The sequence below is a fragment of the Salmo salar genome, chromosome 06 (genome assembly GCF_965601325.2).
Source record: "Salmo salar chromosome 06, fSalSal1, whole genome shotgun sequence".
NCBI lineage: Eukaryota > Metazoa > Chordata > Actinopteri > Salmoniformes > Salmonidae > Salmo > Salmo salar.
The window spans coordinates 42,114,575-42,258,753 of NC_138296.1; the positions used below are offsets into that span (position 1 = coordinate 42,114,575).

Here is a 144,179-nt window from a genome sequence, read left to right on the forward strand (position 1 = left end):
GACAGCTCAGCCCTCTATGGATCAGGGAATTTCATTAATAACACAAAGGAGTCAATCTGCCGACTCCACTTCTCCACTGTTGTCTCCAGATATCTCTGCCAATAGTCATGGCTTAAGACTACAATGGTCTGCTCCCACTCTCCTCCCCTTCTACAACTAAGATTCAAATCTGTCTATGTGTCCTTTCTTTTTACAGCCATTGTCATTCATGATACATGTGAGGGATGAATATTTCAGCACATTACATTAATGTGATTGCTCTTTGACTGATCTGAGGATATATTATAATATTGAACCACACAAAATAAGGAATCGTCGACTCCTGTAACCTGACAAGGAAGACTGTAACTTCCAATTCCTACATTACTTTGAATAGCTTTGTAAAAAGTAGACAACAAAGAATTAGAGGCCATCTCAGACATCTCACATCCTTACAATGTACTGCTCTAATAAAAATGTTATATTTCCTCTATTACTCTCCCGAATTGGTCTAAGAAACAGGCATTGCTGCATAATGAATTTAAACAAGAATACAACAATGTAGCACTCATAACAATCTAACCAATAGCTTGGCATAAAACCCAAACTCTCACAGCCCTCTAAGGAGACTAAGGTGTTTATCCTAGTCTCAGGCTCGGTAATTCTCCAGGACATTAGGGGAGGGTTTTTCTCTACGGGGCGCACTAGATAAGTAGCCTTGCCATAGGTTCTTGTCATGGGGGTAAGTGTGAGTGATGACCAGTGAAGCACACTTCTTTGGTACATCTCCTTCACCCCTGCCACTGCCCTTAATGCTGCTTAGCGCTGCCTGGCACAGAGAGCTGGTGCCCTACTTGTTTTTTTTTTTGCACACAGTGACACATTGTCTTGGTGGCACACAGACATTCATAGCAGTCTCTACATTTGCTCAGTAGTTGCATATCTGTAATCTATATTGTCGCACTGTACCACTGCATCACAGCTCCTCAGTAGCTCTGGAGGTCCTATTACGAGATATGGGAAATATCAAAATAATTACTGGCTATGTCATTTGATCCAATTAAATGGATTTGATGAGGCGCTGTCCTCCCGCTGTCATTGATGGTGGGATATAGGGCATAGATTTCTGTTCATTCATTGCTCATGGTAATTCTGGGTGAATATTATGATGGCCTTGTCTTTGAGGTAGTAAAGTCTGGGTAAATAGCATTTACCACAAATTGCAGTGAAGTCCCTTCAGAGAGACAAATAACAATCAAAGACCTTAAATACAGATGGATTTTTTCACAACATGAGCACACCTCTTTTCAGCGGTGCATTTCAAACGAGACCCACAACACTAATCCCTCCCTCTGAGGACGTGACTCCTCCAACAAAGCATGTCTAATTTGGAGAAGAAAAAGGAAGAAAAGGGGTTTAAATGAGCCAGAAAATGTCATGCATCTGCCCTGCTTTGATGGGAGTCCATCCACTTTGATATTAATGTGAGGATTTATGTGGCTGTTTATGTATGCTGCTTTCCAGTTGAGAGAGCATGGCCCTGCTCTATTACATAGGTTAAGACTCCTGTAGAGATCACCTGAGACCTGTTTCAGACTTCCCCCCCCTCCTCTTTCTCTCTCACACGTTGTCACTCTACTGCTGGACTGAGTGCCTGTCAAACATGTGACAGTAAAAGCAAATATATAAGACTAAATCACCCAGGCTTAGAAATGGCTGATGTAGGTTATGACTCCTTATACTCTTTAGACATCTCCTGTTTTAAGACTTTACTCTAGACAATAAAGACCAGACCAACAGTTTGGACTATATTTCTCTTAGCTATTAGATTAAATGTGCAATAGAATTTGGGGGAAATCTTTCAACATAGCGTAATAATGTGACAGCTGTTCAAAAGTGAGTTCAGTGAGTTCTATGGTCAGTAAAACAAGGATATTAAATATTATAACATGTCAGCACAATATGGTCGTAATTTAACCTTACTGGGCTTTTCATAAAAAGACTGATGTAATTGTAGCAAAGCAAAAATGCAATTCTACAGTTTACTTGAAATCGTGTCAAGTTAGATGTTTCACACACACTGTCCTCCTGAGTCTAGATGATAGATGGTATTGCCATATACTGTAAATCTTATTTGCGGAATGATTAACAACTTCTCCCCTGCATTTGTTGTCTACGAGAAAAGGCTATCAACAACATCACAAACCATTGACCAATATCAAGTCCACATTACAAAAGCATATCTGAAAGTCATGTGAGGCAATCAGTACCACTAATACACAGGTACATTTAAATGCTAGGTGCTCACTGTAAATCACAGTAAAACTAGGAGGTGAGAGAGCACAGAGATGGTGTCAGCGCAAAGATCTCGCAATAAGAGAAGCAGACAATCTTCTGGAAGTGTTGGTAAGTGAAGATGTCAACGTGCGACCAACCAGGTACAGCAGGGATGTGGTGCCGGAGCAGAGGATGGAGCCTCCTCGGACAACAGGTCTGACACCACACTGTCTGCTAATGGATCTGGGGGAAACGGAGGACATCTTGCATGGGGTTAGGACTCCAAACACATAAACAGCCCTGGAAGCCCCAGCAGTTCCAGGTTGAGGGAACAGATTGCTCCAATTACAGTAAGCCTCACGCACTACAGTCCCACCTGACGCATTCATCGGTGTGCTTGGACTGGGCTCCGGGAAGCTGCACCCTGCTGCGGAGCACTGGGGCCAAACACGCATCCTTATACCAATCAGTATTCAGCTTGAACTCAGAGACATCTCCGTTTAGCCCCCTCCTCTTGCGTTTCAAATTCTGTTCAGAAACCTGGTATCTATAGTCGCCAGTTCAGGTGATTGGCACCCTCTCCCTGAATTTATAAAAAAATCAATTCTCCAACAGCATTCCTGAGCACATCAATCTGAGAGAGATGCTTTCCCAACCACCACCTTCACAGGCGCTGCATGGTTTCTGATGAATCCCTTGACAAAGCAACCCCATATCGGATCCGAGTCCTAGTGGCTGCCTGATCCTTTCATTGGCAGCATCAAGTAATGCACAACATGTTAGGAACTAGCAGCATTGGGAATCACATGCGTTAATTGTGGGCCGCAGTTGAACAATTGACTAATTGATCAAGGCCTTTACAAAGGTAGATAATTCATGGCGGCAACACCAGAAGGGAGGAGCCTTGTCATCGATGATTCATGTGTCTCTTGGAGGAGAGCTGGCCTCCATCGGCTCTTTTGTTCAGCTGGCCTGGTGTGAAAGGTTGTATCATCAGCACCTCCACACAACTCCTCACTTCTCCCTGTAAATCAGAATTAAAAAGGTGAACCCAGTGTTAACAGGTTGCCACAAATGATACAGTGTGTATGTCTGTATGCTCCCCTGGATGGAGGCTGGCTGCACTCCCTGTACTTCACCACGACACAGGGAAGATGTATGGCTATGCTTTAAGGAAGGGAACCTACACCACGGAGGAAATGTCTCTATCACACAGGTAGCGCAGTAATCATGCCCTCGTGTACGTGATAGCAAATGAAAAGTTTGATGACATTGGGAGGCCTGAGGAGGTTGTGGAGGATAGGGAGGAGAGGCTGAAGGAGACTGCTATTGATGCTGCCTGGTGCTGTGAGCTACAGCAACCAACTCCACTGGTAGCACTGTCGCAATGGGACTACTGAACGGGAACATTTGGCTCCAGGGATCTCTTTATTAGTCGTATTAGAATAAGGTGAAGAAGACTGTGAGTTATGGTTAAGACTGTTACGTATAGGTTGAGCAGTTGAACAGTCCTATTAAGTGTCATTAACTGTGTAAGTAAGAGTAGTAATGGTAATGATTAGTAGTAGTTTTTACTGGTAGCCTTGGCGATGGAGTCTTTTAGCTTTCAATTTTGTCCAACATGAATTATTTTAATCCTACTAGTCTCAATGCCTGCTCCGTCATTTTCCCAGCCTTTCAAAGAGTGACTTTGCCTTTGATAAGATGACTTGACATGTTGGAGACAGAATAGAGACTTGTTTCTTGTTGAGATGTGCTGTCAGAGTGGTTTAAAGACAGTGGTCTGTGGCACATACTGAAATGGGCACTGCAGATTCTTCAGATAGGGAAATGTTCAAGTCATGCACTGTAAATCAAAGTGTTGTTTTTTTCCCCCTCTTGCCTGTGTCTGGAAGAAAAGACATTGACTGCATTGAAAAATAGCTTGAGGGGTATGACTTGAATTATTTTTGTAATTTCACACAGGCTCCTTTCTGCCAGCGGCGACCCGCCCATTCGGGCATTAGGGGCGGTGCCTGACTTGTGATTGTTTAAAAAATCAAAATCAAAATATTATATAATTCATGGATTATGTTTTAAATGCTCATAAAAGTGCAGGAATTGTGAAAATGTTCTTGTTTCAAAAATATATTGTTCAAAACATGCTGATCAGTTACTTACTACTTTGCCCCCCAGTGACTGCCATGGAAGCATAGGCCATATGAACAATGCTTGGTTTGTTTTACCAGCTATTTTCTATGAGTGGGAAATGCAGCATAAATGATGACAGTACAAAGTAAATGGACAGTCCTGGGGCACTCAAATGTGCGTCTGGTCCAAATTGCTGGGTCTGTTTCAGTTTCCCTCCCCCAATGAGTCTCTCGATCACATCAGACGGCTAACTTCCACGTGAGACTAGATCTGCTCTATCAGGTGCAGATGGCACTAAAGCAAATAGCTAATTGTAATTAACTTGTAAATACACAATCATAACAGTCATGGAAGCCTGGCACCTGATAAACTGAACAGCTATATCCAACAACAGTCTAAGGACAGAGGGATAAAGTAGCTAGAACATTCTCATCATGGATCTGGTAGGACAAAAAGCATGGACATTTTGTTTACACCCATGTTGTTCATCAGGTTCTACTGGTGATAGGGTGACATAAAATCAAATAAAATGTTATTTGTCACATACACGTGTTTAGCAGATATTATTGCTGGTGCACCTAAATGCTTGTGTTTCTAGCTACAACAGTGCAGTATTATCTAACACGTAATGTCTAAAAATTCCACAACAATACACACAAATCTAAAGTAAAGGAATGGAATTAATAATATAGAAACATTTGGGTGAGCAGTGTCAGAGCAGCATAGACTAAGATACAGCAGAATAGGATAGAATACAGTATATACATATGAGATGAGTAATGCAAAATATGTAAACATTATTAAAGTGACAAGCGTTCCATTATTAAAGTGGCCAGTGATTTCAAGTCTATGTATATAGGGCAGTAGCCTCTAATGTGCTAGTGATGGCTATTTAACAATCTGATGGCCTTGAGATAGAAGCTGTTTTTCAGTCTCTAGGTCCCAGCTTTGATGCACCTGTACTGACCTCGCCTTCTGGATGATAGCGGGGTGAACAGGCAGTGGCTCGGTTGGTTGTTGTCCTTGATTATCTTTTTTGCCTTCCTGTGACATCAGATGCTGTAGGTGTCCTGGAGGGCAGGTTGTTTGCCCCGGTGATGCGTTGGGCAGACCGCACCACTCTCTGGAGAGCACTCCAGTTGCGGGTTTCTATTTGTCTGTGCTGGTGAAGTTGCCATACCAGGCGGTGATACAGCCCGACAGGATGCTCTCAATTGTGCATCTGTAAAAGTTTGTGAGGGTTTTAGGTGGCAAGACAAATTTATTCAGCCTCCTGAGGTTGAAGAGGCGCTGTAGCTCATTCTTCACCACACTTTCTGTGTGAGTGGACCATTTCAGTTTGTCAGTGATGTGTACACCGAGGAACTTGAAGCTTTCCACCTTCTCCACTGCTGTCCCTTCGATGTGGATAGGGGGTGTTTCCTTTGCTGTTTCCTGAAGTCCACGTTCAGCTCCTTTGTTTTGTTAGGTGAGAGGTTATTTTACTGGCACCACATTCCCAGGGCCCTCACCTCCTCCCTGTAGGCTGTCTCGTCATTGTTGGTAATCAGGCCTACTACTGTTGTATCGTCTGCTTAATGATGAGCTTGGAGGGTACTATGGTGTTGAATGCTGAGCTATAGTCAATGAACAACATTCTTACATAGGTATTCCTCTTGTCCAGATGGGATAGGGCAGTGTGCAGTGCGATGGCGATTGCATCGTCTGTGGATCTATTGGGGCGGTAAGCAAATTGAAGTGGGTGTAGGGTGTTGGGTTAGGTAGATATGGTCCCTCTCCTTGTTTTGGCGGTGTTCGGCGGTCGACATCACCGGCCTAATTGTTTGTCTTGTATACGGTCCGTTATTGCGGGCTCGGTATATTGTGTTGTATTTGTGAATACCTGAGTAAATACGTTGATTACTCATATCTGCTGTCCTTCGCCTGACTCTCTACACCAGCTACACACAGGCCGATTACACTCCTACTGCTTTATAGAACCCTTTGTCTGAGAATGAAGCTGTCTCCATTGGTGAACCAGTTACATCACCAATGTCAAAATACCATCTCAATTAAATGTTTCAATGGACAGACAGCCTTGCCGTGTGACTGCCCAAGGCGACATCGAGGGGGCCCCGGTGTATGCTGTTCGAGCCATCCTGGACTCGAGGCGTTGGGCGAGGGGCCTTCAGTACCTCATGGAGTGGGAGGGGTACAGTCCAGAGGAGATGCTGGGTGCCGGTGGAGGACGTCGTGGACCCTTCATTGCTGCGGGAGTTCCACCGTCTCCATCCGGATCGCCCTGCGCCTCGTCCTCCGGGTCGTCCCCGAGGTCGGTGTCGGCGCGCCAAGGGGGGGGGGGGTACTGTCACGACTTCCGCGGAAGTCGGTCCCTCTCCATGTTTGGGCGGCGTTCGGCGGTCGACGTCATCGGCCTTCTAGCCATCGCAGATCCACTTTTCATTTTCCATTTGCTTTGTCTTTGTCTTACACACCTGGTTTCAATCCCCCAATTACTTGTTAATTATTTAATCCTCTGTTCCCCCATGTTTGTTTGTGAGTAATTGTTTGTCTTGTATACGGTCCGTTATTGTGGGCTCGGTATATTGTGTTGTATTTGTGAATACCTGAGTAAATACGTTGATTACTCATATCTGCTGTCCTGCACCTGACTCTCTACACCAGCTACACGCAGGCCGATTACAGAATTACTCACCAGTCAAATGGAGTCAGCAGGAGCAGACGCCCTCCCTGTGGCGGTAGAGGAGCGCGTCCAGCAGCACGCGACTATGTTGCAACGTCTGGGCACTGCCATGGATCGCATGCTGCAGACGATGAATCGTTGGAAGAGAGGAGGAGGTCGTCCAGCGCCTCCACCAGGCCCACTACAGCAGGCCCCACTGTCCAGCTCTCCTTCACCCGGTCCCAGCGGGATTTGACTCGCGCTCCCAAGGGAGAATGATGGGACGGCTGCCGGATGCCAGGTGTTCCTACTCCAGCTGGAACTCTACCTGGCGACCGTCCACTCGGCTTCTTCGGGGCGTGAGAGCTTGTCCGCCTTCCTCTCCTGCCTCTCAGGCAAAGCCCTGGAGTGGGCCAACGCCGTATGGAGTGAAGGAGACGCGGCGTTGGACCATTACGCAGAGTTCACCCACTGCTTTCAGGCAGTTTTCGACCACCCGCCTGAGGGTCGAGTGGAGAGTGAACGTCTGTTCCACCTGAGGCAAGAGACGAGGAGCGCCCAGGATTTCCGGACCCTGGCCGCCAGCGCGGGATGGAACGACAGGGCCCTGATCGATCACTACCGGTGCAGTCTGCGCGAGGACGTCCGTCGGGAATTGGCCTGCCGAGACACCACCCTCACGTTGGATCAGCTGGTGGACCTGTCCATCCAGCTGGACAACCTGCTGGCTACCCGCGGACGTCCGGATCGGGGCCTGTCAGTTCCATCCCCCAGCACCTCCGCTCCAACGCCCATGGAGCTGGGAGGTGCTGCGCTTAGGGCGACCGGAGGAGGGGCCATTCCTTGCACCATCTGTGGCCGCAGAGGGCACACTGCTGGTCGGTGCTGGGGGGGTTCCTCAGGAAGTCAAGGCAGCAGGCAGGGCACTAGCGTGTGACCCCAGGTGAGTCGGCACCAGGCTCACCCATAGCCCCCTGTTGCTCACATGTATGTGTTGATTAAATTGAGTTTTCCCCGCATTCCCAGCATAAGTCACAAGAGTGAGGGGAGGTGTGTGGGAGATTCCATTGGTGCGACTACGGTGGAAAGTCCAGACCAGGTCTCCACCGTGCGCATCTATGTATGCCGATTTGGCTCTCGCCGACTCAATTACCACCCCATCGACGGGGGGATTGTGCGATAAATCTCCTGGTAGACGCAGAACTTCCCAGGAGTCACGTGTATCCTCTGTCACAGGAGGAGACGGCGGATATGGAAACATATGTCTCCGAATCCCTGGTGCAGGGATACATTCGGCCCTCCACTTCACCTGTCTCCTCGAGTTAATTTTTTGTGATGAAGAAGGATGGAGGTCTGCGCCCGTGTATTGACTATCGGGGTATCAATCAGATTACAGTGAGGTACAGCTACCCACTGCCTCTCATCGCTAGTGCGATCAAGTCAATGCACGGGGCGCGCTTCTTCACAAAATTGGATCTCAGGATCGCTTACAACCTGGTGCGTATCCGGGAGGGGGACGAGTGGAAGACGGAATTTAGTACCACCTCAGGGCACTATGAGTACCTCGTCATGCCGTACGGGTTGATGAATTCTCCATCAGTCTTCCAGGCCTTTGTTGATGAGATTTTCAGGGACCTGCACGGGCAGGGTGTAGTGGTGTATATCAACAACATTCTGATATACTCCGCTACACGCGCCGAGCATGTGTACCTGGTGCGCAGGGTGCTTGGTCGACTGCTGGAGCATGACTTGTACGTCAAGGCTGAGAAATGTCTGTTCTTCCAACAGTCCGTCTCCTTCCTAGAGTACCGCATTTCCACGTCAGGGGTGGAGATGGAGAGTGACTGCATTTCAGCCGTGCGTAATTGGCCGACTCCCACCACGGTAAAGGAAGTGCAGCGGTTTCTCGGGTTTGCCAACTACTACCAGAGGTTTATCCGGTCAGGTAGCGGCTCCCATTACCTCACTGCTGAAGGGGGGACTGGTGCGACTGCAGTGGTCAGCTGAGGCGGACAGGGCTTTTGGTCACCTGAAGGCTCTGTTTACCTCGGCTCCCGTGCTGGCTCATCCGGATCCGTCTTTGGCATTCATAGTGGAGGTGGACGCGTCCGAGGCTGGGATAGGAGCCATGCTCTCTCAGCGCTCGGGCACGCCACCAAAGCTCCGCCCCTGTGCTTTCGTTTTGAAGAAGTTCAGCCCGGCAGAGTGAAACTATGATGTGGGGGACCGGGAGCTGTAGGCTGTTGTCAAGGCTCTGAAGGCATGGAGACATTGGCTTGAGGGGGCTAAACACCCTTTCCTCATCTGGACTGATCACCGCAATCTGGAGTACATCTGGGCGGCGAGGAGACTGAACCCTCGCCAGGCAATGTGGGCCATGTTCTTTACCCATTTTGTTTTCACTCTGTCCTACAGACCAGGTTCCCAGAACGCTAAGGCAGACGCACTGTCCCAGATGTATGACACAGAGGAGCGGTCCATGGATCACACTCCCATACTTCCGGCCTCTTGCCTTGTGGCACCAGTGGTGTAGGAGCTGGACGTGGACATCGAGTGGGCATTACGCACAGAGCCAGTCCCCCCCAGTGTCCAGCTGGGCGCCTGTAAGTTCCGTCTGCTGTCCACGACCGTTTGATCTATTGGGCCCACTCGTCACCCTCTGGTCATCCTGGCATCGGTCGGACAGTGCGTTGCCTTAGTGGGAAGTACTGGTGGTCCACCTTGGCCAAGGACGTGAGGGTTTATGTTTCCTTCTGCTCGGTGTGCGCCCAGTGCAAGGCTCCCAGGCACCTGCCCAGAGGGATGTTACAACCCCTACCCGTTCCACAACGGCCGTGGTCGCACCTGTCGGTGGACTTCTTGACGGATCTTCCTCCCTCACAGGGCAACACCACGATCCTGGTCGTTGTGGATCGGTTTTCTAAGTCCTGCCATCTCCTCCCTTTGCCCGGTCTCCCTACGGCCCTACAGACTGTGGAGGCCCTATTCACTCATGTCGTCCGGCACTACGGGGTGCCTGAGGACATAGTCTCTGATCGGGGTCCCCAGTTCACGTCCAGGGTCTGGAGAGCGTTCATGGAACATCTGGGGGTCTCAGTCAGCCTCACCTCAGGTTTTCACCCCGAGAGTAATGGGCAGGTGGAGAGAGTAAACCAGGATGTGGGAAGGTTTCTGCGGTCATATTGCCTGGAATGACTGAGGGAGTGGGCGGCATTCATCCCCTGGGCAGAGATGGCCCAAAACTCACTCCGCCACTCCTCCCCTAACCTCTCTCCCTTCCAGTGCATACTGGGGTATCAGCCGGTTCTGGCACCTTGGCATCAGAGCCAGATCGAAGCTCCTGCGGTGGACGAATGGTTTAAACGCTCGGAGGAGACCTGGGACGCCACCCATGTGCACCTGCAACAGGCCGTGAGGCGGCAGAAGGCGAGCGCCGACCGCCACCGCAGTAAGGCCCCGGTGTTCGCACTGGGGGACCAGGTCTGGTTCTCGACCCGAAACCTGCCCCTTCGCCTGCCCTGCAGGAAGCTGGGTCCACGGTTTGTGGGGCCATTCAAAGTCCTGAGGAGACTGAAAGAGGTATGCTACAGGTTACAGCTTCCCCAAGATTACCGTATTAATCCCTCGTTCCATGTGTCTCTCCTCAGGCCGGTGGTGGTTGGTCCACTCCAGGAGTCTGAGGTGCGGGAGGTTCCTCCGCCCCCTCTGGACATCGAGGGGGCCCCGGTGTATGCTGTTCGAGCCATCCGGGACTCGAGGCGTTGGGCGAGGGGCCTTCAGTACCTCGTGGAGTGGGAGGGGTACAGTCCAGAGGAGATGCTGGGTGCCGGTGGAGGACGTCGTGGACCCTTCGTTGCTGCGGGAGTTCCACCGTCTCCATCCGGATCGCCCTGCACCTCGTCCTCCGGGTCGTCCCCGAGGTCGGTGTTTGCGCGCCAAGGGGGGGGTACTGTCACGACTTCCGCCGAAGTCGGTCCCTCTCCATGTTTGGGCGGCGTTCGGCGGTCGATGTCATCGGCCTTCTAGCCATCGCAGATCCACTTTTCATTTTCCATTTGCTTTGTCTTTGTCTTACACACCTGGTTTCAATCCCCCAATTACTTGTTCATTATTTAATCCTCTGTTCCCCCATGTTTGTTTGTGAGTAATTGTTTGTCTTGTATACGGTCCGTTATTGTGGGCTCGGTATATTGTGTTGTATTTGTGAATACCTGAGTAAATACGTTGATTACTCATATCTGCTGTCCTTCGCCTGACTCTCTACACCAGCTACACGCAGGCCGATTACACTCCTACTGCTTTATAGAACCCTTTGTCTGAGAATGAAGCTGTCTCCATTGGTGAACCAGTTACATCACCAATGTCAAAATACCATCTCAATTAAATGTTTCAATGGACAGACAGCCTTGCCGTGTGACTGCCCGAGGCTACTCTCCACTAAAGTAGACAGAAGAAAATAATTAAATGGTTTGGGCTTTGATTTCAGAGGAAGTGTAAGAAGCTTTTGGGCAACTGCAGTTCTTCAGCCAGTTCAATTATGACTCTGCCTCTTTTTCCAGAGACTGTCTAAGATTTGCACAATATTTGTTGCATAATTAGCCATGTAGGCTAATATGACAAAGCATGTTCTTTCATCTCCACTTTTTTATAAAGTTTTTTATAATGGACTGGTTGTTTATATGGATTGGTAAAACATATGGTCTTGCAGATAGATCTAGGAGGGAGAGGAACATCCAATGTTTTGTCATTTTTGGTAAAACGTAGGGGGAAGGAAAGCAAAAGCATGAAGTTCTTAGTCTGACTGATTCATTATTACTGTCCAAATGCCATTTTTCGTAACAGGAAAGTATCATAATTTACAATATGGAAGACTAGATTTAAAACAATTTTCATAACACCTTCAGTTTCCAAGGTTACCACAGAGGCAGCTCTATTATTTAGAGTCCTGTGGGGACACCATTTGTGTTACAGAGGAAAATCCACACATATGGTGTAAGAGAATATGTGCCTTTTACATTTTGGTCTTTACTTCAAAAACATTATTCGCTTTGTCATTTGTTTGTATCGTGTTAAGATGGAGTCGTCCAGAATGCAATATTCAGAGAACAAGTGAAAACAGAGGATAATCAAAGGATCCTTATGCAAACATCTGACTGTAATGTGAAGATCAAAGGTCTCATGAAGTCAGAGGGCCTGAGCAAAATCTTTTACGTTCAATGCCATCTCAGTCCCATATGAGCACTCACTGATCAAGGAAGTATGGGGGAGAGAGATTAAAGACATTTGAAATAAATTACTACTCTGTTTTGTCCAATGCACGTTAAAGCACCTCTCTCTGCCAAAGAAAAATAACAAAAGGGGCTTTTATGTAATGTATTTAAATAATGATCTAGTGGCATGACAGGTGTATGGAAATGATTTATTGTAATGGGAATAAAATGGATGCAAATTATGTTCTTAAAGTCAGGAAGCGTCACTGTCCAACAGGCTTAAGTGAGCAGAGTGGCAATGAGGGGGAGGCTCATTGCTAAGCGAGGATAGAGTAGAAATCATCAAGCTACTCCTTAGATCTCCTAAATCAATAGCAAGCGATGGCATACACTTGTCGGGGTTCTGCACAGCCTTGAACGATGGAAGTGCAGCACCTACAGTATCGCACACGGTTCCAACTGAAAGCTAGACTCTCTTCTGCCACTATGTATCCTCCTCTTTCCCCTCTGAAATGACCTGGCAGTTGGTGGTGGCAGAAACAGAGGCAGGTCACAGGTGCCAGAGAAATTATCAATCTCCTACTCCCATAGAAAACAAGTGTGAACGTTTACCCTCCCACGAGTGCAGAGAGGACTGTGCGTATGCACCCACCCAGGGCATTAGATTGTACTGGTACTGGAGCGAAGAATAGACTCTACACAAGCAAAGGTGACTGCTGACCTAGTTTGAGACTAGGCCCAAGTCTCAAGGTCACACTTCCTCCCACACATCCTGAAGGTTTTGTTTGTTCACAAGCTGCCCAAAGCCATTCTTATACTCAGGTGAACACAAGGAAGTGTGTTTTTCTATACACTTTAGGATCATTCTATATAGATAACAGCAACACCTACAGACTACTTTGGGTTTCTGTTGTGGTAGTCATCTTGAGAAGAATGTACTGCAGTCAAAAGAAGCTCTCAGAATTTAAAAGGGAGCTTCTATTTGTCTGTGCGGATATCTTATCACCTCAAATAATCAGTTAAATTCTGAATGGACCCCAGGACAATTATCTTTCTGACCTCGTATTCAAAATGGAATAAATCCTCTTATCAATGTGAACATTCACTTTGTGTTGCTTTCAAAATAGCTGTTTCCAGCTGCTCAGAGTCCTTCAAGGAACCAAGATCAGTATCCTTTTGATACCAAATATGGTCACAACAATGTGCTGGGAACTTATATAAAGAGCATGTTTTCTCCATGTAGCATGTGACATAGTCAATAAACACAAAAAGCGATCTAAACATGATTTTAAAAACTTTTTTTGGTTTTTGCTTACTAATGTGCTTAGCAGTAATAATACAGTAGACACTCATGGGATGACTAGCAGTTTGCTGCCACACTACTGCCCTCTACTGGAAAAGAAGCCTCTTACAGTGTGAAATACCATTTGGAAATGGTGGGAAAATACTTGAAAGAATTTGTTTTAAAAAATGCTGGTACTGAGAATTTGGAGATAAAACCTTGAGGTTCCTTTGAAACAAACTGACAGAATAACACTCAAGATTTAATGCACAGTGTGCCTTATTCCATCTTGTGTATGAGCTATTCTATATCCACACGATCAGCTATATAAATGCCTTATCATCCCAACACACCAACACAACGGTAGGGAGGGAATCTGAACACGTGTCAACATAATGAACACACAGGAGGTCTCTTCCATTCTGAGGTCTATAAAACAAGAGGCTACTCATTTTAATGAAAGCGTCTCCACGAACGGGAGTCAATTTGTATCCCTGGTTGAGTGCACGTTCCATAATCGAATCATTACTTCATTAATTAAGATATATTAAAGAATATCTAATTGTAACTGCTATCCACAGTCCATTATTCTGATATATGATGAGATATATGATGTCATCAACTTTATTAGAATTTTTACTGTCGGCTGGATCTAGGTCTCGATGTCATTGTCCTTTTGTTTCGGTTTTAGGGTTTTGGTTGTCTCTTTCCAGAGGAACGATGGCTTAAGAGTGCACCGGTGACCCACTTTGTATTTACAAAAACAGAACTAAATACATCTGTGGGTTCCACATTACAAAATGTTTTCGTTTGCACACTTATGTCACATTCTCTTTTTTCTCTCTGTCTAAAAACCAAAGAAAATCAGAATGCTAGATGGTGCCCACTCTTCATATATACTACACCTATTATATGAGTAGCATCAAAGCCAGCTTAAACTTTCCCTACCACTCACCACTAACTGTCCCTTGTGGATATGTCCTGCTGTTAGAATGAGTAGGTGAATCCTGCCACTACTTCCATTTCCCTCCCTTCAGGCCTCACTAGCCAATTGCCAGGAGGGCCATTCCCACTTTTCCCCCACACAGACAGCTGTCTAAAAACATTCATCATATCCAATAAGACAAGCAGCCACAAAAACATCATGTTCTATCTCTCTATACGTCCTTGTTAGAAAGAGAAATACATTTCTCTTTGGCAGAAATATTGAATACACTAAATAATCCTATTGACAAGGACTAACCTACAATACCGCCCCATTGGCTTTCGTGTCATTGGCTCATTGGCTTTTTGCATCTCTAACACCATCAGCGACATACAGATGCCACCTATACTTGATCATTCAAACCACTGATTCAGGCTGTAGAGAGACATGAGACGATTGCTCCCTCTGTCTACCCTGAAACAGCTGTTTTAGCTCTAATTAAAGGGAAGTAGCAGGTGTCACCTGAGCCCCTACTGTGGGGCCACACCTGGTTGCATTAATTTGATCCAAAGTGGTTTAGACGGACTGCCTGCACTGTGGCGTCTCACATTAGGCCACGGGAACTGAGCACCTGCCTGGATTGAGCTGAGCAACAGCACTACAGCTCTGCTCTACAGTGTGGAGGCATGCCAAACTGGCGGAAGTGTGTCTTCTCAATGACCCCAGGGACGGTTCAGTCATTTCTGCCACCACAGCTGAGAAGTGGCAACATCTGTAAATTAACAAGCTTTTGATGCGGACCTGTGGTCACTTTGAGATAAGGGCTGGCTGTACCCAAGATAATTGCCTTGTGTTCGGAAAGCGCCTGAGGTTGAACTACCTGCTTGTTTTAGGCCTTCTTATGATTTCACAGGACATTTAACTTTATACCTCTCATTTGTTACATCTTCAAGGCATTTACAAATGTCCATTAAGAGTATCCATGAAGCGTAGGAGGAACCCTAAACCTCAAACGGCTTGATGCATGCATAAATTGTCTTTGTGATGCTCAGAGATACTGCAGTGGTCAGTAGTTATATTGACGTGGCAGCTAGGGAGTAGAACACAGCCCCCTGGGGAGTTGCTTCACTGAGCCAATACATTTTTGTACTGCATGTGCATTACACGAGCCTTAAAGAAATATAAACTACAAACTAGCCCACAGTTTTCAATTTAGCCAGGAACAGACTTATCAATGCTATATTGTACTGTCTCTTTGACAACCCAATCTGCGACGTACAATTTGACATTTACATCATCCAGGTATGCTCCCATTTCAGTTTGATTGGCTGCTGCCTGAGGTAACACTGTGTTTTCTGTTGTACCCGTTTCTTTTTAGCAAAACAATACATTAATTTCATGAGCCAACAGGCTAAGACTGGCAGCTTGTTTAGAGCTAAACAGTGTTTAATTGGATTCTGATCCACGGCAACACCACCGCAGGGTTAATTCATTCCATAATTTTTTTCAGAGAACCAGGAGTGTAATGGGAGGTGATTTCATCCCTACGATGGGGCCTTCGTGGTTTAGTGTTGCAGGCCCCTGGGAATGTTCTGTTGACAGTCACGCTCCACGCTCCACGCTGCCCTGATGCCCTGACTGGCTGGGGTCCTGGCATCCCTCATAATGTCACCAGCATCGCTTATGCTGCTAATGCTGCTGCTGCTGCTGCAATGGAGAGACAAGCCTAGTGTTGCAGGGATTAACCCACAGTGAGTCCAGCAATTGTCCGTAATACTTTCCGGCTCTATGGTGGCAGCTAACATGCTAAAGGGACTGTTCATCACAAAGTCAATGTATGGGATTTGAAATGTGGTGCTATAGTGCTAGTAGCAAGGTCACTTGGTTGACTGTAATCTTGAGGATTATGATGATAATAATCTATGACAAGATTATGTAAATGTAATTACAGTTTAGCTTTTCTGGGGGGGTCTTTTTCTACCCCAAGTTGTTTTCCACAGCTGGTAGAGAGACACTAGAGGTAACTATAAACGATAGTTTTACACTACTACGGAGTGTCCTAACTGCCACTAACAGTTGGAGCAATATTGCATTAGAGATTGGAGGTTGTTTATCAAAATGTGTTGATCCAGAATAGATAAGCAGTGTATGTTGTTGAGTGACACCAGCTAGCGAGTCCCTGGGCATAACAGACACGTTGGGATCTCTCAGCCCTCTCTCTACTGCATGAACCAGGAAAAGGTCAGAGACCCCTGCCGAAAAGGACCTGGCAAAACGGCCAGCAGGTGATGTCAGCTTTGACAGCCCAGGGAGAAATAGTGTTGCTGGGCCTCTGGCATTCACTGCACCCCCCCCCCCCTCCTCCCCCCCACATACAGTACACACCCCTCACCCCCACAGAGTGATACACATCTGAATAATACATTGCTCTCTCCTGCAGCGACACCCCCACCTCGGACAGACCCAGAGATAAACAAACATGGCATCTACATCACAGTGTGAGCCATGTCTCTCCCACAGCACCTCATGCAAGAATACACACACACACACTCTCACTGCATGCCCAGCTGAGGCCAAGTGTATGTTTCCTCATCATGTTCCAATGATGCATGGACTCACACAGGGACTTTGACCGTGCTACCCCAGCCCATTATCAGCCTGAAAACGTCATGGCACATTTTTGCAAAAAAGTAAAATGTGACCGTAGCTGACGTTTTTCTCAAAGAATTGCAGTCAATTGGAAAACATGAGAGTCAGAGGGTTGACGTTTATCTCAATACATTGGGTTCAATGGGAAAAGATGAGTGTCACCAATTGAATCGTATGTCAATAAATTGCAGTCAATGGGAAAAGATGAGTGTCACAGTGTTGATGACTAATTGAATAAATTGCATTCAATGGGGCAAGATTAGTATCACAATATGGACGCATAGAGAAATGCATCACAGAGATGATACCCTCCTCTCTCTTTTTCTCCCTCCCAACCTCCCTCCCTCCTTCACCTCTATCCCTTCTTCACAGAAACTAAGAGCCTTGTTATGAATTCTTGAATGAATTCTGAAGAGGATATTGGTCCCCCAAAAATGTATTGACTTGAAACTTGAAACTGTCTGTCTGCCTGTATACCTGCCTAACTGCATGCCTGTCTGTGTCTGCCTGTATGTCTGTCTGTTTACAGGAAGTGACTTAATTGGGGGTCATAGGGGTGGTTTCAGAGAGTAAAAAAGATTTAATCTTCCAACATTTTACATATTTGTGACCGGGGGACTGTCATGATCCGGCATATAAAATTTTAAGTCAATCGATCCAAAAGCATAAAAAAAGCAGTTATAGAAACTAAGAGCCTGTCTGTCTGTGTCTGTTTGTCGGTCTGTGTCTGCCTGTCCGTCTGTCGCCCTGTCTGTGGGAGAGAGGAGGGAGAGGGAGAGAGAGAGATGAGAAGAGACAAGAAGAGAAGAGAAGGGGGAGGCAGGGAAAGAAGGCGGGACAGAAAATGGAGGGGGAGGAGAGAAAGAAAAGGGGGAGAGTGAGAGAAGGGAGGGAAGAGAGTCAAAAGACAGACAGAGGTGGGAGAGAGGAGGAGGATGAGAAGAGCGGGAGGGAGGGAAATAAGGAAGGAGAGAGAATGAAGGGGGAGAGGAGGAGAGAAAAGAGAGTGAGTGAGGGAGGGAGGGAGGGAGGGAGGGAGAGAGAGAGACATAGATAGAGAGGGTGAGAGAGGGTGTAGGGTGGATAAAGAGGCGGTAGAGAGAGAGAGAGAGACATGAGATAAACAAGAAAAGCGTCAACCTTGTGACACTCATCTTTTCCCATTGACTGCAATGTACTGAGAAAAACGTCTACCCTGTGACACTCATCTTTTCCCATTGACTGCAATGTACTGAGAAAAACGTCTACCCTGTGACACTCATCTTTTCCCATTGACTGCAATGTACTGAGAAAAACATCTACCCTATGACACTCATCTTTTCCATTGACTGCAATGTACTGAGAAAAACGTCACTTACTGTGACAAATTACCTTTTTGCAAAAACGTGCCAGTAGGACATTTTCCTATGATATCATGTTGGCTACCCAGCAGCAGATAGCAGCTGATATCTGAGATCAGACTTTCACATCTTTGGAAATAAAAGGTGGGAAATGTGGAATAGGGTATGGGAAATATGCTATCCTTGATTTGTTGAGAATAGAATGTGGTCTATAACTCAGAAGAAGTCATTATTTTATGGAATCCTTTCCAAACAAACCTGTGGTGCATTGGAATGCCCGCACAAAAACCAGGAGAGTGGGGAAACGCAGAGAGCAAAAAGCATTTATGGGGTACTAAAATCTTGCTTCCACTCCAGTAGGTGAATAATGGAGTGAGCTCCCAGAATTCAGGCTGTTTACATAGCGAGCTAGTGAATAGAAATGCGTGAAACATTTCACAGTCCCTTGTGATTCTTAGAAGAACTGGCTGCCTTGTTTTCCATCTGCTTTACATACGGGAACAGCTCCACGGTTTGCTCTGAGATTATTTGAATTTCATGGGGTGTCTGACAGGTAACAACAGTGCTGTGTCTATAGATTATTTTGAGGTCTGTGACAGGAGATTTCCTCTTGTGTTTGTTCAGGTTTCCCCAAAACCATATTATAATGGGATCTGAGAACTCAAATATCCTCGGATCAGATCAAAGAGACATGCCTATAATTATTTTGTAGCTTTTTTCATTAGCCGAACGAACACATACAAAGATACCAACCAAATATCAATCTGACTCTTCTACTGTACACTACATGACCAGATGTATGTGGACATCTGCTTGTCGAACATCTCATTCCAAAATCATGGGCATTAATAGGGAGTTGGTCACCCCTTTGCTGCTATAACAGCCTTCACTCTTCATGGAAGGCTATCCACTAGCATTAGATGGGTCGGACACTGATGTTGGGCGATTAGGCCTGGCTCGCAGTTGGCATTCCAATTCATCCCAAAGGTGTTTGATGGGGTTGAGGTCAGGGCGCTGTGCAGGCCAGTCAAGTTCTTCCACACCGATCTCTGTATGGATCTGATTTTGTGCACGGGGGCATTGTCATGCTGAAACATGAAAGAGCCTTCCCCAAACGGCACATAATTGCCTAGAATATCATTGTATGCTGTAGCATTAAGATTTACCTTCACTGGAACTAAGGGGCCTAGCCCGAACCATGAAAAACCGCCCCAGACCATTATTCCTCCTCCACCAAACTTTATAGTTGGCACTATGCATTCAAACAGGTAGTGTTCTCCTGGCATCAGCCAAACCCAGATTTGTCCGTCAGACTGCCAGATAGTGAGGTGTGATTCATCACTCCAGAGAACGAATTTCCACTGCTCCAGAGTCGAGCTGTACACCACTCCAGCCGACGCTTGGCATTGCGCATGGGGATCTTAGGCTTGTGTGCGGCTGCTCGTCCATGGAAACCCATTTCATGAAGGTCCTGACGAACAGTTCTTGTGACGACATTGCTTCCAGAGGCAGTTTGGAACTCGGTAGTGAGTGTTGCAACCGAGGACAGATGATTTCTACTCGCTACGCGCCTCAGCACTCGGTGGTCCTGTTCTGTGAACTTGTGTGGCCTACCACTTCGCGGCTGAGCCGTTGTTGCTCTTAGACGTTTCCATTTCACAATAACAGCCCTTACAGTTGACCGGGGCAGCTCTAGCAGAGCAGAAATTTGATGGACTGACTTGTTGGAAAGGTGGCATCCTATGACGGCGCCACATTGAAAGTCACTGAGCTCTTCAGTAAGGCCATTCTACTGCCAGTGTTTGTCTATGGAGATTTCATGGCTGTGTGCTCAATTTTATAAACCTGTCAGCAACGGGTGTGGCTGAAATAGCCAAATTCACTCATTTGAAGGAGTGTCCACATACTTTTGTATATATAGTCTATATTTACGTTTATGTTGGAGCACCTGCTGGGATGATCCCCCATTTGGTATAATACCTTGTGTTGTTCTCTACCATGAATTATTTTATACATATTATAATAATCAGAGCATGAAAGAAATCATGTCTGAAGAAAATTGATGCAAAAATATGCATTGCCATTGCATCCAAATAGGTATTGTTGTATTTATCTTCAGCCTATGTTTAGCAAGCAATTGTAATGAAAGAGTGATAGAGGGAAGCGAAAACAAATTGTTCAGCATTTCACGTACTAATGACTTCACCATCAATTCCCATGGGTGAGACTTTCATCCAGCATGTCAAACCAACGAGATGATTCTATGGATGAAATCACGCTGTGCAACACACACCCTGAAGCACAAGCTTTCCCTTTCAAAGACACACAGCGCCATGGAGAAGGAGTTTTAACACACAGGTTGAAGGTGTTCTGTATCTCTACAAGGATTCTGCCTACAGCTACAGGCCCCATAGAGTTGCCGGGATAGAGCTGCATGTTCTGTTTGTCAGTGTGTCCAAAATCCTTGATGGAGTGTCTTGTCCTTTCAATATTGTTAACATGTTTATCATTATGATTGACTCAATCGCTGTGCTTTCGAAACGACAGGACTTTGGCACATATATATTGACCAAGGTCGTCTCAGCAGGTGTGTTGAAGTTCAGCTTGAGGATACAGGGGGAGGGAGAGGCTCTCTGACACACTTCTTTTCTACAATGTGCGTCACTACATTAGAGCTTTTACTCTACTAATATTAGATTGTTTGATTTTCTTGTCATCTGGTGCCCTTTCCACCATAATGAGACCGAACTCTCATTTAGCATGTTTATTCAATAGAGCTACGAAACTATCCTCCTGGCCTCCTCACACACACACAATCCTTCACAGATCATCTAACTGCGTTCCCATCGCCAGTCTCAGGCAGCTGGCCCATTTCCATCTAATAGTCAGACTAATCGCCAAGGGAGGAATTACCACTAAATTAAGGACTAAACAAATGTTCTAATTTATGGAAGGCTGTAAATGGATGAGCCAAGCTGAGGCTATCCTCCCTATTGTGTTGTCAATATTTGTTGAATTTTGTGCTGCTCCATACCAGTTAAATGAGACTTTATGGGCATTGATCGAGGGAGTCTGATGAAATAGCATATTCTGAGGAAATACACTGTGCTTAAAGTCGTCCTCCATTCTAATTTTCACCTCATTTAAAATCTGATTTACTTAACAAAAGGTTGTCCAAGTATGACATAGCACAGCTGGAGGGTCCGGCCTTTCCTCTTTTGTTCTCTATTGCTCTTCTATTGTTCCTTAAGCAAAAGGGAGGCCGATGACATCACATCTGACCATTAAACCAACTCTTTGAATGCCCTACTCCCAGAAGTTTGCAGTTATGTCTAAAAAATATAGTTTATCTCATTGTTTTTACCCTTTAGTTTGTGTACTTTACTGTATACTTGGGATATCGCTTTTCAACAGAAAATCGCTGGAGGATATATTTAAGCATGGGTCTGTTGACTCAGTCTCTGATGTTAATTGGAATATAATAGCAGTGGGGTAGAGGGGAATTGATCTAATCTGCATCATATTTTTCTGTGTTGTCTTATCATGTACTTTGTACTTGAAGCATTTATGCACATCATTAGATTAAAACAATATTGTGTATTTGTCTCAAACTTCCCTTGTGAATAGAGAATGACATCAACATTTACCTAATCTGCAGATCATTAGCCATCACAAACAATGAAGACATGAACCACACAAAGTTCTATTCATTTCGCTTTTGGAAATTGTATAGTAATTTCAAGGTGTAGTAAAGAAAAGCATGTATTAAATAAACACTGATAATGGTTCTATTTTAGTAGCAGGTCATATAACCTGGGCACAGGAGGTTGGTGGCACCTTAATTGGGGAGGACAGGGTCGTGGTAATGGCTGGAGCAGAAGAGGTGGAATGGTATCAAATACATGGTTTCCATGTGTTTGATGCCATTTCATTCACTCCATTCCAGCCATTATTATAAGCCATCCTCCCTTCAGCAGCCTCCTGTGAATGCCATGACTGGCGTTTCTCCTAAACCAGTCACCCATGCAATGTCGGGCTCTTCGTTTCCTAAACAGTCTGGTAAAGCCAGACAATGAATAATCAATTAACTAACAAAAGTGTTTACGGTGTTAAACTATTTTCAATTTGCTTCAGTCCACTGAACATGCTACAGTTTGCGCAGGCTATCCAGCCAAATCAAGCCTGGCTGCAACAGTCCAAATAAAATCGATGCGACATTGATAGATTGATCTTGTGAGGCTAGAGCTCTGGGAGGTCGTGAGCAGATGTGACGGGGTAAGAGAGCCATGGGTTGGCTGGGTTTACACAGTGTGGGTGTACTGTGACAAGATGTCACCAACAGGACATTTCTTTCATGAAGTTCAGTTTTTGTAAAGGGAAAACCTTCCATTTTTCACTGTCATCCTCGCTTTTATTTGCAAACTATGACACTTGAAATTAAGGAATATTAATATACAATTATATTACTATTGCATGGAATTAAATGGCATTTAAAATAATGCAAAACTAATTCAATTTAAAATCCCAAATGAAATCCCATGCGCGGATGCTCCTCGTCTTCATGAATGACTTGGTCAAAAAAGCAACCAAATAACTAGGGATTTACAATGATGGCAAAATTTGGAGAAAGTTTGGGATTAAGTGTGTTAAAATCTTCCTAGAAGTAATGGGTTGAAGGAGGGATGTGTCAGAATGCTGCCTTTCGTCACTTTAGCAAACCTCTATTCATATTAAAAATGTAATTTAACATGCTTTTAAAATTATATATTGGTGCACAATTTCTACTTAAAATATCAAAGGGCCACAAAAGGCACTCTTTTTGTGGAACGACCCTACTTACTTTTTAAAAACATAATAATTTTCGTTCCTATGTAGAATATAAGGCTTCCACAAGAGCTGTCTTTTTTGGGGATGGTTTTCCATGACATGCCACAGTCCTTCATCTCCTTCTCCACAGTTCATTGTCAGGTATCCTTTGCTTCAGAATAAGAATATGATTTCAACCTATGTCATATAGTCATCAATGAAATTGCCTAAATATTCAGAGTTTTAATACTCATTAAATATTCAGAGATGCTGTTGGATGGGGTGACAAGATAAAGAACCAAGATGCCTTCTGACCTGTCACTTGTCCTGCTGCTGCCAGACGGCGCTATTATTCCTAACGTCTTTTGGCATTTGCCTATGGCCACTCTCCACTGGGCGTAAAAATCAAATGTTTCCGGGTTTAAGCGATTAGTCATGTACAAGTCAGCTGTTTGTTCACCCGCAATTGCTAATAACCCACCTGCAACTGCCTGACTATATGTGATAAAGTGAAAATCTGAAGCCCGCACCAGACCCAAACCCGCAAATATAAAAAATGCTCTGTAGCTTACAGCCAGAGATTTTAGAAAGATTTTTTGACAAGAGGGTGTGTGGGGTAAACAGTGGTGTAAAGTACTTTAAAGTACTACTTGTGTAATTTCATAGTTTTGATGTCTCCACTATTATTCTTCAATGTAGAAAATAGTACAAAATTAAGAAAAACCCTTGAATGAGAATCCCTTGAATGTGTTCAAACCTTTGACTGATACTGTATATTTATTAACTAATTTATACTGAACAAACATATAAATGTAACACGTAAAGTGTTGGTGGCATGTTTCATGAGCTGAAATAAAAGATCCCAGAAATTGTCCATATGTACAAAAAGCTTTTGTGCACAAATGTGTTTACATCCCTGTTAGTGAGCAATTCTCCTTTGCCAAGATAATCCATCCACCTGACAGGTGTGGCATATCAAGAAGCTGATTAAACATTACACAGGTGCACTTTGTGCTGGGGACAGTAAAATGCTACTCTAAAATGTGTAGTTTTGTCACAACACAATGCCACAGATGTCTCAAGTTTTGAGGGATTATGCAATTGGCATGCTGACTGTAGGAATGTCCACCAGAGCAGCTGTTGCCAGAGAATGTAATGTTAATTTCTCTACCATAAAACGCCTCCAATGTCGTATTAGATACGTTGTTTTAGAAAATTTGGCAGTACGTCCAATTGGCCTCACAACCGCAGACCACAACATTTTGGTAGGCTATTTGTTAATAATAAACTTGTCTATAATTAGATGTAGCTTCTCTTCTGTCATTACTTGTTGCCCGCCGTAGAAGACTAAATAAACCCTTGCTCATCAGATACTATGTTCAGATACTATGCCTAGTCCACATCGATAGAATGAATCAGTGGGCATATAATACGAATGTCTAGCAACCCAAAGGTTTCGAGTTCAAATCTCATCAATGCAAACGTCTAGCAACCCAATGGTTTGAAGTTCCAATCTCATCACAGACAACTTTAGCTAATTAGCAACTTTGCAACTACTTACTACTTTTTTGCAAATTTGCAAATTTGTAACATATAATACGATTTGTAATTCTTAAGAGGATAACATATCATACGAAATGGATGATGAACATCCACAAATGAATACATACAATACGAAACGTAACATGTCATACTAATTGGAGTGTGTCAGATTTACGTACAGAATGATACAAAATAATCTGAGACAAGGTTGCTTCTGACTGTTGAATTTGTATAGTGCCTCACAATCATCACACATAACATTGTTCTGGCACACCCGTCTCTTTATTTTAAATTCTCCATTTTGTAGCTTTTCTCTTATTGAATTAATCTCCGACATTGTCCTTTTTGCCTCATTGGATGGACATTAACTATTTGTGCCCAAGTTCCCAAAAGCATTTGGCAATTGATGTGTATTTGGCGATTGCCTACAGTTACGCCCTAAAGCTTGAGCTTAAGCACTAATGCCAGATAAAATTAAAGGAGAGAAAAAATGAAGGCCCTAGATATGAATTGCACAAGAATGATACATTTATGGATTTTTTTATGCATAGTTTTCTCTTTATTCAACCCGCACCTGCATCACCACCAGGGATACAGTCAAATATATTTAAGCAATAAGGCATGAGGTTGTATATGGCCAATATACCACGACTAAGGGCTGTTTTTAGGCACGTTCTTAGCCGTGGTATATTGGCCATATACCACAAAACTGTTAAAGTTGCGTCAATTCGTTTCTGGTATCAGAACAAAATAGTCAGCACATAGTAACTTCTGATTTAGCTGTACTTTAATTAATGCAAACACGTGTATGGTAAATATGTCGTTCGTATACGGTCTCTCTGTGACACCTCGCAGGGCAGACAGAAGAAGAGAGCGTCACATTCTATTGTTCTCTCTTTTATACTCTGACAGAGATAGTTCCCGCTCAATGCTGGCCTGTCAGAGGGAGGAGGAGCGTGGTTTAAACTTGCGCCTCCTATCGTCGGCGTGCAGGCTGGTCCCAGCCTAGTGACGCACTTCCTGTCGCCGGGTGTCGTTCTTCCTGTCTTCAACAGTTGATTTATCCGTATTTTATATACTTAATATTGTAGCATAGCTTCCCCGGTATATTATAAAGGTTATGCATACAAATAGCCAGTTCAACCCTAACAAAACCCAGGGGTGCCTTATTGCTATTATAAACTGGTTACCAACGTAATTAGAGCAGTAAAAATAAATGTTTTGTCATACCCATGGTATACTGTCTGATATACAACAGTTGTCAGCCAATCAGCATTCAGGGCTCGAACCACCGAGTTTATAATTATAACTAACCATTGTTCTATGGTGATGGGAGAATCTGGGGTAAGTTACAGTACAGCATTTTCAACCTAAATTTCGTTTCCCCGTAAAAACGAATGCGGGGACAGGCGTCTTTTTATGTATATTTTAAACCTGCTAAATTAGGTTAGCCAATGGCAAATTACAAATACATAAAGAATAATAGCGCCATTTGGCGGCTGCAGGGCTACTATGTCACTAGTCAGCACAGCTGAAGAATACAAATTGTCCACTCTTCAGACAGGAGCTGGCAGGATAGATGTATTTTGCTTAATAACGTTGTTTTTTACGAAAAATGTGCTTCATGTGCAAAATAATGTGATATTACTGTTTGCATGATCGAACCCTATCATTACGTCGACAAGGAACATAAATAATGTATTCGTTTTCTACACGGAGCTCTTTTATTGCAACACCAGCGTCTACACATGTCAACAACGGTAACTAAAAGTGTTTTGTGCAATATCCAAATTACTAGACCGTTTACTATTTATTTGTCCACATTTTATAATCTCATTCTCGGGGTATTAAAGAGAACATGTGCCCAGTGATGATACGTTTGCTTGGGGAAGAGCCAAACAGTATTTCATTAGATATCTGATCCATTGTAACAATATTTGGGGATAGGGGTCTTTTTTTTCTTGCTCTTACCAGACTCGAGGTGCAGGGGTCTCGCTCCCTGAAAATCTCTGTCTCTTCAAATTTAATTCAGTGACATCATGTCACACTTGAGGAAGGATATGGAAAATTGTGGTTTTAATAGAAGTCTTGTGTATTCATTATAGTTAACAGGTAGCAAAGGCTTTGCAGGTAGGCAGCCCCCAGCTAGCTAAGTGTATGGTTATAACATTAGTGGTTTTCAGACCAGATTGATTGTGCACTGTACCTTTTGATTGGGTCTAACAGTTCTCTCTATTCCACAGCACTAGTCTATGGCAGAACTGTGGTCAGCTATCTCTGCTGCTTTGCCCGTGACAGAGGCAGAATTTCCACTTGACTTCAGTGAAAAGGTTGAGCCCTGTGTGGTGGATGTGCTGAAACGTTGCAGGCAGCAGCTGTACACCGGGAGCGGTCGATGGAGGCAAAACGCTCAGATCATCTTGGACTTTTCCTGGGAGAAGCTCAACACAGGAACGTGGCGTGATGTGGACAAGGAGTGGTGTTTGTATTCATATGGCTGCTTGTTCAAAGTAGCTGCCTTATGCCGCGATGATGCCTCACCAGCTACAGTGCAGGAGGTCATACTGACGTGTGACTTGGGCCTGCTCATGGGGGCAGCCATCATGGACAATATTTTACAAACCATTGTAAGGATCCTGCAAAATGAAATTGGGAAGAGGCACTCCAATGAGAAGGATCCTAGTGAAGGAGTTAGTGCCAAGGTGGATTTCATATCTTATACTGTGTATGTTGTGGCCTCTTGCTTTATAACCAGTCTATGTGAGCCTGTGTCATATCCCTTTTGTTTTTTCTCATAATTTTCTTAAAGGCTAGTAGGCTATTTTATTTTGCATATTGCTTATTCTCCAAGTCAAACTGTGTGTTGTTAGTTTATGCTATGTTTAAATTATGCTATGTTTAAATTCTTCCCAACAGAAAATGAAGGTTGACTCTGTGTCAGTGCCTGTGGTCAAGCAGGCTCTGGCAGTACCAAGGATACTCTGTCCATCATTGGAGAGCTTCATGAAAGATTACTTGGATCCCCAAAAGCCAGTCATATTAGGGGGTATCATAGATCACTGGCCAGCCTTCAAAAACCACCCTTGGAGGTACCTTTTTCTTTATTTTGTGTCCTTCTCTAGTCCCTTGCCCTTACCTTCTCATAGTCCCCTAGACACCTCTGTTGATTTTGTTTTCTCCCTTTGCAAAGCATAGAATACCTGCAAACTGTTGCTGGTTGTCAGACTACCTGTTGAAGTGGGCTCAAGATATACCGATGAGGAATGGTCACAGACACTCCTTACGGTCAATGAATTCATCGATCGCTATATTGTGAAAGTAAGTACTTCCTCATGAAAAATATTGCCCCAAGGATAGACTCTTTTCACTCAATGCCTAATCCTGCTCTCTCTCACTCACATTAGGACACATCAAGTTTGGGATATCTTGCTCAGCACCAGCTATTTGATCAGGTTGGTCATTGCCCTGTCCTGTTTTGTACATAACAGATTTTGGTGAGGATGTCAGTGTTGATTATATACATAACAAAAATATAAACACAACATGTAAAGTGATGGTTTCATGAGCTGAAACAAAAGATCCCAGAAATGTTTCTCTCAAATGTTCTGCAGCAATTTGTTTACATCCCTCTTAGTGAGCATTTCTCCTTTGCCAAGATAATCCATCCACCTGATAGGTGTGGCATATCAAGAAACTGATTAAACAGCATGATCATTACAGGTGTACCTTGTGCTGGGGACAAAGGGTCACTCTAAAATGTGCAGTTTTGTCACAACACAATGCCACAGATGTCTCATGTTTTGAGGGAACGTGCAATTGGCAATGCTCCCCAGTGGGTGGGCCTATGGCATCCTAGGCCCACCCATGGCTGCACCCCTGCCATCCTAGGCCCACCCATGGCTGCACCCCTGCCCAGTCATGTGAAATCCATAGATTAGGGCCTAATGAATTTATTTCAATTGACTTATTTCCTATATGATCTGTAAATTAGTAAAATCGTTGAAATTGTTGCGGTTATATTTTTGTTCACTATAAGACTAAATTACAACGTATATTTTACTGGAAATGTAGGATACAGGCTTCTATAATCCTTGCCTCCATTGTTGTATTGTACAAAATACATTTAAAGCGTACAAGTTTTTCAGTTACAAAAACAGTATTTTGTTCAATGTACTCTTCTCCAAGGTCCCCGAGCTGAAAGACAACATCCGTATCCCTGACTACTGTTGTCTTGGTGAGGGAGATGACGATGACATCACGATCAATGCTTGGTTTGGGCCAGGAGGTACAGTGTCCCCCTCTTCATCAGGATCCTCAACAGAACTTCCTGGCTCAGGTGAGTCCAACACATCCAGCGAGTAGGATCAGACTCGCAGCAATTTGGACCCTGCATTTTTTCCAATCATAATTTGGTGACTGCATGGTTTCCCTATTGTGTAACAGGTGGTTGGGAGAAAGTACACTTGTCTGTATTCCCCTGAGGACACTGAGAAACTCTACCCTCACCAATTGCAGCTCCCACACAACACGTCAGGTTAAAATTCAATTTTAAATCTCTTCATGCACCAGGTCTATGATCTTAAAAACAATCTAGCATATAAGTGCTCTACCTAAGCTGTTAGTGCTGCATACTTTGAATGGGAGAAATTAGTAAAGTGTTTGCCATTTAAACACAAAGCTTTCTTTAATGCAGGTGGAGAGCCCAGACATGGTGCGATTCCCAGAGTTTGTGAAGGCTTCCTACCTAGAGTGTGTGTTGCAGCCTGGGGAGGTCTTGTTCATCCCAGTCAAGCACTGGCATTACGTGCGTTCTTTGGAGCTGAGCTTTCCTGTGAGCTTCTGGTGGTCATGACCCATGATGAGGGATCCAGATTCAGGTTGCTTTTAGTCAGAATTTTAGTTATTGCAGTGGTCTTGTAAAATGCTAGTCCTGTGCTCACGTATGTTGTGACTTAGGGCTGAATGTTATTTTCTTAAACAATCATTAACATGTCTGTCCTTTCATTGCTTCAGCACTCTGAGCCTCGCCCACCAAATGGCTTTAAAAACACCTGATTCTATGAACAAATTCATGGTTAAGTGTCAATGGTAATTCAAAAAGGAATAAGGTTGGAAACAAGTCTCAATTTACATAGTTCGCAACTTAAAGGCAATTCATATTGAAGAATTATGGGAAATCTGCTCAACTCAATTAACTTGAGTAGAGGAAAATAGCATATCACTATAGCTATTTTACATAATTAAAAGTATCCCACCTCATATCCATGACAAAGGAAAGCCAGTTGTGTTCAATCTGTCAACACTTGAATGTGATTATGGCACACATTGAATGCCAAGCTAGCTGCATGATTGGCGCTTGCTTCCACTCATTACTAAATTAAATGAAGGAGCAGTTAATGTATGCTCATTTCCTACTGCATATAAAATATGGAGTTGTTACCCATTTAATTTGATAGGGTATGCTTTTTCAAATTAGCATATTTAATTGTTCCCAAATTATTCCTGCAGATACTCAAAGATTAGGTAATTTCCATAATTTATTCAAATAAGGCAGTACTATTCTAATTTAACAACCTAATGAACCACAGGCACAAATTATGTAAACACAGCTTCCCATTTAAACTGCCTGAAAGAATGATTGAAGTAGTTGCCACACTTCCCAGAATTGCTCCCCTAGAAAGTAACTTAATAAAATTAAGATAATCAAGTTAGAGTGGAGCTCACGGGAGACCGTTGACGATTCAATGAAAGATGTTCTCCTGAAAGAATCTAACATCTGATATACAATTATAAAAACGTTTTTTCAACATTCAAACTTAACTCAATTTATCTGTACGATAAACTGTACATTTGAATGAAGGCAAAACATTGTACTGAAAGTTCTGACAGCTATACATGCATCCGTGAGGTTATGACCTCTTGGTCCTCCGGGTCTGAGCTGTAGACCGAGGAGTGGGGGTGGGGGCCGTGTTCTCTTTGGCTGCTGACTGAGTCTCGCTCTGAGAGGACGGAGGTCTATACACATCTATAGGGAAGAGGAAATCATATGAATGACTAGATAAGGTAGGTAAATATGTTTATTCTTCGTCTGAGTCGAAACAGATGAAAGTGATATGTATACACAGACCTTTATACAAACTATGATAGTCTATACAATCTATCATGGTACCACTTGTGTTGCAATTCTTTGATCAGTGTAACATTATTACCTGGGATCTCATGTGGCCAGAAGTCCTCACAGGCAGGGCATCGTGGATCAGTCCTTCCTTTGAAGTATCTGGCGACACAAGGGGTGTGGATTTTGATGCCACATGTAGGATTTTCACACATCTGGCACTGAGAGGTAAAAAAGACCAGATTATTACAAAAATGAAGCATGAAACCAAATGCTTTGCCTAGAAAGCCAGGCTATATCAGTGGTGTCAATCCCATTTAAAATTCAGTCAACATATTTTGAGTAGCAACTACACCATTCACGAGAAGCATATCCAACAAAACATTACACATGCAACATTAAAATCTTCCTTTGAGCAGAGGATTGAGAAAAGGGAGTTTGGGAATCTGACAAAAAGCAGATGTTCCACCAATTTGGATTTGACACGGGGTCCAATTTAGCTAGCAGGAGGAATACATTAGATGCAACTTATTTACTGTAATTTAAATTGAAGTTGTATCACTTTACCTGCAAGGCCACATTGTGACAGATGTGGCAGACCTTGACCTGGTCTTGATACAACAACCGAATATATTGCTCCATCTCCATTATACATCGAGTGGAGAGAGAGTAGTCACCATTTTTCTGAAGAAAAGACAAAACACAGATTGCAAGTCAATCAGTGGCACAAGAAAGTGAGAGCGCACAAGAAGCAATAACTGCATGCCTAGAATGGGTCTTCAGAGACAGCACCTCATTCAGCCACTTATCCTGAACAAGCCTGTTCAGTACATGTTCAGTTTCTCTTTTCTTTAGCTTCTTTGTCTGGAGGCTGTCGGCACAGTTAAGAATGTCTGTGGAAGAGGCGGTTCCATTGTCAGAGTCCACAATCAGGTCCATCTAAAAAAAATATATATATATATATATATATATATATATATATATATATATATATATATATATATTACAAAAATAAGAACATGCCAGTTATTACAGAGATATTCAAATGTTATTTAATTCTTAAGTCTTATTGTCAGTCATTTACCATTTACTAAAAACAGCATACTCACTGTTTTTCGGAATAATTCTAACTCGTTGTCTGCGTAATCAGTTGACATCCTGGTCACATCAGTTTCAGCCATGTTCACCTGGACAGGAGAAGATGTCAACAGGAAAAATAAGAGCAGTTCATGATGGTTGTAGTAGTAAAAGAGCTTTGTGAATGAATTTTATTAGTGTCACTGACCAAAGCATGGTACTGAAGACCATCCTCCTCAGACATCCCTTTTCTGATCTGCATGAACATAGGCTGCAGCTGGGCATTGATAACCTCGATGAATTCATCAAGTTTATCATGAGCATAGTGTGCTGTATAAAAAAGGGGTACATGCGAGTGGCCCTCAACAAAAACATTTTGGGCCAGTTTCTCAGACCTATTCCTGGACCTAAAGGCACTTTCAATAGAGAATCTCTATTGTGTCTAAACTGGATCTTTGAGTTTAAGGGTTTACCATACAGAAACTTTGCTGACACAAAATAAACAGTAGAGGACCGGAGGCAAAATAGTTTGAAGTATGCAGCTATGCTGTTCTTACCACCGTGTGTCTCACAGCAATGCCGGTGGAGAGCCCTTGCCTTGGCACCATCAATGATCCCATTGACCATCATGGTTTGCAGGAACCTTTTATGGCTTTCTCCCAGTGGTGGAGCCATAGTGCAAGGAAAGCCCTAGAAAACATTCAACAACTATTTTGAATAAGCAGCATTTGAGAGTGTGAGATTCCATTGGACCTCACACAATGTGGTTGACCAAGAATTGCTAGTGCCTGGGCACACACATCAACAAGCCAATTTGCCTCTGCATTATAGGCTGACATTACCTCACAGATAAGTGGTTAGCTACACTGAACAAAAATATAAAACGCAACATGTAAAGTGTTGGTCCCATGTTTCATGATGAGCTGAAATAAAAGATCCCAGAAATGTTCCATACGCACAAAGCATATTTCTTTCAAATGTTGTGCCAAAATTTGTTTACATCCCTGTTAGTGAGCATTTCTCCTTTGCCAAGACAATCCAACTGACAAGTGTCGCATATCAAAAAGCGGATTAAACAGCATGATCATTACACAGGTGCACCTTCTGCTGGGGACAATAAAAGACTACTCTAAAATATGCAGTTGTGTCACAACACAATGCCACAGATGTCTCAAGTTCTGAGGGAGCGTGCAATTGGCATGTCGCAATGTCCACCTGAGCTTTTGCCAGAGTATTTAATGTTAATTTCTGTACCATAAGCCGCTTACCATGTCGTTTTAGAGAATTTGGCAGTACGTCCAACCGGCCTGACAACTGCAGAGTGCAGACCGTGTGTATGGCATCGTGTGGGTGAGCGGTCAACGTTGTGAACAGAATGCTCCATGGTCGGTTATGGTATGCGCAGGCATAAGCTACTAACAACAAACCAAATTGCTATCAATAAAATGCAATCGTAATGCACAGAGAGATGAGAGCCTGAGGCCCATTGTCGTGCCATTCATCCATCGCCTCATGTTTCAGCATGATAATGCACGGCCCCATGTCGCAAGGATCTGTACACAATTCCTGGAAGCTGGAAATGTCCCAGTTCTTCCATGGCCTGCATACTCAGACATGTCACCCATTGAGCATGTTTGGGATGCTCTGGATCGACATCTACAACAGCTTGTTCCAGTTCCTGCCAATATCCAACAACTTTACACAGCCATTGAGAGTGGGACAACATTCCACAGGCCACAATCAACAGCCTGATCAACTCTATGTGAAGAAGACATGTCACACTACATGAGGCAAAATGGTGGTCCCACCAGATACTAACCGGTTTTCTGATCCACACGCCAACAGATGCACGTGTATTCCCAGTAGAGGTCGACCGATTAATCGGAATGGCCGATTTAATTAGGGCCGATTTCACGCTTTCATAACAATCAGTATTTTTGGCCACCGATTTGCCGATTTTTTTTTTACTCCTTTATTTAACTAGGCAAGTCAGATTAAGAACACATTCTTATTTTCAATGACGGCCTAGGAACGGGGGTTAACTGCCTTGTTCAGGGGGGATTCGGGGTAGTCCAACACTAACCACCTGCCTTACATTGCACTTCACGGGAAGCCTGCATGGCAGGCTGACTACCTGTTACGCGAGGGCAGCAAGAAGCCAAGGTAAGTTGCTAGCTAGCATTAAACTTATCTTATAAAAAAGTATCAATCTTAACATAATCACTAGTTAACTACACATGGTTGATATTACTAGTTTATCTAACGTGTCCTGCGTTGCATATAATCGATGCGGTGCCTATAATTTCTCATCGAATCACAGCCTACTTCGACAAACGGGTGATGATTTAACAAGCGCATTTGCAAAAAATGCACTGTCGTTGCACCAATGTACCTAACCATAAACATCAATGCCTTTCTTTAAAATCAATACACAAGTATATATTTTTAAACCTGCATATTTAGTTAATATTGCCTGCTAACATGAAATTGTGTCACTGCTCTTGCGTTCATTGCCTGGCTCGTTGCGAACTAATTTGCCAGAATTTACGTAATTATGACATACCATTGAAGGTTGTGCAATGTAACAGGAATATTTAGACTTAGGGATGCCACCCGTTAGATAAAATACGGACCGATTCCGTATTTCACTGAAAGAAAAAAAACGTTTTGTTTTTGAGATGATAGTTTCCAGATTCGACCATATTAATGATTTAAGGCTCATATGTGTGTTTATTATATTATAATTAAGTCTATGATTTGATATAGCAGTCTGACTGAGCGGTGGTAGGCAGCAGCAGGCTCGTAAGCCTTCATTCAAACAGCACTTTTGTGCGTTTTGCCAGCAGCTCTTCGCAATGCATTGCGCTGTTTATGACTTCAAGCCTGTCAACTCCCAAGATTAGGCTGGTGTAACCGATGTGAAATGGCTAGCTAGTTAGCGCGCTAATAGCGTTTCAAACGTCACTCGCTCTGAGACTTGGAGTAGTTGTTCCCCTTGCTCTACATGGGTAACGCTGCTTCGAGGGTGGCTGGTGACTTTCCACTTTGTTAGGTTACAGCCTTATTCTAAAATAGATTAAATCGTTTTCCCCCCCACTCAATCTACACACAATACCCCATAATGACAATGCAAAAACAGGTTTAGACATTTTTGCTAATTTATTTTTTAAAATTATAATAATAATAATAATAATAATATCACATTTGCATAAGTATTCAGATCCTTTACTCAGTACTTTGTTGAAGCACCTTTGGCAGTGATTACGGCCTCAAATCAAATTTTATTTGTCACATGCGCCGAATACAACAGGTGTAGACCTTACAGTTAAATGCTTACTTACAAGCCCTTAACCAACAATGCAGTTTTAAGAAAATAAGTGTCTTCTTGGGTATGACGCTACAAGCTTGGCACATCTGTATTTCTGGAGTTATTCCCATTCTTCTCTGCAGATCCTTTCAAGCTCCATCAGGCTATTTTCAGGTCTCTCCAGAGATGTTCGATCGGGTTCAAGTCCGGGCTCTGACTGGGCCACTTAAGGACATTCAGAAACTTGTCCCGAAGCCACTTCTGCATTGTCTTGGCTGTGTGCTTAGGGTTGTTGTCCTGTTGGAAGGTGAACCTTTGCTCCAGTCTGAGCGCTCTGGAGCCGGTTTTCATTGAGGATCTCTGTACTTTGCTCCATTCACCTTTTCCTCAATCCTGACTAGTCTCCCAGTCCCTGCCACTGAAAAACATCCCCACAGCATGATGCTGCCACCACGCTTCACTGCAGGGATGGTGCCAGGTTTCCTCCAGACTTGAAGCCTGGAATTCAGGCCAAAGAGTTCAATCTTGGTTTCATCAGCCCAGAGAATCTTGTTTCTCATGGTCTGAGTGTCTTTTGGTGCCTTTTTGCAAACTCCAAGCGGGCTGTCATGTGCCTTTTACTGAGGAGTGGCTTCTGTCTGGCCACTCTACCATAAAGGCCTGATCGGTGGAGTGCTGCAGAGATGGTTGTCCTTCTGGAAGGTTCTCCCATCAGAGTGACCATCGGGTTCTTGGTCACCTCCCTGACCAAGGCTCTTCTCCCCCCGATTGCTCAGTTTGGCCAGGCGGCCAGCTCTAGGAAGAGTCTCGGTGGTTCCAAACTTCTTCCATTTAAGAATGATGGAGGCCACTGTGTTCTTGGGGACCTTCAATGCTGCAGAAATCTGTTGGTACCCTTCCCCAGATCTGTGCCTCGACACAATCCTGTCTTGGAGCTCTACGGACAATTCCTTCGACCTCATGGCTTGTTTTTTACTCTGACATGCACTGTCAACTGTGGGACCTTATAGACAGGTGTGTGCCTTTCCAAATCATGTCCAATCAATTGAATTTACCACAGGTGGACTCCAAATTAAGTTGTAGAAACAGCTCAAGGATGTCTCAAGGATGTTTCACCCACCACCCACCAACCCCTCTTTTACGCTACTGCTACTCTCTGTTCATCATATATGCATAGTCAATTTAACCATATCTACATGTACATACTACCTCAAATCAGCACGACTAACCGGTGTCTGTTGGTAGCATCGCTACTTTTATAGCCTCGCTACTGTTGTTTTATTTCTTTACTTACCTGTTGTTCACCTAACACCTTTTTTGCACTATTGGTTAGAGCCTGTAAGTAAGCATTTCACTGTAAGGTCTACGACCTGTTGTATTCGGCGCACGTGACAAATAAACTTTGATTTGATGATCAATGGAAACAGGATGCACAAGCTCAATTTCAAGTCTCATAGCAAAGGGTCTGAATACATGTGTAAATAAGGTATCTGTTTAACTTTAATACATTTGCTAAAATTTCTAAAAACCTGTTTTTGCTGCGTCATTATGAAGTATTGTGTGTAGATTACTAAGGATTTGTATTTATTTAATCTATTGTATAACAAGCCTGTAACGTAACAAAATGTGGAAAAGGTCAAGGGGTCTGAATACTTTCCCATGGCACTTTATGCATAGATTGCATATTGATTACGATGACCATGTTACATGCACACCTATATCCCATTATTATACAGGATACTCAAGTATTCTGTTTTTGAGTTGACGCAGATAAACATCATATCCTGTTTACAATAAACCCCAAAAACCGTGTATTGCAGTTATGGCAAACCCCGATAAGCATATCACAGGCATGTTATGTTAGACGGGATACTGTGGCATGTAAACATCTTATCCCGTTTACTGTAGTTTTTTTGCGCAAGATAAGTTTTGCATATCATTGGTGTTGTGTGTTGCGATTTATCTGATTGTTAAATAAATCACTTCAAAAAGTACGCTACTTGTGCAGTTCGATCCGCCATAATAATTAATTTAGCTGATACATTGAAATACTGTCTACCTGCATAACAGTGTCGAAGATATCATATTACACATGCATTGCATTTTCTCAAGAGATGAAAGAAATCATTTCTCCACTCCTGTTCGAGACAAAATGAACATTTGTTGTACCATTAAGAAATGCATAATTCTGCCTGAGTTATAATATATTAAGCTATAGTACATGTGAGAGGTTATAGGCCTACAGTCAGTGTCCATATCAGTTACTATTCAATTTAATCCGTGTGAATTTAAAGGAGGAATATATTGAGCGGGATATCAAAGGTGTAACGTTATGTAAACAACTTATCCTGAATAATACTGGGATATGAGCTACTATCCTGAATACTGATAAACGTGCTTATATAGGGGTTGTTAGCAAACTGTCTGGAGACGTTCTGACAGTATTTCTTGTTTTTTTATTATTTGTGTAGTTGTTTGACATTTTTACTTCACTGTTAGGAACTAGTAACACAAGCATATCGCTGCATCCACGATAACATCTGCTACTGTGTACGGCAACGCGACCAATAAAATTTGATTTGGCTAGTCAGTCAACGTTAGCCAACTAGCCAACGATAGCTAACCAGCAGTAACAACAAGTCAGCAAATGTTCCGGCCAAAATAGACCAGCACCAGCGTATAGCAAAAACAAATAGTTAACAACTTTAAAACAACAGCATCCCCACTCACCAGGCAAGTCAGTCCTCGCTCTATGTTGTTATGCTGGTTCTTCTACTTCTGTCAAACGTTAGCTGGCTAGCTTTGTTTACGCGGGTTGTGAGTGAGACTTGCACGGGCATACCTCTTCCTCTGTAGTTACGTTAACGGTGTTTCTGGAAAACCACCTTGAAGCCAAGGTGCTACCGCCCCCAAGCGGACTGGGAGTGTAAACATAGTACAGTAGCTATGGTTTAGATTGGAAACTCAGTGGCTCAGGGTTCCATGTCTTTATCTGCAAACGGACTTCCCGGCAATAGATCAATTTGCAAAAATATTGCAATTTTATTAAGATGTCATTGTTGGAATTTGAAGTTGGTAATCAACCATAAAACAAAAACAAAGCGTGATATGGTCGTACAAGGGGGACGACTTTCCCATGAAAGGTGTGTCCTGTTGGAACTATAATTTCCAGTAAGCAATTCGTAGTCGTTAAAACCGCAGCTATTTCTATTCGTGTAAAGTGACAAATGATTGTTATCACTGTAGATCGTATGAAGATTATATACTGTATTATAGATTCCTTTTTTGTTTGTTTGTTCTTTTAAAGGAATGAGTACTTCCTCAAAATTATAATCTATCATTGTGAGGGTGAGTGACTTTCTATTTGCTATATCTGTATGTAATCAAGGGAATCTAGTGGGAAAGTTAGGTCTATTATCAAAAGCAACAATTGTAGACCCACAAAAGTAAAGTAAAGATACCTTATTAGAAAATGACTCAATTAAAAGTGAAAGTTACCCAGTTAAATACTTCTTGAGCAAAATTCTTAAAGTATTTGGTTTTAAATATACTTAAGTATCAAAATGAAATGTAATTGCTAAAATATACTTAAGTATCAAAAGTTAAAGTTAAAGTACAAATAATACAAAATTCCTTATATTAAACAAACCAGACAGCACAATTTAAATGTATGGATAGCCAGGGGCACACTACAACACTCAGACATAATTTACAAACAAAGCAATTGTGTTTAGTGAGTCCACCAGCTCAGATGCAGTAGGGATAACCAGGGATGTTCTCTTGATAAGTGTGTGAATTGGACCATTTTCTGTCCTGCTAAGCATTTAAAATGTAATGAGTACTTTTGGGTGTAAGGGAAAATGTATGGAGTAAAAAGTACATTATTTTCTTCAGGAATGTAGTGGAGTAAAAGTTTTAAAGAAATGTAAAGTAGAGTACAGACACCCCAAAAAACTACTTAAGTAGTACTTTAAAGTATTTTTACTTAAGTAATTTACACCACTGTTATAATCACTTACTGTTTCACATTTAGGCTAACATGTAGCCTATTGTAATGTGCAGGAATTTAAACACTAACCGTAAACAAGCATTTCGCTACACTCGCATTAACATCTGCTAACCATGTGTATGTGACCAATAAAATTTGATTTGAAACATTTTCTCTTTCTGATTTCAGATTGAACTATACTGTGTGGTTTACTCTCAAGTATTCAGCAACAATGTTTCTATTGCTTATTATAGTCACAAACCTTGGGACTTTGATAGCTGATGATGGTAAGCAGTCTTTTTTATTTAGCCTATAAACATGTAAGTATATTTAACCACAGTATTTTTACCTGATCATGATTAACATTTGACAAGCTTTTTGTTTGTTAATTACTTGTAGCAATGAGTGACGGAAATCTTCAATGCTTCAACGACTATGACAAAAGTATGGTTTGCCATTTTACAACTGACAAGTCTAAGTGTGCTGAATACAACATGACATTGAAATTATTGGGCGCACAAAATAGGTAAGTGTATGATTGTTAAAGTTTTTCTATTGTCGATGTTAATCTCACCAGGAAGTCATATTTTATTTCAAAACTGAATTATTTTTTTACTTATTTCCCAGAGGCAAGAATGATTGTACTTTCAAGGAAAAGGAGCGGTCCAATGATGTTTCCAAATGTGGATGCTCTATTGATCAAATGCACCTTATTATTGGGGAGGAGTTTAAAGCAACACTTTGGAAATCTGGGAAACGCCTAAATTCCAAAGTCCTCTGTATCAAATGCAGCAGTGAGTTGCATCTACATATGCAGATTGCTATTTGAAAATTACTGTTATAAAGAATATTGCATTAAATTAAACCATGCTTTAATTGATTGATATGTCAAACCATACCTATCGTTGCCCTGTACAGTAAAACCCAAAACCCCCACCATCCAAGATGTGAAACCAACAGAAAATGGGAATTTCCTGGTCAAATGGAGGACAAACTACCCTGATAATGCACTGTTTCCTAAGGTCTTGGTTGCCGAATTGAGCTACAGAAAGAAAGGAGAAACAGATGAGGTAAAGGAGGGTGATATGATAAATCCCTCATATTACATCATTCCCCTGTTTGCTATCACATCACAAAGACAACTTTCCCTCTAGCCCTTTCCTTTGTTCCTACAGGTGTCCAGAAATGAATCAACAACTTCCCATGAATTACTTGGCAGAGACTTGGAGCCAAACACCATTTATGCTCTGAAGGTCAGAACCTATACTGACTGGAGCGGCCATTTCAGTGACTGGAGTGAAGAGTTGGAATTCACTAACCGTAAGTGATTAAATGAGATTTATCATCCATGGGTTTTCAAACCTTAATTTCACTTTCACCTTGTAGCTCATTGTATATTCTTCTCTGCTCCACAGCTGCATCATCTCGGAAAGTGCTCCAGATTGTCATTGTTTTCAGCTGCATTGCTGTTATCATCATCACAAGTGCTTTGTTTTGGTGCAGTGTTAGGTAAGTTGTCCTGACATGTCTGTAGGTGACAGTATGTCTGTTTCCTTAAACATTTATCATACAGCTTCAAATTGGCCCTATAGGCTTTCAAATCCTCCTATTTCCCCCCTCTGCAGACTCAAAACCAAGTTGTGGGATAATATTCCTAAATGTTCAAACTCAGACCTTTTGTATATGGTTCCAGGAGTACCTAAGGTGAGGCTCTATCTCCAATTATAAACTGGGTGGTTTGAGCCCTGAATGCTGATTGTCTGTATACCACGTATACCATGGGTATGACAACTAAAATATTTGTACTGTTCTAATTACGTTGCTAACCAGTTTATAATATCAATAAGGCACCTCAGCGGTTTGTGGTATATGGCCAATATACCACAACTAAGGGCTGTGTCCAGGCACTCCACATTGCGTTGTGCATAAGAACAGCCCTTAGCCATATTGGTCATATACCACACCTCCTCAGGCCTTATTGCTTAAATATTATATGTTTAAATAAACTGTAAACCTTCATAACTTTCCTACTGTAATTCCTTCCATTTGTGTATTTGCATTTAGTGATGTTTGTTCTCCACCACAGGTATTGTCTCCTCCCAAAATACTTTTATCCTCCATCTATGTTGATTCTTTGAAAATGGACACTGAAGGAAAAACACGGTGAGCATATTGATGCAATATAAACATAGCAAAATTAAAAAGATGTCTTCGTGTTCAGTCCTATTCGCGTTGGCATTCAAGTCCTTGCAATGAAAATAAGCTTTAATTCACTGTAAATTGCCCGCTTGTCTTTTCCCTACAGGACAAACCCCTCGACAGTAGATGGGAGCAGTTATGCCCAGACATGTTCAAAGAGCCCGGAGCCTAGTAATGTGCAGATCATTAGTCATCTTCAAGAGGCCCTGAGCAAAGTCTTTCCCAGCCTTGTTCCTTTGGACGGGAATCCTCAGTCATTGCTTTTAGCCCCTCCTATGACAGATGATGGTACAGAAATTAACTGCCCTGAGTCAAATCGAGACATTGGTGTGTGTTCATCTGACTACAATCATCTGACTAAAAAACATTTCATGGGTGAGTCTGGAGGCTCTTGTGGGTTGTTTTGTTTCAACAATATTACCTACTCCCCCTCAGTGCCCCTCAACTCCCTTCAAGAGTTAACAACAAGCAAGACATCCTCATTTCCTATGCAGCCTCTGCTCTTTTGTAACTCCTACCATTCTGGTGAGGCTGAAGTGCTGAAAAATGGCCATCCACAGCTGTTTCTTGGTACTGGTCAACAAGACCTTAACTTGTCCACTAACTGTGCACCCCTCTTGCAAACCGACTTTTCATATCACCCGTGTGATGGCGCCAGTGATGATTCAGAGACTACCACATCAGCAGAGGACACCAGTCTGATCTACGGCTCTAATGACAGCAATGTGTCCAAACCTCACAATGCTATCAGTGTCGTGGCTGGATATCAGAACTTCAGTGAGGCGGTCGGTAAGGACAATGAGAGAGGAACTGATGCCTTCATGGATGTGCCACTGCCACTTAAGGGTTTCCAGGATGTGGACAGTAGCGAGCCACTGATTTACGATGTGGATCCGTTACCACAGCCTGCCTGACCCTGGATGCAGCCTCCCCCCGAGTGATGGCGATTATCAGACTTTACAGAGCCTGGGACAAAATAGCCCAGATCAGTGTGTTTCAGACAAACTGCTGAACAAGTGTCTGGAGACTGAGATCCCTCAAAGCTCCATGGGGAACATGCCTCTAAATGTCATACCCAACTCACAGGGAGGACAATGTCCGATACCTGGAAGTCCCTTTCTTACTGCTTTCTGTTCAGACCAAGCCATGCAAATAGACAATGACAGCGCTTATCATTGTGTGTAATTATAAGACACTTTTGCACTTCACTTTACAATTTATTTTATTTTGGGGACTTGAGCTCATATATATGTTTTTTCTATATTATACAAACAGTTTGAATACCATTCTGCCATGAAAATGCTGTAGCCTCATGTCCAGAAATGTTCCACATTTTTGGATGTACAGCTTCTGTAAATTAACATTTGTGTGTGGGGAACTGCAACAGTTAATTGTTGAAGAGATATAACATGTCTTGTCTTTGCCTCATCTGTCTGAAACAGGTTGTTCAACATCTGGGATGTAAAAAAATAAGGGTGTGTACTTCAGTTGAAATACTGAGCAATAACTGTCACGTCCTGACCATAGTAAGATGTTATTTTCTATGGTAGAGTAGGTCAGGGTGTGACAGGGGGTGTTTTGTGTTTTTCTATGTTTTGTATATCTGTTTAGGTTCTAGTTTTTCTATTTCTATGTTGTTTTTTGGGGGATGATCTCCAATTAGAGGCAGCTGGTCCTCGTTGTCTCTAATTGGAGATCCTACTTAAGTAGTTTTTTTTTTTTTTCCCACCTGTGTTGGTGAGTAGTTGTCTTCTGTTTAGTTTATATACCTGACAGAACTGTGCGCTTTTGTTTTTCTCTTTGTTATTTTTCCTTTAGTGTTTTGAGTTATAATAAATATTCATCATAAGCAATCAACACGCTGCACTTTGGTCCCCTCTCTACGACAGCCGTTACAATAACATCTAGATTACACATCAAGGTCGTCAAACTAGTCTCCAGCCTCTAAAAGTTACTTCTCTTCTAATGGCTTCCCAAAATAGTCAGACAGTTTCATTGCATCTGATGCTTGATAGACAAAATAGTGATAACTTGCAAACACTGAGGTTGAATTTCTAAAGAAAAGGGGTAGGCCTACTTCCTTATTGCACTGTTTATTGAAACAAGTACATTGCAGCTTCCATGGAAATACACACCCAAAGTAGAGCCAGCCTCTGATGTCATAGATGTGTTGCGAATCAGGTTAAACAAAAAAATTGGCTTGGTTTAGGGTTATTTTCTGAGGATGAAGTTCATGTTTTGTAGTGTTTATTGTAGAAAACATAAACACTTTTTCCCCTTCAAAGCTCTTCGCTTAACTAGTGAAGCTTGAGTAAAGATTACCTGACTAGTGACACACATAGCGATGGTTTATCATGCAGAAACTTGTGAGGCGTTTGCCACAGTTTAATAACCATCAATAATAGTATATGGTTGGAATGACTGAGGCATTCAGCATAATTTCTTTCACAGTATTGTGGTGGTTTTGTGACAGGCTGGTTTTGAACAAAGGCCAAGATAGAAGTGTAGAGACACCGGAGGGGATTGTGAAAGGCCATTTTCACAGAGCCACAGGTCTGCTATGCCAACTTGTCACGCTTATATTGAGCAAGAATGCAGGAATGCATGGTGGCATTCATAGCTATGTCATACTTCAAATGCTTTGGACAGGCAATGCAAGTGATGGAAATTACTTTTCACAGGCTTCATTGCAAAATTGAATTTTGTTGAGGATAAAAAGGCAGCTCAAAGGTTGTCTTGAAAATGTGTCATGGGCACCACTTTCTGTCATTGTCATTTAATAGCTCAAATACCTATGTACTTCTCTGCGTTGCAGGTATGTTAAGCGTCGGTCCAGTTAGTGTTAGAAATACCAGGTGAGCACTTGTAGATTCCAGTAGCTAATGTACATTTCAGGACTTATACCACACATTCTTCTTTATGTTTGTATGCAAAGGATCAAGTTGCACAATTGACTAGGAAATAGCACAAAGGAAGAACACTTTAGAATTCTGATTATAATGCAATCAATACTCAATTACCTGTGAAGTACTGTGGGACCTCTGGTGCCCTCACTGGTCCAACGCTTCTCTAAGGCTCCTCATCCACCTCTATGATTTATGGGCCCTGCTCTTGAACCTTGCTTTGAAAACAAATGAACTGCAGTGATCAACATTAAAATGTCCTTTTTAGAGGGAGAAAATATACATCACTTTTATGGGGTACTAACAATTAAATCACTTTTAGCTTTCTATCTAAATTGTTGCAAGTGTAATAAAATGGTTGACATAGATGCATTTTAAGGTGAGCATTTGTAATGGAACATATTTTAGGCTGAAAGTCTGCATCACCTTTAGCAATATGTACCCAGTGGTGTAAAGTACTACTTTAGTAGTTTTTTGAGGTATCTGTAGTTTACTATTTATATTTTACTATTTATACTTTACTATTTATATTTTTGTCAACTTTTACTTCTACTACACTACATTCCTAAAGAAAATAATGTACTTTCTACTCCATACATTTTCCCTGACACCCAAGAGTACATTTTGAATGCTTAGCAGGACAGGAAAATAGTCTAATTCACACACTTAAAGAGAAAATCCCTGGTCATCCCTACTGCATCTTATCTAGCGGACTCACTAAACACAAATGCTTTGTTTGTAAATTATGTCTGAGTGTTGGAATGTGCCCCTGGCTAACCGTAAAGTTGAAAACCGTGCTGTCTGGTTTGCTTAATATAAGGAATTTGAAATGGTTTATACTTTTATTTTTGATACCTAAATATATTTTAGCAATTACATTTACTTTTGGTGACTTTCACTTGAGTCATTTTATATTAAGGAATCTTTACTTTTACTCAAGTATGACAATTAGGTACTTTTTCCACCACTGTATGTACCACACATTTACTATGATGTACAGGACCAGAAAGGACTTGCAATAGAAAACAGCACACCCAACCTATTGCCATGGTAGGAAAAAAAGAGAAGTGCATTAAAATGCGGATGCTAATGTCTCTGCTTGGACTGAGTTAACATATCGGTTTCCTGCATCTAAGAAAAGGAGAACCGCAACAGTATAGGTGCTACCTGACAGTCTTTAGAAAGGAATAGTTGTAATAGGAGTTGAATTAGAGTGCTTTTTATTGTATGATCAACATAACCGTGTTTCCTTCATTCTAATCTAAATTGAGGCCTACTGTGGTATTTTAGCACCATCTCCTGAGCATAATGTGTATTGCATGTTGATGTCCCACACAATAACCTCTGATATTGAATGTGCAATCTAGAACTTCAATTCCCAGTAAAAAAATCAATTGTTGCACTTGCCCAGTGACGTCTACCAACACTTTGGAAGACACAAACCAAGAAGAGGTACAAGTAAGCGCACTAGTTGATTTACATTTTTAAAATCTGATTGTGTTTGTACCTTCTCATTACCACAGAGGACAGGAACTCATATTGCAAATAGGTTACTTATACCTAATCTTTTTTTTGTTGAAGTTTACAATAGACATTCGCTTTATTTATAACAAATACAAACCACCAAAACATTAACAGGCACTTAGTATGCATGACTGACAACATATTGATATGTAAAATATAAAAAATGGAAGTAAAAGGATACCATAAATGTTAATGCTTATGGATGTATTTTCTAACTACTCTACTACATGCCATGGGTACAGAAAATAAGTTGTACAGTAATTGTATTATTATAAGGCAATATTGGTTTTTTTAAATCACTGGATAGCTCTTGTAAGCTTTGGCATGGTGGATGTTGAGAATTGTCATAGATTAGGTTGGAACAATTTTGTCTGTCTATACACATTTCAACACAGCATTACATTTTCCGGTATACATCAATATCGTTTCCCATACATAGCTAGCGTGTTTTTGTCACTAACAACATATTTTCTCAAACTGTAAGATCATTCAATAAGCCTCAATATGAACATTTCTTCTGTTTCGTATGCATCTTAAATTCTAACAAACATCTAAAAACAATTCCATCAAGTTACGAAATGTATGACGTATTATAACACAACCACAGAATTTGCAACAATGAGACTATCTTAAATAACAACCCTGAGAGCAACGCATAAAGACAGCTAATACATCATGTGAGTGGTTACGACATATTACACATACACAATCCTATTGTAAAAGTTTAAAAATTACATTTAATCATGATATAATTAGTGTGTTGTGCAAGATAAGTTAAAGCTAAGACCTTGAAGGTGCAAAGTATCTTTCCTGTTAAAAAACCTAAAAATGTAAGTCTGACACACATGACTGTGCCAGTGTTGAAATGACAGGTCCTAATACTCTTGTTGTAGGTCTACAGAGAAGTTCTGTATTCTTTCCACCATGAAGAAGCAGAGTGTTCCAGTGAAGCCCAGGATGACCATAATAAGCAGTTGCCATGTCAACAGCAAGTAGCCACTGTAGAAGAAGGCAACTGCTGCAAAAATGGACTGGCAAAGGAAAGAAGAAAACATTGAACATTGAAAGTAATACAAAGAGTTGACTTTGTGTTACTACTGTCACAGTAATGTCTGAATTGTATCTTAGATTGTGAGTTCTTACAGAATTCTAATGTAATAAACTAATGCATGTTTATGTGGCTAAATAGACCGACACAAGAAGGCCTTCAATCGTCCTTCCCTCTAGTTATTCTTACAGTATAACCACACAAGGGATACACTACCGGTCAAAAGTTTTAGAACACCTACTCATTCAAGGGTTTTTCTTTATTTTTACTGTTTTATATATTGTAGAATAATAGTGAAGACATCAAAACTATGAAATAACACATATGGAATCTTGTAGTTACCAAAAAAATGTTAAACAAATCTTAATATATTTTATATTTGAGATTCTTCAAATAGGCACCCTTTTCCTTGATGACAGCTTTGCACACTCTTGGCATTCTCTCAACCAGCTCACCTGGAATACTTTTCGAAAAGTCTTGAAGGAGTTCCCACATATGCTGAGCACTTGTTGGCTGCTTTTCCTTCATTCTGCGGGTTGACTCATCCCAAACCATCTCAATTGGATTGAGGTCAGGGGATTGTGGAGGTCAGGTCATCTAATGTAGCACTCCATCACTCTCCTTTTTGGTAGACTAGCACTTACACAGCCTGGAGGTGTGTTGGGTTATTGTCCTGTTGAAAAATCAATGACAGTCCCACTAAGCCCCAACCAGATGGGATGGCGTACCGCTGCAGAATGCTGTGGTAGCCATGCTGGTTAAGTGTACCTTGAATTCTAAATAAATCACGGACAGTGTCACCAGCAAAGCACCCCCAGACCATAACACTTCCTCCTCCATGCTTTACGATGGGAAATACACATGCGGAGATCATCCGTTCACCCACACCGCGTCTCACAAAGACACGCCTGTTGGAACCAAAAATCTACAATTTGGACTCCAGACCAAAGGACAAATTCCCACTGGTCTAATGTCCATTGCTCATGTTTCTTGGCCCAAGCAAGTCTCTTCTTCTTATTGGTGTCCATTAGTAGTGGTTTCTTTGCAGCAATTCGACCATGAAGGCCTGATTCACAAAGTCTCCTCTGAACTGTTGATGTTGAGGTGTCGGTTACTTGAACTCTGAAGAATTTATTTGGGCTGCAATTTCTGAGGCTGGTAATTCTAATGAACTTATTCTCTGCAGCAGAGGTAACTCTGGGTCTTCTGTTCCTTTGGCGGTCCTCATGAGAGCCAGTTTCATCATAGCACTTGATGGTTTTTGCAACTGCAGTGAAGCAACTTTCAAAGTACTTGAAATGTTCCGTATTGACTGAACTTCATGTCTTAAAGTAATGATGGACAGTTGTTTCTCTTTTGAGCTGTTCTTGCCATAATATGGATTTGGTCTTTTTTTAAATTGTATTTATTTATTTTGATTTCACCTTTATTTAACCAGGTTGAGAACAAGTTCTCTTTTACCAAATAGGGCTATCTTCTGTATACCCACTTACCTTGTCACAACACAAATGATTGGCTCAAACACATTAAGAAGGAAAGAAATTCCACAAATAACTTTTAAGAAGGCAAACCTGTTAATTGAAATGCATTCCAGGTGATTACCTCATGAAGCTGGTTGAGAGAATGCCAAGTGTGTGCGCAAAACTGTCATCACTGCAAAGGGTGGCTATTTGAAGAATCTGAAATATAAACTATATATTTTGATTTGTTTCACACTTTTTTGGTTACTACATGATTCCATGTGTTATTTCATAGTTTTGATGTCTTCACTATTATTCTACAATGTGGAAAATAGTAAAAATAAAGAAAAACCCTTGAATGAGTAGCTGTTCTAAAACTTTTGACCGGTAGTGTACATCAGCCTACGCATACCTAAACAACAGCCATAAGTTATTAATTAACTATACTGCAATGAACTACACCCAGCTCACCACTGAGTCAGTTGCTGGTACATATGTTTTAGTAAACGATCAGCTGTATAAAGCTCTCTCGGGGGTTACCTGGATGAATTTGAAGATGGCAAAAGCAGGCGCGCTTTGCTCAGCATAAACACGCCCCAAGATGCTGTACAGTTGAGTGTTGAAACAGCTGTCACCGAGTCCAAGCAGGAAACTACACAGCAATGCGATGGAGATACTAGGAAACAGATAGGAGACGCTCAACTGTGAGGGGGTTACAACAGGTCGTTTTCAACTGACATGATTTCTGATTAATATAAAAACAATATACAGCCCTGCTTTTATTGTTTTTTAAAACATTTATATTAAAACAATACCTTGGTGTCAGATATGGCTTGTTTAGTGTGCTAGTTTTTAAAACCACAGGGGCATCATCTGGGATGTTGAGGTAGATCAAGTAGAAAGCGACAAAATGGACGACCATCCCTAGGAAGACCACAGATGTCCGTCTGAATCGGTTGTTCTTACATACTAGTCCAAAGACGCCTCCACCTGACAAATCACATCAGATTACTGTCAAACTACTTCCTTGTTAGATAGTAACACCAACATAAGAGTGATGGGTAAAAGTTACACTGGGCAACACAAACCTACCAACTATCTCTCCAATCCCCACCACGATTCCGGAGATCCCAATCAAGCCTTTAGCTGCCGCTCCAAACTCTGTTGTTGCCCCGATACATGTCCCATACACACCACTGTAGAATGATAGCTCCAGACCTACGATGACAACACACTGCTAAAAACACTATTCCTCTGAGGGAAATGTCTGGACTTTTGGTTGTGCAGTACAATCTACTTACCACTGTATGCCATGCAACAGCTCAGGAGCAATATGGTTTTGGTTTTGAGCAGTTGCCGGATTGTCCCTGAAGAGAAGGAGACACACAAGGAATACCTTTGGATGACTAACAGGATAGTAAACAGTGAAACAACATAAACGAAGTAACAGAGGTGTCCTTAAACCCAAAGAAATAGATCAGTGATTGATTGTATAATAACAAATGTGCCTGTGAAGCTACATTAACTTACTGAATTCTGACTTTGCATCTTGTACTGCAGAGTTGGCTCTTTGCTTATACCTGCCAAACATTAAGATGGAAAATTATGAAATTAGCAAGACAAATACATGATTTATTTTCAATACTGTGATATTCAAATTCATAGCAGAATGAATAACCACCATTTAAAACAGAGACACCAACGCAGTGCCATGGATTCCCATCGGAATAAGGGTACAGTGAGAGAGTACTGTCAATAAATTAGAAAACTTACATCATGCGAGATGAGAGCAAAGGCTGGCCTTCCTCCTCATTGAGCATCTCCTCCTCTGTTGGAAGAGTCTTTCTCAGAGCCAGGAAGCTGAGTGTTCCCAGCACTGAGGTAACCAGCAGACCTATAAAGATAGTCTTTCTGCTCCTATCTGAGGGACATCAAGAACAAAGGAAACAGTGTCAAACAGATAACATACACCATTACTAAGTAGGGCGACAATTTTGGAAGGACATATGAGTCATATCCAAAATGAAAACAAAGATGCAATTGCAATTTTCCATTAATGTTAGCTCTATTTTCTCTATATTTTCCCATTGGATGATCTTCACAGGCACATACCTGATATTTCTGTCCTTCCATTCCAATCAAAATAAATGTAAAGATTGCCAAATAACATGCTGAAAAAGAAAACAATGTGTTACAATTACACCTTCTGCTCTAGGCCACCAAATAATGGAAATGACTGCCATTATTATATAGCCTACCATTAATATATACTATTAATATACCTGCACTGTAAAAGGGCCCAAAACATCCCTGTGTTTCTATTGATGGTGGAAGCATCAGAGTTCTCCACAAGGAAGTGTCCTTGGGCTGTCCAAAGCACTGATGAAAGGGATACAAAGAGTGTGTGAGTGAGAGAGGCTGATTAGGAACTGCAGGTGTAATGAATAGAGATGGTTGCTATTTAATGACATTTGAATAGATCAAAATGCATTATCGGGGAACTATTCAGGGAAAATGTGTCCATTTTATTTAGCACAAACTAACATCAAACAATTCAGTTCATCTGCCCTAAGAATTCTCATTTAGCTCTCCCATTTGTAAAATGTTTGCTTTGCTTGCGATCAGAGATAATGAACATAACCCCCAGCATTTCCCTTTTATGTAAATCATTAACAAGCTCCATTTCAGACATCATAACCATGGTAACCTTTGTCCAATGCTCAGCAACTGACAAGACAGACTCAATACTCTTTACCATGCATACAGGACATATGCTTCTTCTTGATTTGATCTTCCGTACCCATATTGATAACTGTTTATAATACTGTGTAATTACTATGGCATTTGATCTTCTTACAATTTTCAAATCATTAATCCGACAGCAAAAAAAATGGGTAAACTCAGTTTACAAATTTGTTAGGAATGAATGGCATGCATAAGAGAATAGCAGACTCCAGAGGCATGGAGAGAATTTTGGATTGGATTAGGCATATGCACAAAGAGGTGAAACATACACTACGTGACCAAAAGTATGTAGACACCTGCTCGTTGAACATTTCATTCCAAAATCATGGGCATTAATACGGAGTTGGTCCTTCCTTTGCAGCTATAACAGCCTCCACTCACTAACAGCCTCCACTCAGGGAAGGCTTTCCACTAGATGTTGAGACATTGCTGCGGGGACTTGCTTCCATTCAGCCACAAGAGCATTAGTGAGGTTGGGCGCGATTAGGCCTGGCTAACAGTCAGCATTCCAATTCCTCCCAAAGGTGTTCGTTGCAGTTGAGGTCAGGGCTCTGTGCAGGCCAGTCAAGTTCTTCCACACCGATCTCAACAAACCATTTCTGTATGGACCTCGCTTTGTGCACAGGGGCATTGTCATGCTGAATTAGGAAAGTACCTTCCCCAAACTGTTGCCACAAAGTTGGAAGCACAGAATTGTCTAGAATGTCATTGTATGATGTAGCGTTAAGAATTCTCTTCAAGTAAATGGTCTAGCCAGAACCATGAAAAACAGCCCCAGACCATTATTCCTCCTCCACCAAACTTTGCACTATGCATTCGGGCAGGTAGTGTTCTCTCGGCATCCGCCAAACCCAGATTCGTCCGTCAGACTGTCATATGGTGATGCGTGATTAATCACTCCAGAGAACTCGTTTCCACTGCTTTCCACTGCTGTCCAATGGCAGTGAGCTTTACACCACTCCAGCCGACACTTGGCATTGCACATGGTGATCTTAGGCTTGTGTGTGGCTGCTCGGCCATGGAAACCCATTTCATGAAGCTCCCGAAAGAGCAGTTCTTGTGCTGATGTTGCAACCAGAGTTTGGAAGTCGGTAGTGAGTGTTTCAAGCAAGGATGATTTTTACGCACTACGTGCTTCAGCACTCGGCAGTCCCGTTCTGTGAGCTTGTGTGCCCTACCACTTTGCGGCTGAGCCGTTGTTTCTCGTAGACGTTTCCACTTCAGAATAACAGCACTTACAGGGCAGAAATTTGAAGAACTAACTTGTTGGAAAGGTGGCATCCTATGACGGTGCCATGTTGAGTCACTGAGCTCTTCAGTAATGCGATTCTATTGACAATGTGTCTCTATGGAGACTGCATGGCTGTGTGCTCGATTTTATACACCTGTCAGCAACGGGTGTGGCTGAAATAGACTGATCTACTAATTTGAAGGGGTTTCCAAATACAGTCCTTTGTATATATAGTGTATATGACTTTATACCAAACTAGCATGTAAATCATGAGAGTTCAATGTAAAAACATATCTGTACCAATATGTAATGATGTGAATGATTCTGTAGTCGGGGAATGTTAACCAGATACCAGAGGGAACAAAGGAGAGATCCCATGAAACCGGACTTACTGGCTGCTCCTATGCCGATTAGTACTGAGGTGAAGTAAAAGGACCATGTTGATGGGGTGATGAATACAGCTACGTAACCACTATGAAAAAGAATGGAACCATAACAAACAACAGCACATGACCTTGTTATAACTAGACAACTACTTCAGACAGAAATGTCAATCAACTACTCATCTGCAAATAGGGGGGGGGGGGGTAATTCCTTTAGAATTCTTGATACTCACCTGTAAAGAATTCCACTGAAAAACATTGTAAACTGTGGTCCAATTATTGCAACAACAGTTGGAGCTAACAAATTTGAAAACGAAAAAATTCCATAGATGATTCCAAGGCTGTTGTACAAGGAGAGAAAGAAAACAGTACAGAAGGAAAAAGTTTACTATCTGGTATAAGGGTCAATGATTCTGAAAGACGCACATTATCTCCCCCACTCTTTTCGCTGGGATAATGTGGTTTTCAAATATTTAGCCAATGGTAACACCATCCAACTCACCTGTGATAACCACTTCCAGTGAAGGTATCATTGTCCAGGCCTTTAACTATGGTTTGCTATAAAATAGAGGAGAAATGGGATATTAATATGAGCATTTGAACATAGAAAATATGTTCTCAAAAATTGCTGCCACCACTACCAATGTGCCCTGTAGATATTGACCTTTACATTTATTAACTTGAGTAATTCCTTTGCCATGACAATCTATTGACTGATGAAGAAATTGGAAACACAAGATGCGCCTGGCCCAGGACTCCTCCAACAATGCACCACTGACATGGCTACTGAGGACGTCATGTGAGCTGGAAAATGCACAGGAAAATAAACTGATGCAATTTATCATGGGGTAAAAGTCCTTAAACTTGAGAGTCAAAGGCAATGGACTTGAAAAAAGCAAAGCATAACTGCAAAATGACAACAATTCCAATCAAATTTTAGTGGTCGCATTCCCATATTTAGCAGATGTTATTGTGGGTGTAGCGAAATGCTTGCGTTCCTAGCTCCAGCATTGCAGTAATAACTAACATTTCACAACAATACACACAGATCTAAAAGTAAAAGAATGGGATTAAGACATATATAAATATTGATGTATCATGAATGATAAACAATTATGACATGTCTAATGTAACCAGTTTTTTTTTATATCAAACAGCTACCAACTTTAGATAGCAGTTATCAATGGGTAACTAGTCTCAAGCCCATAGTCTCAAGTTAAATTGACTACTTAGCAAACAAAACAACTGATCAGTCAATATATTACAAACATGTCAAATGACAACAGATATTATATTTCTGATTTATTATGAGTATGTAGCCTACATGACATGTAATTTGAAGGGGAGAGGTCAAACAGCTGTCAATTTCAGATAAATTAGCTAGCTCGGGTAGTTGCTAGTATCTGTAATATTATTTTGTAGGTGTGAATTTTCTCCAGTGATATTGACTCTAGCAAACAAAACAAATTACCAGTCAATATAGTTTGCCTAAGTAACGACTTCAGCTAAGGTCACACAAGTGAAAGTGTGTTCTTTGACTTACTTCAATGTTTCCACAGGTGGTGAAGGCAGTGAAAATGAACAGAAATCCTAGTCCCAGAATGACAACGTTGTAAATCCTGAGGTCTGCCATGATTATATTATTCTTGCACCACCTCTTGGTAGATGTCCCAGGTCGCTACACAGCACTCAATGCAATGAGATAAGATTATTCCAACAGTTACACTTCTTGCGTCGACCAGACATTTCTGAGATGGCTAAGCAAATACAAAAAGCATAGAATATAGCTAGAGACCCCCACGCCTTTGTTGGACAAGCACTTTTCGGCTACTCTTCTTCAAAAGTCCATATGGTAACTTTTCTTCCGCACGCTCTCTCTGTCAATAAGTTATCAGCACGAGCCAATTCAACGTAACCCTACTATTAGCACATTTGGTAGATTGTTGTAGTTAGTAGGCTATGTATCTAATAGCTAGCGAGCAAAGTTTCTCGTGACAGCATACAATACGACCAAGCTTTATGTCGTTGTTGTGAGGGGGGGGGGGGGGGGGCAATGACTTTCATTAGAAACCAAGCATACAGTTGAGATTTATCAAACGCTTTACAGGCAATGGAAGCCCCGTAGGACCAATACACGTCAGCGCGTACGTTTCCCAGCAGTCTCACTTCATATTGTACACAATCATCATGGCGACCCAGGATGGTAGGTTTTGAAAAAAATATAATGCTATGCTTTCCCACATATCTATGCGGTGCAATTTAGCAATTTTCAATTCATTAATTTAGGCATTTAATTGTATTTCTGGCGTTGATGCAAATTCAACATGTCAATGGGATTTAAAATCATATTTTCTTCATAATCCAATGTTCGCCCGGTTATCCTGGTCACTGGCTAGCTGTTAGCCAACCATATTTAGCTAGCTAACGTTAGCTCTTTCGATTTTGTTACATAGCCAAAATAACTAGAGCTACTGTTACATAAGTTGTAATTTGATTCTAGAAACCTAGGGCAAATGTAATAATTGTAGCTATCACTATGTTATTTTGTAGCTATCGACATTAGCTATATTAGGCATTTATAAGCTAGCAAGTTATATTAAATAGCTACCCAACTATCTGACTGCAAATGTAGCTTGGATGTGTCAGCTAACTTAGCTAGCTAGCATGACTAGGTAGCTAGCAAGTTAGCGCTATTTGCAAATAAGCTACAGTAGCTCGCTAACAGCCACGTGAGATGTCAGACTTAGCTAACGTGGCTAAACGACCCACAGAATACCAAATAGGTCAACCAGCCAGTTGCTTGCAGCTGCTTTGTCATAACAAACGAACTGCATGATGCCATACTTGCTAGTTATTACTTGGCTGAGAAGACTTAATGTGACAAACTATTCCCAGACATTGAGTTTTGACCAACTCTATGGCTTTGACATAGCTGTGCCTGGCTGAGAATTCTTGTGGAGTTGAGAATTCTCAGTTAAGCTATGCCTTTCATAATCCTTTCATAGGAAGTGAAGAAGTCGTAATGGAAACTGAAGCCACGTTGAAAGAGCCACAACCACTGTGTGAAAATGTTGGCAAAGGGAATGCTGAAGTATTGGAAACTGTGTCTCGGACAGATAATGCCGGGGAAAGCTCTTCAACTCAGGACCCTACTGTCAGCAATGGAGATGACAGTGATGAAGGAAAGGAGATGGTGGATCTAAAGATTATTTGGAACAAGAATAAGTATGATCTCAAAATTCCGTTAGATGGCACTGGAGCCAAACTGAAAGAGCGAATCCATTCACTCACTGGTAAGTAGTTGTTTAGGCTTGCGTACTAACTACTTGGATATGTATAACAGTCACAGAGTTGATTAATGTCTCTCAACCACTCTCTTTTTCTCTCTCTGTTAATAGGTCTTCCACCTGCTATGCAGAAAGTGATGTACAAAGGCCTGCTACCAGAAGATAAGACGCTACGTGAAATTAAAGTTACAAATGGTGCAAAGATAATGGTGGTTGGATCTACAATAAATGATGTACTAGCTGTAAATACTCCAAAAGAGGTTATTCAGCAGGAAGTTAAAGCTGAAGAAAACAAAAAGGAACCTTTGTGTCGGCAAAAAGTAGGACTTTTCAACGTCTTTTGAGTTCCATATTTGTAAATAAACAACTTATTTGAACAAGGTATAGTCACAGGTTATGATATTTTTTATTCAACTGTGAACTTAAAATAATAATGTATTGAATTTCAGCAACACAGAAAGGTGTTGGACAAAGGCAAACCAGAGGACATAATGCCATCTGTTAAAGGATCAAAGGTGAGTATTTTCAACAAAACCCTAATGATGGTTGGGAAAGTATGCTTTTAATGGTTGTTTTACACTGAGTATACCAAGCATTAGGAACACCTTCCTAATGTTGTTGCAGCCCCCGTCCCTTGCCCCCAGAACACCCTCAATTCCTTGGGGAATGGACTCTCAAGGTGTCCACAGGGATGCTGGCCCATGTTGACTCCAATGATTCCCACAGTTGTCAAGTTGGTTGGATGTCCTTTGGGTAGTGGAATATTCTTGATACACACGGGAAACTGAGTGTGAAAAACCCAGCAGCGTTGCAGTTCTTTACACAAACCGGTGCGCCTGGCACCTACTACCATACCCCATTCAAAGGCACTTCAATCTTTTGTCTTGCCTATTCACCCTCTGAATGGCACACACACAATCCATTTCTCAATTGTCTCAAGACATAAAAATCCTTCTTTAACCTGTCCTCCCTTTCATCTACACTGAATTTAAGTAGATTTAACAAGTGACATCATTAAGGGATCTTAGCTTTCACCTGGTCATTATATGTCATGGAAAAAGCAGGTGTTCCTAATGTTTTGTATACTCAGTGTATATTGCCCTGTTTATGTATTTTTCTCACAGATATTTCCACTGGAACACTATCACGGTCAGGAGCTTGGAGATGGGTCATTGTGAATTACTTCCTTGTTCTTCCACTAATGATCAGCAAGTGATCTCTCATTTGTTACACAGGAACGCTTACCAACAGTGCCTCTAGCCGGAATGTACAACAAATCTGGTGGAAAAGTTCGTCTCACCTTCAAACTGGAACAAGATCAACTGTGGATTGGAACTAAAGGTGAGCTGACCCCCTGGTTTGGTTGGATTGTGTATAAGGAAAACGTGTTATGGCAATCACCCTTATCTGTGTATATTCTCTCCTACAGAGAGGACAGAGAAAATCCCAATGGGCTCCATCAAACATGTGGTGACTGAACCCATTGAAGGCCATGAGGATTATCACATGATGGTAACACGTTTCCTTACTACAAACTGCACAAGCCAGATTGGCAGTTGATGTAATGTATGTTTTTTTTTCCATAAACACATACATTAATTTGTCAAAAGTAGCTATCTTACTCTCATTTATGGTGCAATTAATTTTCTGTCATTCACTTTCCTAGGCGTTTCAGTTGGGTCCAACAGAAGCCTCTCAGTATTGGGTCTACTGGGTGCCAGTTCAGTTTGTTGATGCAATCAAAGACACAGTCCTTGGAAAGTGGCAGTATTTCTAATGTTCCTCTATTATTGACATTGAAGAACTGTGATCTAGAACAGGAACATATGAAAATGAGGATCTGGAGACAACAAGGAGTCCTAAGGAACTTAACATTGAAGCATATTAGAGAAGAAAACTGAAGGATGCCTAAGGACTAATCATATTATTTGGGGTTTCAAGTGCACTATGAGGCAGCATCATATTCCTCAGCCCAGTTCATCATTCATTTTTTTGCGCAAACCCAAGGGAAAACAATAAAACTAAATGTACATAGATTGCTGATGCATTTCTCAGTTATTCTTAAAGTAATAAAATGTGTTTTAAAAAAAACAAAAAGCTGCACTAGTATGGTAGCCTATGTTTATTTATTCTATGGATCAACATAAGCAAACTTGCCAAAGTTGAATACAGTTTCTAATGGTCTCAAGATATTGGTTTACCTGTAGTCATGATAAATGTTCACGTTAACAGAAATTATTGAAACATCTAATGGAATTTATGAAGATTCCCTCAGCAGAAATAGATCACTATATAACTTAAAGTAGTAAGCAACTTACTCATGTAAGTTTTGCTATTTACAATCATCATTTATAGTTGGGGGATTTCTGTTGATTATTTTAAAAGAAGGGTGGGCGCTGTGGTATGGTGTGGAATAGTCTCACAAATGATTCAGAACATGTTTCTATTCAGCATCAGGCCAGACATTGAGCATTACTGCAATCCAGTGTCATGCTATCATGAAGCCTCTGTCACATGCAAAGGGAATTAGTATAATCACATCGTTTAGATCAGGGATGGGCAACTGATGGGGGCCACAAAAAATCTGAACTCATGAGGGGCCGCAGTTGCTCATGAGTCCCCCCATCACCACATTAGCAGCCTCCCTCTTGACAGCGGATATGTCATTTTGCTTTAGAGTTTATTTAGTACAATTCTACACATTTTGCGATGGGGTATAGAGAAAGTGTTGCTGTTTTAAAGCAAGTTTGCTGTAATTCTACACATTTTGTCATGTTTCAGAGAGAAGATCTTGCAATTATATAACACATTTTATATAATTATACAGATTTTGCCCTGGGGCAAAGAGGAAAACTTGCTGTAATGTTCTGTAATTCTACACATTTGCCATAGGGTGGACAGAGATAAATGTTTTTAAAATGATATCTGAGTAAGACTGACTAACAAAATCAATGGGGGCCTCCCGGACGGTAAATCGACCATGATTACTAAGTTTAGATACTGTAGCTGGCCGCTAGACTAATTTACCAATCCAAAGATGTTTCGCTGAAATGGGCTATGTGAGTGACTATCAGTGACTGACATAACAAGAGAAAAACTGCTAATACTCAACCAAATTTTAAAATTGTACTTTGTGTATTCTACTATTCTAGCTTGCAACAGTAACTGAGACATCCACTGAATCAAAAATTAAAAATACATTTGATCCGAGGGCCCATCCCTGGTTTAGATGCACTATGATGTTCCTACAGGAGAGGGCCACAATGTCATACTTTTACATTTCTTGTTCATTGCAATATCAACTGCCATGGGTATAATTTTTCAGAAATGCAAAGGCCTTAATGTATTTATATACAGGTAAGAACTAGTAACTGCAACATTCATATACATTGTTTTATTAATTTAAAGTATTTAATAAGTATACAAACACTGAAAAGCATACAAAGTCCAAAGCCTAAAAATTTATTTTTTTCAAATCTGCAAAAAATGTACAGACACTTTAAAAGCAAATAACTGAAATAGGTTGTTTGGGACTGGCATTGTAGTGATATTAACTGGTTATACCTTTGCCACTAATAAGGTCATCAACTGAGCAGATATTGAACTAAATGTCAATTAAGCAACCAGCTCATAAGAACATATCAGTGTTGTCTGGCATTAAAATATATATCATATTGCAACCATCTCTTGGAGTAGTCAGAGAACCGTCAATTCAAACATTGTACTCGACATACAATTATGATGCGTATAATGATAATATTACAATGGTTACAGTTGTTATAATAATACTTCCGTTTCCAGTCTATGAATATAAAGTAATTTTTATTGACATCGACATGGCTAGAGAAAGACCTGACCCTTTAACCCAGGTGGCTCCAAGTTTCCAGTAAAGATCATCACCCTTTGGTATACTCTGTAATTTTAGTGACATTTTGCTGGCCTCTCAATGGGTTATTATTCATCCTTGGTTGTATCTCCTCAGACCTTATTAATATAAAAAATCACCTAAGTGGTCAACAAATGCAGTCCAGTAGTCTTACACATTTTTGTAATAATGGTTAAATCTGATTGCGCAAACAGCCCTCTCTTGTCAGTATATTTGCGACATCGTACACCCTGGTTTAATGGCTCTTTCAAACTACCAAACATTGTAATGTAGAATCTCTGAAACATGGTCAATGATGTTTTGTTATATTAGCTATACAGTAGTGAATAAATGATACTGAAAAAATATATCAACGCAACATGCAACAATTTCAAATATTTTACTGAGTTACAGGTTGAAATAAATTGAAATTGAAATTGAAATAAATTCATAGATTTCACATGACTGGGGAATACAGATATGCATCTGTTGGATGTCTTAAAGGCATGACTATGGGCCTCAAGATCTCGGCACAGTATCTCTGTGCATTCAAATTGCCATCAATAGAATGCAATTTGGTTTGTTGTCTGTAGCGTATGCCTGCCCGTACCATAACCCCACCGTCACCATGGGGCACTCTGTTCACAACATTGACATCCGCAAACCGCTCGCCAACACGACACCATACACGTCGTCTGCGGTTCTGAGGCCGGTTGGATGTACTGCAAAATTCTCTAAAACAATGTTGGAGGCGTCTTATGGTAGAGAAATGAACATACAATTCTCTGGCAACAGCTCTGGTGGACATTTCTGCAGTCAGCATGCCAATTCCATCCTCCCTCAAAACGTGAGACGTGTGGCATTGTATTGTGTAACAAAACTGCACATTTTACAGTGGGTTTTTAATGTCCCCAGCACAAGGTGCACTTGTGTAATGTTCATGCTGTTTAAACAGCTTCTTGATGTGCCACACCTGTCAGGTGGATTGATTATCTTGTCAAGAGAGAAATGCTTACTAACAGGGATGTAAACAAATACGTGCACAAAATTTGAGAGAAATACGCTTTTTGTGTGTATGGAAAATTTCGGAGATCTTTTATTTCAGCCCATGAAACATATGACCAACACTTTACATGTTGCGCTTATATTTTTGTTCAGTGTAGTTAAAAAATGGCCCCAAACCACTACAGGCAGCAGTGTTAGCAGCACGTATTCGACAGTCAATGGTTGCCTAACTAGTGTGTACCATAATCCATTATCAATAGTCTCCCTCTTTTTACAGGCCAAAGAGTACCATCCAATATGCCACGTTACAAACCTCGTATGTTGTCTAAGTGAGAGACTCTGTACCAGGTTTTTTTTAATGTGTTATGAGGAAAAAGCTACAACAATTTTGAGCATGTTGATTTTCCTCAGGTAAACCAATATTTTTTTTTTTACAAAGGAAATGTACTTCTGTTCGTGTTATTCATTTATGGTTACTACTTAAAGTATGTTGATTGAGCTTCACTGCTTGAAATGTAAAGGAATAAAAACGATAATTGTTTACATTTATGATGTTTTGTAATTCTTAGTTTAAAAATGGTCTAAGTGGGATGCCATTGGCTAGGGGCATTTCTTATGCCATGTCCTATAGAGATCATGCACACTGAAAGGTGATCTAATCAGTATTTCAAAAAGTTTATTGTAAGACTTTCACCACAAAGATACGCTTGTTCAAGTTAATATGAGACAGTAGAGCAGTGGCCTGGGTAACATCTAGACATAAAATATTTAAAAGTTTAACATTAGATGCAACGTCTTTTATAACAGGTTTTTGTTTGTCACTGGTTTCCACCCTAAAGAAGAATGTTGTTTAAGGACACGGTCGGGTCAGGAAGTGACCTCATGAAACATTCTTTCCATCTCGTTACCTGACAGGACACACCCTTGTTTCCTTTTCTTAACCAAAAAGAATGAAGATTTGATTTGATGATATGATCGACTACTGTAGCTACATCTGGCTTGACTAGTTTGAAAGGCACTATTATATACCAAATTGAATGCTCAAGTGTTTATTTTACAACACTCTTCTCAGACCACATACTTTCACATGATAAATGGAAACCAGCCAGCCCAATGTCTATTTTGTATGTAACTATGTTTCAGCATGAGGTGTTTTACCATTGCACATTTTGTTATGGAGACTGCACATACTCAATGATAGTTATAGTGTCATAGAAAGTATCCACCCTTCTTACCCAGTTGTCACATGTTCAGTGGCTTACAGCCTGGGCTTTCAATGCATTTCAATTATATACATTTCCCAATGAACTACTCAACCTAGAAATGATTGAAAATGTGTTGTTTTTTTAAACAAACTTGCATGGTAGTGGTTAATTCAGATTTTTACTTAATCATCACGTTCACCAGTCTCATTACAATAAGTAAATGTTTTTTTTGTGTTTAATAATCATTTCTAAGGAGACTGTAATGCATAACAACAACAAAAATGTTTTACGCATAACCTTGACTATCAGTGAGACAGTCTTGCATTTCTCATGAAGATTGTTATGAGATTATCACAATGTCCTAGACCTACACCAAGTAGCATGACCTCTCCTCCTAGATGCACATTTTCTGATAGCTTCATCAGAGACACCTTACCTAACCTAACCCACTTTTGTCTAAGGACGTAATCCTTCTCAACCAACAAACATACAGCAGTAGCCTATTGTATTTTGTGAATGTTGTCAACCATTTAAATCTATGTCAACCTTTTTAATGAATATCCTTCTAGCTTTTGGAACTGCCACCTTGACAGAATACACTTTTACTAATGTCTAGGTCCCTAGACTGATGTGTTGCGCATAACTTGAAATTCCAACAGTTAGAACATTGGAAGATGTTTGAGGCACGATATTGTGTAACCAAAGTGGTGACATTAATGACTATCTAGTCTAAATCGTTTTGCGATAAACATATTACTGTAAAATAGTGTAATCGTTCATCCCAATAAGGGTCTTAGTGCATATGTCCTATTCAAGCTCCATGGGTCCTAAATCATGTTCTCTGGTACTGTAACTTGAGTTTTAGTGTCACATTCTTGTGTGACGTTCACAACCTGCATGGTATTGTTCATAGTTTTATAAAGTACAAGAACTTGATAATCTGTAATCACTTACTTAACAACCCTCTTACAAATAGGGTCTTGCAATGCATTGTTTTCTCTCACCAAGGATAAAGCATTGTTTGATTGTGTTTCTTGATCCAGTTTGTTCAAGTTTATTCCTATAATTGTCATTCACAATCACATTGTTTTCATTTCAAGTACCTACTGGAACTTAGTGTACTGTACACATTACCTACACATTACCTTGGATTGACATAGTTTTCTATTTACTTATAAGTTCCCAGTATATTTGTCACGCTCTGACCTAGGAGAGCTGTGTTTTCTCTGTTTAGCTAGGCCAGGGTGTGATAGGTGGGTGGGCATTCTATGTTTTGTTTTCTATGTTTTGGCCGGGTATGGTTTCCAATCAGAGGCAGGTGTCTATCGTTGTCTCTGATTGGAAGCCATACTTAGGCAGCCTGTTTTTCCTTTGTGTTTTGTGGGTAGTTATTTTCCGTTTAGTTGTAAAGTACCTGACGGAACTGTCTGCTGTCATTTTTTGGTTTAATTTGTAAGTGTTCATTCTTCTTTAAAACTACAAGATGAACATATTCCACGCTGCACCTTGGTCTACTCATTATGACGCCTGTGACAATATTTGTTACAGAATGCCCCTTGAAACCGCCCAAGTTAACCCACTAAACCACCTTCGGCAAAAGAAGGCAAAGAAGATTAGCGGGAAAATGACATGTCAATAATGAGCAGTAAAGCAGTGTCAATTCAAAGTGATGTTGGCTCTGTATTTATTATGTAGAAGCTGAAGACGAACACTCAACAAATGTTAATGAGGTACACAATAACAGATCATCAACTTAGAAAAATGTTAAGAAAGTAACACAATCTATAATATTCCTAGATGTTCTGTCTATTACATAACTGAACCACTGTTTTGGCACAGAGTGCCTTCGGCAGTGTCATAAAGGGCCAGTCATACAATTAAATAAAAACTAGGCTTTATAGAGTGTACACATGTCTTTATTTTTGGCCTTGTATTTGTTTCGTATAAATATACCCTAGCCTAGAGAGAAAAGAGATGCTGTGTTGTTGGATCAATATTTACATTTTATTTACATATTACAAATTCATTATCATTTTATTGTATTATACTGTATTCACTGAGTGTACAAAATATTAGGAACATCTTCTTAATATTAAGTTGCACCCCCTTTTGCACTCAAAACAGCCTCAATTTGTCGGGGCATGGACTCTACAAAGTGTTGAAAGCATTCCACAGGGATGCTGGCCCATTTTGACAATGCTTCCTACAGTTGTGTCAAGTTAGCTTGATGTCCTTTCGGTGGTGGACAATTCTTGATACACACCGGAAACTGTTGATTATGAAAAACCCAGCAGTGTTGCAGTTCTTGACACACTCAAACCGGTGCCTGGCACCTACTACCATACCCCATTCAAAGACACTTAAATATTTTGTCTTGCCCATTCACCCTCTGAATGGCACACATACACAATCCATGTCTCAATTGTCTCAAGACTTAAAACTACTTCCTTAACATGTCTCTTCCCCTTCATCTACACTGATTGAAGTGGATTTAACAAGTGACATCAATAAGGGATCATAGCTTTCACCTGGATTCACCTGGTCAGTCTATGTCATGAAAAAAGCAGGTGTTCCTAATGTTTTGTACACTCAGTGTACATGTATGCAAAAACATGTACTGGAAGAATTACTTTTTGAATCCTTTTGTCAGTTTATTTATCCAGATTTATATAACTTTATATTGGTATAGCTTGTTTGTCAACTTTGGTTGTCCTTAAATCCAAGTGAAATCTCATCTTAATCTGTGTTTTATGTTGCTTGTTGTTCACACCCTTCCCCACCCTTTTTGAGAAATGTTCCCTGTGGGTGTCTCATATGTCACCACTTATCCATTCTCGCTCAGTGGTACCTCACATCGTCAGCCAGTTAGGTCAGGTGAGCCCTTCATTGTCCTTTTACTATTGTGAATAAGATAAAATGTTTATTAAAAACTTAAAGGATTCAGTTTTCACTTTGCAAATGATGAATAGATGGATGAACATAAGGATTTATTCTTGAAAGAGATTAGTATTGCCAAATGATTGTATGTAATTTATTTTGACATATTTTCCATACCTATAATAATGTTTCATATTAGCTGTAACTGATAGTCAAAGGCTTTTCCCCTGGATATGATTAATGAGAATACATGCCTGGAGATGGAGATGGAGTTACCCTGTCGTTACAGTGAACTCTTATTACTGTCATCTTTATATAGGAATACTTCAAATCATTTTCGGTCTCAGGAAATTGTCTTTGAATTATTAAATAACTTTTAGACAAAGCTTTGGTTACTTATTTGTTTTTGAACACACACAAGATGCCCTTGAAAACAGATTACTGTTTTAGAGGCTGCATGGGTGGCATTGTACTGTTATCACAACAGGTGACCATACTATCGCTAAGTGGGTGAAAAAGGACAAAAAGACAATGAGAATAGAAATAGCTAGCAAAGCATCTTTTCAATGACTTGCACAAATCAAGAGATTCTCATGTAAGATCTATGTCAATATTCAGCAACAGTACAACAATTTAACATGTATTTAATCTCTGTAAGGTGTCCGTTTTATTACGGCTTTTTGAATCTCTCTGCGCCTCTATCATTGGTTGTGGTATAGTATGGGAAGAAACACGGTGAATTAGGTGTGAATCTGTTGTGACATTATCATGACTGTCTTTTTACATAAAGGTAGTTCTTGGATGAACCAATGACTTGTGGTGCCAAAATGAGGCATCATGGGTATTGTCTTGCCCTCACCTTAGCTGTCCTGGGATCAGGTGGGTAAACGTCCTTCTCTCCCATTGTTAACTTTGTTCTTAATTGATCTAAAACATGCATACAAGACTTTTTCTGACACGCTTAACATCAGAATCAAAGGCTAGCACTCAATGTTACACTTAAAACAGAGCCATGTTGCCTACTGTTTCATGCTTTCATTTGAATGTTCTGTTTATTTTAGGTTTCTTCACCGTTGGGTCAGCCCAGGTAACATACATTATTTTCTAGACACAATAACAGGATTTTCAAGATCTTAAACAGTTGGTAATGGAAAAATACACTAGCTCTTGTTCCTAAAAATAAAACAGGTTTTGCTAAGAGCCTCTCAATTGATGAATGATGGGGTCAGTTGTCAAGAATGTGCTTATTGTGGTGTACTTAGTCATCGAAAACCAGTTTGATTGTGACATTTTGATTCAATCCATGTGATTCAATCCGGTCCCGTGTGGCTCAGTCCATGTGATTCAATCCGGTCCCGTGTGGCTCAGTTGTTAGAGCATGGCGTTTGCAACGCCAGGGTTGTGGGTTCGATTCCCACGGGGGACCAGTACGGGGGAAAAAATGTGTGGAATGTATGGATTCACTACTGTAAGTCGCTCTGGATAAGAGCGTCTGCTAAATGACGTAAATGTAATAAGGTCAATATGTTTCAAGCTATGCTAATATCACAATGTCTTTTTTTTTTACTCAAGTGTATTACATTGTGCGATGGGGGAAATAGGTAAGTTAAATAAAATTGGGAATGATTCTTGTTTCATTGCCACTGTGGTCATGTAACACTGATTAGACAGGGGGCTAAGAGATTGATTTAACTTGCTATCTATGTAATCAATAGCACCCATGGAAACTCCACCGGTGGAATGTGTAACAGGACTGAGGGTTCGTGTGCTCCCGTGAGTTTCCCCCCTAAATGTTACACTTCAATATAAATCCCCAAATACCTCACTGAAAATTGCTAAACAAGAGATTAATATTTGCATCTCTGTATCTATATATTTTTTAGTTTTCAAATGCTACATTTGACAGCTTCCTAAGCTGTGCTGGGCTGAGGAGGATTAACAACACCCAGGAGCACATTGACAGGCTCAAAGAAGTTATGGACGTGGCCTTTCAATTCTACTCAGACTCCACGGTATAGTACAACAAGAGAGACACATTTGATCAACAGTTTCATGGGGAAATTGACAAAATACCTTGAATGTGTAATGAAAGCATGAAGTGGACTTTGTGCTTTATGCTGACATCACTGTTATTTCCCATACAGAGTTTGAGCAGGGATCTGCAGCCCATCCTGGAGCTGATCAACGGGCTCAGCTTCAATGCTTCAAAGCCCAGGTTCCACGACGTCAACTTCACCAGAGTGTGGTTCCAGCTCAAGCTCAGGCCACGCCTGGCCTCTGTCACCGAAAGCCTCCTCGCCTGTCTCAGCACCAGCGACCTCACCTGCCAGACCTACCAGGCTCTGTGAGTTTCCCATTTTCCCAGTGATCCTTTGGTGTGTTTCCGATACTAACCACCGTTATGGAGGATGTTGATTTGTTGTTGTTTTGATCATTTTTAGTGTGAATGAATTGGATATGAATATCCTGAGTATGGACCCTCAACGCCAACGGATAGTCTACACGTCCTTCATGCGCAGGTTTCTAGAGAGAAATGATACAGCAGGTAAGCTATTTATTTAATTATGAATAGATATTGTCACTGAATATATTGGAATTGCTGACATTTTGATGAATGTGGTAATCTGTAGGATGTGATTGAGAGTTCTGTTTGTGTTCTGAAAAAGGATGCCTCGTCCATGGGAACAGCAGTGAGCAGTGGCTGATGCGGAACTTCGGATCCTTCTCTACGTTGGTTGACTATGAAGACTTCTTTGCACTGAATATTCATTTCAGTGGTGTAAGTGTTTAACGTTATGGGGGCTCTTAATAAAGCAGGGACTGTAATGTCGGGAAGATACAAGATGTCATTAAGATGTTATAGGATGGTACAGGAAGTTCATGACCAATCAAGACCAATGTTCTCTCTCCCACAGCTATCAGTCCTGGCACTGCTGAGCCCGGAACAGAAGGCTGAGTTGGTTCTTCACCCCAGAAATGGAGACCTGGACATTGGCACCATCAGCCTGGTCTTCCAGAGTCTGCTTGGGCCTCTAATAAACAATGCTTACCTGAATCAGTCAATGTACAATGCAACAATGATGTCCAACATGACTGCTGGCAATGCCACAGGACCACATGAACTTGATAGAGTGGGTTATGTGTTTTTTTAAAGTTATTTTTTTTTAAACTTGGATCCCCATTAGCTTTTGCAGAAGCATCAGCTACCCTCCCTGGGGTCCACAAAAAAAACCCACAAAACATGACAAGTAACAAAACACTGATAGACAAGGACAGTCACACATATTTCAAATACGAGGATATAGAAACAATACAACAAAAAAATAATGTGTGTGTTAGTGAGTCTCTGTGCGTGTGTTTATCGGTCTCTTTTCTGGGGTGGCAGGTAGCCTAGCGGCCTTTGAGCAAGGCACTTAACCCTAATTGTTCTGAATAAGAGCGTCTGCTAAATGTTAATGTCAAACATGGCTATTTATTTTGCTGTCATCAACTCCATGTACAGTATGAGCCAACTAATGATTACAAATCTGTGGTTGCAGACTCTAAACGACTTCCTGTCATTCCTGAGGCCCTTGGGTAGTTTCATCACGACTTTGGTGGGCAGCATTCAAGCGGTATGTGTTGTCTTTTACAATCTCACAAGTATGAACAAATGATTTCCTTTCCTTTTCCTTTTCCAATCTGAAACTATGTACTATGTACTGTCTCCCCACAGAGGAATGTGAGCTCTGAGAGACAGCATGTTCTGGCCCAGGCAGTAGTGAACTGGATCCTGGGAGAGCTGGCTGGACACATCTCACCCAACTTCACACTGACAAATGAGACCATCCCTAGCCAGACTCCCTCTCTCAGCAACTTCAACATCACCAGCCTTAAGGACTGGTTCCAGCATGTGGTCCTCCCTGCCCTGAACCGCTTCCAGCTCAACAACCAGACTCAGATCCCACACAACCTTACTGCTGTCTTCAACCAAGTCTTGTGAGTTGAATAAATATTTTACGTTATTAGCCTTGTGGACTTTGTAGACTTTGTCTAGTTCAGGTATTCCCAAACTGGGGTACACATACCCCCAGGGGTACGCACAATGCCGTCAGGGGTACGCCAAATAAAAATGTGATTCACCTTTAAAAAAAAAATGTTTTTTTTTCCAACGGGGCTATACATTTGGGTGAATTTTTTTCTCTCGTCTGAGTTTCCTCGTTTCACTGCCGAAAATAAAATGAAGCCATCTAGTGTTCAGCAAAATAACAACACAATGTTAAATACAGGTAGCCTAGTCAAATAATTAACATCCAATCACATTAACTGTTACACTCTCGCGGGAATTCCATTAACGGTCCGTATGTAGCCAAACTTAGCTGATGTTCATGCTGGTATCTGTACTGATGGCGCAAAAGCCATGACAGGGAGACATAGGGGAGTGGTAACGCACGTGCAAGCAGTTGCTCCCTACGCTACTTGGGTACACTGCAGCATCCACCGAGAGGCTCTTGCTGCCAAGGGAACGCCTGACAGCTTGAAAGACGTTTTGGACACTACAGTGAAAATGGTTAACTTTGTTAAAGCAAGGCCCGTGAACGCTCGTGTATTTTCTGCACTATGCAATGATATGGGCAGCGACCATGTAACACTTTTACAACATATAGAAGTGCGCTGGTTATCAAGGGGCAAAGTATTGACACGTTTTTTTGAATTGAGAGACGAGCTTAAAGTTTTCTTTACTGACCATAATTTTCACTTGTCTGACCGCTTGCATGATGACAAGTTTTTCACACGACTGGCCTATCTGGGTGATGTTTTTTCTCGGCTGAATGATCTGAATCTGGGATTACAGGGACTCTCCGCAACTATATTCAATGTGTGGGACAGAATTGAAGCTATGATTAAGAAGTTGGAGCTCTTTTCTGTCTGCATTAACAAGGACAACACACATGTCTTTCCATCATTGTATGATTTTTATTGTGCAAATGAACTCAAGCTTACGGACAATGTCAAATGTGAAATAGCGAAGCACCTGAGTGAGTTAAGAGCTCTTTGTCACTTCCCATGAGCCGGGTTGTGACAAAAACTCACACTCATTCTTATGTTTAATAAATGTATCGTATAGTTTGTGTGTGGCAGGCTTACAATGATGGCAAAAAACAACATTTGAGAGTGCACTGACCCTGGTGCTAGAGGGGGTACGCAGCTGGAGGTTGAATGTTTGAAGGGGTACGGGACTATAAAACATTTGGGAACCACTGGTCTAGTTGATTGCGATCATTTGAATATGATCATTTGTAATATTTTGCACTAAATGTTATGCCTCTATATTATTTTTCAGCTCATTAAATCCTCCAATGGGTTCTAACTCTTCCATGTATTCAATGGTTGGTCCCATGGATGTCTGTCACATTGGCAACAATGATGATATGTGCTCGGTGAGTTTTATTTGCCACTATGTTCACCTTGGTTAAGTCCTCATGATCTCTTATTCAATATGGGATCACTATCTAGAGAAGGCTTTGTGGTGCATAGCCAAAGTATTTCAACAATCTAGACTGTTCCGACAAAAACATTTCAACCGAATACACTGACGTCAAGTAGGCCACTCCTAGATGATAAGCATCATTTTTCCTAATGCTATGATTATGGGTTTTTGTTCTTTCATTGTTGCTTATTATCTTAAAGGTAGACTCAGCGATATGACGTAGGTGCACAAATTAAACAGCATAGACTCTTCAAAAAAAGGTGCTATCTAGAACCTAATAGGGTTATTCTGCTGTCCCCATAGGAGAACCCTTTGAAGAACTTTTTTTGATTCCAGGTAGAAAGCTTTTGGTTCCAGGTAGAAGCCTTTTGGGTTCATTGTGGAACCCTTTCCACAGAACACAAAATACTTCTACCTGGAACCAAAAAGAGCTATCATATGGGGAGAGCCAAATAACCCTTTTGGAACCCTTTTTTCTAAGAGTGTAGTAGGTCAATTTGCACAACAACTAAGGGTGTTGAAGCGCAAAGCTCAACTCCCCACATGTTTTGGTCCCGTACCTACGGGGCTCTAACAGCGTGAAGCAAATCCATGTACATGCAAAGACACTGTGTGAGACTGTGTGGGAGCGAAGTCTTGCATCTCACTCATCATCTGCAGTACTGCTCGTAGCAACATCATTTTGCTGAGTCTAACTTTAACTTTAAAATGTTCTTGCACTGGGGACTTCCAATTCCAAAATCCTTTTAAATTGTATTGACTTCATGATGACATGTCTTCTTCTGTCACAGGTATCCCATGCAGCAGAAAACCTGGCTGTGGTCCTGAGATGTGTGCCCCATTCTAACCTGAGCCTCACTGGAGAAAATCTGAAACTATTGGTCACAGAGCTATCCAAGACACTGACAGGACCACAAACAATGATGGTAAGAATACTTTATTTTCAATCATCAGAGATTCAATTAAAGTCAAGACAAATGTCATGTTACTGTGACATTTGACTCATTGTGAAATCCTTCCCTTTTAGAATGGCAGTTTGAGTTGGCCCAACCGCACAGACTTGTTTGGCCAGCTATCGACAGATGGCTTCAGTGCTGAGAACCTTGGTGATGAGAACTTCATCCGCTTCTGGTTCCTGATCAGACTGCGGCCCCTCCTACCTTCAGTGTCAGAGGAGTACCTATCCTGCCTCAGCACTAGAGACTTTAGCTGTCAAGCCTACCAAGCCCTGTATGTACAACACAAAGACCACTACAAATACATTTTTCAGTTCATAGACATACATGTTTCATAATTTTCTTCAATAGGAATGTTACATATCCTATTGATAATACCAAAAGTGTGTATTCTGAAATCCTGATTTTCTCATTACTTACAGTGTCATGGGGCTGAGTGATCACATCTCATCAATGGATGAGATGAGACAGAAACTGGTCTACACACGCTTCATTCACCCATTCCTCTCACAACACAGATATTCAGGTTTTTATTTTGATATGGCGATTTGTTTAATTTAGGACTGATTTTGTATGTCTTTTTTCAAATAATGCATTGAACTCAGCTAATACGATACATTGCATACTTTTCTTTCAGATATGATGGGATGTCCTTCAAATGGGAGTTTGGATTCAATTAAGAGATATTTTGGGAGTTTTTCCATTTTCGCACCGCTACAGCACTTCTTTGATTTGCACAGAAACTTTTCTGCAGTAAGCATTTACATGACATTCTGCCAAATCAGAATATTTCTAGAACTGGACGTCTTTAAGGGATCAGGAACATGCTACGTGATTAGGTCTTTGTAGCACAATATTCATCAGTATTACAATGACATGTGTGTCTCCTCTCTCTATCAGCTGGAGGCCCTGCCAGCTCTCTCTCCAAAGCAGATAGCAGAACTGGTGCTGATGCCCCACACTCCACCTCCACAGAGAGATGACATCATCAACAGAGTCTTTGACCACCTCCACAACGACACCAGACTCAGAGACTTCCTCCATGACCTGCAGATGCTAATAAGAGGGGTACTGTCGCTACTTTAAGCACACTTTAAATGATATATTTGTTTGGGCATATTTAAGTTTTACTAAACTCCTTCTGATTTTTGTTTTCTCACAGGCTAACCTTGAGTGTGAGTCTTTCACAAGCATGTAAGTATCAGGAATGTTTGTGACAAAAATAACACCCACAATGTCCAAGTTTGCATGTTAGCAGAGTTAATATCATCTGTTTTTATTGCTCATCAAAGATTCAACAGGCTGGACAGGGCTGCTACATCTGCCCCATCTGATTTGGGACCAGTCATCCGAGACACACAGGACTCCGTAATGGATGCTGCTCCTCCGGGTGAGTCAGAATTTAGATATGATTATGTGATTGTGAGCTGTGACTCAATGTAGTATTTTTCCATGTCCTGACATCTATTGTTGGTTTTGTCTTACATCAGGTTGCAACGTCGTTCCCTTTAAGTCTGGGGTGAGAAATGTCAACGATCTCATTATATTATCATTATGTTTCAATGAAATAATTTGTATTCTTCAACAATAAATGTACTATGGTCCAAATGAAATATACATAATTGAATTCTATGAGATTGACATTATTCCTGTTCTTTCCACCAGTGCTCTATGACCCCCCCGGTCAAGGGTGAGGCAGTGTTTTGAACACCATATCAGATTTTGTTTGATTATTAACTTACAACTCAGAACGTTGATAGTAATTCATATTAATCTCCTATTGCAGAGAGCCACATCTGTGCTGGAGTGAATACGTGAGTGCTACCGCTTACCCTATAGAATAGCCGTAACAAATTTAAAGACACAGTTTATTCATGCATGTCTTGTTTCCCTTCTCACAGAACTAATCTGGAAAACTGCATTGCTGGCACGAATATGACCCATATGCTCTGCAACTTTACCATCCAACATTATGCTTGCCTACCTCAGGTTTGACACTAGTCTACGTTGTGTGTCAACATTCTACATGCAACATGCAACATGCTTGATTTGATTGATTACATTTTTGAGGTGGTGATTGAATTGATTTCCAAAAATGAATGTCCTAATGTATGTGTTTCTTTGTGGCCTCTCAGCGTACCCAGCTAAAACCAGAGCAACTCTCTGAGATCCTGCAATGCAAACTGTCAGGCAACATGACCTATCCCAAAAAAATGTGGAAGTTGTTCTTCACCAAATATTCTGCAATTCTTGATGAGGCTCTTCACAGGTTTTCAAACATGGTAAAAAAAAACTCAAAAAGAAAGGAGGACCATGGCACTCTTCATATACTTAATTAAAATGCCTTTATTTGTATCCATGTTCAATGGAAACAAAGTTTAAAAACTCTGATGTGTTTCGGCTGCATGGCCTTTGTCAGGGAGTACAAAGATATGATAACACTTTTGAACAGCTTCTTTTGAAACATATTCTTTAAGAGTTTCTTGAATTTGTACTCTTTAAAAAAAATATATAATGTCAGAAGATTGTGGGTAAAAGTCTTTATCCAAGAGAACATCTTGTGAGTTGTCTTTGTGTTGTCTTTATGTTCAGTCTTACCAGCCAAGCAGCCCATCCATCTCTCTGGTGCTAGATGTATTTGGGGAGGTAGTAGTTGACCAGTTTAGTCAGCACGACCTGAGAAGCCCAAACCACACCCGCAAGTGGTTCCTGACGAATCTCCGACCCTTCCTCCTGCAAGCCTCCAGAGAGTTCCTGTCCTGTCTTAGCACCAAGAACTTCACTTGTGGGACCTACCAGATTTTGTATGTGAAAACATACATTTTATTTCAGTGTGGTTGACTATTTGCCCTCTCTTGATCTAGTACTTCAATGTGGTGTCTTTGCCTTCGCAGAGTGGAAGCTCTAGGTCGTCAACCAGCTAACCCTAACCCAGCTAACTCAGCTATGGACAGACAAAGACAGCTTCTGATCTACACTGATTTTATTGAGCCCTTCTTGAAGCGCAATGACACTGAAGGTACATTTAAATAATTCGGTAACGTCAATGATACCTGAAAATGTAATTTTACTAAGCATGGCGAAGACAAAGGAATTGTAATCAGTTAGGATAGAAAGACTGCTATTTTTCTCCAACCTTTGAAAATATTTTTTATTGTTTCAGACCCCAACTGTGTCAACAACTCAAACAACAGCACTGACTGGCTTAAAAAGTACTTTGGGCTGTTTGTTGGTTTTGCACCCCTAGAAGAACTCAAACGACTGCATGGAAACTTCTCAGTGGTTGGTTCATGATCTTGACCTTTTGAACTTACTGATTCATCTAAGAGTCATTTGTAACCAGTTTGAATCCATGTTCTTATTTCACTGTGTAGGTGGATGTCCTGCCTATGCTGAGCCCCAGGCAGCTGGGGGAGGTGGCCTCCACCCCTGGTCAGCTCAGAAACCCTGGAGATGTCCACATGATACTGATTCATGTGCTTCCCAGAGATCTGGGCGAGTTCTTTGACATCGTTTCTCCAGCTGTTGAGGTATGGATGAGTGATGGTCAATTCTTATACCACTGTCTTATTCCCTATATACCTTTGCTTAGTGCAATCCCTTCATTTGCTTCTGTCTTCAGGGTCTTCACCTTCCGGTGGATGTGCGTCAGGTGCTCCTCCAGCAGGTGTTTGACAATGCCAACCTATCAGATCCCTCCATCAAAGACCCTGAGGTGCTGGTATGGCTGGGCCAGAGACTCCGCCCACTTTTACCCAACCTGACAGAGGAGCATGTGGCCCCCCTCTTCAACATCGTCAGACACAGAGACTGCAACATCAGCCAAAAAACGTAAGATCAACACAGTGTATTATAGAAACACTAATAATTCCCAATAATGTGATGCATGTTTGCAACTGACCGTCGTGTACAGTACATTACTGCTCTTAGTTGTGCTTGACAATGCATATCAATGGGTGCTCTTTCTGGTTTCTGTCACCTACAGAGTGGCGTTGCTGAACTCTATCCTACCATCGCTGTCCAATGGCACACAGGCTGCTGTCCAGCATCAAATAATGATGTCTCTCAGAGGTATTCACCTAGTCATCATCTCCAATGGTGTAAAGTACTTAAGTAAAAATACTTGAAAGTACTACTTATGTCGTTTTTTGGGGTAACTGTACTTGACTTCACTATTTTTCTAAAGAAAATTATGTACTTTTTTTATGTCATCATATCATGCAAAACTCATCATGTTTGCCTGCTTGAACGGCAATAGCTCAGATGCACACGAAAACATGAAATGATCCCAGGAATCAATAAACAAAGTTCAAGAGATGCACAAAAATGATATAACATTTAAAATGGGTGAATCTTTTCAGACAGCTGGGTGATACAACAACATATTACAATCGTAGCAAGTACATCTTTCCTCAACAAAGTACGGGTTACCAGTAACAGTAGTAGTATCTCACTTTACTTTTCATGATCCTTCTCTATAATTTTAAATGCATGATAATATAGAATAATGGGTTTTATATACCATGGTCTGAGGGCTGCAGTTTTGGGCTTAGTGCTGGACCAAATGAGGAATGAGTTAATTTACAGTATCTCATTGTTTGCAGAATCAACTCCACTACGTTGCTATAGGAACAACAGCTTCTTCATGTTCCTGAGACAATCCTTCCTCAACTTTACATTCCCAAAGTTGACCAACTTCCTCTCCCTTATCCCACCACACCGGGAATCTGAGGTACAGTACATTGAACTTGTTTCAGCTACACTTCAACCTTTGGAAAGTGTGTTCTGGCCTAGAGTCACTGTGTATCCTATGCTATCTGTGTTTCCAGCTGCTCAACACCATGCATCCCTCAGAGCTCGGCACCTTCCTCAGGAAGCCAGAGGTGGTGGACAACAAGACTAAGCTCTGCACAATCTTCCGAAACTACAAAAAAACTCCTGAGTTCTTGGAAACCGTAAGGATTGCTGATTGTGGTCACCATTTTCAAGCACTCACTGAGTATCCCTTTCTTAGGATTTACTGAAAGAAAAACCTCTTAAATGGTGCGTTCTCTCAGTCCTTTGACTTTGATCATTATCTGTCTATAGGAGAATCTTCCGGATGATGTGAAGCGTCCAGTCCTGCCCTGCGTCTGGCCTTTGGCTCTGGCCACTGATGACAAGGCTGAGGTTGACCGCTGGTTTGACAACAGACTGAGTAACTACTTGAAGTTCCTCAACAGAGACCTGCTCCAGTCCTCTGACACACTCAACGCCTCCTGCTTACCCTTCAGGAGACTGTAAGCTACCACACTGGAAACACCTTACATTTGCTGATGCTATTACACAGAAATATCTACATCATTTAACGTCAATAAAAGGAAGAAAAGTTTGATGACTGTCTGCTGTGGTTTTCACAGTGTGTCTCTACTGGGATTCAATCTCACTTTCAATGGCTCAGCCATAACTCAAGATGATGCGTACAACACCATAAAGACCTACCTCAACACAGGAAGTGAGTGTTTTAGTACTGACTACTGATTACTCCAGTTTACATTATACATATATTTATTATTGCACTTTACACATTGTATGAATGGATATTTTTCAACATAAGGTCTGTTACCAAAGAATATGCATAAATTATGCTTCATGACAGATATTCTCCAAGGATGTATGCCTTTTATTAAAGCGGCATACAATGGCAGCATAAATTATTTCTCACATCAAATACATTAAACACATATTTATTGATTTCTGACTTGTAGGTTCAGCAGCACCCAAGTGTTATAGTCCCACTGACCCAAATCTCAACTCCACCGCCTGGTTCCTTAACTACATTGGTGTGTTCATCACCTTTGTGACCATTGAAGACTTCAACACGTTTGGCTCAGAGTCAACGGTAAGCCCATGCACCTGCCTGTTTTGATGAAGGGGCATCATATATTACCAAAAATATATAACCAAAGGTTTATCTTATTGTTTGTTTTTTACAGCTACAACTATTTGCCGTGAACCCTGTCAACATTGAGTTGTTCAATTTCGCTGGAGCTCCTCAAAATCTGACTAAACGCTTTACTGAGCTTATCTTCCTGCAGAACTCCAACTTCCTCGCACAAACGTGAGTTTTGAACAGTAGCCACTAAAATCATTGGTTTTATGTTACTAACTTACTTTATTTCTTGCATTTATGTCAAGGGAATGATAACAGACAACATTCTACATTGACTGAATGACACTATGGGGAAATTGGGCATGGCATTCTAATCCAAGATAGTGTTACTAAGTGTTTTATTTCATATTTTTGTTTTATTCCCCTATCTTTAGGCTTCCACCACACTTACAATGTTTTGTCCCAGCCTCAGCTTACTCTAAACTCAATGAATCAGAGAGTGTGGTTGTCCTGGGCAACCTGAAGCAATCCTGTACTAACGTGGACTCTGAGGTGAGCACCATCAGGATTTATCTCCATTTTTTTTACATCTTAACCTTAGACCTGTGTTTTGAACACATGGAAATGAAATGTTACAGTATGAGCCATTATTTCCATGTGATCACAATCCATTGATTGGTTAAATGATACTGTTACCTAATCTTCGCTGATGTCATTTCCTTCCAGATTTCTTCCGCACTGGCATCGAATATCCAAATTGTCAGTCTGGGATCAATCACGGCCTTGGGCCCGCAGGTCACAAGTCTGACCACTGGACAGATCACTAAAGCCCCACCCAGTGTGATTTTACAATCCCTGAGTACTCTGAGCAGTGTTTCTGGATGGAACTTTGGACAGTCCTTGTCCATCATACAAATTCTCATCACCCAAAACTTCCAGGTTATTCACTTCTTAATAGGTTTATTGCTGGTGGCCTATTGGTTGTGAGCATCATTCACAACCATGATTCATGCTTTTAACCATTCCATCCTCTCTACTTCCAATGTAGAGGATATTTCATCATTTAATGTTCTCTTTCTTCAGATAAGCAATAGCAACAGTCTAATAAACCTGGGCTCTTTAGTGGGAGGTCTTCCTACCCAAACACTCACCGCAATACCCGCGCAGCAGGTTCTAACAACATCCGCCAACCCAACATTTGTTACCAACATGCTGACTGCTCCAACAATTGTGCAACAGATCTATGTTAATAAGGTTTGTACTTGGCTAGCTAACAGTAGCTAGACTAACTGATGTGAAAGTAGGCGTTATGAATTTCCCTCCCAATATTTCTACACGCCTCATTTAAATGTGTCATGAAAAAAATCAAGGGTAATCGATCATAATAACAGTATTCATTTTGAAATGTTGACACGTTTTTGTATTACTTATTCAGATCATCGCAGTCAACATGAAACCAACAGAGCTGATAGTCAATGTCCCAGATGAAATGGCAACCGAAATTCCCAGGAATCTACTGAATTTCCCAACTACTGGAAATCAAACACTCACTGCTCTGAACATCAACAAGAAAAAATGGAAACCTCAGCAGGTATTGAGGGGTTTGTAGTATTCTAAAGCTGTGTAGACCTTCAACATTTATACGATTATACAGTGGTGAACATGTGTATTATACGTCTATAAATGTTTCTGCACCTCTGTTTCTCTCTGTTTCATTTATAGGCTGTGCTGTTCTTTGATACAGTAGTAAATGGATTGAATAACCCTGATGAGTAAGTGTAACAGTGTTTAGAGAATGTTGGTCCTGACCAATAGTTGAGCAGAAATCATACATGTATCATTTTCACATGGGGATACATTTTTATTATGTACTTGAACAAAAAGTGGTTATGATGACATTTATAGTTCATGTATTAACTCTAATGAATGTACTGCATTGATTTCTTTGTAGCCTTTCTGAGTATGTGCTTCAAGGATTCACTTGCTCTCGTGTCCAGACTTTCACCAAAACAAAAATTCAACGTCTCATCGGAGCTTGCAGACGTAGGGCCGGTCGAAGAAAGGTGGTTCTCAAGGAGACACAGGTGAATATTAAAAATACAACTTTTTCTACATAAACTAAAGGGCCCTACTCAATCAAAACCGGTAGCCAGACCTCCAGATTACATTGTTAATGTGCCTGTATGAATTATAACTGTTTCTATTTATTTTTCATGGCTACATGAATCCAAGCATGTATTCTCTCAGCACAAGAATGACTATATTTTCTGGAAACCTAGTAACAAGTTGTGATTGAATATGTTTCTCTGTTTTCAAGGAGCTTATTTTACAGACATATGAGAAAGTAACATTTTTTTTTTACAGCTAACTTGCATGTGGAACAACATCAAAGGTGAAAGTCCTCAAGATTTTGACAACTATCCATCAGATATGTTGCTGTATTACAGGTAAGTTGGTCCTGTCACTGACATTGTAAAATACATTGTAAATGACGGTAACTAATGTTAGATTAACTATTTACTGTTAGTTTATTACGCTGACATAACCAAATGAAAATGCCATATAAATGAACCATAAAGACAATCTAAACTGTTTGTATCTTTCTCCAGCTACACCAACATACAACAGACCAACTGCAGATCCTACTTCATTGAAACAGGAAGAGCAGACTTCTCTGTCCTGTCCAGCACATTGGATGGAAGAAAGGTTGATCTACTGAACAATGCCAAAAAGTGCCTGGTGAGTTATGTATTCAAGACGAAAGACACAAGTTTCTGACTGAATGTTTAAAAGCAGTGATTATGACGACATTTGATTTATTCCAGAACATCAAAGGGACACAGCTCAGTCGAGATAATGTTGAGGTCCTGGGCAACATGGCATGTACTCTGGATGAGAACTACATTCAGAGCTCTGACTCTTACATCCTGGAGAAACTAAAGAACTGCAATGACTTCTCAGATCAGCAGATTACAGCTATGGAGACTGTTATCTGCAGTGGCAACACCACATATGGGTATGTCACATTGCTGATATCGGCGCTGTGCTGATTTGTATTCGTGTAGATACACAAAAAAAGGAAAAATCAATGCATTTTTGTCTATTGATTTTTTCTTAATCAGTCTGTCTTTATTCTTATCTTTTCAGAAACCCAAGCACATGGACTGAAAAAACTCTAGAGCAGCTTGACATTCTTCCACTGTACTTAACAGAGAACTTCTGGAAACACATCAGCACGGTATACTATACATGACAATTGCGTAGCACTTTGACAATGTGTTGTATTCAAATCAAATCAAATTGTATGTGTCACAAGCGCAGAATATAAAATCAATCACATTTATTTATAAAGCCCTTCTTACATCAGCTGATGTCACAAAGTGCTGTACCTGAAACCCAGCCTAAAACCCCAAACAGCAAGCAATGCAGGTGTAGAAGCACGGTGGCTAGGAAAAACTCCCTAGAATACAACAGGTGTAGAAGCACGGTGGCTAGGAAAAACTCCCTAGAATACAACATGTGTAGAAGCACGGTGGCTAGGAAAAACTCCCTAGAATACAATAGGTACCTTACCGTGAAATGCTTACTTACAAGCCCTTAACCAATAATGCAGTTTTAAGAAAATAGAGTTAAGAAAATGTTTACTAAATAACTAAAGAAATTAAAAAAATGTATGTAACACAAAATAACAATAATGAATATACATGGGGTACCAGTACCGAGTCAATGTGCGGGGGTACAGATTAGTCGAGGTAATTTTTACATGTACAGTAGGGGGGGGGAAGTATTTGATCCCCTGCTGATTTTGTACGTTTGCCCACTGACAAGGAAAGGATCAGTCTATAATTTTAATGGTAGGTTTATTTGAACAGTGAGAGACAGAATAACAACAAGAATATCCAGAAAAACGCATGTCAAAAATGTTATAAATTCATTTGCATTTTAATGAGGGAAATAAGTATTTGACCCCCTCTCAATCAAAAAGATTTCTGGCTCCCAGGTGTCTTTTATACAGGAAACGAGCTGAGATTAGGAGCACACTCTCAAAGGGAGTGCTCCTAACCGCAGCTTGTTACCTGTAAAAAAGACACCTGTCCACAGAAGCAATCAATCAGATTCCAAACTCTCGACCATGGCCAAGACCAAAGAGCTCTCCAAGGATGTCAGGGACAAGATTGTAGACCTACACAAGGCTGGAATGGGCTACAAGACCATCGCCAAGCAGCTTGGTGAGAAGGTGACAACAGTTGGTGCGATTATTCGCAAATGGAAGAAACACAAAAGAACTGTCAATCTCCCTCGGCCTGGGGCTCCATGCAAGATCTCACCTCGTGGAGTTGCAATGATCATGAGAACGGTGAGGAATCAGCCAAGAACTACACGGGAGGATCTTGTCAATGATCTCAAGGCAGCTGGGACCATAGTCACCAAGAAAACAATTGGTAACACACTACGCCGTGAAGGACTGAAATCCTGCAGCGCCCGCAAGGTCCCCCTGCTCAAGAATACATATACAGGCCTGTCTGAAGTCTGCCAATGAATATCTGAATGACTCAGAGGACAACTGGTGAAAGTGTTGTGGTCAGATGAGACCAAAATGGAGCTCTTTGACATCAACTCAACTCGCCGTGTTTGGAGGAGGAGGAATGTTGCCTATGACCCCAAGAACACCATCTCCACCGTCAAACATGGAGGTGGAAACATTATGCTTTGGGGGTGTTTTTCTGCTAAGGGGACAGGACAACTTCACCGCATCAAAGGGACGATGGACGGGGCCATGTACCGTCAAATCTTGGGTGAAAACCTCCTTCCCTCAGCCAGGGCATTGAAAATGGGTCGCATGACAATGACCCCAAACACATAGCCAAGGCAACAAAGGAGTGGCTCAAGAAGGAGCACATTAAGGTCCTGGAGTGGCCTAGCCAGTCTCTAGACCTTAATCCCATAGAAAATCTGTGGAGGGAGCTGAAGGTTTGAGTTGCCAAATGTCAGCCTCGAAACCTTAATGACTTGGAGAAGATCTGCAAAGAGGAGTGGGACAAAATCCCTCCTGAGATGTGTGCAAACCAGGTGGCCAACTACAAGAAACGTCTGACCTCTGTGACTGCCAACAAGGGTTTTGCCACCAAGTACTAAGTCATGTTTTGCAGAGTGGTCAAATACTTATTTCCCTCATTAAAATGCAAATCATTTTATAACATTTTTTACATGCGTTTTTCTGGATTTTTTTGTTGTTATTCTGTCTCTCACTGTTCAAATAAACCTACTATTAAAATTATAGACTGATCATTTCTTTGTAAGTGGGCAAACGTACAAAATCAGCAGGGGATCAAATACTTTCCCCCCCACTGTAGGTAGGGGTAAAGTGACTATGCATAGATAATAAACAGAGAGTAGCAGCAGTGTAGTCCGGGTGGCCATTTGATTAATTGTTCAGCAGACTTATGGCTTGGGGGTAGAAGCTGGTAAGGAGCCTTTTGGACCTAGACTTGGCTCTCCGGTACCGCTTGCCGTGCGGTAGCAGAGAGAACAGTCTATAACTTGGGTGACTGGAGTCTTTGACAATTTTTGGGGCCTTCGTCTGACACCGCCTAGTATATAGGCCCTGGATGGCAGGAAGCTCCCCTATCTTTTAAATGACATAATTTGAGTGACATCATTTGAGATTGTTACCCATCAAAATTGGAAAAGCTCTCATTTACCTAATATGCGTTTCTTATTCTTAATGTGTTCTCTTTTGACTGAAACAGAGGAATAAAAGCACGTTCCTGAAGAAATTCATGAAAAGACTACGTGCAAACAAGACAATGAAGAGGAAACTGAAGAAGCTGTTCAAAGAATGCACCATGTCTTTGAGATCCAAACGAAGCACTGGTAGGTTTAAATAATATCTGGTCAATTCTGTGGTTTTAATAGTGGAGGCTCCTTTATGACATGAATGATCACATTTCTTTTCAATACTTGTCTATTTAGTAAATGCATGTCCAGACTCCCTTGGCAACATTACTCAAGTGACCATAAGCAATGACGCGTTCCCCTTTGGGTATGAGACCACCACGTTCAACCACTGTCTGAGCGCCCAAGTAGTAATGGACAATCTGGCCAGCCTGACTGAGAAGGTAGATGATGATGACATGCAAAAGGTCATTTTGGAGAAGCTACACCAGGTATAAAACTTTACTGACACAAAACAGGAAATCACAACGGATTTCAAACTCACAGGTTGCCAAGAGGTGGTCATTCAGTAACAGCTCTTTATGGTGTGGTCTTGTCCACTAGGCGTACCCCAAAGGTCTCTCAGACCAGCAGGTTCAGGTGCTTGGGTCGGTGTCTCGCGTGGCTTCCATGGAGCAGATTAACAAGTGGAACATCACTACAGTGGACACACTAGCAGCACTGATGGACAATGGCAATGGAGAATGGGACTCCGCCAAAGTAGGGATATTTAACTTTACATCAACAATGTCTTAAAATGGTGTTTAAAAAAAACAACATGATAAACATTTTGCTTCTAAAAGGTGTGCATGTAAATGTATCTTTCATCTTCCTTTTTCCATTTCAGGCCAAAGTTATTGTCACCAAGTTCTTAAGTGCTGGCAATTCGCTTGGTGCCTCTGAACTGAATTCAATTGGAGGGCCTAATCTGTGCGCACTGGACCTCAGTGTGTTGCAAGGCATCAGAAATGACAGTCTCCGGTAAGATCATCTACAGATCTTGCTGTGTGAGAGAGTTACCTTGTGGTCGAGTCATGCAAGTCACTCCACTTCACATGTATCTTTGTTGTGCTCTTGCAGTGGTTGACTTCAACAGAGTATCCAGGCCTAAACGCTCCTTAAATCATGTTGGAACATTTTCATCTGCTTTTTTTGTTTGCGTGTTCATAGTTAGTGTTTTTCTTGTGCCTTCTGAACACAACAGAGATGCAGATGCTCTGGAAATCACTAGCTGTTCCTCAGCGCATAAGAAGGCCTTCTTTGCAGTAGCTGAGATCGCCTTTCCTATCAACTTCGTCCAAACCCGCGCCACTGCAGATCAACTAACATCCTACCAGCTCATTCAGACATACCTGGGTAAGGGTTCCATTTTCTGCATACATACAGAAAAACTATGGACATCCTGTAATAAATGTGATTTAAAAGATTTAGTTCACTCGGGTTGTGACATTAGAGAACACTTGTGCCACCCCAGTCCTCATTCTCACCAAGTTTGTTGCCCTTTTTTTAGGAGGTGCCAATATCACCTACATACGGAGTCTGTCTAGGGTCAATATTAGCATGGACATCAACACTTTTATTGGTTTGGATTCAGCTGTCGTCCAGGTATGTGCTCATCCCGTAACCATACCATTCATCAATGACCTGTGATGGCAGTGACTCATATTCATTGTCATCTATCATTTTTTTCTGTAATTCTCTGCCTCTAAATAGGCTCTTAGTGTGAGTGAAGTGTCTGGACTCCTCGGCTCCAACCTAAATGACCTGAAAACCTTTGAGAATAACACTGTAGTGCAGAACTGGGTCTCAAAGCAGTTACAGTCTGAGCTTGACAAGCTGGGTATCGGTCTGACCGGAGGAAGGGTGGATTCAAACACCACCCCCATGATAATAAATACTGCCACCACCATCACCAATACAACTTCCGGTAAGGTGTCAAACGCTGCATTAATGGTTAGCATGCTTCGCCAGTGCTAAATCCATTTTAAAATGTGATTCCATTAGAACGTGTACAAATAATTTGGTTGCAAGGAGGGAAATTAGTTATCTGTAATGTACCGTAAACATAATTTTACTTATAATGTATAGGAATGTGTTTGGGAACAGACAGTAACAGTAATGACAGAAGACATGCAGATCTTAACCTTGTTTTTCTGTTCTCTCTCTCCTTATCTTTTAGGCCAGAGCAGAGGCACATATCCAGCTCCTCTGCTTTTCCTGTTTGGTCTCTTGTTCATTGCAGTGCAAATGTAGATTCTAACATTGCAATAGAAGCATTATAATGTAGACCAGGTTACATAACTTTCATATCAAGTTATAATATTACATCTATTTTTGTAATATATTTTTAAAGAAGACATTAAAGCTGACATTATATTTGACAGCCAAATGAGTGCAGTATGCAATAAATATGCCATATAATATAGTGTTTTATCAACTCCATTGCTCCAATTGTATTTTCTATTGGTTAATCATTAATATGAATATATCTACTGTAGGTTATTTATCAACTACTTAATTTTTTTTATTTTTACATATATATATATGATTTTTGGTTATTTCATTTTGTATGTTGGGAATGTGAAAGAAATACACATTAATATGAGGGTGTTCTGTTGTTTTTTTTATTTTATTTTTTATTTCACCTTTATTTAACCAGGTAGGCCAGTTGAGAACAAGTTCTCATTTACAACTGCGACCTGGCCAAGATAAAGCAAATCAGTGCGACACAAACAACAACACAGAGTTACACATGGAATAAACAAACATACAGTCAATAACATAATAGAAAAAGTCTATATACAGTGTGTGCAAATGGCGTAAGGAGGTAAGGCAATAAATAGGCCACAGTAGCGAAGTGTGTTTTACTAAGGGCCACTTTAACCTGTCAGAAATGCTTTTCTCAAAGAAAGGGAGAAAGATGTGACTTTTCAATTCAAATGAAAAAGTGTCCAATTTGATTTTCTAGTTTTATATTTGCATTTATATTTGTCATTATTATTTACACAAGTCTATATATAAACAATATACAAAAGACAAATGTTGAAATCAACATCCCGGATATTGGTCACAATTACGTCAGACGAAATATTTTTTTTATAACGAACTCGTTTGAAAGTGTTCACTCGCAGATGGCATGGACACCGGACAAATTTCCGTAGAAAATAAGAAAAGTCCTCCTATCAAAGTTCTTTCTAGCCAACTCCGAGAGGGAAAAGATAACCGATTGAATGGCAAGCTCGAATTTAATATAAAAAGACTAGGACAATGGAAAAACACTGCACTTGTAGGCTCTGTGGTTTGGATGCAAGGGACAATACTGGAAGTTCGGTCTGATCACAACACGGTGCTTCTTTTGGACGAGACAGGGACATTCGTTGTCAATGGCGTCAACAACATTCCTAAGGGCAAACCATGCCTACTTCAGGGTGAGATTCACTTTTATTTTCCTTCTAGCTGCAGCTAAAATATGTACAACATTTAACAAAACCCTTGATTTGTTACCCCGATTTTACACAGGTAACTATGTAATGGTGATGGGGATGATCCAGGCCCTCTCTCCAGAACCTGTCCTGCGCGCGGTAAAGATGGCAGACCTCTCTGAACGCGCTGCGATTCACAGAAGAATGTGGAAGTTGGAGGTGGAAGACCTTCAGCAAACGCTCACGTAGAAAGAAGCATAAGCAGTATGTTGCCATCAATGCCTGTTTGTTTTCATTCATAATTTTTTGTAAAATGTAAATACTGCTACTGGTTTTTAGCGGTTTCTGGCCTGCCTGATATTTCATTGCCAAAGGTAATGGATCATAGCATAGAAGTACGTGCCCAACACCGTTTATGATAGAAAGTGCATTATATTGTAATGAAACTGCAGGGAGCAGGTGTCGACCCTCGACCTTCTAAGCCCGAAGTCTGGCGCGCTATCGACTGTGCAGCAAAAGCATGCTCAAGCGGCAGAGTCGATTTCCGCGCTTATAAACCCAGGGTCGTCACACTATGCATATATTATAGCCTAACACGGTTTATAGTAGGCTATAATTAAGCAATAATGCACGAGGGGGTGTGGTAGATGGCCAATATACCATGGCTAAGGGCTGTTTTGTCATTCGTGTGGTATACTGTCGGCCAATCAGCATTCAGGGCTCGAACCACCCAGTTTATAATATATGCATATAATACACTAAACATGTCAGAAGTGCTGGAAGAGGGGGTATGATGGGAAAAAATCTTGTCCTGGCAAAAATGCAAACAAAAGACAAAGAATGAACAACGATCTCATTTGGTGGTAAAATAATCTCATTTATTTGTGCTTATGTCATGCATACACATTGAAAAAGTGCCATTAAGTAAATTCTACAGAAGCACACAATTGTATGTGATAAATGAAAATAAACAAATAGGGCCTATACAATCAATGACACCCTTGTGAATCCATGGACTTGGGAATGCTCAAAGGTGCCTGGATTTCAATCAAAACATCCTGAAATAAGACTTCTTCCACAGCATAACTTACAGCAAAACCACTCATTCATTCAACCTAAAGACATTTAGGCCTAAGACAACAAGTGGATCTACTTAGGGCAGTTTGTACGATGAGCTTGCTTACTTACCAGTAACCATCACAATAAGACTGTATTAAAAGGTAGTCTTAACAGGTAGTCATGTTGCAGTTTGATTACATAAAGATCCTATGAAAATGTACAATCACAATATCGACCAGTCTTACCTCTAACCCCACCAACATTGTGTGCACATTACTATTCAAACTGACATATATATACAATTATATAATAATATTCTTCATTTGAAAGTGCAATATTGACAAGTTATCTAGTGGACAAAGCTCTTAATAAAGGTAATATGTTTACATAGATCACTCAAACTCAACTCTGGACTTCAAAGACAGTTCCATTGCATTTTTTTGAAATGGTTCCCCTCTAATCAGGGACTGATTTAGACCTGGGACACCAGGTGTGCAATTCATTATCAGGTAGAACAGAACCAGCAGGCTCCGGACCTCATAGCATAAAGAGTTGAGTACCCCTGATATAGACTACATGATGACCATCATCAAAATATGCATGTTTAACATGATTATTTAGCCTCTGAAAGTATTTGTATTTAGACAATTCAAGATAGAGACAGGCTGCAAGGTTGCATGCTCAATAGAGACTACTCTTTTCAAAAGACAAAATCAAAGCCGTTTGTGTTCTCCAAGGACGTTGTTGCAGTTCGGACATCGATGGGTCACATCCTTCAAACCATCCACACAAAAAGGAAGCAGGCAACAGCCATAGATGCAACTACAAAAAACAAAAGATCAGATAATGCATTATGCAGCCCATACAAAACAGGACTTTTCAGGACTATGAACAACCATGCACTGCAGGGGGACTCTTGATAAATGTATCTTACCCGAAAATGAACAGGCCAGCACATGTTAACCAGGCCATTGTTCCAGAGGTGTGCTCCAGCCGAGTGATCACCATCTGGGCACATGCAGGGCAATGAGTCTGCACTGGAAGATCCCCAAATACCACACCCGGCTGGACGTAAATGGTCTGAACTGACACTGAAGAACAAAGAATGTTAAACACCAAACAGGAAATGAAAAGCTAACGTTCATTACGTAGCCTCCTAGAGATTAGCTAGGTCCCTTGCACAAGACACTGTTAATCCATCAAGACCTATCAAATTCCAAAACTATTATGTTAAGAGTGCAAAGCAAACCAATAGTCTAAAATAGGGAATAGGCTACTTGAGATGGTTTGAAACCAAAAGAGTGCATTCTGGATGGACCAGTTTGAGCTGTCTCAAGCCAAGTAGGTCAAGAGAGTTCGACCTAAGAGGGAACAGCATAGTGAAAAGTGAAAACAATGTGATGAAGATTTTATTTACCTATTGGACTGGTAGTACTGTGAGCCGTTGGTTGATATATTTGACTATATGGCTGTGTTGGGTATGGATACTGTGCAGATTTGGTGTAGGCAGGAGGAAGCACCGCCCCCTGGTACTGAGGACCCACTGATTCTTCATAGGAAGGTGGCTGAGGGAGCCCGACAAATCCACCTGTCTCCATTGGAGGTGCACTTGCCATGTCTTGCTTATCGATCATCAACAACAAAAAATCATAATTTACATTTATATTGCAATGACTGGGAGTCGATAGATTAATCATTTCTTAGCACATTTTGTAAATAAACTACAATCAGATAGCCAGGTCTACATGGCTTCAGTCACAGCTGTAACGGGCTGTAAGGTTAGCTAATAATACCTTAATCCTATTACATGGCTTTTTTAAAACCAACGTTATACAAGAGTCATGAAACATGATAACATTATTAATCCTTGTGCTCTGCTGAATTTTTTTTTGCATCCATTGTGGTATGGGTCAGATTGACCCACACAGTTTAAAACACACTATAGACAGTCAAAGAATAAAGTAAAAACAGCTAAAACTTTATTTTGACCTGTCAGACCTTTCAGAAAGAAGAAATACAAGAACATTTGATTTCAAAAACTCTATATTTAAGAACTATTTTGTTAAACATATTTCCTTGCTCAAAAACAAGCATTTTCTGTTTGGAGCTAATTTTTTAGTGTCTGTGTCAGAGATCTACTGATCTCGCGCTGAGAATAAGCTTGGGAAAGCTCCTTTTCACCCAAACACAATTATAGAAGTGCCACCAGAACCAGTCAAAACGAAATACACAAAAGACGCTTGTTTATTTTGGACCTGTGCAAATATCTCTACACATGAAAGCCTCAGGGTCAAAATGACCCACAACATCATGTTCGTATATAAAATCGACTCAAGACATTCCACAACACACCAGTGTCCACATTTTGAAGTTAGGTTCATGACCCTAAATGAGGAAAAGTAATTTAATTTAATGGAGAAAAAGAGGTTAACTAGTATTTTAAATAACTCAAAAGTGGAAATGGGTCAAATTGAACCGCGACATAATAGGAAGGTTAATGACATTACTATGCTAGTCAGGTAACGTTAGTCATGTAACGTTAACTCAAGACTCTAGTCTGGCTAGTCTAGATTATAGCTAGCTAATCTAGCTAGTACGGTAGGAAACTAATTTAGCTACAATACTAAACAAACTTGTCAGGACAAGACCGAACTTCGAAAGCTAGTCAAAACATCTGTGGCCAGTGGCACCTGTGAAATACTATAACGTTAGGCCCACGGGCCCATGTTACTGCAATTACTCAACTGGCTTGCTAGCTAGGCAAATAACAGTAGCTACAACTCCGTTATCTAACTAAATTACCATCAGTCGAGACGAGACAGAGGCGTCGTCGATGGCTGTCAAAAACATAACGGCTTGCTAGCTAATACTAATATTTACGGGAGCTCAAGGCGTCAGTGTACTGTAGTTACATACTTTTTAGAAGACAAACACTTAAACTAACTAGCTTTTCCTTACCTAGCAACAGTAAAGTTGGCTGATTAACCTGCTTCTTTGACGTCCAAACAAAATTCTACTTTACAGTAGCTCGAGCCAATTTCCAGGAACAAGCGGCCTGTATGTATCACGTGATATTTTCGAGTCAGGGGGGTCTACCAGTATTTGCATGACGCCACCACCACATAACATTGAACTATGACTGATATGAGACCGAGAAGGTAACACATTAGCAAATCTATGAGCTCCTATAACTATTTAACCTTTCAAAATTATGTCCATAGACGTACATTAAGTGATATATATATTTTAAATGTGCATGTTGCCAGTGAAGATGATCTAGCTGCTACTGTTGCTTTAAAATAGAGATTGACAGCACAAATAACGTTTGTTTCGATATATTGTGCATCACATGGTCTCATTTCCTGCACTGAAACAGGGGCCTTGAAGTTCGGTTCTTACGTGGGTGGCTACTAGTGTATTTAATGCACTGCATGAGCAAATTTTACGAATGAAATCGGTTCCGTTAGGAAGAGCCATGGATCTTATATATTGATACAGGCAGGGCTGTTGCTGCATAGCACATCGATGAAGACACGCGATCGCGTCGTCTGTTTCAATGGAATGGTAAGGAATCCCATCTAGTGCGTCTTGATTCTCGTTAGGACCCGATGTATCATGCATGTACATACATAAGTGCGTATTAATGTGCAATGATTCGGCGTGCACAGTTAAAACATGCGTTAGCATTGATGGCATAAAGGCGTTCCGTTCATAGTTCATTATTGCATACGCTGTTATGCAGAATATAGTGTATAGATAATATATGATTACCTACAGGGTGGTAGGCTATAAACTTAATTTTGTATCAATACATTATTTCAAGCCTTTTGCTTCTTTGGTGGATTTGGAGGTTAGATTCTGTGTTGAGTCCTATTACATAGGTCTGGTTGAGTCAGCAGATGTCTGCCGAAAATTCAGATGTGCAGATTCAGATGTGCAGATACAAGCACTGACAACAGGGTTTATTTGGTTATTTTTTGTTAGTTAAATATTCAACATTATTTGCTTTTTGTGACCCCCAGGTCTCCCAAGCAGAACCGTAAGACACCAAAATCAGCAAGGGATCATACCACGCAGTCCTTGTCAAGTTCCCTGTTCTGTGACAATGCTCTGAGTCACCTTCCTGTTGCAACATGTACATCACAGACCACAGCCCCACTACTGGGGTGGTGACAATCGTAGTGATCCTCATTGCTGTTGCTGCCCTCGGTGTTCTCATCTGCGGATGTTGGTGCTACCTGCTCCTGCAGCGGATTGGCCAGTCTGAAGATGAGGAGAGTATTGTAGGAGAGGGCGAGACCAAGGAGCCCTTCCTGATGGTACAGTACTCCACCAGGGGCCCTCACGTCGAGCACAAAACCAAGCTCACCCATAACGGCACTGAGAATCACACTTAACTGAGTCATTAAGAAACCGTGGTCATCACCTAATATTAACCAAGAGGATCAACTCACCCACATTTCCTGCTGATCATCATCTTTCATCACGCCTTTGAAGGATGTTAAACGGACTGCAGCGCAATGTCAATGTCTTAGGAAATTTGATATTTTTGTTTCTCATTCCACTGTGTGGATCTCAGTCAGGATGTGAGGTTGTGAACAGTTCATTGTTGTTTCTTAAGTGTACATATTTTCAACACAAAAATGTACATCTGATTGATGTTGATAGTTTTTGTTAACTCAGCAATCCAGTACTGAATTGTGACGGTAGACACTAGACAGCGCTCTGAACAAATGAGTGGGCAAAACCTTCTTCGGAGCTTGTTGGAAGAATGTATGACAAATTGATGACAAAACAATTGACTTAATATCAAGTTGCTCAAAGTATTTGAAATTAGCTTAATTTGTTTGTTTATTTTGCATAGTTGAACTTGGTTTTGTTTACCTTCAGTATTCAAATGTGAGTTAATAGCCATTTTATAATAATTTGCTAAATGCCACATTTGCCCAAAGATACAAAGTGTGATTCACTGCCTAATTTATGTCTCTTGTTGCGGCTACTTACTAAATAATCTAGTGTACAAAATACTGTTTCTTTTCTCCTGTGGTTGCACAGGCAACTACTCAACTAAAACCAGTCATTGAAAGGGCAATTGTCCTTTGATAAACCATCATATTTCACAAGCACAACAGGGTCCAGGGTCTGAGTTTTAGTGAGGTCCGCACTCTAAAATACTATTTGGAGAACAGCAAAAATTTGCCCATGATTACTACACCTTTAGATAGCTGGCTAGACTAATTTAACAATCTAATAAAATGTATTTGACATGGGCTAATTGAGTGACAGTCAGTGAGTGGCATATAAGAAGAGGGAAACTGCTGATGCACAACCAAGTTCGAAATTGCACCTTGTGTATTCTACTATTCTAACTCTCAACAGTAAGTTCCTGTTCCTAAAAAAATTCTAGATTATTATATATTTTTTTAATGTTGGCAAGGTCCGTACCTCGGTGTCCTCATATGTAGCTACAACACTGAGTAGCTGCTTCAACTGACATGGGTTGAGAAGTCCTGCCAAGAAGCTACCAAGAGCCAGTTACATATTTTCTATATTCAGTTGCAACATAGGAAATCCTGATGGACAGATTCTATGGTAGCTGAGCAGGTTGATATTTGATGAAACAATGTTATAAAGTATTATGAAATGTAAATAACATTATGAAGACTATTGTTCTCTTTGTCATTTGATGTACCATTGTATCATTTCCAAATCAACTGTAAATGTTTTATCGGTCCATAGGCCTTATGATTACTTTTAGATGTATTGTTGATAGTTATTCTTATTGTTTTTTATAAGGTGGCAAAATATCAAACTAATGTGACAATTTGTAGATTTTTATATGATTACACAAATGGTAATAGTATTGGTTCCAATAAGTTTCCTTTCAAACTTGAGATGACTGTTACCCAACTTCTGTCTTGAGAGTTCAGCAGCTTGTGAAATACAGTATACATTTAAAAGTACTACTAAAAGTATGACCACCTGTATAAGTAATATGCAGTATGCATAGACTTAATTGGAAGGCTCAATGCCTAGTGTCATACCGGTGCAGAGAGATGATTCACCATCTCCCACATAGCCTGAAGGCAGTTAGAGTTAGGACCTACCCAAAACAGGGTGCATTCCTCAGCCCAGGCATTGCTGACATGCCAGATCTTACAATGCCAGAATAGGTATTTTACATTTCAGCTAACGACATCATATGTTATAGCAATCTGTCAGTCGATGACACAGTCGATGAAGTGGCACGAAACCATTGGTTGATGCATGCAACGTCTGAGCAGGGGAACGCTACCTGCTACAGTGCCTATAGAAAGTCTACACCCCATTGAACTTTTTTCAAATGTTGATTTAATTGTAATTGGTCATTAATCTACATAAAATAATCCCTGATGTCAGTGAAAATAAAATTCTACACATTTTTACAAAATTAAATAACTGAAATATAGTAATTGCATAAGTATTCACCCCCTTTGTTTAGGCAAGTCTAAATTAGTTCAAAGTAAAATGTGGCTTAACAAATCACATAATTTATATTGACCCACACTCTGTGTGAAATTACAGGGTTTGACATGATTTTTTAATGACTAACCCTTCCTCTGTCCCCGATAAAAACATCTGTAAGGTCCTTCAGTCAGGTATTGAATTTCAAGCACAGATTCAACGACAAAGACCAGGGAGCTTTTCAAAAGCCTCATAAAGAAGGGCAGTGATTGGTAGATGGATAATGTTACGTTCCCTAGTTTCTGGGTTGTGGGTTGTGTATTTTCATGTATGTATTTCAGGAAATGGAGTCCTGAAATTCCCCAAGCAGCTGATTGGTCAGCCCCATTGCTGATTGGAGAGCTGACCCCGCCCCCTCGTCAGGACGCAGCTGTTTCCATTAACAACTCCCCAAAGCTATATAAGCCAGTGTTCTGTTGCTCAGAAGGAGAGATGATTGCAGGGAGATAGATGATTGCAGGGAGATAGATGATTGCAGGGAGATAGATGATTGCAGGGAGATAGATGATTGCAGGGAGATAGATGATTGCAGGGAGATAGATGATTGCAGGGAGATAGATGATTGCAGGGAGATATTTGCTGAGAGAGGAGGTTGATGGCAGAGGTTATATATATGTGTATATATATATATATATGTATATATATATATATGTGTATATATATATATATGTGTATATATATATATATATGTATATATATATATGTGTATATATATGTGTATGTTGGTTGTTTCTCAGAAAGAGAATTGGGTATGTACTGAGTTGTTGCTGAGAAAGCTTGTTATGTTTGGTGCTTGTGAGTTTTCTTTAATGTCCTGGGTTAGTGTTTTGTTGTGAAGTAGTTGTACATTTGTGTTATTCTGTTTCATTTGTTCCCAGGGGGGAAGGGGAAGGCACCTAGGGAGTGTTTAGGCAAGAGGTCCGCGGGCATACATTACCCGTAGTAGTTTGTCTATGCACACTAGGAAAGACCTGGGTGGACCATCCCCTGTATTTTGGTTAGTGCACCAGGTGGTGCTAGTTAGTTAAGTAGTGGGTAGGCAGGTAAGGTAGGAGAGGGGGCTTTGATATTGACTTTCTTTGCTTTGGTTCTGTCCAGCCCCTTTTCCCCAAACTTGCCGTGCGAAGGAATAAATTCCCTGTAAAACGGTATTCTCTGCCTTTTTGTCATCCTTACTCACACCTACAGTCCATACCTCTTTCACACAACGGAGAGTTGAGTTGTAGCAGAGTGTTGCGTTCCCTCTTATTAGAGGCGTGTGTAACAGATAACAAATCAGACATTGAATATATATCTTTAAGCATGGTCAAGTTAATAATTATACTGTGGATGATGTACAAAACCACCCAGACACATCAAAGATGCAGTTGTCCTTCTGAACTGAGCTGCAGGACAGGAAGGATGCCACCCATTAGTGATTTTAAAACTACAGCAAACTGGTCTCAGACTAGATGTAACATAGTAAATGTAAATCTGGGACAATCAAATTAGTATAATATGTTATGTTTGGTATAGTTACATAAGATAGGTTACTTTAAGGCGAACACGAAAGGCGTGTGGTTGTGTACCAAAAAAACGTCTAGCAACGAAAAGGTTGCGTGTTCGAATCTCAACACGGACAATTTTAACTAATTAGCATATTTGCAACTACTTACTACTTTTGAGCTACTTTGCAATTACTTAGCAAATTATCTAACCCTTCCCCTAAACTTAACTATTTTAGCTAACCTTAACCCTTTAACCTAACCTTAACCCCTAGCTAATGTTAGCCACCTAGCTAATGTTAGCCACAACAAATTGGAATTCGTAACAAAAGTTTTGCAAATTCATAATATATATTGACAATTTGCAATTGGTAAAATATCATACAAATTGTAATTCGTAACATCATACTAAATTGAGTTTTTCGGGATGAAAGAAAAAACAGGGTGGACCTAAAGGGAAACCTGCTTCAGTCTGCTTTACACCAGACACTGGGAGAGGAATTCACCTTTAAGCAGGACAATAACCTACAACACAAACCCAGATCTACACTGGAGTTGCTTACCAAGAAGACAGTGAATGCACCTGAGTGGCCAAGTTACAGTCAGACTTAAATCTGTTTAATAATCTATGGCAAGACTTGAAAATTGCTGTCTGACCATGATCCCCAACACCTTGACAGAGCTTGAAGAACTTTAAAAAGAATAATGGCCAAATATTGCACAATACAGGTGTGCAAAGCTCTTATGAGACTTTACCAAGTAGACTCAAAGCTGTAATCGCTGCCAAAGGTGTTTGTAAAATGTATTGACTAAGGTTGGTGAATATTTACTGTGCATTTGAAAAGTATTCGAGCCCCTTGACATTTTCCACATTTTGTTACGTTACAGCCTTATTCTAAAATTGAATTAAAAAAAATTCATCAATCAACACACAATACCCCATGATGCCAAAGCGAAAACAGGTTTGTAGAATTTTTTGGCAAATTTATTACAAATAAAAAACAGAAATAACTTATTTACATAAGTTGTTCAGACCCTTTGCTACGAGACTTGAAATTGAGCTCAGGTACATCCTGTTTCTATTGATCATACCTTGAGATGTTTCTACAAATTGATTGGAGTCTACCTGTGCTAAATTCAATTGATTGGACATGATTTGGAAAGGCACACACCTGTCTATATAAGGTCCCACAGTTGAAAGTGCATGTCAGAGATTTTCTCTCTGGATTGAATAGTTTATCATCTGGTAAATCTAACAGGAGTGACTTACTATTGGAGGTATTAATGTTATTATGGAGAATTGAGAGAAGGGGTGTATTAGTAAGATTCTGCTGTGTCCCAGCACATTCCCATTCAGGTGTGGAAGGGGATGTAATTGTAGACCAGTTAGCTAAAAGAGCTTTGAACGAGATATAATTGATATTAATGTGCCACTGGGTCGAGGTGAGGCCAAATGTAAGATCAGAGCCATTTTGATAGACGTGTCAGAAGAGATGGGACTCTGAGCACACGGGGCAGCATTTATATGTCCTCCAAAGAAAGGTCGGTGGACCAAGATTCAAAGGTCAGATTAGGAAGGAAGGTGGTGTTTGCTCGATTACGCTTAGGACATTGAACTCGTCATTACATCTGGTTGGCAACCATATGAATGGTTAGTGTCTGGAGTGTATGGTGGATGAAACAGTGGCGTATGTGTTGTTATATTGTTGTAAGTATGTTGAAGAGAGGGAAAGATTGAAGTGTAGGGTCATTGAGGTTGAACGGGTTGGAAGGAAATTTGGGGATAGGGGAGGGTCTATTACAAGTTAGTAGGGCTCTTTTTTATTTTCTCAAAGTAGTGAGTTAAATCAAATCGAATGTTATTTGTCACATGCGCCGAATACAACAGGTATTTCACCTTACAGTGAAATGCTTACTTACAAGCCCTTAACCAACAATACCGTTTTAAGAAAATACCCCCCAAAAAGTAAGAGATAAGAATAACAAATGATTATAGAGCAGCAGTAAATAACAATAGCGAGGCCATATACAGGGGGTACCGGTACAGAGTCAATGTGCGGGGGCACCGGTGTTGAGGTAATTGAGGTAATATGTACATGTAGGTAGAGTTATTAAAGTGAAATTAAAGAGGCGACTCTGGGATGTTGGCCTTCTAGGCAGTGTGCAAAGAAAAATCCATATCTCAGACTGGCCAATAAAAATTTTAATATTTAGATGGGCAAAAGAACACAGACACTGAACAGAGGAACTCTGCCTAGAAGGCCAGCATCCCGGAGTCTCCTCTTCACTGTTGACGTTGAGACTGGTGTTTTGCGGGTACTATTTAATGAAGCTGTCATTTGAGGACTTGTGAGGCATTTGTTTCTCAGACACTAATGTGCCACGCTCAAGGTCCTAAACGATATCGTAACCGCCATCGATAAAAAACAATACTGTGCTGCCGTATTCATTGACCTGGCCAAGGCTTTCGACTCTGTCAATCACCACATGCTCATCGGCAGACTCGATAGCCTTGGTTTCTCAAATGATTGCCTCGCCTGGTTCACCAACTACTTCTCTGATAGAGTTCAATGTGTCAAATCGGATGGCCTGTTGTCCGGGCCTCTGGTAGTCTCTATGGGGGTGCCACAGGGTTCAATTCTTGGGCCAACTCTTTTCTCTGTATACATCAATGATGTCACTCTTGCTGCTGGTAAGTCTCTGATCCACCTCTACACAGACGACACTGTCGTGTCTTTGGCTATGCCGGATTAAGTGATATGACAAGCTATTCTATAAAATCCTTTCTCTGTAATTAATATCACCTGATTCGCTAATCATGTAAATGTAATTAACTAGAAAGTCGGGACACCACGGAGGAGTGTTTATAGAGCCGTTATCTTCCGAATAAACTCTTAAAAACATAGTAATATTTTACATCGATAGCCGTCATCTTAATCGTCACCTTATTTTCAGTCTCATAATGAAAGTGGTAAATTCTTGGTTATCTTCACGAACCCTGGCTAACAAGTTGAATCAGCAATACAAAATTGGGTTTAATTATTTATTTACTAAATACCTAAACTAATCACACAGAATTACATATACACAGAATACAAATGATGTCATACAGAAAACGTCCCTGGTGGACGAAGCCGACATGGCGGCTTGTTACACATAGAAAGGGGGTTGGGCTTGAATGAAAGAGCGGGAAGACTTAGGAACAAAGAAACAGCAGCTATGCTATCGTAAATACAGAATGTTATGCATTCTCAATTACCACCCATTTGGAAAAGGAAAATGCAATAAATATTTACTCTGAGCTGCGCTTCGGTAGATTGGTCGTAGATGCTGGCCGGGTTGGCCAACAGATCTTCCGGTCCTCGGAAGAATGTCAATGGTGGTAAAGTGGATACGTGGTGGTATCTTCGTCTGTGGTAGACTGGATCCGTCGTCCGTCCTTTCCTAGCCCACGTCTACAGTGGCCGCTGCTAACTCAACGGCTAGGAAGTATCACTTCTGTAGTGAATAAGTTCAAAATTCATACCATTCACAACCAAAGCTCACGCCGAGGTTGGCTTAGTTCTGTACTTGACATGTGTGTCCTTATAACGCAGAGGCTGCAGACCTCACGTAGTGGAACTCACTGGTTACATTGTGTCATTGTCTTATATAGTAGAGAGGGGGAAGGATGTGTTTCAAGGTTTATGACCCCTGTCTCTTCACAGGGGCAGGCCACTGATCAAGCAGGGCACTTTCCTTATGAAAACCCAATTCTCTCAATTGGAAGCTAAAATTACCTTTAATCTCCAAACAAACAATTTCAATATCAAACATTTCAATTGCATAACAATTCCATGTGAATCTGATAACTAGAGGGTGTATACTTTCCCAGGTACAGTTTATGTCATCCTGTCATCAGTCATAATGTCTCAGATGACAACCGAACTGTCATCCATACTCATTAAGTTTCAAAGCATATTTCCAACTGGTTTTATTACCAAAATATGGTTCCTTTTCCCCATTTGTTTGATGTTCCCAGACTCGCTATATTTAACACAGGCTATTCAACAGTCCTTCAGTAGGGTCAGAAAGAGAGGAGAAGGGAGAAAGGTATTTATGGGGGGGGGGGGTCATAAACCTTACCCACAGGCCAACGTCATGGCAACACCATTCTGTATACTTCTGGCCCTTCTTTGGACACTGTGTTAACAACCCTCCAGACGAGCTTCAATGCCATACAACTCTCCTTCCGTGGCCTCCAACTGCTCTTAAATACAAGTAAAACTAAATGCATGCTCTTCAACCAATCGCTGCCTGCACCTGCCCGCCCGTCCAGCATCACTACTCTGGACGGTTCTGACTTAGAATATGTGGACAACTACAAATACCTAGGTGTCTAGTTAGACTGTAAGCTCTCCTTCCAGACTCACATCAAACATCTCCAATCCAAAGTTAAATCTAGAATTGGCTTCCTATTTAGCAACAAAGCATCCTTATCTCATGCTGCCAAACATACCCTCGTAAAACTGACCATCCTACCGATCCTCGACTTCGGCGATGTCATTTACAAAATAGCCTCCAATACCCTACTCAATAAACTGGATGCAGTCTATCACAGTGCCATCTGTTTTGTCACCAAAGCCCCATATACTACCCACCACTGCGACCTGTACGCTCTTGTTGACTGGCCCTCGCTTCATACTAGTTGCCAGACCCACTGGCTCCAGGTCATCTACAAGACCCTGCTAGGTAAAGTCCCCCCTTATCTCCGCTCACTGGTCACCATAGCAACACCCATCTGTAGCACGCGCTCCAGCAGGTATATCTCTCTGGTCACCCCCAAAGCCAATTCCTCCTTTGGCCGTCTCTCCTTCCAGTTCTCTGCTGCCAATGACCGGAACGAACTACAAAAATCTCTGAAACTGGAAACACTTATTTCCCTCACTAGCTTTAAGCACCATCTGTCAGAGCAGCTCACAGATCACTGCACCTGTACATAGCCCATCTATAATTTAGCCCAAACAACTACCTCTTCCCCTACTGTATTTATTTATTTATTTATTTATTTATTTTGCTCGTTTGCACCCCATTATTTCTATTTCTACTTTGCACTTTCTTCCAATACAAATCTACCATTCCAGTGTTTTACTTGCCATATTGTATTTACTTTGCCACCATGGCCTTTTTTGCCTTTACCTCCCTTATCTCACCTCATTTGCTCACATTGTATATAGACTTATTTTTCTACTGTATTATTGACTGTATGTTTGTTTTACTCCATGTGTAACTCTGTGTTGTTGTATGTGTCGAACTGCTTTGCTTTATCTTGGCCAGGTCGCAATTGTAAATGAGAACTTGTTCTGAACTTGCGTACCTGGTTAAATAAAGGTGAAATAAAATAAATAAATAAAAATGTACTTGTCCTTGTTTCAATATGCTTTGTGTTGTAGTCACGACAGACAAAGATATATAGTTAAGCAAACTTTACTAGGCATGTTGTCAACCCGCACATTAATAAAGTAAATAACAACTGGTTTCCGTTTCCTGTGTAACATCAATATGAGTAACATCAATATTGCAACATGTTCTCTTGCTCAGTTGTGCACTGGGGCTTTTTTACAAAAGGCAGACTTCACCTAACTTTGGCTTGTAGTCCATGTCTGCAATAAACTGGAATGTGAACTGAATGTTTGTTTACTGTCTCTGACTGTCCATTAATTATTATTATTTTTTTACCTTCACACAAATTCTTTCAGGTGTATAGGTCTTCGGATGGCCCTACCAGACCTTGTGTGGGGAGTGTTGATTACATCAGGAGGTGCATGACCTGAGATGTTTGGATCTTCTTGTTGAGGTCCAGCGTCCACCTCTGGGTTGTGTTCCGCACCCTGCTGGGCGTCAGCTGTTGCTCTGTTTACTGGCTCTGTGTCAGGCTCCTCAACAGTGGGGAAATCCTCTATTTCTCTGCTCTTCCTCAGGTGTCACCGGTTCCTCCTAAAGACTTGTCCCTGTTCTATCTTCACCTCGTAGGACTTTTGCTCCACAGGTCTGACTACTGTGGCCCTCTGCCACCACTGTTTCTGTCCTGTGAGTGGCTGAACTCTCACCCTGTCATCTCGTTGCAGCTCTGTGAGATCCTTAGCAGAGGCGTCATAGTACTTTGCCTGTTTCTGCTATCTTTCTTTGAACTTCTCCAGCTGACAGTTTGCCATACCTGGTCTCAGAAGATTTTCACTCATTATAAGTAGTGTCTTTGTACGTCTTCCCATGACCACCATTGCAGGGCTGCTGTCTGTTCCTTGCGATGGGGTATTTCTGTGATCCAGCATGGCCAGGTATGGGTCAGCACCTGCTCTCTTTGCTTTTGCCATCAGTCTTTTGGCTGTTTTCACTGCCGATTCCACTTTCCCATTACTTTGTGGGTATCCTGGAGACAATGTTTTGTGTGTAAAGTCCCAAGCCTTGCTGAAACTTCGGAACTCGTCTGAAGAGTACTGGGGACCATTGTCTGAGTAAAGGATGTCAGGTATCCCATAGCGTGCAAAGTGTGTCTTCAGTTTTCGAATGACCGTTTTCGACTGTGTGTTCTCCAAATGGTCCACTTCCCAGAAGTTGGAGAGATAATAAACTGATAATCAACTGCTTCATACCCCATGCAGTGCAGGTGCTACATTGTGCCATGTATGCTCTCAGCTGTGCATTCATGCCTGGCCAGTAGACACACTCGCGAGCTCTTCTCAGACATCCCTCTGTTCCTATGTGTGAGGAATGGATTCTCTGCATTATCTCTGACCTGAGGGCAGTAGGCACAACGACTCGCTCACCTCTGAAGATAACTCCATTATGCACACTCAGCTCATCTCTGTTGTGAAAATACATGACTACTTCCAAGGGTGCATGTCCTTTCACTTCAGGCCACCCCTGCAGGATCACATTTTTCAGTGTCTGGAGCTCCCGGTCCAGCTCAGTGGCTCTCTGGATGGCCTTTAGTCTCTCGCTTGACACAGGGGGGTAGTGTATCATATTTAGTGATTCCACTTCGACCTCCACAGGGCCTCTTTTGTCTTGTTCTGTGAGGTACACCCTGCTCAGGGTGTCGGCCAGCACCACATGTTTTCCCGGAACGTATCGGAGACTGACCTCGTAGTTTTGGAGTCTCATGAGCATGCGTTGTAGTCTTTTTGGTGCGCTGAGGAGAGGCTTTGTCATGATGCTCTCTAGAGGCTTGTGATCTGACTGCACTGCCACAGTTCGTCCATATGTGAATTGATGGAACCCCTCCATGCCAAACACCACTGCAAGCAGCTCCTTCTCTATTTGTGCATACCCTTTTTCAGTCTCTGTCAGGGCTCTGCTGGCATATGCTATTGGTTGTCCTCCCTGCATCAGGGCTGCTCCTAACCCACTCTCTGAAGCATCACACTGTAGTACGAGCTGCTCTGTTGGGTTGTAGTATTTCAGCACAGGATTCTGTGCAATGGTATCCCTGATTTTATTGAAAGCCTGCTCATGTCTCTCTGACCACTCCCACATTGAGTCCTTGTGTGTTAGCTGTCGCAGTGGCTCGCAGAGCTCCGTGGCGGGGCTGCAGAACTTGGCTAGGTAATTTACCATGCCCAGGAAGCACTGCACCCCCTGCACATCTGTAGGCCTCGGCATCTGTCTGATGGCTGTCACTTTTCCTGGGTCCACTTTCAACCCCTCTGATGTTAGCAGGTGGCCAATGTAGGGCACTTCCTTCAGCCTGAGCAGCAGCTTCTCCGAATTCAGCTTGATATTGAGCTTCCTGCATCTATCCAGGAGCATTTTCAGGTTTTTGTCATGGTCCAGAGTTGCCGCTTCATCGTTGTCTCCTTCTCCCACAATCAGGATGTCATCTGCAATGATTTTGACTCCTGGAAGACCTTCCATTGCCTGGTTCAACTTCCTCTGAAAGATCTCTGGGGCTGGACTGATTCCCATTGGCATGCACAGCCATCTGTAGCGTCCCATGGGAGTAGAGAACGTGGTGAAATAGCTGGATTCCTCCTCCAGTTCCACATGCCAAAATCCATTTTTTACATCACAAACAGAGAACACGCGTGCTCTGTTCAGATCTGGCAGCACGTCTTCAATAGTGGGAAGTGGGTAATGGCTCCTCTTTAGCGGCTTGTTGAGAGGTTTCGGATCAATACACACTCTTAGTTTTCCAGACGGTTTCTTCACTACGATCAGGCTGCTAATCCAATCTGTACTTTTCTAAACTATCATCCTTCTTTTCTCTAGACCACTGAGCTCCTCTTTGAGTGGTTTATATAGTGCTACTGGCACTCTTCTCTTTGGCAGCTGGACAGGCTCCACTCGCTCATCCACTTCCAGCTTCAGTTTGCCGGGTAAGCATCCATCTCCCTGGAATACATCAGAGTATTCCTGTTTAATTTGCTCTTGAGTCCAGGATCCTGTTGTTTTCTCGATGGCCAGGATGTTGCACAGTAATCATCTCCATTGCCTGGATAGCCTTACTGCCTAGAATGGGCCTGTGCACATTCTTGTTGACTACGATGAACTCAACTCGGTAGGTTTTCTTATTGTGTGGATTGATCATTTTAAGTGTGCACTTCCCCAGTGACGTCAGAGTACTCTTGTTATACATCACCAATACCTGACTGCAGGGCTCTAGGTGACTGGCTTTTGTGAGGTTTGCAGGGATAACATTACAACTAGCACCACAATATAGTTCAAATCTGACAGAATTTTTGTTGACCAGCATGGTTGCAAAGAGAGCTGCATTGGGGTCTGTGCTTTTCTCCTGCACCACGTTGATGCTCTCTGACCTTGGCCCTAGTGTGATTCAGAAAACATCCTCACCGCTCTCTGAGTCAGCTAACGCATTTTCCATTGCCAGGACTCTGTTTCTCTTGCTGGTCCCTGCACTTTTGCAAACCGTAGAGAAGTGATTGATTTTTCCACAGGATTTACATTTTTGTCCATATGCAGGGCATTTTTCCTTTTTTCTCTCATGTGTCTGTCCACAGTATCTGCATTGTATAATGCTCTGTCCCTCTGTAGGGTCTCCTCTCCCTCTCGGTCTTTCTTTCTGTGTTACTGCATGCACTGCTACAGGGCGCTGCACATTTATGACTTTAGCTCTCTGTCTGGACAGTTCTGCAGCTCTTCCAATCTGTATGCATTTCTCTAAACTGAGATCAGTCTCTCTGAGTAAGCGCTCTCCTAAGTGTGGGTCACACGTGCCACACAAAATCCTGTCCCTGATAAGAGAATCTGCGATTACTCAAGTTGCAGGTGGCCACAAGAGTCCTCAATTCAGTGAGATATTTGTCTAAACTCTCATCTTGGCCCTGACTTCACATGAAAAAATTCTCTCTCAATTGTTTCATTTTTCTTGGGATCACAAAATGCATCCAGTGCTGCAATTACTTCATCAACAGATGTTTTTTTGTACTGCCCACACATAGGGTCTCACAAATCTCTCTGCCTTTCCCCCCAATGAGATAATACAGTAGATTCACTTTGTAATCCTCAGATTTTTCTCTCATTGTAAGAGCCATGTACAAATGTAATTCCTCTTTCCATCTTCTCTAGGTCAGTGCTAAATTACAATCATCAAAGTCTATTTTCCCCGGAGGTTTCAGTGCATTTTCATGGTGATTTATTTGTAGAATGGAATGTTAGCTACTCACGAATCTGCTTGTATCCAATAGCCAGCTAGCTTTTAGCAAGTTAGCTTTAAGCAAACTTTACTAGGCATGTTGTCATCCCGCACATGAATAAAGTAAGTAACAACTGGTTTCCGTTTCCTGTGTAACATCATGAGTAACATCAATATTGCTACAGTCCTCTTGCTCAGTTGTGCACTGAGGCCTCCCACTCCTCTTTCTATTCTGGTTAGAGACAGTTGTTCACAGCTGTTCTGTGAAGGGAGTAGTACACAGTGTTGTACGAGATCTTCAGTTTCTTGGCAATTTCTTGCATGGAATAGCCTTAATTTCTCAGAACAAGAATAGACTGATGAGTTTCAGAAGAAAGTCTTTGTTTCTGGCCATTTTGAGCCTGTAATTGAACCCACAAATGCTGATGCTCCAGATACTCTACTAGTCTAAAGAAGGCCAGTTTTATTGCTTCTTTAATTAGAACAGTTTTCAGATTTGCTAACATAATTGCAAAAGGGTTTAAACTGTGATGACGCCGGAGGGTAGGGCTGCCGTCTTATCGGCTCTCAACCAATCATGCTATTTTGTTAGTTTTTTTGCGGTGTTCGTAACTTGTTTTGTACATGTTCTGCTACCGTCTCCTATGACCGAAAAGAGCTTCTGGACATCAGAACTGGGATTACTCACCTCAAATTGGACGAGTAGTTCTTCTTCAATGAGTCGGACGCAAGGGATATACTGCAGACACCCGACCACGCCCCGATCCCCGTGATTCGCTGGAAAAGGAAACTGAGATTTTGAGGAAAAAGATCAGGGTGCCTTGCAAGGATCAGGCGACGAGTGGCTAATCTGCCCTTGCCTTCCATTCTGCTAGCTAATGTTCAATCGCTGGAAAATAAATGGGACGAACTGAAAGAACGTAAACTCAGCAAAAAAAGAAATGTCCCTTTTTCAGGACACTGTCTTTCAGATAATTCAAATAACTTCACAGATCTTCATTGTAAAGGGTTTAAACACTGTTTCCCATACTTGTTCAACGAACCATAAACAATTAATGAACATGCACCTGTGGAACGGTCGTAAAGACACTAACAGCTTACAAAAGGTAGGCAATTAAGGTCACAGTTATGAAAACTTAGAACAATAAAGAGGCCTTTCTACTGACTCTGAAAAACACCAAAAGAAAGATGCCCAGGGTCCCAGCTCATCTGCGTGAACGTGCCTTAGGCATTCTGCAAGGAGGCATGAGGACTGCAGATGTGGCCAGGGCAATAAATTGCAATGTCCGCACTGTGAGATGCCTAAGACAGCGCTACAGGGAGACAGGACGAACAGCTGATCGTCCTTGCAGTGGCAGACCACGTGTAACAACACCTGCACAGGATCGGTACATCCTAACATCACACCTGCGGGACAGGTACAGGATGGCAACAACTGCTCGAGTTACACCAGGAACGCACAATCTCTTCATCAGTGCTCAGACTGTCCACAATAAACTGAGAGAGGCTGGACTGAGGGCTTGTAGGCCTGTTGTAAGGCAGGTCCTCACCAGACATCACCAGAAACAACATCGCCTATGGGCACAAACCCACCGTCGCTGGACCAGACAGGCAAAAAGTGCTCTTCACTGACGAGTCGCGGTTTTGTCTCACCAGGGGTGATGGTCGGATTCGTGTTTATCATCGAAGGAATGAGCGTTACACCGAGGCCTGTACTCTTTGGAGGTGGAGGGTCCGTCATGGTCTGGGGCAGTGTGTCACAGCATCATCGGACTGAGCTTGTTGTCATTGCAGGCAATCTCAACGCTGTGCATTACAGGGAAGACATCCTCCTCCCTCATGTGGTACCCTTCCTGCAGGCTCATCCTGACATAACCCTCCAGCATGACAATGCCACCAGCCATACTGGTCGTTCTGTGCGTGATTTCCTGCAAGACAGGAATGTCAGTGTTCTGCCATGGCCAGCGAAGAGCCCGAATCTCAATCCCATTGAGCACATCTGGGACCTGTTGGATCGGAGGGTGAGGGCTAGGGCCATTCCCCCCAGAAATGTCCGGGAACTTGCAAGTGCCTTGGTGGAAGAGTGGAGAGTAACATCTCACAGCAAGAACTGGCAAATCTGGTGCAGTCCATGAGGAGGAGATGCACTGCAGTAACTAATGCAGCTGGTGGCCACACCAGATACTGACTGTTACTTTTGATTTTGACCCCCCTTTGTTCAGGGACACATTATTCGATTTCTGTTAGTCACATGTCTGTGAAACTTGTTCAGTTTATGTCTCAGTTGTTCAATCTTGTTATGTTCATACAAATATTTACACATGTTAAGTTTGCTGAAAATAAACGCAGTTGACAGTGAGAGGACGTGTCTTTTATATCCTACCAACGGGACATTAAGTCCTGGCTGAACGACAACATTAAGAACATACAGTTGGCGGGTTATACACTATCGGCAAGACAGAACAGCAACCTCTGGTAAGACACGGGGCGGGTGCCTATGCATTTATCTAAACAAAAGCTGGAGCACAATATCTAAGGAAGTCTCAAAGTTTTGCCCGCCTAAGGTAGAGTATCTCATGATAAGCTGTAGACCACACTATCTACCTAGAGTTTTCATCTGTATTTTTCGTAGCTGTCTACATACCACCACAGAGTGAAGTTGGCACTAAAACTGCACTCAATGAGCTGTATTCTGCCATAAGCAAACAGGAAAATGCTCATCCAGAGGTTTCGCTCCTGGTGGCCGGTGACTTTAATGCAGGGAAACTTAAATCAGTTTAACCAAATTTCTATCAGCATGTTAAATGTGCAACCAGAGGGGAAAAAATTCTAGACCACCTTTACTCCACACACAGAGACGCGTACAAAGCTCTCCTTCGCCCTCCATTTGGCAAATCTGACCATAACTCTATCCTTCTGATTACAAGCTAAAATTAAAGCAGGAAGTAAGTACCTGTGACTTGGTCAATAAAAAAGTGGTCAGATGAAGCAGATGCTAAACTACAGGACTGTCTGCGAGCACAGACTGGAATATGTTTTGGGATTATTCCGATGGCATTGAGAACACCACATCAGTCACAGGCTTTATCAATAAGTGCATCGAGGACGTCGTCCCCATAGTGACTGTACGTCCATACCCCAACCAGAAGCCATGGATTACAGGCAACATTCACACCGAGCTAAAAGGTAGAGCTGCCGCTTTCAAGGAGCGGGACTCTAACCCAGAAGCTTATAAGAAATCCCGCTATGCCCTCCGATGAACCATCAAACAGGCAAAGCATCAATACAGGACTAAGATCGAATTGTACAACACCGGCTCTGACGCTCGTCGGATGTGGCAGGGCTTGCAAACTATTACAGACTACAAAGGGAAGCACAGCCGAGAGCTGCCCAGTGACACAAGCCTACCAGATGAGCTAAATAACTTCTATGTTCACTTCGAGGCAAGTAACACTGAAACATGCATGAGAGTGTCATCTGGTCCGGATGACTGTGTGATCATGCTCTCCGCAGCCGATGTAAGACCTTTAAACAGGTCAACATTGACAAGGCCGCTGGGCTTCATGGATTACCAGGACGTGTACTCCGAGCATGCCCTGACCAACTGGCAAGTGTCTTCACTGACATTTTCAACCTCTTCTTGTCTGAGTCTGTAATACCAACATATTTCAAGCAGACCACCATCGTCCCTGTGCCCAAGAACACTAAGGTAACCTACCTAAATGACTATCGACCCGTAGCACTCTGTAGCCATGAAATGCTTTGAAAGGCTGGTCATGGCTCACATCAACACCACTATCCCAGAAACCCTAGACTCACTTCAATTGGCATACCGCACCAACAGATCCACAGATGATGCAATCTCTATTACACTCCACACCGCCCTTTCCCACCTGGACAAAAGGAACACCTACAGTTGAAGTCGGAAGTTTACATACACCTTAGCCAAATACATTTAAACTCATACACTTAGTTTGGAGTCATTAAACCTTGTTTTTCAACCACTCCACAAATTTCTTTTAAAACAAACTATAGTTTTGGTAAGTCAGTTAGGACATCTACTTTGTGCATGACACAAGTAACAATTGTTTACCGACAGATTATTTCACTCATAATTCACTGTATCACAATTCAAGTGGGTCAGAAGTTTACATACACTAAGTTGACTGTGCCTTTAAACAGCTTGGAAAATTCCAGAAAATGTCATGGCTTTATAAGCTTCTGATAGGCTAATTGACATAATTTGAGTCAATTGGAGGTGGCCTTGTGGATGTATTTCAAAGACTACCTTCAAACTCAGTGCCTCTTTGCTTGACATCATGGTAAAATCAAAATAAATCAGCCAAGACCTCAGAAAAAAAGTGTAGATCTCCACAAGTCTGGTTCATCTTTGTGAGCAATTTTCAAACGCCTAAAGGTACTACGGTCATCTGTACAAACAATAGTATGCAAGTATAAACACCATAGGACCACGCAGCCATCATACCACTCAGGAAGGAGACGCGTTCTGTCTCCTAGAGATTAACGTACTTTGGTGCAAAAATTGCAAATCAATCCTAGAACAACATCAAAGGACCTTGTGAAGATGCTGGAGGAAACAGGTACAAAAGTATCTATATCCACAGAAAAACGAGTCCTATATCAACATAACCTGAATGGCCACTCAGCAAGGAAGAAGCTACTGCTCCAAAACCGTCATAAAAAAGCCAGACTACGGTTTGCAACCGCACATGGGGACAAAGATTGTACTTTTTGGAGAAATGTCCTCTGGTCTGATGAAACAAAAATAGAACTGTTTGGCCATAATGACCATCGTTATGTTTGGAGGTAAAAGGGGGAGGCCTGCAAGCCGAAGAATACCATCCCAACCATGAAGCACGGGGGTGAGAGCATCATGTTGTGGGGGTGCTTTGCTGCAAGAGGGAATGGTGCACTTCACAAAATAGATGGCATCATGAGGTAGGAAAATGATGTGGATATATTGAAGCAACATCTCAAGACATCAGTCAGGAAGTTAAAGCTTGGTCGCAAATGGGTCTTCCAAATGGACAATGATCCCAAGCATAGGCCCACAAACCTGATTCAGTTACACCAGCTCTCTTAGGAGGAATGGGACAAAATTCATCCAACTTATTGTGGGAAGCTTGTGGAAGGCTACCTGAAATGTTAAACAACCCAAGTTAAACAATTTAAAGGCAATGCTACCAAATACTAATTGAGTGTATGTAAACTTCTGACCCACTGGGAATGTGATGAAAGAAATTTCAAGCTGAAATAAATAATTCTCTCTATTATTATTCTGACATTTCACATTCTTCAAATAAAGTGGTGATTCTAACTGACCTATGACAGGGAATTTCTACTAGGATTAAAACTGAGTTTAAATGTATTTGGCTAAGGTGTATGTTAACTTCTGACTTCAACTGTATGTAAGAATGCTAATCATTGATTACAGCTCAGCATTCAAAACCATAGTGACCTCAAAGCTCATCACTAAGCTAAGGACTCTGGGACTAAACACCTCCCTCTGCAACTGGATCCTAGACTTCCTGACGGGCCGCCCCCAGGTGGTAAGGGTAGGTAACAACACATCCACCACGCTGATCCTCAACACAGGGGCCCCTCAGGGGTGCGTGCTCAAATCCCTCCTGTACTCCCTGTTCACTCATGACTGCACGGCCAGGCACAACTCCAACACACCATCATTAAGTTTGCTGATGACACAACAGTCACCGACAACGATGAGACAGCCTATAGGGAGGAGGTCAGAGACCTGACCGTGTGGTGCAAGGACAACAACCTCTCCCTCAATGTGATCAAGACAAAGGAGATGATTGTGGAGTACAGGAAAGGAGGACCGAGCACGTCGCCATTCTCATCGACGGGGCTGTAGTGGAGCAGGTTGAGAGCTTCAAGTTCCTTGGCGTCCACATCACCAACAAACTAACATAGTCCAAGCCCATCAAGACAGTCATGAAGAGGGCACGACAAAACCTATTCCCCCTCAGGGGACTGAAAGGATTTGGCATGGGGTCCTCAGAACCTCAAAAGGTTGTACAGCTGCACCATCAAGAGCATCCTGACGGGTTGCATCACTGCCTGGTATGGCAACTGCTCAGCCTCCGACCGCAAGGCACTACAGAGGGTAGTGCATACGGCCCAGTACATTACCAGGGCCAAGCTTCCTGCCATCCAGGACCTCTATACCAGGCGGTGTCAGAGGAAGGTCAAAGACTCCAGCCACCCTAGTCATAGACTGTTCTCTCTGCTTCATAACGGCAAGCGGCACCAGAGCGCCAAGTCTAGGTCCAAGAGTCTTCTAAACAGCTTCTACCCCCAAGCCATAAGACTCCTGAACAGCTAATCAAATGGCTACCCAGACTATTTGCACCCCTCCCCACACTGCTGCTACCTTCAGTTACTATCTATGCATAGCCACTTTAATAACCCTACCTGCATGTACATAATTACCTCAACACCGTTTCCCCCGCACATTGACACATTATCTCGACAAACCATGGACCTCGCTTTGTGCATGGGGGCAATGTCATGCTGAAACAGGGAAAGGCCTTCCCCAAACTGTTGCCACAGTCAGAAGCAACGAATCGCCTAGAATGTCATTGTATGCTTTAGCGTTAAGATTCCCCTTCACTGGAACTAAGGGGCCTAACCTGAACCATGAAAACAGCCACAGACGATTATTCCTCCTCCACCAAGATTTACAGTTGGCACTATGTATTCGGGCAGGTAGTGTTCTCCTGGGATCTGCCAAGTCCAGATTTGTCAGTCGGACTCTTAGGTGGTGAAGAGTGATTCATCACTCCAGAGAACGCATTTACACTGCTCCAGAGACCAATGGCGGCAGGCTTTACACCACTCCAACCGACGCTTGGCATCGTGCATAGTGATCTTAGGCTTGTGTGCGGCTGCTCGGCCATGGAAACCCATTTCACGAAGCTCCCGGCGAACAGTTCTTGTGCTGACGTTGCTTCCAGAGGCAGTTTGGAACTTGGTAGTGAGCGTTGGAGGCCAGGACAGATTCTTTTTTACACACTATGCGCTTCAGCACTCGTTGTTCCCATTCTGTGAGCTTGTGTGACCTACCACTTTGGGGCTGAGCTGTTGTTGCTCCTAGACATTTCCACTTCACAATAACAGCACTTACAGTTGACCGGGGCAGCTCTAGCAGGGCAGAAATTTGACTGACTGACTTGTTGGAAAGGTGGCAGGTAGCCTGCCACGTTGAAAGTCACTGAGCTCTTCAGTAAGGCCATTCTACTGCCAATGTTTACCTATGTAGATTACATGGCTGTGTGCTCAATTTTACACACCTGTCAGCAACGGGTGTGGCTGAAATAGTCAAATACACTAATCTGATGGAGTGTCCAAACTTTTGTGTATATAGTGTGTGGTTAGCTGATATGTAAAATACCTTTCCAGGAGTTGTAAAATCTGGCATGCATCTGCAATGTAGTCAGGCAGGAACTCGACTATTCGTCATCCCACAAACCATGGTATTCTTCCTACCACATGCAACCACTGATGAAACTTTTCCACTGATGAAAAGTTCTTCCATTTTAGACTTCATGACAACTAAGCACATTGCATAGAATGTCAACCTACATTTTTTAGGCTGCTACATTAATGAACAAGTACAAAATCAATACTTGCAACGAGAAATCAAGATTTTATTTTGGTTGGTCGGCATCTTCCAAAACCAACAGGGATAAATGCAACAAATTATGGAAATAATGAAAAAGACCTACGTGAACATAATTTGTGAAAGGACGCAGAATTCCATTTGAAACATTCCAATCTTCAGACTTCTGAATCGTATAAAACAAAAAGGAGACGTCATAAGAACCTTTCTTAAAAACTCATACAAAACAAGCCTTTTAAGTCACCTTTTGACATAAAAGCTGTTCTGATAGTGTCTACCCATGCTTTGGCTTCTCTGAACAGGTCATCAATCCATTTATGACAAGCAATCTGTGACGCGTCAATGATTGCTACGTTACGTAAAAGGCAATGGTGCATCTCTTTATCTGTGATAAAAGGAACACAGCTCTGATCATTTGGAACACATGACCAACTGTGTAGTTTCCATTAAAATCAAGCTGTGATCTGCATCTCTCCTCTTAATGGTAGACTAGAGCCTCCCAAAGGTTAACCTGAACCTGTACCTCTTTTACTTAACACTGCAAAATATATTGCATCCCAACATAATCATGGTCATCAAATCATTACTTTATGTCTTTAAGCAGAAAACTATATTTTCCAAAGTCATTGTCATTTGGGGCTATAAGATGGTCTTTTCTTGCTTTGGCCAGTTTCATCAAAAGGAACTCCCTGCGCTCCGTCCATTCCTTTAGTTCCTCGTTTCCATGAGCCAGTTTACACAACTCCTCCTCTGTGCAAGTGCCTTTAAGGTATCTGTGGAAATGGATGCCGTATCAGAAATGTCAGTCACCAATAACACCATTTCCAGTAATCAAATTAGGCACCAGTGACCTAAATAAACGTTGAATTAGCATATTACCTCTCGCAAACTCTGAAGGTGCCAGTGGGGAAGCGATACTGCCAGCAGTTCTGATCGTCTTCAGAGTTAAACACTTTCTCTCTGTGTTTTTCTGAGGTGATGTGCTGCTGCCACTGCCTGTCACTGTTGCAGTTCTTACCACAAAGCCAACAATGGTTGCCAGCCTAGCATAACAGACGTCATCAAGATGATATTAGCATGTTGATGGTTTGTGGTCACTTACAGCATGTTGACGGTTATATATCCATCTGGGCGTGGTTAAAACAGAGATCGCTTACCACCTCCTCAGCATAGTCTGTGGGCATGTGGATCTGCTTCCCGTTCTCCTTGATGGTGCTGTTGGAGGCCTCCTCGCTCCAGCCAGGCTTCTGAGACTGCAGCCAGTGCTCATACAGCTGTTCCATGTCTGGAACTAAATGGACACACACAGTTTAGTATCTGATTAAGTTTGTATTACTCATCATAATACATCACACAGGCATGAACTGCTGTACAAATACTACAGTCTATTTGTAACATGAACTCACTGTTGTTCTCTTTCATGTATGTCCACAGGTCCCTTTCCTCTGTGCTGTGTGCAAATGTGCAGTTTCCGATGTACTGGCACTTTTTGCCAGTAGACACGTGCATACAAATCTGTAAGTAAAACACACACACACACACACACACAAGCACTTTACACGAGGACAAAACATGATCCTCTCTGGGAGATTCCCATACGTGTCAGCTGAGTATGTGGTCAGACCAGTTGTTCTGGGAGCATTTTCAGCCCTCCTAGGCCTACCTCAAACTGAGATGGGATGGGCTTCTTTGTTGGGAGAGGGCGGATCGTTGTCCACTTCTTGCGTTCAATAGAACTCACCAGCACCACTCGTTTGTCTTTTGACCACCTGCAGCACAGGTCAGATGAAATTCACTATGCTGACCAGGCTCATTATTCAAATTGTCCCGAAATGGTTTCAGGGGAGAGAACTACTCACGAATGCCTGGCTTTGGCAGTGCAGTACTTCTTGTTCTTGTCTGCCTCACTAACTTGGCCGTTTCTCCAACACTGCCCACACACAAACTGCATCTTCAGATTTGGGGGTCCAAACCTCTTCAGTGGTGTGGTGAATTGCTGGAATGACACAAAATAAATGGTTTGTGTTAGGTCATGTGGAAAATCTGCAGTCAAATGAACATTAGAAATACATTTAGGAAATAATGCATTTGCTGAATATAGTGTTGTGTACAATGACTGTTTACCAGGGATCCTTGGGAGCCTGCCTCCATGTTCCAAAACCTATTGGCCTCATGGACTATATTTTCAGGAGTGATGCCTATATGATCATAAACAGATTGCAAAGAGTTTTAAAAGGGATGTTCACTTAGAAATCCCACAAAAGTTACAAGAAGGCCATAAAAATAAAAATAAATACTCTTTCCGGCTGTATGTAATAACACCCCCCAAAATTCTGGGCTAATAATGTAAGAAATAACACAAACAAAAACAAAATACTGAAAAGTTGCTTAGGATCTAGAAGCAGAGCTGCCATGGCTGTGTGCTACGGCACCATCTTACAACTGGGAAAAGTCATCTTGATGAATTACCAATAACATTCTTTGATTAGATGCTATTTGAAGGCACCTTTAATAGGTGATAACAGCTTACCTAGCTGGTGCTGCATCATCCACACCTTCAGCTCGATCAGGCTGTGGGCATAGAAGCACTCGTCCTCCCGTACGCAGCCGTAGCGCACCTCATGCCGACAGATGTCCATCTGGTTCTGCGGACTGTACGGACGGATTTTGGAGTAGCGCACAGTGTTCTCCCTCAGAATGTGGACCAGGCACCTGAAAAGCACAACAACTTCTATCAAGTTCACAACCCCCACTGTGCAGAACATAGAATCATGTTACAATATACACAGGTGGGCTTAACGCAATAAAAAAAACTGTAGTTGCCAAAACAAAAAAACCACCTACATTCTTCACAAAATTAAGATTCAGAGAAAAGGTCTGTTTGAATTCACATGCAATTATGCTACAAAACTATACACAATGTTTAGTCGAGTTCGTGTTTCCAAAATGAACATTCTTACAGTATAAGAAAGTTTTTAATTACTAAAGGAACCAGAGCGGTCAGCCACAAACCATCACTTACAAGGTAGACCGCTGCTTAATTCACTTAAAAACCTCTGCATCTCTCAGCATGTGTAAACAAGTGAAATGGCTTACTTTTGATCTTCAAAGGCATGTTTTGTCACAGGGTGAGAGCAAAGAGATGGGTTGTCCTTATTGGTTTTGCTGATTATTCTGGGTTTGTGATCAAAACACACCTGGAGATCAGACCAGATACATTAGAGGGATGAACAACTCTTACAGGACACTACACACAGTACAGGTTTTAATAAAGGGCACAGCTCCCACTCACAAAACACACGCTGAAGGTTATACCAGAGGCAGTAATATGACAGTCAACGTTAGTGTTGTATTAGTGTAATTCCACGGTAACAGAATGACAGCAAAAACAACAAACCGTAATTCTGTTACCAAACTTTGTATCTGCACTGCTCTTCAAGTAAATGTTTAATTTTATATCAGTGGAAATTGTTAAAAGTTGTCCTAGTGCATGGCTTTGTATGGTTTAACTTGGCAATAATAGTTTTTTGTTTGGCATACTTTTAAAAACAGAAAAAAATCGTAGTCTCAGCATCATTGTTACCGTGGAATTCTATTGCTCGTGAGAAGAATGAGGATACAGGATGTGGTTAAAGTCAGGTTATATCAGGGGAACTTCAAGTCAAACTTTCTCTCTATAACACAGTGGTGCTCCACTCCAGTCAGATGTCCTCAGTCCTGCTGGTTTTCATTTCTCCCTGACACTTAATATAATTGATTGTCTAGAGTCCACACACTATTATTCTGGACTGATTAAAAGGCACAACCAAGCATCCACTGCAGCACTCAAGAACCAGAGTTGTGCACCCTTGCTGCTCTAGCACAACAATGGCAATGCAATAAGACAGTCTCAGCAACTTATGAATGAAGACACCCCATTACAGAAGGAACATATCACTTTTTTTATTTTTTTTTACACATTAAAAAACCCAACTTACCCCGCAGAGGAACATGAATATCCCGTGATGCTCCTGTAGGATCTTCGGGACAGTCAGATTGATCTTACTGGTGGGCCCAAATGGATCAAAGAGAAAGTCTCTGCAGATGAAGCCTTTGCGCTCCAGGGACCAAACATCAATCTCCTCTTGGCAGTAGGCAAATGTGCAGTGACCAGGGTACCTGCACCCCTCTCCAATGGCGACATCTACAAGGTCATCGTTTTAGTTAATAATCTCCATAGGCAGCTGAACACTGGCACAGACGGACCATGAAGCGTATTGGAGTAGTAGTAGTATTATTATAGTAGTAGTATTTTCAAGGCTTACCTTTGCAGATGTAGTATGGCCCAACATACTGGGATTTTGTCGGTCTGGGTCTGATCAACTTCCATGACTTGTCTGGTTGATTTTTTATCCTTCCAAGTAATATGTCCTTCTTGCATTTGTGCTCTTCGGTATAGAGTGTAAAATCCAACACTCCAAGCCCTAGTGATAGGATATCAACATGAGCTTTCACATCCAATAATTATCATCATGTCCCATACCCATTTATCAACCCAGTTTCATACTCTTAGATATCGCACAATAAGCAAAACAGACTTATTCATGTACAAAAATATAAAACGCAACATGTAAAGTGTTGGTCCCATGTTTCATGAGCTGAAATAAAACACTGCCCAGTTATGTGAAATCCATAGATTAGGGCCTAAATCATTTATTTTCATTGACTGATTTCCTTGAATGAACTGAAACTCAGTAAAATCTTTGAAATTGTTGCATGTTGCGTTCATATTACATAAAGCATGTTCTTACCAGTTTTGACATAACAGTTTGAGCATGCCTGTTTGAATTCATGAGTATCAGCCAGGGGATTTTTGGCCAGATCCACAATAGCAGGGAGGGGGGTTACATCTGGCATCCCCAGGGCCATTCCCATTGGCTTATCATGGTCAGTCAACTGGAGGGGGAACAAAGATCATGATTTTTTATTTTTTTAAATAAACAAGAAAAACTAAAACGACATATGAACACAAGGTACTGTTGTGAAAATATCAGTGGAACATGAAGACTAGACTAGCTAGACTCACCTGCATGAATGGATGCTGACTATATCCTAGATCTGGGGGGGGGGGGGGGGGGGGGGGAAGAAAAATACAATCAGAGACAACATTGACAAAGAGTTTATGAAAAGTAAACAACCAAAAAATCTATTTTCAGTTGATTGGTTTGTCAAAATCCAAATTTGTTAGCAATTGAGATTCCACTATTCAATAAGAAGTTATTTACATTTTAGTCATCTAGCAGACGCTCTTATCCAGAGCGACTTACAGGAGCAATTAAGGTTAAGTGCTTTGCTCAAGGGCATATGGACAGATTTTTCACCTAGTCGTCTTGGGATTCGAACCAGCTTACTGGTTACTGGCTCCCAAGCGCTAGGCTACGTGCCACCCCAGATATAAGGATAGTAACAAAATGTTCAACACATTCGAGAGGTATTACCGTTAAACTGGCTGTATGCAACTCCTTGCATACCTGTCTGAGGCTCTGACATGGAGAGACTATCCAGTGAATCCAATGGAGAGGAGACCCCGAAGGTGTCCAGACCTAAAGAGTACCCGCTGGCTTGTGGCTTGTGGTAGGGAGGAGGCAGAGTCACTGTGCACTGTGATGCCACATGCATAAAGGGGTTCATGTGAGATGGCATAAGGAAAGGACTAGACATGGAATTTGAGGGGGCACTGGTTGGAAAAGGGATAGGGCCTTTCATGGTGGGAATGACCTAGAGGAGAGAGAACAATACACTCTACATTAGATATTGTTTTAACATGATAGTGAAAAGGCCACATTTAAAACAAAAACAGATAAAGAAATATAATTGAATGTGCAAAAAATAAAAAATAAATAAAAAATAAGGTTTTCCTACATTAGCAGCAAACTCCCATGAACGTACCATGGGAGATTCTGTGGGCCCGGGGCCAGCTTGGTCCAGCAGATCATCCAGGTCATCTCCAATAATTTCCGCATCGAAGTCCGGGCGAGACTTTTGCATTGGCAAATGGTAAGACTGGGTAGGGCTGGCTCTGGCACCATTGACCAACGTAGGCATGGGCTTGGAAATGGGCATAGGCAGGGGCACCGGAACATGAATGGGCTCTGGGGTGTGAACCTCAACAGGCGAGACCGAAGGGATGATGCTGACAGGGGGGGATTCAGCTTCTATTCTCTCATTCCGAGGGGGGTGCACCTTCATGGCTGCCAATGGGTCTAGGCTTGGGGGGGCTGGGTCTGGACCATCAGTTTCCTGAGGGGGCTGATTCACTTCTACAACACAGATGGGAATTTGGAAAGTGCAAACATGATTTTTTGCAACAAGACCTTCCCCCTTTAAAAAGGTCCAATGCAGACGTTTTTCTCTCATCAAATAATTTACGGGTAACAACTCAGTAACTTACTGTGATTAATTTTAATTGAAAACAGTTACACAATTTTAAAATAACTTCTTCGCAAACAGCAATTTCTCAACTAAGAATTTTGCTAGGACTGTCTGGGAGTGGTCTGAGTGGGGAGTGGAAATGTGGAAAAAAAGCTGTTATTGGCAGAGGTTTGGAAATCTCTCTTATGGATGGGTTGGTTGTTTATCAACAAAAGTGATGCGTGTGCAACTATGGGGCAAAACAGACAGGGTTGGCTTATTTTGTCACAAAATGTTAATTGAAAACAAATACATTTGCACAATGAGCAACTGTCTCAAGCACACTGAACAAATATATAAAATGCAACATGTAAAGTGTTGGTCCCATGTTTCATGAGCTGAAATATAAAATCCCAGAAATGTTCCATATGCACAAAAAGCTTCTCACAAATTTGTTTACATCCTTGTTAGTGAGCATTTCTTCTTTGTCAAGATATTCCATCCACCTGACAGGTGTGGCATATCAAGAAGCTGATTACACAGCATGATCATTACACAGGTGCACCTTGTGCTGGGGACAATAAAAGGCCATGTGTCACACAACACAAAGCCACAGATGTCTCAAGTTTTGAGGGAGTGTGCAATTGGCATGCTGACTGCATTAATGTCCACTGGGGGAGGGGGGGCTGAGGAGTATTTATTTCTGTGATAAAGCCCTTTTGTGGGTAAAAGATTCACTCATTGGCTGGGCCTGGCTCCCCAGTGGGTGGGCCTACGCCCTCCCAGACCCACCCATGGCTGCACCCCTGGCCAGTCACGTGAAATCCATAGATTAGGATCCATATTTATTTATTTCAATTGACTGATTTCCTTTATATGAACTGTAACTCCGTAAAATCTTTGAAATTGTTGTACGATGCGTTTATATTTTTGTTCAGTATACATTGTTACAGTTGTTGGTTAGCTAGCTAGGACATTTTTGCCATATCAGCATAGACATGACAGTCAAAACAAGACATGGTATCAATAACAATATACAACGAGTTGAAGCGAGCTTACTATAATTCCACACATGGCAGCTTCTTGTCATTGTTACTAGCTATCTGACCGTTCAGAATCATAACAACTCACCCCTTCCAGCCACGTCAATGCACGTGCATCATTTACGTGATGTCAGCCAACCCATCTATTGGTCTATTAACTAATTTAGCAAGGCAGGCCAAAATTCCATCCCACCAAAACAGCCTGAAATTTCAGGCAGCTTTTTCAAACAGCTCTTACACTAAAAGGGCATTATAATTTTTATAATAATTTCACAGTATTATTCCAACCTCATGGTAGAAATATACACTGAGTATACCAAACATTAGGAACACCTTCCTAATATTGAGTTGCGCACCCCGCCTTTTGTCCTCAGAACAGCCTCAATTCGTCGGGCCATGGACTCTACAAGGTGTCGAAAGCGTTCCACAGGGATGCTGGTCCATGTTGACTCCAATGATTCCCACAGTTGTGTCAAGTTGGCTGGATGTCCTTTGGGTGGTGGACCATTCTTGATACACACGGGAAACCATTGAGCGTGAAAGACCCAGCAGCGTTGTAGTTCTTCACACAAACCGGTGAGCCTGCCACCTACTACCATACCCCCTTCAAAAGGGACTTAAATATTTTGTCTTGCCCAGTCACCCTCTGAAATGGCACACATTCACAATCCATGTCTCAATAGTCTCAAGGCTTAAAAACAGTGGCGGCTGCTGAGGGGAGGACGGCTCATAATAATGGCTGGAAAGGCGCTAATGGAATGGGATCAGACACATATCAAACCTGGTTTCTACCATTCTACTCAGTGTAAACAAAACACAGGAAAAACACATTTGACTGCACTGGGCGTTGAGTAAATTACTCAAACTAAATCACAGAATGTCTTACCAATTTCTATATCTTCCACAGACGTAGATCCATGAGACTGAAACAAATAAAAAGAACGCTCTTAAAATCTTTACTTGCTGGTACACCACGTTCACTTGGTGCAAGTAATCTGTATTGTGTGCGGATTCCCACAAAGAAATGGAATGCCCTTTACCTTGTCATTGGATGCACCTGAATAACTTGATCCAGGCAAAACATTTAAGGCAGGCTGTTGAAAGGAATGTCTCAAGGTTAGATACTAAGCCACATACTGAAGTAGCCCATGTGCCATAATTCATACTCACACATACTCTCACCTTATTCCTGACATAGGCTTTACGGATTTTCAATCCCAACATTTTGGCCAGGTCCTGAGTCAATCGTATGACATTGGGATCCTGAAAAAAACAATCACATATTAACAATAAGGATTATGAACTTAGGACAATAAAACAAACAATCTACAAAACCTTATCACATGGTATATTTTCTCTGCGGTCTCACCTGAGGAACTGCAAGGGAGCACTTCGCTACAGCCTCATAGGCCTCTTTATGCCTGCCCATCTCTTTCAAGGCTCTGGCTTTCCTATAAAGAGCTCTATGGTTTCCCTCATTCAATTGAAGAGCTTTCTCACAGTCTACTAATGCTTCATCATGCAGACCCTGAAATTAAATTCCCAAATTATACCACTTTTTGAACAGAAAATAAATAATACTTCATTCATAAATGTAAGACAAAACACACCACTTTCTTATACCTGACTTACCGGTACTATGTTCAAGTAAGCAGCAGCTCGATTGGCATACAGCTTTTCCAACGTTCCAGTAGGTACACTGATGTCTTCCGAATCTGCATATTCTGCTATGCTCAAGGCCTCAGTGTACATTTCTATAGATCGCATCCATTCCCCTTCATTGAACACATCATTTCCTTCACAAAACAGATTCCTCACAAGGTCCTGAATGAACACCTGAAAAAACAAATTCAACTTCTAAATACCTAGATATGAGGTGCATTCTGAGCTTCATATGTCAGTAATGTAGGTGCTGCCATTTGGGTTGCAAAGTCACCTCATATCGTTCCTGAGTTCCAGGATAGGGCAGAGTTGACCTAGAAACAAACAAGTTCAAACTTAGATCTCCTTCCGTTGACACTGAAAACATGAGCTTATTCAAGTGTTACACCATTCAAGGACATCGTGGAGTAATCTTTTCCCAAATAATACAATTCCAATATTACTCACATTGAGGCACAAGATCCAGAAATTGCTAAACATCTGACTTGTTGTACAGTTCCAGGCAGTTACCACCATGCAAACACTTAGGCTGTACTGTAATTCTCTTCCCCCAAGACCATCCCTTGGTGGCTGACAACAGCTCTGTAGCCTGATTTCCCTATGCGCTCAACCAATCAGCATTCCCTAGGTACACTGACTTGGACTGGGGAGTCCTGATCATACTCACTGGATGAACTGCAGCCCATTCTGAATATCCTGCCAGCGACTGCTTCGGTCCTGACACAGGATTGACATGTTCACCTGTTACTTTAGGTCCTGGTCTCTGTCAACACAATATGTCATTTTAAAAGTTAGTTAGCTTGCTACTTAACATGTTTTAGGCCTACTCGGAGTATAATTGTATCATTGTCAAAACCGTTTTGTCGTAGGTTTTGCATACAGTAAGAATACGTCCAAACATACATGTTCATTAAGTTACTCACTCATTAACTACTCATATAAAGATGAGACAATTCCCATCCTGAATTTGTATAAACGTTAAACAGGTGAAAATTTAACAAAGCATACGACAGCCTCGAAAACCCACAGCTTTAAATTCGCCATGCCTTGAACTTCCTGTCTGTCGTCTTCACAAGCTAGTTAGTTAAAAGTAATCGGTCAATATTTCGAGAAGATAAAAATCTAACTAGCTAAAGTGAGTCTGCTTACGACTGACAACGAGTTTGGCTATACAAATCTACAGTACAGTAGTTGGAAGAGTTGATCCTGGACGAACGTTATGAAGTGTACATTATCACAAGTCAGCCCCATAACGTCAGGAAATGTTCGATACCCACTGACTTGTAGCTAACTAGTTAGCGTCTAAGTCGAACAAATACCTCAACCTAGGTAGGCTAGCTTAACTAAATTAGACTAACCGATCTGGCACGAGAAAGATATTGATATTCTAAACACAAACAGTATGCAATGTGATTGCTAGATAGCCATGGCTATAGCGTTTACAGTTACATGCTTGTCAAAGATAACGTTCACTAGTAGAGTACCTGTAAATTTTTCTACAGTAACGTTAGCTAGCTTCCTACCTAGCTAGTTATCAATATGTCGGGCGGGAGATGCAAGTGAGCTAGCTACAGTACATGGCTGTTAGCGGTGTAGCTAACAGCTAGATAGCAAACTAGCTAGTTAGCCATCTTACAAATAATGACATTTAAAATATGCTCACCCTTAAGAAATATTTAGGTGTAAAGAAAAAAGTCCACACCTAAATGAGTACAGCTTAAGATGTATGATCTGTTCCCTGGCCAGCATTAGTGATTTCTTGAGTGTTGGGGACACGAATCATAATGTGGCCTGATCTCTGGCCTGACGTTTTTCATGTTTGCTAGATTCCATACTTATTCGAGGAAACAGGGCCCCCTGTTGACCACAAACGGTGTTCTGACTTTTTACTTTAGTAAACTATGAAATTACAGTGCTATCTATGTACATGATGAGATCTTGAAATGTCAACAAATAAATATAATTTCATATTAATTATTAACGGAAATATAGCATGCTATACAACCTTTTGACACAGTTGACTTGCTGGGCCTTTATGAACATGTTTTCTGTGAGGAATTGCAATGCAATAAGGCTGTTGACATGATAAAACAATGACCACAGACATTAATTTATTGATCAATTAGACCTACGTCTAGTATTCTACATGGCATTAGTCCTGAACTGAAGTCCTTGGTCTTTCAGAATCTGAACAAAAGTCATTTAGCAATTGGCTTTAAGTAATGCTAAATGATGGACTCTGGGGTGATTCTAACAGAGAGGGAACTCAAACCAAATTCAGACAAGTGTTCAAGGATTAGTTTACAGCAGATTATTACCGAGAGGAGGAGGGGATGATGCTCAGGAGATTATTCAAACCAGACTATAAAAAAAACTCTCCACTGCACTGAATGCCTATGTCCACCAGAGTGTAAATAAGCAGCAGTACATGCAGACTCCCTCTTGCACACCATGCCTGCGCTTTATCGGATACCTCTACTGTTCTCTGGTAAATTGCTGCTGGAATTTCTTTACCTTTTTAACACATTTTGCAGGGAATGATTAAGAGGGAGTGAGGGGAGTGAAGTAATGTTAAAGGACAATGTTATGAGTGCCTTCAGAGATCTAACATGAAGGAACTTAGATCTGTTATAGTCTGATGATTCAACTCCTTAATTTCATACAACAATACAACTGTATCATCTTGAAATGGTTGAATCTTTTATTTCAATAATCTTGAGATCTTTATATAGAGCTCATTTTATGGTATAATTTTTACTTTAACACATGTTTAATGATTTAACAAATCAGTACCAATGTCAATTGCCATGTCTTGTATGTTGACAACTAATATGCACATTACAAATTCATGTTAATTTGATCTGGGAAAAGAGGTTATAGAACTAGACCAGAGTATAAGAGTGTAAAGGGAAATTCCAGCTGAACAAAAAGGAGAGCAGTCCCATAAAAAAGTGTGAAGTTGTTTTGTATTGTGGGAAAGGGGTTTCATTTCATAAGCTATGGTTGTCTAAAAATATCAGTATCAGAGAAATTATATTCAATCATAAACATATTTGGTTTAATACAAGTTGCAAAAAGGAGACACCCCAGCATAGAAGCACAGAAAACGAAGTCAAAACAAAAGACAGTGACTTTGCCAGCTGCTACAGAATCACGGTGTTCCTAATGTCCTTGTACCTTCAGTAGCTCTGGCGTCAATCACTATCAAACGATATGAGAACAATCCATAACATTCAGTGACAAGTCTAGTGACCATCAACCCGTACACAAATGAGTGTCACAAATAGAACACTGGAAATCATGTGTCTGACAGAAAGGGAAAACATTAACATTTGCTAAGCATTGTGTTTATTACTCTTAACTGAATATGAACTTCATTCGTCTTAAATATTCCCCATTACAAAGAGCATCTTTCTTGGAAAATGTGAGGGACTTCTCCAGGCTTGCAATATAGACTTGTAATAATACAGCATGTCCATTCAGACACTTTGAACACTTAGACATTCAGAATCATTTTCATATGAGAGACTAATCACAGCGCTACACTTCTAAATATTCACTTGATGACAGGAAATATGACGAAAGAGATAGTATGAAGCAAATGGCACATACTAAGCAAGGCTGCTACATACAGACAAGCATAAGCAAGTGCACATTTTGAACAAGATGTATGTATATGTAATTGGTGTACATGTGATGCGCTGAGTTTCATGTTCTTCTTCTGTTGTTGTTGTTGTTGCAGTGGTGATAGCCTCTATGGCACTGGCCCCCACGAACTAAGAGAGGGCTACTGGAGCTGGCAGGAGTCATCAAGTGCAGCACAGGCAGATCAGCCCTGGCTTATATGATGTATGGCTGCTACTGTGGACTGGGGGGGCAGGGCTGGCCCAGGGATAAAGCAGACTGGTGAGGCAGTAGGACAGAGGCGCGATGAGATGTTCTAGCATGTAAAAGTCTGGCATGTTCTGTGAAGCTGATGATGTATTACTGAGCTATATAGTTGTAATGATGCGTTATAAACATGTTAGAAAAATATATATTTTTGGGGGGAGTGCCATTTCATAACAAACTCAGATCATTTAGAGTACCACTGAAAGAAAACCCCCTCAATCAACTGTTCAGTCTGGTAGGCCACAATAACAACCTGCATTATGCGATGCAGTTCAAACTGCAAAGTGTATCATTTTGGGTTTTGTTTTGAGGTTTTGCCCTCCTGTCAATTGGATATTTGGAAATAGACATGCACAACCAGCGCTCCCACACCCAAAATCCTAACCATAACTTCCTTCTGTCCACTAATCACAGACATGAACGCCCACAACACCGTTAAACTACAGAACCTCCAGCCTCCAGATCTCTCACAGGCCTGCCTACTAACAATAGTTGAGCCCATCCTCTTTCATTTCCTTTTGTTTTAAATAGAGCTGCTGTTGGTCCAAGCTACAATAATATGGAAAAACGCCCAGTCTCTGCCTTTTCAGTTAATAGTTTCTCAAACATTATTTATACAATTATGGTTTTAATTGGGTATTTTTTAAACGAGAAAAAGGGACTCTATTACTTATGTAGTGCATCACTGAGACAGCAAATAGTTGTTATAATGCTCTGTTTTAAGTGTTACGGTAGTGTATTTTTTCCTTCATTAAGGTGCTGTCACAAACATGACTGCTGCTACAGAGATGCAGAAACTGCTGGTTGCCAAACCAAGACAGGAAAGTATCAATGGACATGTGAAGACAGGACTGCAGAATGTGGTAAGCCATCTCAGTTTTATGCACATGAATGAGACATAATGATTAAATCAAGCTGAGTAAGCCTATCCCTCCCCTTACAGAGGTGTGGTCATTTAGAGAATGAAAATACTGCATGCTATGACCTTGTCATTTTTGTATAGTTTTGCTGTTGGAAATGAATGGGTCTTTTCAGTGCATGGAAAATAACAGATATGTCATCAACAAACATCTGAGTAGTTTACAAACACTGCAGACATTATAGGGGACGGGAGGGCTAGGAGGGAATGGGCACGAAAGGAATAATTTCTCACCCACATTTTCAGGTATTTTAAGCTCTCACCATAATTGCTAATCGCAAAAGCACATCGGACAAGCAACACAGTTCAGGATGTTTACGGTGTTTAATTGAGCATCAGACATTTTCTAACATTTCTAAAACTCAGAGTGTTTCCTTCATATCCTCCACAGACCACTCCTTTCACATCAACTGTCATTTAAGGAAACTACTCACCCACCTAACCCTCTTTTCATTCCAGATGATCTCAAGGACAAATGTGAGAAGATTCTCTGCAAATGTTACAGGGAGGCAGCCAAATGCTTGAGAAAGGCACCTTTCATACGGAAATATGCTATGTGGCCAGACTTTCTCTGTGGGTGTACACTGCCGACATGTAATATCTACTGATTCAATAAATGTACACTTGTTGATTTTTACATTTGCTGTGTGTCTATTTATGTTAATAGAATATCAGAAGGATCTCCTTCACAACATTATAATGACATGTAACAGCAGTAATACTTCAGGGAATTTTGTATTGGTATCTCCTTTTTTCCATTTATATGAAAAGGAGAAATATGCTTAAACCACTATCACAGTGTGACTATGTCATTAGATAAACAAACTGTGCGATGAGGCTCTCCAAATTGAGTATAAGGACCAGAAATTACAAGCACAGGTAACAAACTAGTGTACAAAACAGAGAGAGCTCAGTAGTGGTTACATAACATCCCAGGGTTTATTCTTAGGGGGTGAAATGATGCAGCCAAGGTGAGATCAGGTTGCCTAAGTCAACAATAGTGTACTTATGCCCGGGTGTGTTGTGCCTTACCTTATACTCCCTGAGGTTCTACCGAGGTCTCTTTTCCACTGCTCTAATCCTCTCTAATTAACCCAGCATGATATTTCACCTCTTAAAAGGATTCTAAAAGCATCCTGAGGTTTTCACCTGATTTACGTTATCAACTTAATGTTTACTTTGCTGGAGCTCAGTAGCCGTAAAGTATAATGTACAGCACGTGACCAACAGATGGTGATGTTGAATGTTTACTGCAAAGCTAAGATGCATGTTCATGTTACAGTTTACAGCAAAGATGCAAACACATTCATACACTATTAGTAGCATACTGTATACTTAGATCTAGCCTAATGAATTTCTATCTAAGGCAGACCTGGGTGCAAATACTATTTAGGGTATTTCAATTACTTACAAAAACACGAAGTGAGTATTTTGATATTTTTTACTTGAAAATACAAGTAGTTGAATATTGCAATGTACTTGGAAATACACTTTAAAAGTATTGACATGTATTTGAAAATGCTTCAATACACAGACAAGTATATTTTCGAATACAAATATTAAAATACTCGTTGCATTTGTCCCCAGGTCCATTTTGGTCCTAGGGGTATTTGAAGTAACTGAGGATGGCTATTTATATAATTATTCAAAAATACTTTCAAATACTTAAAATTAAAGTAGCTGATTTGGCGAAATCATTTGAAAATACTCAAATACACAGAAATATGCACGTATTGAACCCAGGTCGGCCCCGAGGTAGATCAATTTCTTGTCTACCTTTGTGGCAGGTGACATATGACCAGCATAGGGAATGTCAAATTTGAGGCAACTGAAGTCTGTCTTATACTTTATTTGGCCATGTTTTGTCCTGCGACGGTGCATCTGAAATGAATTCCTAACTTGAAATGATTGAGCTGTTTGGAATGTTTTGGTATTTCTGTTTTTGGGCATGGCTCTTTGAAATGCTTAACGACAACAATAGCCTTAAAGAGATACATTTCATTAGAAACCCAAACTCCTGTAATAAGCTGGATATATCATACAGATGCTATGACTATAAGTAGTCTGTATAGAAGTCCTGCTTTAGTCTAATCTACAGCGGTATGTGTTCGTATTCTGGGAATGTTGTGCATTCTCCTTTGGCAGTGCAGATGCAGCTCCACAGATGCTCATGAAAGGAATCTGGCTCCCCCTCTGGGCACAGGAAACACAGGCTGCTTCGTAATCTGCTGTAGGTAGTGTCAGCGAGTACTCAGCACCAGTAGGTGGTGTCATACACATAGTTAACTAGACCTGAAGGGAGAAGGGACAAGACAACACAGATGTTTATTGTGTCTGAATCATATTTCAATTCAATTGATAAGAAATAAATAGTTGTACTTTAGTTTGGCTGAACATTGTGTCTACTGTTGTACCTCATGTAAGGCACAAGGACCCAAAATGAATTCAAATAGCTTCCCAATAAGTGTGAGCAGTAGGGTCAAGAGATAATTATTATGTCTGACTCCTATTTTGAACCCCAACTATATTGCACATAAATTCCTTTCCACTTATATGACCCGATGATGCTCTCTGTTGCTATATACTGTATTACACTACTGACCAGTAAACTCAGAAGTACAACGGTCTTCATCATGAGAACTAATGTAAACAACCATATTAGTGTAATCTGATTACTTCAGTAAGTGCATCCACTTTTCACAGAGCACAGTGAAGTAGCTAAGCCTGTGTGTCCCATTTTCTAGCTCACACTGGACACTCCCCATACGGAAAAAAAAGAACATTAAAATATAATTTTTTAGCTACATTTTGGGGGATATATGTCAAATATTTGAAATTGGCCCCCCAAAATATTTAATAACTTTTAAATACATTACAACATATATTACGGAATGTATAAATATAATGTATATATAAACATTTGCATCACAATATATGTTAAATGCATCAGAAAATCTATTTAATGTATTTCAAAATACATTCTGAAATACATTAAAGAGTGTATTTATTGATGTACTTGGTAAATATATTTTTTTATGTATTTGGAAATGTTTTGTCAAATATATTCCAACATGCATTTAAATGTATTTGTAAGAAATACATTCTTAAATTAAAATGTTGTCACGTCCTGACCAGTAAAAGGGGTTATTTGTTATTGTAGTTTGGTCAGGGCGTGGCAGGGGGTGTTTGGTTTGTGTGTTTCGGGGTTTTTGGTTTATGTTCTAGATTATCTATTTCTATGTGTTTATCTAGCTTGTCTATTTCTATGTTAGTTTTGTCAATGACCTCCAATTAGAGCCAGCTGGTTGTTATCTCTGATTGGAGTCCATATTTAGTTGTGTGTGTTTTCACTTGTGTTTGTGGGTGGTTGTTTCCAGTATAGTCTGTGCACCTTATTGGACTGTTTTCGTCGTTTGTTTTGTTTAAGTGTTTTTCCTTTAATAAATAAGAAGATGAGCACTTTACCCGCTGCATTTTGGTCTACTCCTTACGACGTCCATGACAAATGTATGGCAAATATTTAAAAAAAACTGCCAAATCATATTGTAATGAAATGGTGAGTGTCTTAACAATGAAACTTCAGTAGGCTCTTTAGTATCACATGCACTTTTGTCAGTGTCATTAAGACTGTAGAACTAGCACTGTACAAGCTTAACCTTTCTTCTTTGGTATTATGGCGGTCAGCAAACAAATGTTATAGGTGCATGCCGCCACCAACTGTATTGGCTCTAAATAAGCCTACTATTCTGTAGTATAAATTCATTACACATTGTGAAGAAATTGCCCTACCAACCATTAAAACCTCATCACTATTCCACTACTTTGGCCCTATCTGATTCTACACCAGGCCAACAGCCTATGAGGACAGGACACTATCATTCAAAACACCTTGTAACTCTTTTTCAGTAAAATCTTGTACACCCAAGTATTTCTCTGCAGCTGCAACCACAACATCTATCTTCTGTGATTTCCGTTTCATTCCTACTGTACAGGTGACAACCATGGCCATGAACGCCAAGAAAACAACCTTACTGAAGCACGTTATTCCTATCACTCTCTATTGACCTCTGCCTACTCACAGGGATCCTCTTAGGACCCCTCACCCTGGACCCATCTTCATCTACTACTCTCTTCACTGCTTCAGCATATGACACCTTCTGTACTACTCTGATCCTGGTAACCTAAACCTGCCTTTCTCTCACCTGACCCATCTGAGACAAAGCAATGTGTACCCCTACTATGGGTACCCCTACAGTTTACACACACAACTTTTTCCAACGACACTAAATGTTCCTTCTGCACACTTCTCACATCTAGGTATCTCCATCATACTCACAGCTGCCACATGACCATAACTTGACTTTATCTGGTAAAAACTCTGCATCAAAGCTCAGTAGTACAGAGAGTGTCTTCTCTGTTTCACCACGCTCTCCACCGGGTCTGCATCGCACCAAACGGCGGGTGTCACAGACACCGGGAATCTTCACCTTCAGTTGGCCCTCCTCAGCACTTAACGCCACTCATCACTCCTTTCAACGGCGCCCTGCACCGGAGAGGAAAGCAAGTCACAGTTCTTGTCCTTCTGGATGGCAGAAACGCAAAAAATCAACATGATTCCACTTCGAGTCACTCTCACCGACCCAACATTCTCCAACCTCTTCTCCACTCAACCCCGACACCACATATGGATCAGCCAGAAGGCAAGGACACATTCTCTCCAAAACTCTCACGTACACTTAGCAAAAAAAACAATTTATCCTCATCGGACGAGGCTCAAACTCGGCAGTCTTCCTGACACCTGCCACCGCAGTTAATTCATCCTCAGTCTCGTCATGTTCAATTTCCTTCTCTATCACTCTATATTTACTCTTAATATGTTCCACTTTATTCCTTTTTTTCCTACCCACCTCAATGGGTTCCCCTGACTCCATCCCCAAGTCCAACAACCATTCAGGTGTACCCACCATCTTGCGACTCCCCAGCAGCTTAACCTTTACAGAACACAATTTAACACATTAACTGGCATGACAAACCATCTCATGGGAAACTACACTCCCAACAAGCCATGCCTCCAAACATTCTAATAGGCTGCCGCCAATTATTGTACTTGACACATACCAAAAGTGTACCAAAAGCACTAAGAAGCATTTAAATGACTACATAAATGACGACACACGATACATTATCGGTCATGTAGTGACAGTGTGTGACAAATAAACAAACTTAACGAGAGCATTGCAACCAACGTCCAACTTAACGTGTACTGGGTAGCTTTTGCATTCAATTGGTCCTCCCTGTTGCAAACAACAAGCTTCCATTCCTCCGGTCATGGCAGATCTAACTAGTAATTACCAATGACTAATAGGGGGTGCTGTTTTGAAGCCACCGTGTCTCCATCTTGGCAATCCCCCACTGTTGTAATAAATATTGACGAGTGCATTGCAATCAACTTCCAACTGGCAGAACTTAACATGTACTGGGTCGTTCCACGAAATGAGTGCCTTTTAAATGCATTTGATATGTTAAGTTGAAATGATGCAGCAATATTGCATTTTAAAAGGCTGTTATATGAAATGAAGTGCCCTTTAATATAGGTCACGTGGAGAATTCAATAAATCAAATTTTCAATATGAATATAGACTTGCTAAAGTGCCAACATTGAGCATTTTGACATATTCCAATGTGCACCCTCTGACTTCTAGTAACATTTTAACCTACTAACCCCAGAAAATACATAAACATGACATAATACGGAACATTAATAGACAATAACAGCTCAAGGACAGAACTACATACATAATATGGTGAAACTAGTTATTTTTTTAAATATTTATTTCACAAGTCAAATCATAGTGTAAAAGCAGGTGGACTGGTTCTTCTCTTTTTGGCCATTTTATGTTTTTTTTATTGTGAAAAACTGAGCGGGTCGAGCATAACACGTCAACCCTGCTCTACCTGTCACGGTTGTCATTGGGAATGGATGACCAAAACGCAGCCGGGATATGAATGCTCATCTTATTATTTATTTGAATAAAGCGAACACTGAAAACAAGAAAACAAATAAAGACAAGGTGACAGTTTCACAGGCTATACGGATACTAGCAGTGCAAAATACAACAACCCACAAACCCCAGATGAAAAACACACTCCTAATATATGACTCCCAATCAGGAACAACGAAATACAGCTGTTCCTGATCGGGAGCCACACAGACTAACAAAGAAATAGAATACCTAGAAAACACATACAACACAAACCTTCTGCCACGTCCTGACCAAAACTAATTACAATTACTCCCTCTGCTGGTCAGGACGTGACAGTACCCCCCCAAAGGTGCAGACCCCGGATGCACCTAAAAAGAAAACACAAAAAACAACAACCAACAAAACAAAATTCCCCCTAAACTAAAGGGAGGGAAGGGAGGGTGGCAGGTGCAACACCCCCCTCCCCAACCCACCTATACTGGAGGTGGCTCTGGTTCTGGCCTACTATCCTCCAGACTATAGACAGAGTCTCTTAGCTCCGGGCTGTAGGCAGACTCACTCAGTTCCGGGTCGTAGGCAGACTCATTCGGTTCCAAGCTGTAGACAGACTCACACAGTTCACAGTTAATTTCACCCTCATTCTGTTCCGGATCACAGGCAGACTCACTCGGTTCCGGATCACAGGCAAACTCACCCGGTTCCGGGTCGCAGGCAGACTCACCTGGTTCCGGACAGTGGGCCGTCTCACCTGGTTCCGGACAGTGGGCCGTCTCACCTGGTTCCGGACAGTTACAACGGGGATTAATGGCTGATTTAACTAGTAATTACCAATCATTTATATTCAGTGCCTTCAGAAAGTATTCACACCCCTTGACTTTTTCCACATTTTGTTGTGTTACAACCTTAATTTAAAATGGATTAAATGTAGATTATTTTGTCATTGGCCAACACACGGTACTCCATAATGTGGAATTATGTTTTTTGACATTTTTACAAATTAATTAAAGCTGAAAAGCTGAAATGTCTTCAGTCAATAAGAATTAAATTCCTTTGTTATGGCAAGCCTAAATAAGTTCAGGAGTGAAAATGTGCTCAACAAGTCATATACTAAGTTGCATGGACTCACTCTGTGTACAATAAGAGTGTTTAATATGATTTTTAAAGGACTACCTCATCTCTGTACCCCACACATGCAATAATCTGTAAGATCCCTCAGTCAAGCAGTGAATTTCCAACACAGATTCAACCACAAAGACCAGGGACGTTTTCAAATGCCTCGCAAAGAAGGGCACCTATTGGTAGATGGGTACAAAAAGCAAAAATACATTGAATATCCCTTTGAGCATGGTGAAGTTATTAATTACACTTTGGTGGGTGTATCAGTACACCCAGTCACTATACAAAGGTACAGGCGTCCTTCCTAACTAAACCGCTCCGGGATTTCACCGTGAGGCCAATGGTGACTTTAAAATAGTTACAGAGTCTAATGGCTGTGATAGGAGAAAACTGAGGATGGATCAACAGCATTGTAGTTACTCCACAATACTAACCTTATTGATAGAGTGAAAAGAAGGAAGCCTGTACAACAACAAAAAATATCCCAAAACATGCATCCTGTTTGCAACAAGGCACTAAAGTAATACTGCAAAACTAACTTGTTGTCCTAAATACAGTGTTATGGATTGGACAAATCCAATAGAACACATTACTGAGTACCACTCTCAATTTTTTAAGCATAGTCGTGACAGCATCATGTTATGGGTATACTTGTAATTGTTAAGGACTGAGGAGTTTTTCAGGATAAAAAATTAACTGAATGGAGCTAAGCACTGGCAAAATCCTAGAGGAAAACCTGCTTCAGTCTGCTTTCCACCAGACACTGGGAAATGAATTCACCTTTCAGCAGGACAATAAACTAAAACATAAGGCCAAATATACACTGGAGTTGCTTACCAAGACAGTGAATGTTCTGAGTTACAGGATTGTCTTAAATCTGCTTAAAAATCTATGACAAGACCTGCAAATGGATGTTTAGCAATGCTCAGCAACCAATTTGACAGAGTGTGAAGTATTTTGAAAACAATAACAGGCAAATGTTGCACAATTCTGGTGTGGAAAGCTCTTAGAGACTTACCCAGAAAGACTCACAGCTGTATTCACTGCCAAAGGTGATTCTAACATGTGTTGACTCAGGGGGTTGAATACTTATCTAATCAAGATATATTAGTATTTTATTTTTCATTAAAAAAATGTAATGTTAGAGTATTTTGTGTAGATCAGTGACTCAAAATTCCAATTAAATACATTTTTATCCCACTTTGTTACACAACAAAAATGTGGGAAAAGTCCAGGGGTGTGAATACTTTCTGAAGGCACTGTATACACTTGGTGACTGATAGGGGGAGCTGTGTTGAAGCCACTGTGTCTCAATCTTGCAACTCCCCCACCATTGTAGAAAATATTTTAGAAAGTATAGAAATGCATTTATTAATGTCTAAATTCGGGTTTGCCGTATGTATTATATTAGAGACAACTTGATGCATAGTTTTACAGTGTACTATGTGAGCTAAACATAAAAATAAAAAATATATAAAAACATTTTCCTTAAAGTACAATTTATAGATGTTATATAGATGTTACTGTCCCCACGACAACAACAAAAATACTTAAATACATGTTATATTGTCCTTAAAACATTTAATCGAAATACTGTAGAATTACATTAATTAATATGGAGGAGTGCTCCGATGAGCCAATATGGCCGACTGGTGACTTCAAAGCCTCTCAATGGCCAATACATAGCATCAACAATCCAGGGTTTGTATACATCATTGGTAATTACCAGTTGAAGGGCTGTACAAGTGGATTTTTCCCAGATGTGGTAAATTCCCACTTCCCACTTGGCTATGAACGCACCAAAACATCACAAACCATCCACTGTAGAGCTGTATAATATAACTCATTGGAAGCACAACACATAGATCTACATTTTGACATATTATGGAGCGTTGTACAATGTATTTTTGTTTTGTTTAAATCATTAAAAACTAAAACTATACAAAAAGTATAGTTTTTTTATTATTTAATTACGCTGAAGAGAGGCACTTACTATATATTTTGGGGGGTGAGATAGGAAAATATGTTTTTTATGAAGTTGAACATGTGCTTTTTATTAAAGAATGTTACAATTCGGTGAAATCCTACATTTCTTTTACTTACCATCACAATTTAAATGATATCACTGCCAAAGTTTTGGGTTGGTGGCCCAACAAATTATCTCTATTGATCATTATGTAAAGAGTAATTTAAGAAGCCGAATTAGGAACCACTTTGGCCACCCTTAAGTCTAGATGTCATAGCCATGCATTTCTGGAATATTGTCAGGCATTACATGCATTTGAGCAAAGATGCAAATGTATCTACATGTACTTGAAATACGTACATTTTGTGTGACATTAAATATATTAAAATGTATTTGTTTCCCGGGTATGGGTCATCATGTAAAGCCCCTTGTAGCCTGCAGACATTGTGACCAGTGGAGAGTTGGCCTGAAATGGTAGTGGCTGCTTCTGCACAGTGGCCAGATAGAGCTGAGGACTGGGAGAAACAAGTATCTAGGGCATGGCCCAAACAACACTCACTCAATTGTGTCTAGCCCTTCACTAGGTAATGAGCGATGAAGTTATGGAAGTCATATGCTGTGGTCGTCACATGGCAAGGCAGGAGGAGAGAGGGAGCTTTTAATTCCTCATTTTCATGTTGGCCTGTTAACTTCCTTTAAGAAGCTCCTCACTTTCATTTGACTAAGAGGACATAATGTGGTGCGTCATTTACATAATTTAACTCTCTATCCTTTTGCTTTGCAACACAAATGTTGAGTTTACTCTACTGCTACAATTTCTCCATTACATTATACAATATGTATATTCATATTACATACAATATGTCAAATAACATTATTAGCTTTAAGATCTCTTACCTGTAATTCAAGATGGCACTGGTTCGTAAGACATTTTAACAAGACAGGAGCAAGTATGAGGAACCACAGTAGTTAAAATCGACTAGATTTTCTAAGAGTGGGCTGCTGCCTTGTGGGCCTCCTGTTCTACCATTTCCCACCTCACAGGCCATGCCAAGAAAAGAGCCTCTGACTGCCAAGGAGTTCATTTCTTGGAGCGGAGCAGCCCTTTGTGGGAAATGTGGTGTTGCATCACAACACCTATTGTCACATGACCAAAGACAGGCTGAACTGGAAAACATTTCTCATGTGCTTCAATGTTTTGAATATTACTGTAGCTGTTTGGCAGGCTCTGTTGTTTCTCATAAAAGTGAACACAACAAGGTTTCACTGTCTTGAAAAGCTGTTTACATCTGACATTCTTCAAACGAAAGCTTACCTTGACTTGGAAGAGTTCCAGTGTTGGATAGCCAGCTAGCTAACATAGCATCCCTCTCTGTCAATGTACCCAGAGGAAGACGGAAACTCGATATCCTCAGGCTACACCATGATGCTGCCCTACAGAATGCTGTTGAGGGTACTGTAGACCTTCATTGCAAAACAGTGTGTTTTAATCAATTATTTGGTGACATGAATATATTTAGTATAGGTCTATCTAAAAACAATCACTTTTTTAATGTTTCACTATTTTTATTTTTAAGGATGGTCCTCCCCTTCCTCCTTTGAGGAGACTCCATTGATGTAGACATGATGAGGAGCAGCTGTGATCATTAATGCTACCATCACCCAACAAACCTACCACTCAGGTCCACTCAGCCTGCTGAGTCACCATGTTGACCATCATTCACATGGCAACTTACAGGCCTGTAATCAACTGATGACTGGAGTGTGTGTAATCTGATAATGAAGTTAGAGGGATCCGTCTCCTCTCTTTCATGACTTGGAGAGGAAGTAGCTCTCTTGTAGATACCTATACAATGATTATGAAAATCATTCAGTGAACTGTAGTTCTAATCACCAGTGGGTCAAACCTAATGAGGGACAGGAAGGGCTTTTATCTTCACTTCTTTTGTGAGAAAAGACAAAGGGGAATGTGTGATGACTCACAAGGAAATGTCCTGACTTGCAGCAGAAGAAGGTGAAAACGCTTTGCATCAACTGAGGGTTTTGCTATGTGCAGTGAAACATGTATTAACCTGTCTTGTGGGATATGACTTTAGCTAAATAGGAGAGAAATGTAAGTTCTTTTGATTAATTGAGGTTTGGTTAGAAGAGTATTTCTCATTAAAATACAGAGGGATGGAGCCATGCAATTCAGCTCAGTATAAACTGTATGTGGATACAGGGGCGTCGTGCACCCATTATTTTAGAGGGTTCACAAAGTACGTGATGATGGAGGGAGAGGGCATTGGGACCCTATCTAGCTGGCTAGCTAAAGCAGAGCTATAGCTAAACTCAGCAAAAACAGAAACGTCCCTTTTTCAGGACCCTGTTTTTCAAAGATAATTTGTAAAAATCCAAATAACTTAGGCAATTAACGTCCCAGTTATGAAAACTTAGGACACTAAAGAGGCCTTTCTACTTATTCTGAAAAACACCAAAAGAAAGATGCCCAGGGTCCCTGCTCATCTGCGTGAAAGTGCCTTAGGCATTCTGCAAGGAGACATGAGGACTGCAGATGTGGCCAGGGCAATAAATTGCAATGTCCGTACCGTGAGACGCCTAAGACAGCGCTACAGGGAAACAGGACGGACAGCTGATCGTCCTCGCAGTGGCAGACGACGTGTAACAACACCTGCACAGGATCGGTACATCCGAACATCACCCTTGCGGGACAGGTACAGGATGGCAACAACAACTGCCCAAGTTACACCAGGAACGCACAATCACTCCATCAGTGCTTAGACTGTTCGCAATAGGCTGAGAGAGGCTGGACTGAGGGCTTGTAGGCCTGTTGTAAGGCAGGTCCTCACCAGACATCACCGGCAACAACATCGCCTATTGGCACAAACCCACCGTCGCTGGACCAGACAGGACTGGCAAAAAGTGTTCTTCACTGACGAGTCGCGGTTTTGTCTCACAAGGGGTGATGGTCGGATTCACGTTTATTGTCGAAGGAATGAGCGTTACACCGAGGCCTGTACTCTGGAGTGGGATCGATTTGGAGGTGGAGGGTCCGTCATGGTCTGGGGTGGTGTGTCACAGCATCATCAGACTCAGCTTGTTGTCATCAGCCCGGATCTCCATCCCATTGAGCACATCTGGGACCTGTTGGATCGGAGGGTGAGGGCTAGGGCTAGGGCTAGGGCTATTCCCCCCAGAAATGTCCTGGAATTTGCAGGTGCCTTGGTGGAAGAGTGGGGCAGCATCTCACAGCAAGAACTGGCAAATCTGGTGCAGTCCATGAGGAGGAGATGCACTGCAGTACTTAATGCAGCTGGTTGCCACACCAGATACTGACTGTTACTTTTGACCCCCCCGCCTTTGTTCAGGGACACATTATTCTATTTCTGTTAGTCACATGTCTGTGGAACTTGTTCAGTTTATGTCTCAGTTGTCGAATCTTGTTATATTCATAGAAATATTTACACATGTTAAGTTTGCTGAAAATAAACGCAGTTGACAGTGAGAGGGCATTTTTTTGTTACTGAGTGCAGAGAAACAACAAAACATTTTTTGTCTTATGTATTCATCAAGAAGGAATCAATAGGCTACATAGCTTGTTCAAATTCATTTACAAACATACCTCCTGCAAGTCCTGCTCATCACCTACAGCTAAAATCGAATCAAATGCTGTGTGTCAATCAACACTCTCTCTCCTCCTTCACTGGCGATACTGTCTGCACATACTAGAGTATCTAACGTCCTGCCTAGCATATCTTTGCTCATGATGCACCTTGGAAGGAATCACTTACTAGGGAGGATGCAGGGGTACTCTTTGCCTGGTCCATTCAGTGTGCCCGCTCTGCAAGATACTGCTGACAGGTCTTTTTTAGAAATAATTCATGCATAATAATAAAATATTTTAACAAAAACAGGAAAAATATGAGGTTCCTAATGGCCATGACGCCTCTAAGTGGATATAGCATCCTTTTTTATCATGTGTTCACCATGAGAATGCATTTTGGCTCTATTTTATTGCACTTTTAATTAGAGACACTATAGACGCAAACATAGATGGCCCAAACAGATTCTGCCAAACAAGAGACCATGCAACAAAGTTGTTTGTCTAAACATTTTCTCTGTTGTTCTGTCCCCGTCTCATAATAGACATTCATTCATTTGGTTTGGCTGCAAAAGGCCTGCATGTGCTTCTGGTTAGAGGCTGTGCTGCACTGCATTAATCAGCAGAGGAGGCGTGGTTCAGCTCAGCCCGGCCTTTCTCCCCATCCCTTGACCCCATGACTCATGAAAATTAGGAGTATGGTTCTGTGTGGACTAGCAATGATCTTCTCTCAGTCAGGCAATACTAAAACAAAGAATGCAGACTACTAGGTCACCACGCAATTATCCCATAACAGAAAAAGAGGGAGCGAGAGAAAAAAACACTTGGCCATTGTTCATGAAATGTCCCACTGGGCACAGATGTCAATTCAAATCAAATCAAATTGTATTGGTCACATACACATATTTAGCAGATGTTATTGCGGGTGTAGTGAAATGCATGTGTTTCTAGAACCAACAGTGCAGTAATATCTAACAATTCACAACAATACACACAAATCTAAATTAAAAGAATGGAGTTAAGAAATGTATAAATATTAGGATGAGCAATGTCGGAGTGGCATTGACTAAAATACAGTAGAATAGAATACAGTATATACATATGAAATGAGTAAAGCATTATGTTAACATTATTAAAATGACTAGTATTCCATTATTAAAGTGACCAGTGATTCCATGTCAATGTATATAGGGCAGCAGCCTCTAAGGTGCAGGGTTGTGTAACCGGGTGGTAGCCGGCTAGTGATGGCTATTTAACAGTCTGATGGCCTTGAGATAGAAGCTGTTTTTTAGTCTCTCAGTCCCAGCTTTGATGCACCTGTACTGACCTTGCCTTCTGGATGATAGGGGTGAACAGGCAGTGGCTCGGGTGTCCTTGATGATCGGGTGTCCATGCTCAGCCTCCTCCTGTACTCCCTGTTCACCCATGACTGCGTGGCCATGCACGCCTCCAACTCAATCATCAAGTTTGCAGATGACACAACAGTAGTGGGCTTGATTACCAACAACGACGAGACAGCCTACAGGAAGGAGGTGAGGGCACCCGGAGTGTGGTGTCAGGAAAACAACATCTCACTCAACATCAACAAAACAAAGGAGATGATCGTGGACTTCAGGAAACAGCAGAGGGAGCACTGCCTTATCCACATCGAAGGGACAGCAGTGGAGAAGGTGGAAAGTTAAGTTTCTCGGCGTACAGATCACAGACAAACTGAAATGGTCCACCCACACAGACAGTGTCGTGAAGAAGGCGCAACAGCGCCTCTTCAACCTCAGGAGGCTGAAGAAATTTGGCTTGTCACCTAAAACCCTGACAAACTTTTACAGATGCACAATTGAGAGTATCCTGTCGGGCTGTATCACAACCTGGTATGGCAACTGCACCGCCCTCAACCGCAAGGCTCTCCAGAGGGTGGTGCGGTTTGCAAAACGCATCACCGGGGGCAAACTATCTGCCCGAAATGACACCCACAGCCCCCGATGTCACAGGAAGGCCAAAAAGACGTTCAAAGGACAACAACCACCCAAGCCACTGCCGGTTCACGCTTCTACCACCCAGATGGCGAGGTCAGTAGAGGTGCGTCAAAACTGGGACCGAGAGACTGAAAAACAGCTTTTTTCTCAAGGCTATCAGACTGCTAAACAGCAATCACTAACTCAGAGAGGCTGCTGCCTACATTGAGACCCAATCACTGGCCGCTTTAATAAATGGATCACTAGTCATTTTAAACAATGCACCTTTAAATAATGCCTCTTTAAAAATGTTTACATATCTTACATTACTCATATCATATGTATATACTGTATTTTATAACATCTATCCTGCCTGTTTGGCCCTGTCCGGGGGTATCATCGGATGGGGCCACAGTGTCTTCTGATCCCTCCTGTCTCAGCCTCCAGTATTTATGCTGCAGTAGTTTATGTGTCGGGGGGCTAGGGTCAGTCTGTTACATCTGGAGTATTTCTCTTGTCTTATCCGGTGTCCTGTGTGAATTTAAATATGCTCTCTCTAATTCTCTTTTTCTCTCTTTCTGTCTTTCTCTAGGAGGACCTGAGCCCTAGGACCATGCCTCAGGACTACCTGGTATGATGACTCCTTGCTGTCCCCAGTCCACCTGGCCGTGCTGCTGCTCCAGTTTCAACTGTTCTGCCTGCGGCTATGGAACCCTGACCTGTTCACCGGACGTGCTTGTTGCACCCTCGACAACTACTATGATTATTATTATTTGACCATGCTGGTCATTTATGAACATTTTAACATCTTGACCATGTTCTGTTATAATATCCACCCTGCACAGCCAGAAGAGGACTGGCCACCCCTCATAGCCTGGTTCCTCTCTAGGTTTCTTCCTAGGTTTTTGGCCTTTCTAGGGAGTTTTTCCTAGGGAGTTTTTCCTAGCCACCGTGCTTCTTTCACATGCTTTGCTTGCTGTTTGGGGTTTTAGGCTGGGTTTCTGTACAGCACTTTGAGATATCAGCTGATGTACGAAGGGCTATATAAAAATAAATTTGATTTGATTTGATTTGCCTGTGCCGCTCATCCATATATTTGTATGTACATATTCTCATTCTTCCCTTTAGATTTGTGTGTATTAGGTAGTTGTTGGGGAATTGTTAGATTACTTGTTAGATATTACTGCACTGTCAGAACTAGAAGCACAAGCATTTCGCTACACTCGCATTAACATCTGCCAACCATGTGTATGTGACCAATAAAATTTTATTTGATGATTTGATTTGATATGTTTGGCCTTCCTGTGACATCGGGTGCTGAAGGTGTCCTGGAGGGCAGGCAGTGTACCCCCGGTGATGCGTTGGGCAGACCACACCACCCTCTGGAGAGCCCTGCAGTTGCGGGCAGTGCAGCGGTGATACAGCCAAACAGGATGCTCTCAAATGTGCATCTGTAAAAGTTTGTGAGGGTCTTAGGAGCCAAGCCAGATTTCTTCAGCCTCCTGAGGTTGAAGAGACGCTGTTGCGCCTTCTTACACTGTCTGTGTGGGTGGACGATTTCAGATCGTCGGTGATGTGTACACAGAGGAATTTGAAGCTTTCAATTGAACGTCTATGCCACGTCGATTCATAGTAATTTCATTGAAATGACGTGGAAACAACGTTGATTCAACCAGTGTGTGCCTGTCCAGTGGAGTAGGTCTTGCACGATATTCTGTGTAAGTTGTGCCAGTCAGCATTTTAAATCCTATTTGATCTTTTCAACTGGGAGGAGAGAATGCACTCCATATGGTTTTATATTGAACTTACAGTAACATTTCCCTTAGACAAATGACTATTTGTCACCATTTGATGTAAGAAAAAAGTAAAATAAGCACCATTGTGCAGAGTTAGGGCTAGATGACAAAGCACAGATCCTGGTGGAAATAGAGCATGTCTGTCATGAGAATAGTCGTCATTTTTCCGAACCCTGTCAATACAGCATCCTTGAAACACTGTCAAGGGGTTTGTTGACATTCTGCCAGAGGGCCGAAGCATAGAGACATATTACCTGCCTCTTTTCCACAAAGTTCAGACTATGGTGGACTCATAATAGCTGGCAGTGCAGCTTGTCATTGACCCACAACAACATGGCTACATCCCAAAGTCATAACCCAACCAGCCAAAATATCTCTGAGTGATTTCTTAACCACTGAATCAACAGGAGGATCTTATTTTGCCTGTGTTTTTACCTGCCTATTTAAAGACAATAACAACACTACCTGCATTTCTTTTCTGGCAGCTTTGCCTAATGTAGATTTATCTTTAAGTACAGTACATGTCTATCGTGGTTGTTAATTAAGCTGTTACTCCTGGGTCTGCATGCTAGAGAGCACTGGACCAGAATGCAGTCAGCAGGGCCTGATACTGATTAATTTGGGGGCTTCTCTCCAAGGCCTGGCAGTCATATGAGGAAGCTGAGCTCTACTGCACAGAGCTGGTCTCCAGGGATGCCTGTCAAGGATTCTGGATTTAACAAGAATCATAGATTCAGTTAATGTAAATCCTACTTATTGCTCAGTGAGGAAAATGTGCTATGCTGTGAATTGGAACTTTTAACCCCCCCCCCCCCCCCCCAAAGTTCTGTTTGGGAATTGTACATGCACTTAGATTTTCAATAACCTTGTCCAATTGGGTGGTTTGTCCATGCACTTGAGTGTGGTTAAAAACCGTGCTTAGCAGCATGACTGAAATAAAGCAGTCCACATCCCCATATGTCTAGTAATTGGTCCACTTTTGATGACCACCCTGAGTGTTCACATCGGTCACAGGACAACGTTCAAGTATGGTTTATAGATGTGATTACTACAATGAATGTTTTC

At 41.4% G+C, this 144,179-nt stretch overlaps 6 protein-coding genes, 2 non-coding genes and 2 pseudogenes across 20 annotated transcripts; 6 read left to right on the forward strand and 4 right to left on the reverse strand.

Annotated features, from left to right (window-relative positions):
* The first annotated feature begins 26,422 nt into the window (after positions 1–26,422).
* LOC106607348 (lysine-specific demethylase 8-like) lies at positions 26,423–29,792 on the forward strand (annotated as a pseudogene). Its single transcript, XR_014392673.1, has 8 exons — positions 26,423–26,562; positions 27,046–27,504; positions 27,719–27,891; positions 27,993–28,120; positions 28,207–28,254; positions 28,988–29,138; positions 29,246–29,331; positions 29,459–29,792. The product of XR_014392673.1 is annotated as a lysine-specific demethylase 8-like (transcript).
* Positions 29,793–30,321: 529 nt separating this feature from the next.
* On the reverse strand, positions 30,322–38,160 carry LOC106607347 (non-structural maintenance of chromosomes element 1 homolog). The gene is made up of 8 exons (XR_006770230.2): positions 38,032–38,160; positions 32,552–32,684; positions 32,203–32,324; positions 32,027–32,104; positions 31,710–31,856; positions 31,485–31,601; positions 31,012–31,138; positions 30,322–30,827 (listed from the first exon to the last, which is right to left on the reverse strand). It is a non-coding gene; the product is annotated as a non-structural maintenance of chromosomes element 1 homolog (transcript).
* Positions 38,161–38,248: 88 nt separating this feature from the next.
* LOC106607345 (uncharacterized) lies at positions 38,249–43,345 on the forward strand (annotated as a pseudogene). The gene is made up of 10 exons (XR_014392672.1): positions 38,249–38,649; positions 39,479–39,576; positions 39,689–39,815; positions 39,917–40,083; positions 40,208–40,359; positions 40,465–40,609; positions 40,705–40,798; positions 40,915–40,993; positions 41,376–41,452; positions 41,595–43,345. The product of XR_014392672.1 is annotated as an uncharacterized LOC106607345 (transcript).
* Positions 43,346–45,594: 2,249 nt separating this feature from the next.
* On the reverse strand, positions 45,595–54,821 carry LOC106607346 (UNC93-like protein MFSD11). Its single transcript, XM_014204232.3, has 13 exons — positions 54,326–54,821; positions 53,285–53,340; positions 53,016–53,123; positions 52,792–52,871; positions 50,706–50,802; positions 50,536–50,594; positions 50,197–50,344; positions 49,954–50,003; positions 49,725–49,790; positions 49,516–49,641; positions 49,239–49,413; positions 48,964–49,099; positions 45,595–46,946 (listed from the first exon to the last, which is right to left on the reverse strand). Exons 1-13 carry the CDS (start codon positions 54,413–54,415, stop codon positions 46,791–46,793), a joined length of 1,347 nt encoding a protein of 448 aa, XP_014059707.1. The 5' UTR covers positions 54,416–54,821; the 3' UTR covers positions 45,595–46,790.
* A 52-nt stretch (positions 54,822–54,873) lies between these two features.
* Positions 54,874–58,105, forward strand: LOC100194516 (protein LOC562437-like). Of its 2 annotated transcripts, XM_014203973.3 has the most exons (7): positions 54,874–54,985; positions 55,788–56,075; positions 56,181–56,389; positions 56,519–56,584; positions 57,305–57,410; positions 57,499–57,581; positions 57,736–58,105. In XM_014203973.3, exons 1-7 carry the CDS (start codon positions 54,970–54,972, stop codon positions 57,844–57,846), a joined length of 879 nt encoding a protein of 292 aa, XP_014059448.1. In that variant the 5' UTR covers positions 54,874–54,969; the 3' UTR covers positions 57,847–58,105. The 2 variants fall into 2 exon arrangements, with proteins under 2 accessions (XP_014059448.1, NP_001133074.1); NM_001139602.1 differs by lacking the exon at positions 54,874–54,985 and having other exon boundaries at positions 55,792–56,075; positions 57,736–58,090.
* A 6,806-nt stretch (positions 58,106–64,911) lies between these two features.
* mslna (mesothelin a) lies at positions 64,912–85,644 on the forward strand. Of its 4 annotated transcripts, none has more exons than XM_045720534.2 (55): positions 64,912–65,018; positions 65,812–65,900; positions 66,083–66,108; positions 66,594–66,622; positions 66,737–66,794; positions 66,905–67,033; positions 67,166–67,365; positions 67,463–67,566; positions 67,688–67,800; positions 67,937–68,152; positions 68,561–68,635; positions 68,737–68,999; positions 70,345–70,441; positions 71,283–71,417; positions 71,519–71,721; positions 71,870–71,973; positions 72,085–72,200; positions 72,348–72,515; positions 72,610–72,641; positions 72,740–72,837; positions 72,938–72,966; positions 73,113–73,137; positions 73,234–73,261; positions 73,349–73,436; positions 73,583–73,729; positions 74,040–74,251; positions 74,342–74,466; positions 74,611–74,729; positions 74,822–74,977; positions 75,070–75,278; positions 75,433–75,518; positions 76,052–76,179; positions 76,277–76,402; positions 76,536–76,726; positions 76,847–76,941; positions 77,195–77,328; positions 77,423–77,547; positions 77,754–77,871; positions 78,046–78,258; positions 78,403–78,573; positions 78,755–78,910; positions 79,042–79,091; positions 79,271–79,403; positions 79,684–79,766; positions 79,929–80,058; positions 80,145–80,335; positions 80,467–80,557; positions 83,070–83,193; positions 83,293–83,486; positions 83,599–83,754; positions 83,882–84,015; positions 84,239–84,390; positions 84,545–84,639; positions 84,748–84,961; positions 85,214–85,644. In XM_045720534.2, exons 2-55 carry the CDS (start codon positions 65,831–65,833, stop codon positions 85,285–85,287), a joined length of 6,738 nt encoding a protein of 2,245 aa, XP_045576490.2. In that variant the 5' UTR covers positions 64,912–65,018; positions 65,812–65,830; the 3' UTR covers positions 85,288–85,644. The 4 variants fall into 4 exon arrangements, with proteins under 4 accessions (XP_045576490.2, XP_014059706.3, XP_045576491.2 ...); XM_014204231.3 differs by having other exon boundaries at positions 64,930–65,018; positions 65,816–65,900; XM_045720535.2 differs by having other exon boundaries at positions 64,956–65,013.
* Positions 85,645–87,312: 1,668 nt separating this feature from the next.
* Positions 87,313–90,586, reverse strand: litaf (lipopolysaccharide-induced TNF factor). 2 transcript variants are annotated; one of them, XM_014204228.2, is made up of 4 exons: positions 90,474–90,586; positions 88,933–89,133; positions 88,450–88,606; positions 87,313–88,337 (listed from the first exon to the last, which is right to left on the reverse strand). In XM_014204228.2, the coding sequence occupies exons 2-4, from the start codon at positions 89,129–89,131 to the stop codon at positions 88,229–88,231; spliced, it is 465 nt and encodes a 154-aa protein (XP_014059703.1). In that variant the 5' UTR covers positions 89,132–89,133; positions 90,474–90,586; the 3' UTR covers positions 87,313–88,228. The 2 variants fall into 2 exon arrangements, with proteins under 2 accessions (XP_014059703.1, XP_014059702.1); XM_014204227.3 differs by having other exon boundaries at positions 88,933–89,137; positions 90,474–90,583.
* A 302-nt stretch (positions 90,587–90,888) lies between these two features.
* snn (stannin) lies at positions 90,889–95,170 on the forward strand. The gene is given in 2 exon segments (NM_001173624.1): positions 90,889–91,079; positions 91,538–95,170. A coding segment is annotated over 1 exon segment (264 nt). The 5' UTR covers positions 90,889–91,079; positions 91,538–91,648; the 3' UTR covers positions 91,913–95,170.
* Positions 95,171–112,798: 17,628 nt separating this feature from the next.
* LOC106607341 (zinc finger CCCH domain-containing protein 7A) lies at positions 112,799–123,733 on the reverse strand. Of its 6 annotated transcripts, none has more exons than XM_045720538.2 (23): positions 123,553–123,733; positions 122,557–122,652; positions 122,164–122,203; positions 121,860–122,063; positions 121,597–121,755; positions 121,410–121,490; positions 121,268–121,321; positions 121,114–121,150; positions 118,723–119,093; positions 118,305–118,551; positions 117,860–117,891; positions 117,585–117,729; positions 117,099–117,257; positions 116,772–116,977; positions 115,891–115,991; positions 115,325–115,506; positions 114,919–114,992; positions 114,654–114,790; positions 114,458–114,563; positions 114,201–114,309; positions 113,952–114,085; positions 113,674–113,837; positions 112,799–113,567 (listed from the first exon to the last, which is right to left on the reverse strand). In XM_045720538.2, the coding sequence occupies exons 2-23, from the start codon at positions 122,622–122,624 to the stop codon at positions 113,378–113,380; spliced, it is 3,000 nt and encodes a 999-aa protein (XP_045576494.2). In that variant the 5' UTR covers positions 122,625–122,652; positions 123,553–123,733; the 3' UTR covers positions 112,799–113,377. The 6 variants fall into 6 exon arrangements, with proteins under 6 accessions (XP_045576494.2, XP_082832725.1, XP_082832726.1 ...); XM_082976599.1 differs by having other exon boundaries at positions 118,272–118,551; XM_082976600.1 differs by having other exon boundaries at positions 118,696–119,093.
* Positions 123,734–124,292: 559 nt separating this feature from the next.
* On the forward strand, positions 124,293–126,643 carry LOC106607234 (uncharacterized). Its single transcript, XR_014392674.1, has 3 exons — positions 124,293–124,377; positions 125,632–125,795; positions 126,537–126,643. It is a non-coding gene; the product is annotated as an uncharacterized LOC106607234 (transcript).
* The last annotated feature ends 17,536 nt before the right edge of the window (positions 126,644–144,179 follow it).

Excerpts from the sequence above, each read along its gene's own strand:
- litaf (XM_014204228.2), bottom strand. The coding sequence starts at position 89,131 with ATGGCAAGTGCACCTCCAATGGAGACAGGTGGATTTGTCGGGCTCCCT. Across the intron at positions 88,607-88,932 it reads CAGTACTACCAGTCCAATAG|TGTCAGTTCAGACCATTTAC; the intron begins GTAAATAAAATC and ends TTTGTTCTTCAG. Across the intron at positions 88,338-88,449 it reads GCTGGCCTGTTCATTTTCGG|TTGCATCTATGGCTGTTGCC; the intron begins GTAAGATACATT and ends TGTTTTTTGTAG.
- mslna (XM_014204231.3), top strand. The coding sequence starts at position 64,959 with ATGTCACCACTTATCCATTCTCGCTCAGTGGTACCTCACATCGTCAGC. Across the intron at positions 66,623-66,736 it reads TTGTGCGATGGGGGAAATAG|CACCCATGGAAACTCCACCG; the intron begins GTAAGTTAAATA and ends TGTAATCAATAG. Across the intron at positions 84,016-84,238 it reads ATCAGAAATGACAGTCTCCG|AGATGCAGATGCTCTGGAAA; the intron begins GTAAGATCATCT and ends TGAACACAACAG.
- LOC106607341 (XM_082976596.1), bottom strand. The coding sequence starts at position 122,624 with ATGTCAATCCTGTGTCAGGACCGAAGCAGTCGCTGGCAGGATATTCAG. Across the intron at positions 121,491-121,596 it reads GCTCCCTTGCAGTTCCTCAG|GATCCCAATGTCATACGATT; the intron begins GTGAGACCGCAG and ends TGTTTTTTTCAG. Across the intron at positions 114,564-114,653 it reads ACTGCCAAAGCCAGGCATTC|GTGGTCAAAAGACAAACGAG; the intron begins GTGAGTAGTTCT and ends CCTGTGCTGCAG.
- LOC106607346 (XM_014204232.3), bottom strand. The coding sequence starts at position 54,415 with ATGGCAGACCTCAGGATTTACAACGTTGTCATTCTGGGACTAGGATTT. Across the intron at positions 53,341-54,325 it reads CCACCTGTGGAAACATTGAA|CAAACCATAGTTAAAGGCCT; the intron begins GTAAGTCAAAGA and ends TCTATTTTATAG. Across the intron at positions 49,642-49,724 it reads CTGTTGCATGGCATACAGTG|GTCTGGAGCTATCATTCTAC; the intron begins GTAAGTAGATTG and ends TTGTCATCGTAG.
- LOC100194516 (XM_014203973.3), top strand. Across the intron at positions 56,076-56,180 it reads GCGAATCCATTCACTCACTG|GTCTTCCACCTGCTATGCAG; the intron begins GTAAGTAGTTGT and ends CTCTGTTAATAG. Across the intron at positions 57,582-57,735 it reads ATGAGGATTATCACATGATG|GCGTTTCAGTTGGGTCCAAC; the intron begins GTAACACGTTTC and ends TCACTTTCCTAG.